At 39.6% G+C, this 144,179-nt stretch overlaps 4 protein-coding genes and 1 long non-coding RNA gene across 9 annotated transcripts in view; 4 read left to right on the top strand and 1 right to left on the bottom strand.

The window, feature by feature from the left end:
* LOC149841549 (pyridoxin (pyrodoxamine) 5'-phosphate oxidase) overlaps positions 1-8,837 on the top strand; it is a 14,550-nt gene extending 5,713 nt beyond the window's left edge. Inside the window, exons 9-15 of one of the 3 annotated variants that reach the window (XM_090003903.1) lie at positions 226-276; positions 422-512; positions 4,875-4,979; positions 5,054-5,124; positions 7,733-7,828; positions 8,481-8,547; positions 8,629-8,837. In XM_090003903.1, coding sequence (XP_089860029.1) covers positions 226-276; positions 422-512; positions 4,875-4,979; positions 5,054-5,124; positions 7,733-7,828; positions 8,481-8,547 — 481 coding nt within the window. In that variant the 3' untranslated portion in view covers positions 8,629-8,837. Of the gene's footprint in view, positions 1-225; positions 277-421; positions 513-4,874; positions 4,980-5,053; positions 5,125-7,732; positions 7,829-8,480 lie in introns of all 3 variants that reach the window. The other 2 variants (XR_016431451.1, XM_090003902.1) reach the window with 2 other exon arrangements.
* Positions 8,838-9,346: 509 nt separating this feature from the next.
* On the top strand, positions 9,347-10,252 carry LOC149841548 (uncharacterized). Its single transcript, XR_016431452.1, has 2 exons — positions 9,347-9,610; positions 9,696-10,252. It is a non-coding gene; the product is annotated as an uncharacterized LOC149841548 (long non-coding RNA).
* A 20,429-nt stretch (positions 10,253-30,681) lies between these two features.
* On the top strand, positions 30,682-37,280 carry LOC149841547 (transcription factor SAC51-like). Of its 2 annotated transcripts, XM_090004838.1 has the most exons (4): positions 30,682-30,762; positions 34,108-34,848; positions 34,984-35,119; positions 35,197-37,280. In XM_090004838.1, the coding sequence occupies exon 4, from the start codon at positions 35,264-35,266 to the stop codon at positions 36,380-36,382; it is 1,119 nt and encodes a 372-aa protein (XP_089860964.1). In that variant the 5' UTR covers positions 30,682-30,762; positions 34,108-34,848; positions 34,984-35,119; positions 35,197-35,263; the 3' UTR covers positions 36,383-37,280. The 2 variants fall into 2 exon arrangements, with proteins under 2 accessions (XP_089860964.1, XP_089860965.1); XM_090004839.1 differs by lacking the exon at positions 34,984-35,119 and having other exon boundaries at positions 35,166-37,280.
* A 24,219-nt stretch (positions 37,281-61,499) lies between these two features.
* LOC149841546 (pesticidal crystal cry8Ba protein) lies at positions 61,500-127,850 on the top strand. 2 transcript variants are annotated; one of them, XM_090003900.1, is made up of 23 exons: positions 61,500-61,930; positions 62,048-62,123; positions 62,595-63,245; positions 65,536-65,780; positions 65,945-66,022; positions 66,215-66,349; positions 80,479-80,597; positions 89,673-89,975; positions 90,049-90,136; positions 90,306-90,411; positions 90,492-90,602; positions 111,010-111,173; positions 111,352-111,469; positions 111,662-111,886; positions 111,973-112,163; positions 118,636-118,803; positions 118,914-119,019; positions 120,474-120,611; positions 120,716-120,880; positions 120,962-121,162; positions 121,285-121,479; positions 121,559-121,630; positions 127,193-127,850. In XM_090003900.1, the coding sequence occupies exons 2-23, from the start codon at positions 62,076-62,078 to the stop codon at positions 127,346-127,348; spliced, it is 3,783 nt and encodes a 1,260-aa protein (XP_089860026.1). In that variant the 5' UTR covers positions 61,500-61,930; positions 62,048-62,075; the 3' UTR covers positions 127,349-127,850. The 2 variants fall into 2 exon arrangements, with proteins under 2 accessions (XP_089860026.1, XP_089860027.1); XM_090003901.1 differs by having other exon boundaries at positions 61,514-61,941.
* A 4,699-nt stretch (positions 127,851-132,549) lies between these two features.
* Positions 132,550-134,429, bottom strand: LOC149841545 (mitochondrial uncoupling protein 4-like). The gene has a single exon (XM_090004837.1). The coding sequence runs from the start codon at positions 133,748-133,750 to the stop codon at positions 132,827-132,829; it is 924 nt and encodes a 307-aa protein (XP_089860963.1). The 5' UTR covers positions 133,751-134,429; the 3' UTR covers positions 132,550-132,826.
* Positions 134,430-144,179: the final 9,750 nt, after the last annotated feature.

Raw genomic sequence — 144,179 nt, 5'->3', positions numbered from 1 at the left:
CGTATTTTTCTTGCCATTTAGGAGATTTGAGCATCTACTTATCTTCTATATCTTTTCTGAATGTTTAAGAACTTGTCATGCTATCTTGCAGGATTTATAACTTTTTATTTTATTTTTTGGCAATCTAGGATTTATAATTTCTTATTGGATGCATTTGCTTGTTCTTATAGAGGTGTCTTTCCTTTGGTAGTCTGTTTTATATTTTCTTCTAATCATTGCGTGCAGTTCTTCAAGAATGGTGTTACTGAAAGGCTTTGATGAGAATGGTTTTATCTGGTAGGAACTGCTTCTGAGCAGATGTTGAGTAGCATTACATCGTTCCTTTTTATTTTCACATGATGGTCTTGATTTTTATTATCAATCTTCTGAATTTATACTTCTGGTGATGCTTATTCCATTTTTTCTTGCCCCCCCTGACTAGGTACACTAATTATGAGAGTCGAAAGGCAGTTGAAATATCAGAAAATCCAAATGCTTGCCTTCTCTTTTTCTGGGATAGTCTGAATCGCCAAGTAAGCATTTTCATTAGTTGTACCTTTCTATTTTCTTTGTAAAGGCCACTAGTTCTGATCTAACAATTGGAGGAACAACTCTAATTTGCTCCAAGTCTCAGGAGTATGTGAATCCTGATTTGTTGATGAATAATGCTGATTTTCAAATTCCTTTGTTTTATTTTTCCATGGACTATTGATTGACTAAGAATTTGATGACATTGTGAAAATCTGTCAACAATGCACCTATGTAACCGGGACACGCTAAAATGGTCGTGTACCCGTGTCGACACGGGGGGCAGGTACTGGACGCAGTGCAGGTATGCCGTGGGTCGGGTCCAACTCAGACCCGAGTTTTTGTTTTTTTACATAAGGTCGGAAGGGAGGGGCCATTTTGGTCCCGCTGCCCTTCCCGCTTTCTCTGCTCTCCTGAAACCCTCATCCTCCCCCTTGGCAGAGAGAGAGAGAGAGAGAGAGAGAGAGAGAGAGAGAGAGAGAGAGAGAGAGAGAGAGAGAGAGAGAGACCTTTCCCTTTTATAACTTGGTTTTGTTGTCCAGGTTTGGTTAAGATTGTGTATCTAATATATATTTATTCATATATATGTATGTATATATATATATATATATATATATATATATATATCTGTGCATGTGTTAATATATATAGTCTATGTATTTGTATGTAAATCGAAATACCCATCAGGGGTATTTCGGCAAATTTTCATTGTAATAGTGGTCAGCTCATTAGGGGCTGACTTTGTATTTTTTTTCTTTTTCATTTTCTTTATTTTCTTTTTTTAAATTGTATTGCATGCGACTGTTTAGGACAACTTCAACTAGCTGTTGGGCTGTGCCCAACGGTCACAAATATGACACTTCACTCTCCCTCTCTTGTGGTTATAAATAAGGGTTTTCCCCTTATATTTTATAATGCTTTCTTAAGCATTTCAACAATATGCAAGTTTTATATTTTTAGTTGTGTTCTTTGTCCTTTAGTGGCTTAGGTGTATGTGCTTTACCCATAAGTGGTCCATTGTGATTTTGTATTGTGTTCTTGTAAGCCCATAAGAGACATTTTATTGTTTTTGTTTTTGTTTCATTACATGGTATCAGAGCTTTGGTGCTCTTGGGTTGTGATTTATTCGTAAAGGCCAATAAGAGGATTGAAAGATTGGTGAAACATCAGTTTGTGGGATCGTTGCATTGAGAAGCACATCATCAAGTCTCTTCAACAAATTTCTTGCTATCTTCTCCCCTTTCTTTTATTTTCTAGCTCTTTCTCTCTCTCTCTCTCTCCTTGTTGTAAAAATGAAGGACCAAAGAGAAGTCATCTCCATTCCTGTGAGACTTAATGATTCTAACTATGAGATGTGGGCATCCATAATAAAACATAAAATATGAGAAAAAGGTATATGGGGTTTGGTTGATGGCACCGAAAGAGAGCCTAAACTTATGCTCACCAAAATGGAAAGGAAGCGACTCTCCAAAGAAAAGATATGTCTAAAGCCGTTACCGAATATGAGAAAAAGTAGAAAGAATAGAGGATGAGCCATTTCAAGATCATTGGGTGGCTCATCAATAGTGTTGATATCAAAAAATGCCCAAACTTAGCAAAATTTGATTTTGCTAGTGATGCATGAAAATATCTTAAAGATATGTATAGTTTAAAAGACATAACTTATATATGTAATGTGCAAAATAAGGTAAAAACCATGTGATCCACCTCAGGAGGATGATGATGATTCACTCGGAGAGGATAGCGTAGGATTGATTAATAGATGGTCAGGTGAGCTGAATTGGACCTGGCACATCGAGCCCCTCTCGGATTTGACAGAGCAACCTGCCAAACCTTCGATTGAGAACCCGCCTGAGCTTGAGTTGAAGCCTCTATCAGCTTCTCTCAAGTATGCATTCTTAGGAAAATAGTAGACCTTGCCTGTGATTATTGTGGCAGACCTGTCGAGCACTCAATAGTGCCAACTTCTGCAAGTTTTGCATGAGCATAAAGAGGCAATAGGAAAAGAGCTGAATTGATTGATAGATGGTCAGGTGAGCTGAATTGGACCTGGCACATCAAGCCCCTCTTGGATTTGACAGAGCAACCTGCCAAACCTTCGATTGAGAACCCGCCTGAGCTTGAGTTGAAGCCTCTATCAGCTTCTCTCAAGTATGCGTTCTTAGGAAAAGAGCAGACCTTGTCTGTGATTATTGTGGCAGACCTGTCGAGCACTCAATAGTGCCAACTTCTGCAAGTTTTGCATGAGCATAAAGAGGCAATAGGTTGGTCAGTGACGAATTTAAAGAGAATAGATCATTCCTTTTGTATGCATCGTATCATCAACATAAATGAGCAAAATTACTGTTAAAATGTAAAGTATCATCAACCACACCATTTAGGTTATGTTGTAATAAAAGTGTTATATATATTGTTGAAAATTATACCTTTCATAAGTGCACTAAGCACGTCGAGATGAACTGCCATTATGTCAGAGAAGAATTTTTGAATAAGACGATTTCGCTGCCATGTGTCATATATGAAGATACACTTCTTTACTAAGGCCTTTTCTTCACCTAGGTTTCATTTCTTATTAGGCAAGCTTTCAGTGATCACACCATAAGTTCGAGGGGGAGTGTTAATGTATATAGGGGTATTTTAGTCATTTTTTAAATATAAGGGTATTGTGGTCATTGTACACATTGTATATTTTTCTTATTTTTATTTTTTATTTTATTTGTATTTTATAAATCCTAGATTAGGGTTGGGCTTAATGGTCTTTTGACCATAGAGCCGTTGGGATCTCCCAAACGGCTAATAGCCGTTGGGGAGACCCCAACAACTCCCTCTTGGTTCCCTTGTGTATAGAAAGGAGTTCAAATCAGAGTTACCGGAAGCGCCTAGGCAAAAGGGGAAGCGCGCTTCGGAAGCAACGTCGCGCTTCGGAAGCGTGAGGGGAAGCGTCCCCCTTTTTTGGGAAGGCGCTTCCCTTTTATGGGAAGCGCGTCCCCCTTTTATGGGAAACGCGCTTCCCATAAATGGGAAGCGCGCTTCCCCCACGCTTCCCCCACGTTTCCCCCACGCTTCCCCCCTCGCTTCCCCCTCGCTTCCCCATTTTTCCATTTTTTCGCTTCCCCTCGCTTCCTAGGTCGCTTCCGGTTCGCTTCCTAGGTCGTTTCCGAGACGGTTTGGAATTTTCTTCTAAGTGGTCCCCCGCTTCCCCGCTTCCTAAATTTTTGAAAGTGCCTCGCTTCCCGCTCCCGCTTCCCGTATCGCTTCCCGCTCCCGCTTCCTTGACTGGTAACTCTGGTTCAAATGCCACATCATGTAATGCTTTTGCTTAGAGCATTTTATTGAATGCAAATCCTATTTTTTATGTTTATTGTGTGCCCTTAAGTGGGTAATTTGTGTGGATTTGTGTTCATGTAATTGATCCATAAGTGGTCATTGTGATTGTGTACGTCTATAAATGACATTTTTGTATTTAATTAAACTTGGATCCTATGTTCTCATGATTCAGAGTCTCAGACCCAAACTCTCTCTCTCTCTCTCTCTCTCTCTCTCTATATATATATATATATATATAGCTGTGTCCCCGTACTCCTACTTTTTTGAAATTGCTGTGTCGTACCCTCCGTACCCGTGCCCAGGTGACAACAATGCACACATGCATTCACATACAAAACACAAGTGCCAGCCCTCTACTATGTTCTGCCATTTTCCAGGGCCGGTTTGGTCAGAAATCTGTGGCCAAATTAGAGGCCAATTAATGTCTGTAAGGAAGCCAGCAATTTTGAACAGTTAAAACTAAATGAGTACTCAAATGCTCTCCTACCAATTTCTTTCTATGGAAGGCCCAAAACTGGTAGAAGGGGACATCTTTACAAGATGGTGCTACCTGTGTTGCCTGTATTATCATGGCCCAAAAATGATATACTTACACACACACACAAGCACATTACCAAAAGGGCTGAAATGACAGTGTCCAAAAATCGCAGAGCTAGTTTCTGGCAGGACACATTTCCATTATTCTGAAGTGGTTTAAGGAAATGGAATTGGGATGTCAAAACTGGTAATTTTGGAGAGCACCTATAAAGTGAATACAGTAGCTGCAGGTTTCCTAAATAAGCTCTCAAATTGGAAGTTCTGGGTGATATGGTTATCATCTGATATACTGCCATTTTCATCAATTCCATTACTCTAAAGATGATAGGAAATTTATAATAACCAAGTAAACACCATGCATTTCATGTTTGTGTTTAGACCATTGTCAGTGTCCTAAAATAGAAGAGTAAGGAATGTAGAGGGATTGGACAAAGGTGAACATATCTTTTTGCTTGTATCTTTGATTTGGAAACTTGTCCTGTGTTTTTTGACATCATTGTCAGGTAAGAATAGAAGGAAATGTACAAAAAGTTTGTGAAGAAGAGTCTGAGAAGTACTTCCACAGTCGCCCAAGAGGAAGTCAGATAGGAGCCATTGTCAGCAAACAGGTCTGCCTATTTTTTGTTGATTTTAAAATTGACTTTTTGCATTGCGGAGAATGCTAACTTGTGATCGGAATCAGAGCTCTATAGTACCAGGAAGGCAAGTGGTTTACCAAGCATATGAGGAGTTGGAAGCCAGATTTTCTGATGTGTAAGTTTCAAGTGAGATGGTGGTTTTAGGTCCTTCTGTACTTTTATTAAAGTGTCTAATTTCATTGCGTCCTTTTAGAAAAATGACTTCCACTAGTTAAGATGTTAAATTGCTGCATTACATGTAGAACAAAGTTCAGTTTCAAAATATCACAATATTTTTTGGAAAAAACTCTTTTCTTATATTTTAAGTTTACATTTCCTATTTTTTTTGTTTCTTTTATATTTTTAAAACCTTTGAAAACTTGTTTCTGTATATTTTGGAAGAATAATAATGCAAGACTTATTATTTTCTTATCTTTATGGTTATTATTTGTATTTTTTTAATTTTTTAAAGTCCTGAGATTTTCCCAAGAAATACAAAATTTTGAACATCTCTCCAAGAAAGCCCTCGCCGAGAAATTACCTTGAACGATATAGGTGACTATGATACAAACATACAAAAACAGTGAGTAATTTAAATGAGCATGCAATTTTATATTCACTGATAGGTCTCTTGATGTGCACTGCCCCCATGGCAGTGGTCCCCAATGTCAAATTAATCAATGTCATAGGCTCATGGCTACTCCAAATCTTTAGATCTAAGCAAAATAGAAAGATTTGTTACCTAAACCTGAAAAGAATGGATTAGAATGATATAAATCTCCTTCCTCTGGTTCCAATCACCAGAAATCCCATCCTTCTCATGGAAAAACAAACTCAAGAATGAAGAACCCAAAAAATCCTCAAAGTCCTAACTCTTGCGTTATTGTATGAGACAGTTACATACAACACAATATCGATACACCTTTGTAACTAGCTTCAGGGTTGTGCCTTATTAGTTTTTGTCCTTCTTAGTATGGTGTCATAATGTATGGTTTGATACTTTATGATTTTTACAATGTTGACATACATTCCTTTATGCAAAGAGAACTTTGTAGTTGGGACACCTTTAATGGACATTGCCCTCTCTTTAGTTGATTCTTGTTGGTGGGGTAGTTTTTTTCTTGTGCTAATTGGATCTCTTGGTTTTATTCTCGTGCTTTATTAGTTCTATTGTGTACTTTTGGCTGCTAGCCTCTTGGGGTGTTATCTTTTCACTTTGCCCTCTCCTCCTTTTCTTTGACATAAAATTTTTTGTTATGCCTCAAGAAATCACAATTATTTTTGTGTTTGCCAGCTTTGAAGTCAGTTGTGCTTGAAAAGTGTGGAAATTTTCAACTTTAGTATTATAATGTGTTAACTGTTGGCCTTGCATCACCAGCTTAAACATGAAGGTCAAATAGGTGTTGGCTGCAGGCCTAGAAAGATATCACAGCACAGTTAGGACATTCTAATGCATATTTCTTACTCAACATGATATAACATATCATGTGAATCGAATTTATGCATGTTGCTTTAATGACACACATGGAGGCATATACAAGTTGAGGTATGTGAAGTTTTTTTTTTTAATTTTTTTTCTTGATGACGAGAAACCTGCACTTAATGACACCCCCTCGAATAGTAAACCCCCGGTGAGTGCCTTAGCCCACAAGGAGCACCCACCAGGCAAGCCAATGGTATGATCCCAAGGGGGAATCGATCCTGGGCGAGATGGGGTTCTTCCATCTTTCCAAGACAACCCTAACTACTTGGGCAACCTATGTTGGGCTGATATGTAATATGTGAAGGTTATGGGTTAATATATACAAAAAATATTTTAAGGATGTTCAAATCATATATTTAGATAGTGCAATTCCTGGTGAATGGGATTCATGAAATAAAATCCAAGGATCTCTACACACACTTTAAGTGATGCAAGTGCACTTCTCAAGAAACTGTATACTAGAATATCTTTTTTTTTGAGAGAAGTATACTAGAATATCATCAAGAATGACTTGAACAAATTTTTTCAAAACAGGATTTAATATATCATTTATTGATTGTATGAAATAATTGGTGCATTTGTAAGCCCAAATGACATTATTAACCATTCAGACATATACTTTGTTTTGTTTTGAAAACATTCTCTGAATGCCTTGCTTCATTATTGTGAAATGCATTTTGTATAACTAGTATTGCAATTTCAATACAATAGTGTTGTATCATAGTGTTTTGTAAAAATCATAGGCTTGCATAAGATAAAAAAAAATGTGAATACTCTGAAAGCTTTCTTTTTTTGTTCCTTTTTCTGCCCCTTCAGTTTGGGTAGTGGATGGAGTTGAGAACTAGCTCCCTTTAGAGAGGGGTATATGTGGGTCTGGTGGGTCCATATGCCTCTCTTTGCCAACTTTTTTTTGGATCTTATTTCAATTGAAGAAACTATATAAAATAGAAATAGTGTCAAAATGATGCAATATTACTGTTTTTTAAAATGTCATGTAATGAAATCTTGCTGATATTTATGACTAGACTCACACAACTTCAAGATGCAAATTGTCAAGTGTATTGTTCTGACTAAATGGAAAATCTTCAATATCCCTAATTTGGGTGTTGGACTCTTATGAATTCCTAAGAGACTTCATGTTCTGGTATTTGGTAGAATGAATTTATTGTAGTATCTGATGTTGCTTTGCATAAGTACAATTCTTTTCCATCCATGTACTATTAAGCTAATGTAACTATTTCTGTGGTAAACTTAATTGCAGGGGCTTAATTCCTAGACCAAAGCATTGGGGAGGTTACCGTCTGAGACCAACCATGATTGAGTTTTGGCAAGGCCAGCAATCTCGTTTGCATGATAGGTGAGTTTGGTTCTTCATCATAAAACTGGAATTCTTGTAGAACCGTTGAGAGTGGTGGAGAAACAATGACACAAACTATTACTAGCTACTATACCAGTACTGGCCATCTGCAGATTCAAAAGAGATATTTCATCATTTTTAGTGTTTTGACGTATCCTATCAGTTCCAACAGTAATAGCTAACATTGTTCAGCATGGGTTAAATGCTTTCTCCCATAATAACATATACCAATTGGTATTTCTATGGTTCATAAAGCTCTTTATTAGGAGTCGGTACACAAAGATTTATGGTCATTTCTTTCAAAAGCTCCATACTATTATAGATCTTGAATGGATCTTACTATTCTTCAAAGGTTGTAATTCGGTGGGAAAGGAGAAAGTTCTTTTCATTGTTTACAGAAGAATTGGAGAGGTTTTTAGTTTTGAGACTGATGTTTGTGTCATTTAATAAGGTATGTAAATTGAAGGGTATCTCACTATTTTAAGGCGATTTGCTCAACTTGGAACAACAGTTAGAATTGGAATTACACCTTGCTATCTGAAAATTGTGTTGTCTTGAGGCCTTTCTTGTCTTATTTTGATTAAGGTCTTGTTCTAGCCGTTCCTTGTAAAAGAATAATCAGCACTGTTAATGTTTCAGTTCTCTCTGACAGGTTGAGATATTCTATAAGAGAGATTGAAGGGAAACATGTGTGGCGTATTGATCGCTTGGCTCCATGAGTAAGTTAAAATGCCCCTTTCTATTGTTGTCTAATTCCTTCGATACGTTGATCAAACTCATAAGCTTCAGTTACATATCAGTGATGGTCAAAGCCGATGTTAAATGATGGGGTATATTCATGTTGGAGCTGTTCAATATGGGTTTTGATTGATTCACCACCCGGTGCTAAAAATACCAATGCATAAAAAAGATGATTGGATTTGGAGTCTTAACTTTTGTAAGATGTCTCCCTGGGGTTTCTTGTTTTTATGTTGTTTTTCCTCTTGGTAATCTCAAGCAGTTTTTCTTTCTTTTTTCTTTTTAGTGAAAATGAGAGTAATTTTCTAGTGACAGTCTCTGTGATAATCAGTATGAATGGCTATAACATAACTCAGTTATTTTTGCGCCTTGAACAAATGTGTCCTAAACCAAGACTAGAATTTAAAAAAGGAAAGAATGCTAGTTTAATCGAGACTATCTGCAAAGTCTGCTAACACCCCCCCCCCACCCCCGATTCTCTTTGTGATCTCGTGTGTGCATATATATATATATATATCATTTCTGTTCAAGGTCATATTCAAATGCATTGAGATTGTCACGGGCCTATTTACTTCAATAAGCCAGCACAACGCGATAGTCCTTTCTTACCGCCGCAAGCTTACTTGTCAGCTCGCTTGCCAGTCGCGGAAGCTTGTAATCAGAGTTCAAGAGACCAAGAGAGAATAGAGGGAGAAGAATTGCAATCACAAGAAGCAATCAAAACGAGGGTGAACAAAAGAAAGCTCAACGCATTTGATTCATTCATAATTTTGCCTGCAGGCTATTACAATTCAAGTATACGGGCTGCCTCTTCGGGATATTGATTCACCTCAACCGGGTAGCTTACATCAGACTCAACAAAAGTAAAACAGACTCTAAGCGCAACTTTATAATGTGAGTCACAAGGGAACATGCTCTCCCCTTCAAATCATGTGTTGTCCTCGACGCCATCTGTTTCATGGTAAGCCTTGACTTCAGTCGGATAGCGGCTGTTTATTCGGAATGCTGGCTCCCACGTAGGTTCTGCTGTTTCCTTCTACTGTAGTAAGTATTTTTTCGCTTCGCCCAAGTAGTTGACCTTGTGGTGAAGGATCTGACTAAGGTGCTTCTTTGCCCGTTGTACTGTCAGGGCCCTCTGCATGATGGCAACACGTTGTGGCACACTGCGTTTTGGATTTTCATCGTTTGGATGAAACTGCTTGAGGTTGCACACGTGGAACATCGGGTGCACCTTGAAGTCTTGGGGCAACTCCAACTTGCTCATCTTCTTTGTGATGGTGAAGGGTCATTCATACTTTCTGAGCAATCCACGGTGCCGCCCACGGAAGATGTCTGTGCGATCTGGATATAACTTCATCAACACTTGGTCCTCAACTTGAAACCCAACAGGCTGATGATGCTTGTCCACCCACTTCTTCATTCTCTTTACCGCCTTGTGTAAGAATGCCTTCGTCAACTCATTCTGTTCGTGTCATTCGCGAACAAACTGATAGACGAATGATGACCTTTTTTCTTGTGCGGCAAGAGTGTGCGGGGTTCGTGGTTGCTGCCCCGTGGCTATCTCAAATGGGTTGTGGCTTGAAGACTCGCTCTTCTACAGATTGTAACAAAACTGTGTCACGTCAAGGAGTTTCACTCAGTTTTTCTGATTGACACTAACAAAGTGCCTAAGGTACTATTCAAGTATCCTGTAGATGCGCTATGTTTGTTTATCTGTCTGCGGATGAAAGCTTGTTGAAAATAGCAAATCAGAGTCAAGTAACCAAAATACTTTATGCCAGAACTTTTTTGTAAAGCGAGCATCGTGATCACTCACAATTCTCTTTGGTATGCCCCAGTGCTTTACCACATGCTTTACAAATAACTTTGTAGTCTTCTCTACAGGTCACTCCTTAGAAGCTGGGATGAAGGTGATATACTTTGAGAAACGATCTACCACGACCAGAATAGAACTGAGACCCTCTACCTTTGGCAGACTAACAATGAAGTCCATGGAGATGCTATCCCAAGGACATTCTGGGATTGGTAGGGGCTCAAGGAAACCGACAACCTTCTGGTTTGTTCCCTTATCTTGTTGGCAGATGAGGCATGTTCTCACATACCCCTCCACGTCGTCTCTCATTTGCGGTCAATAGTAGCCGCACTTAAGGAGTGCTAAAGTTCGCTCCTAACCAGGATGGCCGACCCATAGTGTATCATGACACTCCTTAAGCAATTCTCGACGAAGGCTTCCCCACCGCGGCACAAAGACACATCCCCCTTTTATCACGAGGAGGCCATTCTGTAGCCAAAATCGTCGAGTCTTCCCTGCATGCGTCAGAGAAACAAGGTGTTGCGTTGTCGGATCCTGTTGCATATCTTCGCGGATGCGGCTCAGCAATGCACCCTCCAAATGCACTTTAGAAGGCTCTGCATGCGCAGTTGCCAGTTCAGTTCTGTGGCTCAAGGGACTCGCTATAACATTGGTCTTTCCAACCTTGTACTCCAAGGCAAAGTCAAACTCAGCCAAAAACATCTGCCACCGAGCTTGTTTAGGCGTCAACTTCTTCTGTGTTTGAAAATAGCTCATGGCCACATTATCCGTCTTGACGATGAACTGGACACCTAGAAGGTAGTGCCGCCAAGTCCTGAGACAATACATGATAGCTGTCATCTCACGTTCATGCACCGTGTAGTGCCTCTCTGCATTCTTTAGCTTACGACTCTCATATGCAATCGGGTGACCCTCCTACATAATAACTTCGCCGATGACAAAGTCTGATAACTTCGCCGATGACAAAGTCTGATGCGTCTGTGTGAACCTCAAAGGGTTTTGACGCAGCACTGGCTCCTTCACTAAGGCTTTCTTCAAGTCGTCAAAGGCATCTTGGTACGCTCCTGTTCAGAGTCATACCCAATTCTTCTCCAATAAATTCGTGAGAGATGCAATAATGAGGGAGTAACCTTCGATGAAACGCCAATAGTAGTTTGCCAAACCAAGGAATGACCACAACTCTGAGACTTTGTTTGGTGAAACCTATTCCTGGATGACTCTTATCTTTTGCCCATCCATGCGCAACACACCACGCCCCACAACGTGGCCAAGGAAGCTGATCTCTTCCTGCCCGAAGAGATACTTCTCTCGTTCAACAAAGAGGTCATTATCCTTCAGCACCTGAAACACTGTTCATAAGTGCCCATCATGTTCCTTCATGTTGTTGCTGTAGATCACAATGTCATCCAAGTAGACTACCATGAACTTGTCTAAGTATGAGTAGAAAATATGATTCATTAGGGTTGTGAACGTGGCTAGTGCATTTGTCAACCCGAATGACATTACTAAGAATTCGTAAGCACCATAGCGGGTGACACAAGTTGTTTTCAGCTTATCACCATCTGCAATCCTCACCTGTCAGTAACCCGATCTCAAGTCTAGCTTTGAAAAGAATCGGACACTGCCCAACTGATCGAACAAGTCTGCTATTAGTGGCAACAACTACTTGTTCTTTATCGTGACCTTGTTTAGCACACAATAATCCACACACAATCGCTTGGAGCCATCATGCTTCATCTGAAATAAGACTGAGGCGCCAAATGGGGCTTTCGATGGACGAACAATGCCTGCATCCAATATCTCATCTAGCTGCCTACGCAGCTCCTTCAACTCAGTTGGCTCCATGCGATATGAAACCATTGTGCGAGGCTTCGCTCTCGATGTCAACTCAATCTTGTGGTCAACCTAACATCTTGGCGGAAGACGCTTTGACAATTCCAGAGGCATCACCCTCCGAAACTCCTCCAACAGTGGGGCTAGGGTCGGCGACACTGCTGCTTTCACATTTTCTTCTTCTGTGCGCACAATAACTAAGAATGTCTGCTCCCCATGCTTGACACCCTTCTTCAACTGCATCGTCGATAACACTGAAGACTTGTCTTTCTATGTAAGGCACTGCACCGTGTGGGACAAGTTTGGCCCATGATCGTCAACGTGTTAAACTTTGGCAATATCATAACATTTTAGCTCCACAGAAACTCAATGCCCAAAATAATCTTGAAATCATCCAGGGGCACCACAGAGAAGTTGGCTTTGCCGGCCCAACTTCTCACTTGGATATCCACATCTCTTGCTTCACTAAGGATAAGCTTGGCCTCAGAGTTCACCATTTTGATGGTCCTCTGTTTTGGCCCAGGCTTCAAGCTCAACCGCTCTGTCTCTTCCCGCGAGACAAAGTTGTGTGTGACCCCAGAGTCTACTATTGTTGAAGTAGACTTTTCATTCGTAATGACTTCGAGATACATCAGTTCTTTGCTAACCTGCATGTTTTCAACTGCACAACTTTTAGCTGTGTTGATCGACCGCATGACTCTCATCCGTGGTTGCATGGTCTCAGTATCAGTGCATTCTGCCCGCAGAACATTGACATGCCCGTCGTCCTTCACGAGGTGCTTTGGGTACTGCACGATGATATGCCTATCACCACAAAATCAACATGTCACAACCACACCCTTGTTGTTGTTATACTTTGTATAGTTCTATTTTTTGTCGGATTGATGGTGTGTCGATGCCTTACCTTTGTTGTTGCGTTGCTCATCCTTCTTGCCTCCGTGGTCAGGCTTCTTATCGACTTTAGTTGATGGGGTGAAGAGCTTGCGTTGAGTGTCAACTAAGCGCTCAACCACCACATATGCATCTTCCAAAATATGGGGGTTGCTCCTTTTCAGTTCAGATTGTGCCCATGGTTGAAGTTTCACAATGAACCAGTTGAGTTTGTCCTCTTCTGGCATGTTAGGCACCTCCCGCATAAGCTTCTGAAATTTTTTGACATAGTCTTGCATAGCCGTCCCATACTGGCTAGCACCTCTAAACAATACACGAATGTCTTAGCCTCGCATGCCATGTAGCGTATCATGACCCCATGAGCACGACCCCAGCATAACCTCGCCATCAAAGGGATAAGGCCTTTTGACCATCAGTTCGAAGACCAGTTGATGATTGCATGCCATAGCGAAGAGCATCACCCTGACTCATTCGTCGATGCTTAGGCATTTACTCGCGTAGCTCTGAGTCACCGTACTCGATTGAAACCACCTGAGGTGATCTATTGGGGAATTAATCCTAACCCACACGTGCTCCCGTGCATCCAAACACTACGCATGAGAACTTGTCTAAGTCAAGGGGTCCTTAACCAAATTCCAAAGGCAATATCCTCTAATCTGCTAGCACTGCTTAACCAAACAACGATCCACGTCTGTGCCGCCGCTACATCAACATCAAACATTCTTTGCTCGTGGGACCTCAGTATACTCTCATACACAAGCAGATCATCCTCGTCTGTACGACAAACTTATCATCTTTACGCTCATGGCTGTGGTGCCTTCTGACCCCAGTAAGAGTAATTCCAAGCCCTTCGTGGTGCTCACGGAGAAGAACGACAACCAACGTGTGCCACAGGGATATCAACTCCCTTAAAACACAAACTTGCAGTTTTTTAATGGTCTAAACTAGTCCTCAAGTGAGGGATGCCTACTTGCGTATCATCCCAAAGTGGTCATTTAAAGCGTCTTCCTGATCACTCATCCACACAAGGGGCAACTCAAGACTCGATGCTACAACTCACATTCAGAGCCAACACACTGTAACTCTCATCCGGAGCCAATAAACATGTTTAAGCAGTAGCCAAACCGATAAGCCATGAATAATGACTTTTTCCGCACAAACAATTCACAAAGAAACTACCAAACTGAAGGGACCAAAATAATGAGCATATTGCTCAATATGGGCACTCCGCTAACCCACAATCTCAGGAAAGAACATAAAAGTTCAATTGATCTCACATCTCATAGGTGCAAATCCATTCAGCTGAATCCAACATGCATTCTTTGTATGCTCAAAGAAAATGCCATGCTCCAACTGCGAGCTCGACGTACAACTGGTAAGAATCTGCTGCCCTCTTCGGTGTCGCACTCACAGAACAACAAGGTCTCCGTGAATCTTTTTGTTTTGATGCCAATTTGTCATAGGCATAGAATTTTTTGCAAACTCGCGATGCACCAGACTGCCCAGCCTAACGGTCAAAGGCCTCGCACCAATACTTTTCATGTACCGAATCATTTTATTGGCCCCGTGCACAACTGCCTAGCAGAAGCTTATCAAGCACATCTCCAAATGTGTATTCTACCTGATCTATGCCACTTACGTGCATAGCGTTCCATACTGACTAGCACCTCCAAACAGTGCACGGATGCCTTAGCCTCACGTGATACAAACCCAAGTGAAATAGCTGGATCGAGCTACACATGACAGCAAGGTAAGGGGCAGTCGGTTAGGCAGTTTGGGGCAGTTAAGTAGGTAATGTGCAATTGGGTCAGCAAGACTTAGCTGGGTCAGTAAGTGCAACAGAATATGCAGCTGGGTCAGAGGAAATGAATCAGCATGTGCAGTATGCAGAGGACAAGTGGTTTCAGCAGAGGTTTAAGGGATGACAACATTGAGGTTTGAATAATGGGCCGCCCAATGCAAGTGGCGCCAAAAGCTGGGAAAGTCTATAAATATCTTATCGATTTCATTTGTAAGCATTCAGTCAGTTTGTAAATTTGAAAAGTAAATCAATAAAGCTTTGATTTTGGCTCCTAAATTGGAGAGGCCTCTTCTAGAGGATTTTGGCCTACCTAATCTCTTTACAGATTAGTTAGGATCTCACTTCCATTCTTCCTTTAGGATTCTGGCATTCAAGCTAATGGAATATTGAGATTAAAGGATGTCAACGCATGGATGATGAAGCTGGATCTATAACAGATTCAACCATTCCTTTGTTGAATAAGAGCATCCGACGAGTCATAGAGCTCAGGTAACTCTAGATCATCGAAATTATATCGCAGCTAAGTGCAATAAGAAATATCGTTTGAATTCCGACTTTGATCTACATTTTATCTACGTTAATTGACGACAGGTTGATCATTTGAGAATCTAAAGTCTGCAAATGCATAATGCCATAGTAATTCACTATCGGATGCGCAAGAACGATCAAAGAAGCCACCAGTGAAGATGAGTGTAGCTCGATTCACGCAATTGAGATAAGTGCATAAGCAATTCAAAGTCAAATCTGTCTTATTTGATTTACAGCTATTGTGATTGCGCAAGATTGGCGTGAATGTGAAGAAGACAATGTGCCGGTTGGACATCGCACCTGATCATACTCGAACCTGCTGCGCTTCTGTGCAATATCGAATACTGTAATAGCCTGCGTGAAGAACACCTGAGTATGAGATAAGAACTGCGCTTGTGCACACTACTAAGCACACGCCTGCGAGTGCACTCCTCACTACGCCTGTGAACGTCGAGTCACACGACACCTGTATGCGCATATTGAGTTGCGCCTGCGTGCGTTGAGTAAAGCATTAACACCTATGAGCGTAAGAAGGCCTATGTGCCTGCGTGCACTGTCAAAGGAGTCCAAGGCGGTAAACGATCATAGACCCAGCGTATCAACTGGTATCAGAGCCGATGTCCTTCAAAGAAGATGTGTTGGAACTTCTCCAGCATTGCTTGGATGAGAAGCATGAGCTAATCACAGCTCGTATCCTGTCGATTGAAGGGAGGTTAGACCAATTCAACTGCAAACTCTCGACCTTTCAACAAGACGTGGCAAAGAAGTTAGCAGAGTTAATGCTACAACTGCGTGCAACTAGAAAGCAACCTCAGCCGGTTTATGTGACTGAGGCACAGGCTATGGTAGAAACATATCTTGCGGCGGGATCGTCTGGGAGGCCAGTATGTGAAGTGCTTCACACGCAACCTAATGCACCTGTGATGCACGATGATATGAATGTCCGTAACACACCTAGCGCTAAAGTATCTAGGCATTGCGCACCTGTGCAGGGCACACCGGAAGGCTATGCGGCCTGGCGCGGTGCTAAAATGCATGACGTGCATGGCAAGGCGCCCTACGTGCATGATGCGCACTGTGTATGATGTGCTCAATGCACAAGGTGTGCAAGGCATGCACGATGTTTGGCACAACCACTTGCACCTAAAGAGTCCAAGCTAGAAGACCAAGTTTCATCGGATATGAATGATTTACTTGAGTCATTTCAAGATGTGTTTGGAGAACCTAAGGGTTTGCCTCCTTCATGCACTCAAGACCATCACATTCCTCTTGTGAAGGGACAAGGGCCGATAAGTGTAAGACCATACCAGTATGCTTTTGCACAAAAAAGTAAAATTAAAAAATTAGTGCAAGAAATGCTTGAGAGTGGCATTATTCGCCCAAGTTCAAGTGCTTATTCTTCGCCAGTTCTTTTTGTGCACAAAAAAAACAATACATGACAATTTTGCATTGACTATAGAGCATTTAATGAAGTGACTTACAAAGACAAGCATCCAATTCTGGTCATTGATGAATTATTGGGTAAATTGTTTGGTGCCAAATATTTCTCAAAACTTGACTTAAGAGCTGTATATCATCAAATTAGATTGACAAATGAAGTCATAGAGAAGACCACTTTCTACACACATGATGGTCACTATGAATTCTTAGTTATGCCATTTGGGTTGATAAATGCTCCAACCACATTCTAAAGAACCATGAATGACATATTTAGACCAATGTTAAGGAAGTTCATTTTGGTATTCTTTGATGACATTTTGGTCTATAGTGCCAATTAGGAAGACCATCTCAAACATGTCGAAATTGTGTTGAAGGTTTTAAGAAAACATACTTTTTTAGCCAAGTGAAGCGAATGTAGCTTTGAACAAGCAAGCATGTCATACCTTGGACATATAGTGGGAAGTGAAGGAGTTAGTGCCAATCCAAAAAAAATTGAAGCAATGTCTAGTTGGCCAATCCCACGCACCATTAAAGCTCTAAGAGGTTTCTTGGGACTCACGGGATACTATCGCCGATTCATTAAGCATTATGGTGTCATTGCCCAATCTCTCACGGCCTTGTTGAAAAAGAATTCTTGGGGATGAAATATGAAAGCCGAACAAGCTTTCTTTAAACTTAAGCAAGCTATGGTAAAGGCACCGGTTCTTGCCTTACCGGATTTTGACAAAACTTTTGTCCTTCAAACCGATGCTTATGACATTGGTATTGAAGCTGTGCTTATGCAAGAAAGGCATCCCTTGGCTTACTTGAGTAAAGCTCTTGCGAGAAAAAACAAAAGTTTATCTACTTATGAAAAAAAAACTCCTTGCTATTGTGTTGGCTTTGGAAAAGTGAAGGTCTTACTTACTTGGAAGGCACTTCCTAATCCAAACGGATCACTTAAGTCTTAAGTATATCTTACAACAAAGGATTTCCACTCCTCTACAACCAAAGTGGCTTACAAAACTCATGAGCTATAAATTTGAAATCAAATATAAAAAGGGGGTGGAAAATGTGCTTGCCGATGTTTTATCAAGAAGAATAGAAAATGACTCTCTTCTAGTCATTTCCAATGTCTTTTGTTCCTTTGCGGAAAGGATAAGTCAAGCTCAAATTGAAAATGAAGAGATTTAAAAAATAATTCAAGAATTAAGAGAGAATCCTACAAGTCATCCCTCTTACATGGTGAATGAAGACAAGTTATTTTTTAAGGATACATTTGTTCTACTAAGTGACTATTCACTTATTAATGAGGTTTTGGAACATTTTCATAACTCAAGAGTGGGAGGATATGAAGGGGCTCACAAAACTTGAAAAAGAATCAAAGCCGAAATCAATTGGTCCAAAATGAGAAAACACATAAAAAAGTATGTAAAAGAATGTCAAGTTTGTCTAGCAAGCAAATATGAAAGAATTAGACCTGTCAATCTTCTCCAACCTCTCTCTATTTTCTCACAAATATAGACTGATCTAAGTATGAATTTTATTGAAAAGCTTCCATCTTTTTAAAAGAAATAAGTGATTTTCGTAGTGGTAGATAGACTATCAAAATTTGCTCATTTTATAGCTTTACCTAGCACTTACTCAGGGCAAATGGTAGCAAAGGCTTTTTTGCAAAATGTGGCTAAGCTATATGTTATGCCTAAGACTATCACATGTGATAGAGATCTGACCTTCCTTAGTAGATTTTGAAAGGAGTATTTTACATTGATGGGCACCAAAATATATTTTAGCATGACAAATCATCCACAAACAGATGGGCAAACTGAGGTGGTAAATATAACACTTGAAACTTATTTGAAATGTTTTACAAGTGAGAAACAAGATGAGAGGGTCAATTACTTGCCATAGGCTGAATGGTGTTACAACACTTCTTTTCACTCTACTACAGGAATGACACCTTATGAAGCAGTATACGGAAGACCACCTCCTCAAACCCTTTTATATGAAGAAGGAACGACCAACATTCCGTGGATAAACAATTAAGAGCAAGAGATGAGATCCTAAGAATTTTAAAGAAAAATATTGAGCATGCCAAAAATAGAATGAAACAAGTCTATAATAGGCAAAGAAAGGATAGAGAGTTTCAAGTGGGTAATTGGGTATGGCTTAAGCCCATTAGTCACGGGCAATTCTCTCTAAGCAAGCACCCTATAACCAAGCTCTTACCCAAGTATTTTGGCCCTTATCAAATTGTGGCTAGAATTGGGGAGGTAGCCAACAAGTTGGAGTTACCTCAAAGCATGCTCCTTCATCCGGTCTTCCATGTATCTCGGCTTAAGCCTTATCATGGTCTAAATCCAAGAGAGGAAATACAAGAAACAATCACCCGACAACCTACACAAATTTTGAAGTCCAAATTGGTGTGAAGAGGTATACGAAGAATTAGAAAGTATTTGGTTGAATGGGTCCATGATGGCAAAGCAACAACTACATGAGAATGTGATTATAACATGAAGAATAAATATCCAGATTTTGATCCTAGAGGACTAGGACAATTTCAAGAGGTAGGGATTGATATGAACCCAAGTGAAACAACTGGACCGAGCTACACATGACAGCAAGGTAAGGGACAGTCGGTTAGGCAGTTTGGGGCAGTTAAGTAGGTAATGTGCAACCAGGTCAACGAGAGTCAGCTGGTCAATAAGTGCAGCAGAATAGGCAGCTGGGTAAGAGGAAATGAATCAGCATGTGCATTATGCAGAGGACAAGTGGTTTCAGCAATGGTTTAAGGGATGACGACATTGAAGTTTGAATCATGGGCCACCCAATGCAAGTGGCGCCAAAAGCTAGGAAAGTCTATAATTATCTTGCCCATTTCATTTGTAAGCATTCAGTTAGTTTGTAATTTTGAAAAGTGAATCAATAATGCTTTGATTTTGGCTCCTAAATTGGAGAGGCCTCTTCTAGAGGAATTCGGCCTACCTAATCTCTTTACAGATTAGTTAGGATCTCACTTCCGTTCTTCCTTTAAGATTTCGGCATTCAAGCTAATGGAATATGGAGATTGAAGGACGTTAATGCATGGATGATGAAGCTGGATCTACAACAAATTCAACCATTCCTTTGTTGAATAAGAGCATTCGACGAGTCATAGATCTCTGGTAGCTCTAGATCATTGAAATTACATCGCAACTAAGTGCAATAACAAATATTGTTTGAATTCTGACTTCGATCTATATTTCATCTACGTTAATCGACTGTAGGTAGATCATTTGAGAATCTAAGGTCCGCAAATGCATAATGCCAAACTAGTTCACGATCGGATGCGCAAGAACGATCAAAGAAGCCTCCAGTGAAGATGAGCGTAGCTTGATTTACTAATTTGCGCAACTGAGATAAGTGCATAAGCAATTCAAAGTCAAATCTGTCTTATTTGATCTGCATCTATTGTGATTGCGCGGGATTGCCGTGAATGTGAAGAAGACAATGTGCCATCTGGACCGCGTACCTATGCACCTGATCATATTCAAACATGTTGTGCTTCTGTGCAACATCGAACACTGTAATAGCATGCGTGAGGAATGCCTGAGTGTGAGATAAGAAATGCACTTGTGTGCGCTACTAAGCATGCGCTTGTGATTGCACTCCTCATTGTGCCTGTGAGCGTCGAGTCACATGATGCCTATGTGCACATATTGAGATGCGTCTGCGTGTGTTGAGCAAAGAATTAACACCTGCGAGCTTAAGAAGGCCTGTGTGCCTGTGTGCACTGTCAAAGGAGTCCAAGGCGGTAAACGATCATAGACTCAGTGTATCACATGTCCTATGTAGCGTATTGCGAACCCATGGGCACCCCTCATCATAAGCTCGCCACTAAAGGGACAAGGCCTTTCAACCCTAAATCCGAAGACCAGTTGATGATTGCATGCCATAGCGAAAAGCACCACCCAGACTCGTTCGTCGATGCCTAGGCATTCACTTGCCTAGCCACGAGTCACCATACTCTATTGAAACCACCTAAAGTGAACCTTAGGGGAATTAGCCCTAACCCACATGCACTCTCATGCGTCAAAACGTTATACATGAGAACTTATCTAAGTCGAGAGGTCCTTAATCAAATCCCAAAGGGAACATCCTCTGATCCGCTAACACTGCTTAACCAAAGGCTCCATGTCGGTGCCGCCACACACCGTCGCACCAACAATGATACAATTACCTATCTTCTGCCATGTTACCACTGCACGTCACCGGATAGAAAATGTTATCGATGCATTTTCTACATAATAGAGCTTCACACTGCACATGCCCCATTCCGAAGGCTCGGTCCTAGACAATAATAATACTTTTATAAATCTAATATAAAAAATGTATTGCTCAAGAGTGGGAGAGAGAGAGAGAGTTTTTTTTTGGGGGGAAATTTTGGTTTAATAAAAAAGATGTGTAAAAGATGCAAAGTCGTGTCTTGAGAAAATCTGCGACATGTTCCTATAGCCCACTTTTGCTGTGAATTTTGTTCCCCGTGCCACGCATGACCTTGACTGACAACAAAGAAAGATTAAGGGTGGCACTCTTCTTTTTCTAAAGGCTCGCCACGAGACTCTCTCTCTCTCTTTCCTTAATTTCCTTTGGATTTTTGGGGTTCCAGTTCCACCTCCACCCATCATTGGTTAAAAGCCTCTTTCCACCCTGATGATTGATTGATGCTTTCCAAGGGGGTACTTTGTTATCTCCAAGGGGCGCCATGATCGAGACATGCCTAGGGTTTTACTAGCCAGTGTTGTTCTCTCAAAACTTACCTTCCACCGAGGCAGTGAACACGAATAACACCTAAACGTCAAAGCCGAGTCTGGATCAAGTGCAATCGCATGGCACAAAATTTGTGCATTAAGCATCTGGCCTTAGGCCTCACAACTAATAGGCTTTGTCCCCAAGATGGAGGGTGACCTGGTGCTTGATGCACACATATTTGTGCAATCATATTACACATGATATTTTTGACATTGTATCTATCTCTAGTTTGAGAGAAGACTCATAAGATAAATGGGCAGGGTTATAAACTGGAATGGGGCATGGAATTTGTGTGAAGCTTACGCATAAGCGGAAATGACGACGTATGGTTCATAGGATGGAGCCAGGGAAGTACCTAAGACGATGGACACTGGGTAAGATAGGACTTGGGGATTCATAATCGTTTTTCGTAATCCATGAGGCTCAAGACACAAAGGAGAAAGGAAAAGTCTCAATCGTAAATCAGAATTGCACGTGTAGGGTTACCTCCAGTAATATTGGGTCACGTCTTGGAGGCCAGACGGAGGAGGTCACAACAAAAGTGTTAAGATTTTATCTTAGCTAAATATATGTCATGGACAAAGATTTTTTTGCAAACCCGTGACACATTGTACTGCACAGTCTAACGGTCAAAGGCCGTGCGTGCACCAATACTTTTTCGTGTGCCGAATCATTTCATTGGCCCTGTGCATCACCCCGTACATAGTTGCCTAAGTAGAAGCTGTTCATACCATTGGCTTTGGGCATTGCCATCGTGCTCGATGAATAACCAAAGGGGTCCTCGTTCAAGTTCAAAGGAAGGGGTGATGCTCACACCCAATCGAACAACCAACCAATTCAAACAGCAACGCTGCAACATGACTTTTTGATGACATCGCTCGAGAAGGCCTTGCGGCTCTGTAACGGACGGGGAAAGATTAATCTCAAGACCGCCCAGTCTTTCAGTTAGTTCATAGTTGTTACGCCATACCAAGCAACACTACCCAGATTGCTCACTGATGCCTAGACATCTACTCGCTTAACCCTGATGCCTAGACATCTACTCGCCTAACCCCGAGTCACCATACTTGGTTGGAACTATTTAAGGAGATCCCTGAGGGAATTAACCCTAGCCTACACGCACTCCTGTGCATCCAAACGCTATGCATGAGAAACTCATCCAAGTCTAGAGATCCTTAACAAAATCTCCAAAAACAACATCCTATGATCTGTTGGCACTAATTAACCAAACAATGCTCTACGTCTGTGTTGCTATACACTGTCACACCAACGACGACACCGTCGCCTAATGGATGTCATGCTACCACTGCACGTCATCGATCATATTGCACATTCCTTTACTCGATGTATTTTCCACTCACTAGAGCTCCAAACTACACATGCTCTATTTCAAGCTTGGCCCAAAACAATATATGTGGCATGTAATAGTAATAATAATAATAATAATAACAATAATAATAATAATAATAATAATAATAATAACAATAATAATAATAATAATAATAATAAAAGCCTAGATGACCACAACACAATGAAATGAAAGTGTCACATAGCTCATGACTTTGAGTTGTCTCTTCCTCTCATCCCCCCACAGATGATAACTCTTTTCTGGTTTGGTCATGCATGACCTTTAAAGGCAACGTACCGAGCTCACGTGCATTGATTGGATACATGATAGGGAATCTGAGGCTGTCAATGAGATCCTCCTTCACCACCTTCTCCCATCTCTCCAATTCCAAGGGCTCCAGAAATCGCACGTAGGGATGGCAATAGACTGGGGGAAAGCGGGGCCCCGCCCCACCTCGCCCCGTTTGGACCGGGGATGAGGGCTTGAAACAGAGATGGAGACGGGGATGAAGGTTAAAATTCATCCATGTGCGGGGATGGACTGATACTTTCCCCCGCCCCGCCCCACCCCGTTAATGATATTACTAAAATACCTTAAATAAAAAAATAAAAATACAAAATAACCACATTCATTAATACCCTTTTCTTATTAACCCTAACCCTATATTTCTTTATTCTATCATCACAAAAAATCAAATTGCAAGATCACATGCTTTGTTATGGGGTTTAACTTTCGATTGCCTTCCGTTGCTAGATTTCTCCCCCGATATCCCTTAAACCGTTGTGTCCCGATGATCGTTCGTGGTTTTGGCATCCGATCGTGATTCTGGGGCTCCTATTCTTATGGTGTTTCGTGATTCAGATTCTTCGTCGGTTTGAGTCGTTCGGTGGAAAGGAAAGTTAAGGTTCTGGGCATGTCGGTGATGGTTGCTTTAAGGTTTTTGGTGTCTTGAAGAATCGTGATTCGGGTTTCTTTCTGGGCGTTTGGTATCGTCGATGATCATCGATGGGCGGAATTTGATGAGTCTTGTGGAATTAGGGTTCCTTGTTGTTGGTGGTGAAAGTTTAGGGTTTTTTGGTTGGAACTCGAATGGAGAACGCATGGTGGAAAAGAGGGTTTAGGTGTTTCGAGCTATTTGATTTAGGGTTTTGTTTCCAATTGAGATATGGAGCATGTGATCGGTCGCAGGTTTCAGCTCGGCCCGAAGATTGGAAGCGGATCTTTTGGTGAGCTTTATCTGGGTATGACTTCCATCCCTGTTCTTTAATTACGCTTCTTTTGTATTTCGTTCTTTGTTATTGGAGTTGTTAATTTCGATTTTCTTTCTAATTCTGTTTCAATTTCTGATTTTTTCTATTTGTTTAAAAGAGCGATTTTTTCTCTGGGATGAAAGTGCTTTCTTAGATTATGATTTTTTGCAAAGATTTTAGATTGTTGATCATTCAAAAGCCCGATATTTTTGGGATTTGTGCGATTGAATTTGTTACCGGCCTTAATACTCAAACTGGAGAAGAAGTGGCTATGTCTTTATTCATTTTTTATTTTTTTTGTTCATGTGTGCTGGTCGTAAAGTTATATGAGAGATGCCTTATTGCTTGTGCTAATTACCCTGAGTTTTTGGATGGGGCGGGGATGTGGCGGTGGTGAGGCAGGGACGGGGATTCATATATTGAGACGGGGCGGGGGTGGGGTGGAGACCTTGTCCCCCGCCCCGCCTCGGTCCACTGCCATCCCTAATCGCACGAGGTCTTGCAATCTCAGATCCGTGGCCTTCATTTCCAACGTTCAAAAGAGGAATAATGAGGAGATGGGATCAGGTTAGAGCACCTCTGGATGCCGTTGATCTCAAAGATGAACGACATTCAAAACCTGTACGAATGGGAAACTGCACTGCACTTGTTCCGGTCGCTTTTTCCTTGCCTCATTCATAACGATTATCTGCCCCCTCACTGCTCTACCATCGCTAAGCTTTTGACCCCTTGAGCCTCCAGCATGTGTAATCATTGGCTTTATTCCACTTTTTGAACAACCGCGGCTAACAATATCAACATCTTTATGATTTCATCCATTGGGAACACACCTAACAAGCCCCTTTGCACATATTTTCTCCTCTTAAAGAGAAATGAAAATGAGATGAAACTGCAACCACAAATGACTGCACAAGCGCGCATCCAGCAACCCTTTCCCAACAAAAAAAAAAAAATCTTAAATCACGAATGCTAAGAAAGAGAGAGAGTTAATCACCGATGCTAGTTTGTTACAGTGGTCAGAGAGCGACCTCCGTTTTATTGCCTCATTAGTTAACGGAACTCAAATATGTATGACACCTTTGGAAGAGCATACCCAGTACTGGAAAGTAAGTTAATTTTGAGGTTGAGCCTGATAAAGCCAACATTCCTCTATACAAAGCTTACCTTAACGTTCCAACCTTTGAGCTTTTGCCCATATTCTACAAGCATCTGTGAAACTTAAGCTTTAACAATGCGTCCCATAACTTGAGAGGCAACAAAAGAGAAAATGCCAATTTGTTAAAGGTTGAAACCAAAAATAAAGAGCTAAACAGTTATAAGCAAGTTGGAGGGTAGGGGCTGATAAACAAGCCAAACAAACATAACGTGAGGTGTTGAAGCTTGGCATATTTTTATCTCAAGTCGAACTGAGTTTGAGCTGACTCATTAAAAATAAAAGCTGCTCCAAAGCTGAAAATAATAAGATTTGAACTTTAAACCCATTGAGCCATTCTCGAGCTGTCTTGTTTAAAGAAAGAAAAAATACACGGTTTCAAAGAAGTAATGAGATTTTAACTTTAAAACCTATTGCTTTCAAGTCAAACACTTTGGCTATTTATTTAATATTAAATATAGCTAGAATATATTTATTCCTACTTAATGAGCCTATGCAAGCCAATCCGAGCCGAGCTGAACACCTATTGTGTCAATCCTTTTGTCTGTGTGCTAGTTGAACGTAGAAAGAACACCGGCTAGTTGTGCCCTTGTGGCAGTTTTGCTAGGCGAACCTACCTATGACATTCTCTAAAGCATTCGACCAGATGGAGCAGCTCTATTGTACTCATCCCCTATCTTCATACCCCTCTTAAATCTTATGATGCTAGTTTTTTTTATCAAATCTGTCCTTATAGACAGATTCAGCATGGTGGATTTAATAAGAAACGACCCTTGGATCATTTTTTTTAAATTGACTTTAAATCACAATTTTTTGTGTTTTGCCCACCGTTGATTTCTGGATTGCGAAAAAAATCCTGCACACAAGTGGGATTTGAGTGATTTAAAATTTAAATGTTGAACTTCACTAAATGAATCATGTAGATCACATCTATCGAGTCTGATTTGATCAAAACAACTTGCATCAATGATATCCCAATGAGGGGTATGAAGAAAGGGATGACATAGGGGATGAGTGAAACCGATTTGCAGCTGGAGAGGTATATGGCCACCAAAGTTTTTGGCATTTCATATATGCCCCAAACATTTAATAAGCCCATGAAATAAACTTGAAGTGAGCGAACTAGCCTTACCTGCATAGCACAGCCGGGTTATTAGTAACATGGGTATTGGTGTTGATCAAGCTAAGGGTAGGCCCTATTGAGATTTGGACACTGGTCCCACGGGCTAGGACAACATAACTTTCAATGAGCCAGCTATAAAATTCAATTACCCCATGTTCGGGGGGTGCAAATAACTTGGATGTAGGCTTGACCATTGCAGATCTGAGTTTGAATTCGTGGCTTAAGAAGAAAGTACAATTCAGAATCCAACCCAAACTAAACCGATGAAGAGATGAAGTCGTATCCAAATGTACATGGGAATATTTTATCCAGTAAGAAAAGCGCAAAACATATCTTTTCCTTTTTTTTTTTTAATAGGCAAGCTTAGGGGTAGCCTCATGGGGATTCGAAAGAGAGATCCCTCGATCATGCATGATAGCCTGACTCCTCCACCCAGCTATCTCATTCCACCCCTTGAAATCATGCATTCCTTTTAGTACAGGTCAAAAGCACAAAGGCGCCATGTTCGGTTTGGCGTTCCTATGAAACCCGATCCCCACTAATAAGTTTGGCGTATGTTAACTTGCTTTGAGCTTTTCTTGTAAAACGAACAAAAGTCCCCCCAAAAAATAAAAACAGGCTTAATCATGACCAGTGTTGTCAATATCGGTTTCGGACCTGAATCAATTTAAAGAATCAGCCGATTAATTGGAAAGCTCAAAAGGTTTACAAGTTCAAAATTTTACAGTGTTTCCCAAGTATACGCAAGGCAAAATGTCCAATTGTGCCCAAGGTTGTGTGCCGGTACACCGAATGAGGGGTCAACGCACGCAGGGAGAGCTGGTGGGCTTGGCATGATCATGCGTGCAACCAACTTTTTAGAAAAATCAGATTTTTGAAGGTCGTCGCCATAAGATGGCCAAATTCGATAAAGAAAGAAAACAATGGGCATGGAGCTGAAGGTAAAGCATATATATACCCAAGTCCCAACTATGGCTAAAATGTCTCATGTACAGGTACAGCCAGGAAAAGGTTACACACACTCTCTCTCTCTCTTCAAGTCCCAACTATGGCTAAAATATCTCATGTATAGGTACAGCAAGGAAGAGGTCACACAAAAATGTTTGTTTGATTCCCCTGAAAGTAAAGAGGGCGTGAATCTAAAACGTATAGAATTACCAAAAAAGGAGGGGTAAAAGATTAAAGGTAATGATTGCAACACCAGCAAGAATCTATCCATATCCAAGTAATTTAATGATAAAGAGATGCATGATTATTTATTAGATTTTCATATTCCGCAAAGTAGGATAGAAAAACATTTTGATTCATCCCTCTTGTTGAAGGTGGAGGGAGCAAAAGGGAGCCACCCCACCGAACCCACTACCCCATCCCTTTGGCTCTCTCTCTCTCTCTCTCTCTATATGTAGATATTTTTGTACAAGCCTTACGACACTCGGAGACCAATATTAAATAAAAAAGGGAGCAGATTTTTTGCATCCTCAATTTAGGGGCCGAACAGTGAAACCCAAGAGAAAAGCGTGGAGCCACTTTTGTCGTACAAAACGTTCCACGCTGGGAAAAGGCGTGCAATCCCCTTCCTTCCTCCACCCACTGCGCACTGCACCACTCTGTTAAAAAGCCATAAAAAAGAAAACGAAGAAAAACCATAAAACATAAAAAAGCGAGAAAAAAGAAAACCACAAACATAAAAAGTATTGCACATCCGTCCAACTCTCATGTCATTGGCCAATCCAAACAATAACAAAAAAACTCTCATGTCATGGCTTCATCCCAACCTGCTAAGAAATTTCTTCAATGCGCATACCAACTTTAATTCTCCGTCGAGCCTTGAAATTTTTAGATCGTTAAGGGTACCATAGTGGCGCGAGCCCAGGCAAGGCAAGATTTGAATGTAAAACTAAAATATTATGAGAAAGAACTGAAGAGCACAGGTCAGGAATTGGTGTGGTTTGCTTCACTTGAGGTGAAAGGTGAGCAATCATTTTGTCATTGAAGTTGCAAGCGTACGTTGTCCCTCAGATATATACAAATTAAGCAAATAACCCACCCCACCCTTAAAATCCAAACCGATCGAATACGCGCGACTTCAAGCTGTCACATGTTGCATCGAGCTGACTCTCTAAGGGGTTGCGCATGAGTCTTGACTCAAATTAAGTTGCACCCGAGTCAACAAGGTTTAGAGGCAAAACTGTTTAACTACTCCACTGCTTACTAGTTTTATTACATCGAACAGCCCTCAAGATTCACAAAGTTAGTTACTGATCATGCTCGTTTCCCTCCTTTTTAAACTGCCCTACTTATGAACTTTTGCTGGTTTTGGTTTCATAATATCATGGTACTTGATTGATTATCCAAAAAAGAAGAAGCATGGTACTAGATTTCTGTACATAACTTTTAATTGAGATCAGTTTCGTCTATCATGTGGTATGCATACTTGTTTTTTTTGTTTTTCATTAGGTAAATGACCACATGAATACGACTAGGGTGCAGGCAACATTCCAAAATGATGCGAAATGGCACTAGGAAACAATTGTGCAAACAAACAAGAATCAGTAAGGGTTTCACAGCTGTTGTATGCTTCTTGCATGACTTCAATAATTGACACCGTTGTAGAGAGAGAGAGAGAGAGAGAGAGAGAGAGAGAGAGTGTACGAGGGCTGGGAGGAAAATGAAGAATAAAACTGAGCTATCTCAGTAAAAGCTGCAGGTGTTTTCCGAGAAAGTCACATGGTTGCTCTGTAAGGTAAAAACATACACAAAGAGTCAAGAGGAAGGTGCCAAGAGGAAAGGAAGTGAAGGACCGGTGTTTTCAGAAAGGAGAAAAACTGAATTATAAGAGAGAGAGAGAGAGAGAATCTGGAAGTACCGGGGAGTCCCTATTTCAATAATTCAATTGATTGATTGGCAGGCGTGAAGGTCCATAAACTTCACCACGGGATGATGTACACAGGCAATTGAGAAAGTGCTCTCTCTCTCTCTCTCACACACACACACACTATTGGTGGGCCTCACCACGATCGAGTTTTTCGAACGGACATTATCTTTATTTTTTCTTAATAAAGACGAACCTAATAACCACTACAAGCCTCTTTTACGGGCGATATTAAATTCTGCATGCGCTACATTTTCCCTTTAAACATCAGTTGGTATCCCTCTATTTTATATTCCACCCATGCATGTATCAAGTGGTGCATTCCCCTCAAGGAAAACGGAGAAATCACAGGAACAGGGGCAATCCACACAAATGTGCAAGGCATTCAATTGTGCTTGTGCTCTTCTTAAACACGTGCAACCTTCCGACAGTGAAATATACCCACTTGGACGCCTTTATTTTCCAAAACTGGTGGACATGATAAGTATGATGTTGAATGCATGCAGCCCCTTGTTGCCCTCTCTCCTTTTTTGTTTTATACAGTGGGGCATTAATATTCTTCACTTTCTTGTTTTATTCCCTCGGTGGGGAGAACTCGGCCACCACCAGTTTCGGTTCAACAAGCTTCATCGTCTCACCTAACGATCAAAAGCTCGTGTACCGGTGTTGTGCAAACTGCGCTGCACGGGGACGACGACTACTGCTAACTGTCAAGCGGAATGCCCTAGATTGACCTGAGAGCCCCCCCCCCCCCAAAAAAAAATAATAAATTAATGTCTTCAAAGAAAAACTAAATTTAAAAAAAAATTATATATATATATATATATATATATATATATAAAAAAGAAGGGACGGGTTGTTTGTGGTGTTAAAGTCAAAGGGCAGAAAAGAAAAGAAAAAAAAACTTTGCTTCCCCAAAACCACGCGTGCTGGGAAAAGCAGCCCCTCATTTTCATTTATTAAGGGCGTGCTCCGAGCCAAGGCCTCGCTAATCATCTAGTTTTCTGACGGAGGGTATTTTCGGAATGTACAGAATGATTGCCTCGTGCTGGTTGCCACATCCTAAGACTAATAAGAGTCACAAGACTCAAGGCAGAAAGGCAAACGGGCACGAGAGAGAGAGAGAGAGAAAAAGTGTCAGACAGAGTAACCATGGTTAGTGAACAGGGAAAGCGAGGTCAACCAAAGGTAACCACTTCACCGCAACAGTCTCGTGTTATTATAAGTAACGTGCGTGGCAACCCGCCCTAGCTGGACTCTACTCTCCTGCCCTTCCTTCAGATCGTCCTCCCTCCTCCTTCCCCTCTCCCAACACTAGCTCATCCTTCGTTGCATAGCTTTATTGAGATCAAACTCCACTCCTCTTCTGAGTTGGTAAGGAGATCCAACCCCTCCGTTTCTTGTTTTTCCCGGTAACTAACCGAGTACATGAAATGATCTTCGTTTTCTTTACTATTCTTGCTTTATATATATATATATATATATAGTTTTCTCTTCCTTTTTACCGAATAAGTCGGTTTCCTCTCGACAGAGGAAATGCTTATATTTCTCAAACTTATGGTGTTTTTGCTTGCCTTTCTTTTTCACATTCTCCGCCCCCTATGGAATCGCTCCATCGATGCTACCTACGTATTTGAACTGATTTTCCCCGATATTTTTAGTCTGTGTGATTGTTTTCACCATTTCACTTCCTCCCTGCTTAGTGCTTAAACATTCAGTCGTTTTTTCTTTTCCCCACAAATAGGTGTTACTATTTCAAATCCTTTCCTCTAACTTGCTTTGAAAACGCCTTATCTTTCTTATTTTTTATTTATTTATCCGTCTCAAGTTTTCCCCCCTTTTTCTCTGTTTAAAATCCCCGCTTCCACCTCCCCTCCAGCCTCTTCTCTTTTTTCGCCTTCTTAGTGTATTTTTCCTACATTTGCCCTCCTTCCTCGTGAGGAGGATTTCTTTTTCCAGTTTTTTTCTTTTGAAATCTTTCCGCTTGCAGAATTTGCTATCGATAAAGTTTTTTCTTTTTCTTTTTTTCTGGAAAATTTCTTCTTTCGTTTTACGTTGGTTTATGTGCGCAGCAAAATGCTCTGCTTTTTGAGTTTAGCTTTCCTAACCTTTCTTTTGATATGCGCCTTTTCTTCTTTTTGAGAGTACTTGTCCGACATTTATCTTCTTTGCTTCGTAGACCTACCTGACTCTTAACACTCTGGCCGTTTCATGGCTGATTTGCCTTCACTCTTTACGTTTCCTCTTTTTATTGGATCGCTTTCTCTCCTTCAATTCAAATAGTGGATAGAGGTTGGGGAAACTATGTTTTGTGAAGTTTCTCACTGGTGTCGTAGGACAGTTTCTCTCGTATAACCTGTCCTGCAAAAGTTCCTATTTTGCCTCCTGCTGTCGGTGTTCTTTTATGAGTCTAATATTGTGGATCCGCCAAGCCTGATCCATCAGATGCCGTTTTTAAGTTTTACAAACTTATGCTTCCCCTTCCCCCTTACGCAACCGGCCCCCGCTTCCCAAACAAAGATTTAGCTTACTCAAACCCCTCAGCTTTTTATTCTCTCTCTCTCTCTCTCTCTCTATAAATTTGCCATCTTTGGAAGCATATTGTGGTTGTAGTCTATTAATGGATTATCTGTGAAGATGTGTTATGTAATTGTTCATTCTATTTCTTACGTTTCTAACTTTTTTATAAGGTTTCTCCACTTGAGGCATTCTTGTTCTCTTTCTTCCAGTATGATTGATGTTTGTTTTATACCATTTTGATTTTGCTTTGTACATCTTTGAGGCGAAGAGCTTAGAAATTGCTTCATCCTGTATGATTCTTGCTGCATGCCTGATATCCCCTCTGGGTTTTAAAATTGATTTTTTTTGGGTCTGTTGGATTGAAAGATCTTGACGCATTCAGCCTTATTTTTGCATTCTTTCTTGATTATTCTATGTACATGGATGTGCAAATCGTAGGATTGCCTTGTGCCGAGGTTTTTGTTTCTTCTTTCTCTTCTCCTTTCTCAAACTGTTTGCTTTGTTCCTTTTTTGAAACGCCTAGCCTTGGCTCTCTGTGTCTAACAAAAAGTAAGCTTGTTTCAAGTTTCTTATTCTATAACCAGGTTCTGTTTTTTACCCTTTTGATTTCACTTCAATGCACATTTTCAGATGCTTTTCTGCTTACTGATGTCGGTTTGATGGAGCTTTTTCTGTTATTGAATGCCTGCCATATACTTCTGATCTGTTTGCTCCATTCACTCAATGTTTCCTCACATGTTTGGTTGTTTTGGTAATGCTGGTTGGTTGAAATTTAGTTCATCCATTCCACTAATATCATCTCCTTGATACATTTCTTGATTAATTGATTTCCTAGAAGCACTCAATACATTTTCTTCTTGTTTTTTACTGATTTTGTTGATTCCATCTCGGACATTGAGGTTCTGCTGGACTTTTTGTGCCATGTCTTTTAAATAAACAAGTTTTAAGCTTGATGGAGCTTGCCCCAAAGGGGTTTGGCACAGTGGGATGGGGCCTAGGCCGCTAGGCAGGTGGCCTAGGTCCAAATCCCATGGGTGTTACTGACCCTTTTGCAAGCCGAAGCGTGGTGACTCCCTGGGGGCAAGGGTTAAACCCACGGGGTTTTACTCTGCCAGCACAGTGATCGTAAGTATGGCAGGCAGAGCCAGCACGGTTAGATGTCTGATCCTTGGCGGTTTCTCTGTGTAAATATCAAAAAAAAAAGTTTGATGGAGCTTGATGACCGATGGTCTAGAAGCTGCCCCCCACGCTTTTTTTTCTTTCTGTCTTGGTGCTGTGTTCCTGCTTGCAAGAGCTATTCTTTTGATGTCAGATCGGCAACCTTTGGCTTCTAGCCCCATGGAAAAGGTTTACTTGTTTATTAATTTGTAATGTTGATCTATAATTGATATTTGTTGGTCTCCTTTAAGATGTAATTTTATCTCTCATTATTTTCTTTTCTTTTATCGTACAATTAGTGGGATGTGAACCCTAGGTATCATCAAGTGGATTTCCTGTTTGTGGGAATTCATGTATGTTCTTACAGTTGTGATTCACTATTTATTATCATGCTTGACTGGTTTTGATCTGTGTTGACCTCCGTGATTCTGAAGTACTATGCACTTCTTTTCGTAGATCCTAAATATTGTTTATGCTAAAGTTTATTCATTATCCCCTACTTATTTCTTATTATATCATCAGTGAGTAATGACTTTGTGTGAACTAAATTTCTGCATACCTATTTCCACCTTTATATATACTGTACATACAATAAATTAATTCTATGTTTATACAATGAGAACTTTATTTTTTGATTGTTATGAGCATAACTTCGAGACAAAAACTTTAGGTAGTTAATCATATGGGTAATAGTTCTATCGTGTACTACAACAATTTTGACTGTTTTCACTTCTTGAGTTCTAATTCCTGTTTCACATTTTAAACCATTTTCTACTCATTTCTGGGTTCCCACTTCATGTAGACCTAAAAAGCCCTCATATATTGCTTCCATTTTTTTGTTTCGTGATGCTGCTGCAATCTTTGGCAACCTTTTTCTGTACTATTTTGTGTTTTTTACTTCCATTTTTGTTTCCTTTGCTTGCATCACTAAACGTCTCAAATCATTGGTTTTTTTTCTAGCAGCAGTTTCTCTTCTTGATTGTTATTACTTCTTTCCTTCCACTTTTATGGAAAATTAATTTCTGGTGCGTCCTTGTGCAGGAAATACTTAGTTTGCTGGCTGATATATTCTGCTTGCACATTCTACCTTGATATTGGCTCCTCTGTGAACAAGAAATATAATTCTGCAGTCTCTAAGTGGATAGTCGTTGTAAAGAAGCATTATGTGCTAGTTGATGAACTAGAACAGTATGCGGTGGTTTTGCTTGTCTTTGGATGTTTCTAGGAAAGTCATATCCTTGAACCTATACTGTAAAGTAATTCTGTAAGGATTGCTGTCTTTGCTGATTTGTTGTCTGTTTCATGGCTGATGGCTGTCAAACTTCTTGTTTTTTCCTCCGAGTCAGCTGAGTTACCCTGAGGCTCAAGCTTTTTTGTGCTTGTGCTTTTTGTTGAGTTTGCTTTTAACATCGGCTGGTCGAGACCTGGTTCTTTCTTCTGGAGATGAGAATTCCTGTCCCACTTAGCTATTGCTGCTGATAACGTCCTTGCTTATTGAGGGGTAGCCTTTTCTTTTGCTTTTTGCCTTTCTACCACCTTTGACAGCTGTTGCTGGTTTCCATTTCTTGCTCCGGGGTGTGGTTTGCCTAGGTCACAGTTTGTTTAGCTGATTTGTTGTTTCACCGGTGGATATTTGGTGAATTTGAGTGCGGAGAAGTTATGGTGTGCCAAGCAGCCAGTCAAACTAGATTTCGAGCATTGAAACATGAAAGTGGGATTGAGGGGAGTACAACCATCATTGTTAGGGTAATAGCTTGCTTTCAACCACTTCAGGACTGCCAGGTTAGTGTTTATGTGATTTTTTATTAAGATTTTAGTTTTTGTATATGTATCTTGGAGTATTGGATTTGAATTTGTTTGTGAACGACGAACTCAGTGGTGTTTTTTTTTTGGCTTCTCTGTTTCTTCTCATGTAAGGCTGAGTATTTCCGCCATTTGCTGAAACCTGTGACGTAGACAAGCCACTAGTCCAGCGCTTTCTATTTTTCTTTCTACACAAGCAATAAGGAATCCACATTTTTCTAAGAAGCTGAATTGTATTGGTCTGAAAGTGGTATGTTTTAGTGCTTTTCTTTTCTGTTTATCCTTGCTTTTTGTAGGTGCTTCTGATGTTTCCCCTCTGCTGTCCAGCTGTTTGTGCACGGTCGGTTGGAACCCGGTGGGAACCATTTGCCCTCCTCCCAACATTTTGCATCTGATGGGAAAGGACCAGTGTGCTGGGTTGTATGAACATTCTCTGTGGGCACCTCCTGTGAGGAGTTATAGCAACTTACTGCCTGATCATGGTCCTCAGTCAGTTGAAGCTAGTGCTTGTCCTGCAATTTGTGATGGTTATTATCCTTGTTTCAATCCAGTACTCGGTGTGGTTCCTGGATTTGTGGCTGATACATCTCAGCTTCTAAAGGAGCTGTTTCAATCACGACAGAACTATTGCCATAACCAATCTGTTCAGCGTTCAAATGTGTATCTTTGGGAGAGGGTCCAAGCTGCTGCTTATGATTGCCGTTTGCAACTCGAAAAGCTCTATTTAGGGGCACCATTATTGATAGCACCAAGTTTACAAAAGCAATTCATCGTGTTTGATCAGTCGGGAAGCCAGAGAAGCATGTTTATCAGTTCCATTAATTCCTTGTCACCGCCTGTGCCGGTTGAACATGGAAACCAAAGATCGTGTGATGAGGCCTCGCCTACAGGTCCTGGTGTGGGTCAAAATGTGCCAGCTGTGGCGAACTATACATCAGATCCTCCTAGTTCGGAGGAAAGCAAAATGTTCTCCGTTGATGAGGGGAGTGAGATGCACGAGAACACAGATGATCTTGAAGCTCTTCTATGCTCAGATGATGAAGATGACGAAGTAGCAAGCACAGGCCATTCCCCTAGCAATATTACTGGACAACTGAGGAAAGAGAGGGAGGACGAAGTTTCTTGTTCTACTGGTCAGTTAAAAAGAAGGAAGCTCGATGACATCAAGGAAGATGACAAAAATGAGGAACCCATAGCAGACACCGCAAATTCTCTCAAGTCCTACAAATTAATGTGTTCACCCTATGTAGGTGATTCAGAGTCTTATTGCTCAGTAACGACGTCTCGACCATCGTTCTCCAAGGAAAGCAGTGGCTGGGCTGATGGAGGAGGTGAATCCGTGGAGGCCAAGAGATTGAGGAGGGAGAAGATAAGGAAGACGGTGGGCATTCTCAGGAGCATTCTTCCGGAAGGAAGGCGGAAGGATGCGACCATGGTTCTGGATGAAGCAATTCAATACCTGCGGTCTCTAAGGCTCAAGGCGAGAGCATTAGAGGGCAGCAATCCTTGGTAAAAAGAAAAAAGAAAAAGGGTTGTGGGGTTGGGCGGGGCAATCTTTGATACTTCCTATTTCATTACAAAGTTGGTTTTTCCTAGCGCTCGCTTCTATCTATTTCTATCTGGGAGAATGGGGAAAGGTAAATCATCTCGAAGAAGGAAAAAAAAGGAGACAGCTAGGAGTTTTTACGTAAAGGTGGGTGCTCTCTCTCTCTCTCTGTGTGTGTGTGTGTGTCTGTGTGTGTGCTATATAGAAAGGTCAGGCAAAGCAGGCGTGCGTCTTGATGGGGGCTCACCTGAGGAGAAGGGCCCATGCTGTGAGGACGAGAAGGGATGCGGTCCTTTTGATGTCCCAGTTCATTGATTAAGTACGCCTTTATTGTGATGATCGTGAGGGTGGGAGCCCGGCTTGGGTGCGATGTTGAGAAAGCAAAAGAGAAAAGTTGGGTAAACGATGGGGGCCACTTGGGCATGATTGATTTCATGGATACGCTGCACGTTTTCAAAGTTTTGGTCGCTGGTGGTTGTTGGCTGTTTGGCCCCATATCATAAGTCGCTGTACGCCCTGCAACTCTGCAACTGGAGTTTTTGTTCGGTTCCGTATTTTTACTAGTGCTCGTCGCTTTTGGTGTGCTGTGCATGCGAGTCCCCCCTATATGAGTCACTTGGCCTCCACGTAAGCTCAGGTTTTCTTCATAGCTGTGAATCTCCTAAAGTTTGTTTGGTCTTTGTGACTTTCTGCCGAGTATTGTAGTTTTTGTTTTGGGTCTGGACTGGTACGTGAAAGACGCTGGTTTTGGTTTGGAGGGGTCAGGTCAAGTATTTTTATGTAGAATTTTGGCTGGATATTGGAGCAAACTCCTTGTGAGCCAGATGCTTGGGGTTATAATCAATGATCCAACCTCTCTTAGTCACATTTTGCATGAATGCCATCCGAAGGCCATGAAGTGGCATTCATATTTTGCCTCCACCACTACAAGAAATCCAACCATTATTGGTGCTAAATTAGTACCAGTAAAAGTCTGCCTAGCGTTTATTAAGACCTTTATTGGTGCAAACGTAAGTTTCACCATTTAAAGTGTTATAGTTTCACCTTGTCGGTAATACATTTACAGGCATTAATACTTAACCCCAGTGAATGAGTTTTTATTGGCATTAAAATATAGTGCCAGTAAAATGGCTTTTTTGTTGCTATTTTAGTGTTAGAAAAAAGATATTTTTGGTGTTATTTTATCGTTAATTAATGTTCTTTTGGGTGTTAATTTAGTGCCAGTAAAAGCATTTACTGGCGTTAAATTAGCGCCAGTGCAAGTGGATAATAGAAAAAAAAGTATACTTTTCATCACGAGTTTCAGCCTTCTTGAACAACGCAGAAGTGATTAGCACGGTGGCATTCACTGCGTTGCTTATCATATTTAACAATCGCCTATGAGAATTTCAGAACTCTAATAAACACATCAATCAAACTAACATACTCATACAGAGAACTTAAAATGCACAAACAAACTCAGTCACAACAAAATTCATACTTGAAAATACAGATTATCCAAAAATTCACAATCACGGTGAGATTGGCGCTTGAAATTAATGGGGGATCAAAAATTGCAGTTTGGAGAGGGTGGAAAACCCAAAATTAGTTCGATCAGAAACATCGAGAGATAGATAAACTTACATTAGAACAATACTTAGCGATGGCGGTGCAAAGGGATTTGATGATGCTACCGTTGATGTTGAAGAGATCGTTGTGTCATGTCGGGTTTGTGAGGAATGCTGGCAGGGATGACGACCACATCAGATCCCTCGAAAGCTTGCCCTAGCTGATCCTCACGCATGTACCCAGCAACCTAAAACACATTTTTTGGGAAAAAAAAATGTAACCAGGAAAACAAAAACCCTAAATCAGGAAAAAGGTAGGTGATGTCAGGGGTTCCAGCAATATCGTAGTGGGCGAGGCTGGAGAAGAGGGGGTTGAACTTCATGAGGGTAAGGGGCTGGCTGATGCCTTCCACTGCACCCAGCACAGCTACCTTCCGATCAGGGGTGCTCCCCAAAATAGAAGAAGAGGAGGAGGACCTACCACTTCTTCCTCAGCTCGAAGGCTAGGATCTTCACACCCTTCATCTTTCACTAAACACAAAGAGAGAGGGGAAAGAGATAGAGAGGGAACACATAGTGAGAGCAGAGGCGGAGCTGGGGGGGAGGGGGGAGTTCCTGCCTCCCGAAATAGTTATTTTTTTTTAAATCCAGTCCTAGCCCAACCTTGATTCCATATGAAATAGATTTTTATCTATTTTTTTAGCCCAGTCCTAGCCCAGACCGATCCTTGCCCAGCCCTGACTGCAGCAAAAAATCCTCTAGATGCCATTGCATGCTCTAGCTGTCCTTCGTCTGACAAGAAGGTAAAGAGGGGATAGGCTTCTTAATCTCCATAGATCAAATCGTGTTGCCACAGATTCTAATATGTGAATCAAAGATAAAGACATGTATAAATATCTTATCCAAAGATAAAATTGGAATAAACAGATTAGAGATATGGGAAAATACCTTTTTCAAACACGAAAGTCTGTTTTATCGTTCAAGCTCCATTTTGTTTGTTACCTCTTCACGTATAAATGAGTGTTCTTCAATGGCATCGGGACAATGTACCAACAAGGCTTGGATTAACATGTTCTTACAGGGCCAGCACATAGGTATCTAGTTTTTTGATAATTTTTAGATGTTCAAGGTATAGGGGTGAGCTCCTATTTATAGAGTTTAACATGAGATAAAGATTACTCATCCAGGAGAGTTTTCTTATAAAAAAAATCGTGCAAGAAGAGACCTCACACCCTAGAAGACGTGCAGGGTGATTGAGATGAGACAAGGATAAGCCTTGAAGCTTATCCACGTATTCAATATAATACACGATAAAATGATTGTGTCATTCAATAGCGGATGACACTCTGTGCTCTGCCATTTAGCAAAGGACGATGTTCCCGTTCTGTTGTTTAGTAATTAACGACGATCCTTTCTGATGTCTCGTGGCAGACGGTGGTTCATTCTACCATTTATGTGAGGGTGTCCAATTTTTGTTGGGTACCTCCAAACACTTGTCTCTAAAAGATGTTAGCAATTGTGCATCATAAAATTTTGGTGTCTACAGATGCCCATTTTTATCATTAATCGATGTGATTCAGTTTATGACAAAGAAGTAGACACTCAAGGCTTGGAACACTAGGTCGTCAGGATTGAATTCAATGATGTTGAATGAGGTCAGACTAGTGTTTTAAAAATTACTATGTTGTCGAGACCATGATTGGTCTCGCCAAACGAGGTCGATGTCAACATTCAAAAGAAAGAGTTGGGCTGTTGAGATCGTTATGGGTCTCATCGAACGATGTCAGTGTCAGCATCCAAAAGAAAGAGTTAGGTTGTTGAGATCGTTATGGGTCTCATTGAACGAGGTTAGATCAATCCAAGGACAACTGGATTGCCAAGACCATTTGATAATCTTGTCAATTGAGGTCTGTGCCAGTGCATGGACAATTGGATTTCCAAGATCATTTGGTGTTCTTGCCAAGCGAGGTCGGTGTCAATGCTAAGAAAATATTTTATTTGTAGTAGAAAGAGAAAATATCGGGCTTCAGGCAGAGATATCACAAGAGAAATGTGGCTCTCTTTCATGTTTTTTTGGCTTATTTTGATTTTTGATGGCTTTTGATGGTTTTTTTATGAGAATTTATAGAAATTTTAACACCTCTTATGGGTTCATCGATAGGGTAGCATTGTCATAGTAAGGTCTTAGGGTGGAGATACCCTTCCTAAGAAGATCAATTTAGATATAAAACTTAGGAGCCTACCATATTGTCATGCACTTCAAGTCATGTCTAAATTGATTTTATGCCCCTAGTTACTCAACCTCTGCCTCGAAAGGCCATATAATTGGAGCTTGCCACCTTGTCATACATCTACAAGTAAGTATTGGCTTTCTCCAAGCTCTCACTTTTCATTCCAACCGCTGCTCCTGAAGCAATCGTATGACCGAAGCCTGCCACCACGACATAGATCTAGAGATGGAGTATTAGTCATTTATTTTTTTTCTTATCGAGATAAAAAAAAAGACTCCTCCGGAGACCAACCTATGAAGTTGATTAGCATTGAAGGTATTTAACACCCAACCTTTTTCCTAGAGAGTTGGTTTCCTTTGTGGGTTCTACATGTTTTACATTTATGCATTGATAATGATCTTATGCCCCTATAATTCATCCTTATATGATCGTGGGCTAGAATTATTAAATTGAATTACCTTAGCCTCACTATATTGCTACCATGTATTTCCCTAATATTTGAATGTCTTATGTGGTAGACTCTTGGGTGCATGGATCTACTTAAGGAAATGACCATTTTGATGAGAGCTGGATTCATTTTGAGACAATATTACTGACCTTTAATAATCTTTCAATGATATGCCTAGCATCGTAATGAAGCGCTATCCTCCTCTTATGACTATTGGAGTCGAGCTGAATGGAGCTATCAAGACCGTTTTGGGTCTTGCCGAATGAGGTCAGACAAGTTCAAGGATAACTGGGATATGAAGAACGTTGTGGGTATCGCCGAACAAGGTCAGGACAGTGTCTGGGACAACTGAAATATAGAGACTATTGTGGGTCTCGTCGAACGAGGTTGGATCAGTATCCAAAAGTAAAGTGGGCTTTCAAGATTGCTTAGGTCTCTTCGAACGAGGTCGAGTCAGTTTAATTAAAATTTGTATACTTGGTTGCTAGAGATTTCTTCTGGCCAAAGAAATTTAGACTTTGGATGACTTTACGATGCCCTATCCTTAGGTTTTGCATATGTTCAGACTCCTTTGACATGCCTTCACATGATTTGGATAGAAAGGGATCATCGAGAATGATTTAAAAACAAACAAAAACATGGCAAAAGCTTTCTTAGCCTCGTCAACAAGAATAAGATGCTCCTGCAGCGAAGACGATAGCTTGGACCCTAGAAAGAAAAATCTTTTTAAATTTTCTTGGCTTTTTTCTTTTTTTGATTTTTGAAATATTTTATTTTTTTTTATTTTCAAATTTTTTTCATTTTTTTCTATTTTTTTCAAAAAGCTATTTACAAAGTTAAGATTTTGAGAACTTACTTGGGGCCATGGGATGGTGACACATGCAAAAAATCCTTTTTCCTACATACCATGGTGGTTCTGCTATGATTTGTGAGAAACTTGTTTTGAGCAAGGTGTTTCTCTTTTGTTGAAGGAGAGACGATGAAGTTTAGGTTACCTTGTAGTTTTTTTGTCTTAGGTTGAGTCCTTGCAAGGGGAGAGTCAGTCCCATGCTTTCTACCATGCCTGGTCCTTTTATTGAGTTTATGATGGTGACCCTTTTTGTGATACAGTCCTTCAAGACCCATGAGAGTTTTTCTTTTTTGTTCATTTTCTATTTAGGCCGTTTGTGGTTGAGACTCTGGATTCTCCTTCTCGACGCGGCTGAAAGATGCTCTCTTTTGACCTTGGGCCTTTTGGATAAGTTTTTGATTGACACTTGGCCTAAATTAGATGATGCCACATTTACGATTGGGCTAGATGATGGGGTTGATTTCTCTTTTGACAAAATGGTTGTCATGTCAATTTGCCCCACGGGTTTGGACAATATGATTTGTACAAGGAGGTTGTCCATTTTGTGATAAATGTTAGGGGAGAAACCTTTATATGATTGTCATCTAGTGAGCCCAGATGAATCATGTTTATCTGATTGGCTTTCTGAGAGGTTTCTTGGTCCTCTAATGAAATTCCTCTTCCTTGTACTCTTCGTCCTTCTTGATAATAGATCTGGGGCACTAGAAGCATCAAGCAAAAATAATTACTACAAATGAGGGCTTGTGAAGCACAAATCACTTTATTGATAAATGACCCTTGTCCCACACTTTTCCTTGAAAACCAATCTTCTCTTATTTCATAAGCCTAAATTGCTTCTTCTTTGGTGCAGTTGTTGTTGCTCGGCTCTGGCTGTTATTCATTCACCACCAACTCTCTATTGTTTATATGATCTTGGATGATCAGGATGAAGCAGTCCTTGGTGTCATGACCCACAACTCTATGGTACCGATAATACTTAGCCAGGTCATTTCCTTTCATTTGTGGTGGGTTAGACACCTCGACAAAATTGACTAGGCCATCATGTAACAGTAGATTTAGGACTTGTGACTGAGTCTGTTCAAACTTTGTGAATGTTCGGTCTTCGGTTCACTTAAGATTTCCCCCGTATCCATTCTCATCCACCTTATTTGGGAAGACCTTATGGTTACCTGCTTTCTTTCCTTAATTATTGTTCTTTTGAGAGTTTCGTCTAGAGGTTCTCACAGTGTTGACCTAGCTTTTAGACGGGTTTCACTTCTTGTATATATTATTGTCTTTATTGTTCTTCAGGAATCCATCATACACTCCTGTTCGGATGCCTACCTTAAAGACGGTAGCCTTCTTGATAAGTTCAATGTATGTTTCAACTATGACCAGAGCATAGGAGTAAAAAATCGACACCTTCATCCTACTGACCATGGACCGCATCAGTTTATGAACTCATGGGCACATTCCTCTTTCTTCTGCTTCAGATCATACAACTGACTGATGATGGAAATGACCTCACTATTAAATTTAAACAGTTTCATAAACAAATTTATGATCTGCTTGAATTCTCTTATGTTCTGGAGGTTTAGGGTGGCAAATCATTTCAATACCTCTCCCTTATGACTTCTGGAGAACCAATTAATTAGCCTCCTATCATTGTTTCGATATTTGGTCATACTTCCTATGAATAAGGATAAATGAGTCCTTAGGTCCCCCTTTCTACAAAATTTTAGAAATTTTGGTAGGGTCTCATCATCGTCATCACATCTCTCAGGCTAGAAGTCATTTATGAAATATTCTCTTCGGTCCATGTCCATGTATCTCATCCTCGAGGTTAGGCTTTGGACCATGTCTAACAGTGATTTAATCTTTCTGTCCAACTCAAACGACATGGCTTATACTGGACAGGTCGGCCTGAATTTGTGGACTCGAGGTTAGGCTCTGTCTGAATCAGACGACATGGACTAGAGCTTAGATAACCTCTCCATCATATGGTATGCTTGGTGATGAGTCCGAAGAAATTATTTCTATAGAAAATAGCACGTCTCGGAGGCCACCATTGTATGAGGCCTTGTCAGCAAGATCTGTTGCTACAAGTTGCTTTTTGTCATTAGCCTTCGTGAGCTGGCAACCATAGGTGGAATGACCCATTTCTCCACAGTAGAGGCATTCCTTTAACTCTCACAGACACATTTGACCATGGTGAATACCATGGCATATCTTACATTCTAGCCTGTCACCAAATCCTTTTCGGTTGGCATTCTCGCGGACCAATTGTTGAACCTAGTGTTCCAAGTTTTGAATGACTTTTCCTTGTTCTTCCATGACCTCAGTCAGGGCATTCAGTGCCTTGACCTTATCATTTTATGACATCTATTTTAAAGAATTCTTAGCATTTTCAAGCTTCATAGCATTCTATGTTCTCATAAAAACATAAATATTTTAAGGTAAGAATACTCATAGTGAGGTGTCTGATGCAAGTTGGGACTTGAACCAGAAGTTCTGGACCATAGATCTGACACCAATTCTGTAATGCCCCAAAATCTTAACTTGAAATTTTAGCAAAAAAATGATTTTTTTACTTTAAACAACGGGAAACGATATTTTTCATGTATGGGTTGAAAGACTCTGGAGCAGGTTATAGGTATGAATCAACAACATAAAAAGTAGAGAACTATTCATGAATCATTTATGAAAACTAAAATAATTTATATTTCTAAAAGTAATCATTCATAAAATGCAATAAGACGGATAAAAATTATAGAGTTACAATTACACAAGAATTTAGGATCAAAATGAAACAAAATCCTAAGTCTAGCTCTAGATCCTCAAAAGTACTGGTTCTTGATGTCACCCTTGCATCTCGTCATCCATGTTCCAACATATCAATCACCTAAAATTCCTTTAAAGAGTCAAATTCGTGAAAGTCTGACAGGTATACATCAATCTCAGGTAATTACATAATATTAAAATATATATTTTCGTATAAGATGCCAAAGTTCATCAAGGCATGATACATTTTAATATAAGATATCAAAGTTCATCGATGCATGATACATTTCTAATATAGTTTATCAAGGCATAGAATAGTTTAACAGGAAATAGTATGACATGTTTCAAAGTTAACAACTGTGATGAAACATGCAACTTTATTCAGAATATAACCATGCATTATCAGGGTATATTTTGATTTCAAAACTATGTGAATAAGAAGGTATTTGTTTCTCTTGATTATAGTGTCCTCGGATACACGAGAGAACAATCACTCCAACAATCATGATATTCCAGGGGTATATTATTCATGAGTTGGAATTTACCTAGGTGTCTGACTAAGCAAAACCCAAAGCGGGTGGTTTGTGACCGGGAGAAAACCCTACTATAACATAACATTTGGTATAAAATGTATCATAGACTAGATGCAGTAGTTGTAAATCTATCACCTAGAACACATTAATAGTTCCAGTCTTCTAACCTCTGAGTGACTAGAGACCATTGGGACACCTTGTTCACATAAAATATAATATTGTCACTCGAGGCTTACCACCAACCTCTCCAGGTAGGCACAAATCTGAATGAGTTGCAGAGTCCTCATTATGGGATTTTGTTATTTCATTTGCCTCATATCATTAAGCAATTAAGTGTTTAATAACCCTAGTACCCCTCCATGATAATCATGATTCATTCGTAGGTATCCAACCCATTCAGATATTGCACGGATACTTTTAGCCCATACGAGTATTTATCCTATGAAGACGTACATAACATTATAAGGGTGTATGTGTAATCATGTATTCGTCATGGTATGGTGTCCTTTTCGCACCTCATGGGTTTGTATTAACCCAAGCTCATGTATGAGTCAACATAAGTACATACATGCCTATATTATATAACATATCATAAACACCACATGCCCAATGGTACTATACAAGTTTTTTTAACCCTCGATTCCAATATGAGCCAACACAAGTGAAAATCATGTGTCATTTCACGTGTAAAAAAGAAAATCCTAAAATCAAGTTTCACCTGTTCTGACAGGTTCTATAAACTCTGAGCTTCATCTGGAGCCATGCATACATCGTGTATTACAGTGATTTAATATTTTAACATGTGAGCATAGCTAGTAGGGCTCTTGTGACCCATAACTCTACTATTTGAGTTTAAACAATTCATTTCATGCTTGCATCATTACGTGTTATTTCTAAAAGCATATCATCACATGCTTATAAATATTTTAAAATCTTGTAAAAGCTTATAATTTATTTGAAAAGCTCGTAAAAGCTCATATATATTTCTTCTTGCATTTTCACATTATATATATATATATATATATATATATAAATGAGTATATTTATATAATTATCCAAAAATTGGCATAAGGACCTTATCTCAAGATTCACCTAGGTTTTCGAGGAGCGAGAAGAGGCTGCAATGAAGGTGGCGATGGCACAATTTTTGAGATGGCTGCGATAAGGGTAGTGATGCAGTGGTTGTGATCATGGAGGCTCACCCGATATAGTGGCGGTGACGGTTCTTGGGCCGCCTAATTTTTTTTTCTTTTTTTTCCTTCCTTTTTCCTTCTTTCTTCACGATACCCGAGTGGTGCTGCTGCTCAGGTAAGGTGGCGGCACCGGGGTGGTGCTGTTGTCACCGAAAAAAGAGAACCAATAGACAGAAAGAGAGAGCAAAGAAAGATCGAGAGTCTGAGAGAGGTCGTGAAAGCAACTGAGAGAGAGGGAATAGAGAGAGGGAGCATGGGAAGGGGTGTCACTGAGACCTCCTCCTCCCTGCCCCTATTTATTGGAGAAGGTAGTCGGTGGGGGAGGTGGACCCCACCTTTCTTGGGCTGCAACTGGCGGGGAGGTGAACCCTGCCTCCCTCGTGCCCCGTGAGGTGCGATAGGTACTGTCGAACCGGCGTAGGTAGAGGTGACCCCGACCATCCGTGAAATGGGGGAGGGAATAGATCCCTGTGCCCTCTGGCAAGGTGAAGGGTGCCCCAACACCCTCGAGGCCGTGCTGGGTCAGGCCATCGTGCCACCGTGCCGACGACACGGTGGTGGGAGTGGCATGGTTGGCTGGAGTGCCACCGTGTTGTGGGGTGGTTGAGAAGAGAGAAAAACAAATCTAAAACCTTGGGTTTTCTAAGGTTTGAGATGAAAATGAAAGGGGGTTTGGGTCCCATTTGGACCCAATCTAAATGGTTTACAAGTAGGGGTAGTGAGGTGGGTTGGATCCAACCCAAAATGGTTTTTAGGGACCTTGGGTTGGATCCAACCCACTTGATTTAAGTCATGTGTTGGATTTGGTGTGACCCATTTTATTATCAAAATCCTATACATATATAGGTTCATTTGGGTCTTAAGTGGACCCAAATCCTATTTAGTTTAATAGAATCCACTTGTATCTCAAAGGGATCCAAAATCTTATTTTGCTTAGTGGGATCCATTTGGGTCTCCAACTGAATCCAAAACACTTTTTTTAGAGGAGAATCCATTTGGGTCTTAGGTGGATCCGAATAGTTGTTTTACTGTAATGGGATCTATGTGGGTCTCAAATGGATCCAAAACCTTTATTCAATTAATGGAATCCAATTAAGTATCCAAGTGGATCCAATGCTTTATTTTCTTAGTAGGACCCATTTGGGTCTTCCAAATAGATCCAAAAACCTGATTTCTCTTAGTGGGATCCATTTGAGTTTTCAAATGTATCCAAAATACTTTTTATTTAGCGAGATTCTTTTGGATTTTCAAATGGATCCAAAATACGCTTTTTAGGGCCATCCATTGGGATCTTGAAAGTAGATCCAAATATCTCCTATGTCTTGTTTAAACCTTGATATGGGTCTAAACCTTTACCTAAATCCATTTGGATTGACCTGACTCATTCGAAGATCCAAATGGTGTGGATCGAAGTCTCGTAGGCCAGCCCCTTTTTCTTGTGTTTTTTTGTGTAGATGCTCCATGCGAGGGCCTTGGTTGCTCTTAGTTCCTCATTCGTTTTCTTATTTCCCTCTTTTGAATCCCTAATCCTATTTGTGTTCTTTCAAGTACTTTTGGAATAGAGCAAAGAATTCTAAAAATGTTACAATGTCCAGTTGAGGAAGAACTAAGCTTCTTCTAGGTTTAACCTGTTCTTTGTCTTTTATTTTTGGAGCCCTTGAGTCATTCCTGATGAATATGGTTAATTGTTATAATGTGCTATTTGATGCCACTATTATGTCAGCTGTAATTTTATATGAAGTCTTAGGGACTTCTCTGCTTCTTAGATCCAGGTTAATCAAGTGTCTTACTTTCCAACTTTGCTTGTGTTACTACTTGTATGTGGTAGTAGAAAATTGATTTGGCTCTAAAACATGCACCTATTAGTTTGAATTCTATGCGATAGTGGGTTTGTTAATTTTTCATTCCCTAGCATTCATTAGGTCATCATCATCATTATTTTGTTACTTGTTAGGCAACATTCAACTATATGTACACACATGCAGCTGAACCTGTTATTACATGCAGAGATGTGTGCACTAGCTATGCACACACTTGAAGGAATTTCCTTGCGAGTTTGTCCCTGTTGAGAATAAAGGTTTGTTATTGCATAAAAAAAATGACTTTTCTTTCAAGTAGTGAGCATCGTTTATACTTTATGTCGATGACCATGTTGGGAATAATGTTTGAATTGTCATGAAATTTCTTACTTCAAATTTATGTTGAATGGTGGTTTGAGTAAGCTGTTAAGTGGTTTAAGCTTGAGTTCTGGTTCAGTTTGACTTGGCTCATATGTTGAATATCTTTTGCTCCATTAGCTGCAATTGTCCACGTAGTTTTTTACTCGTTGATTATGATCCAGGCATATTAATAGCCAAGCTGCTTGAAAATCCTCTCCATAATGTTGAGCTTTATATTCAATGGTTCATTTTTCTATATATCAGTAGTATCAATGTAGAATGTGCTTTTTTTTCTTAAAAAAAATGCACAGAATCATAATCTATTGTAACAATATACGTTATTAGGATTTTTTAATTTTAACTTATATTAACTGTTAAGATTATTTCACATGTATTACATTATTGTTCACAAACCAATGCAATGCTTTTTACTATTGCAGGTATACGAACATGATGTGTACTAAAATATTTTACGTTGTATTTGAAGACGGATGGAAAGGAATTTAGCAAACAAAGGAAGAATGTCATTTTGAAGTTAACAAATATATAGAGCATTATTTAAATCATACGTCCACGAGGAAGAAGCAAAACTTTAGTTCGAGGAGTATGAATGAAAGAAAGAGCACGAGGAAGTTCATGCATTTTTTGTCAACCTGACCATATACAGTGTTATTGTATTTTTTTCTTTTTGTTTTTATAGATCGTGATGTAGACGACAGTTATTTATTGACCTTCAACTTAGTTTTGATACAGTGGATCGTAGTCACTTGTATTGATCAAGGTGATTTCTTCGCAAGGGATTTTCTCATACAAATTTTCATTTAGTGTTTTTCAGGAAAATTTTGGGAGTATTAAAATTTGAAAAAATGTAATAATAATAAGAAAGATGAAAATATAGATTTTGTATCGTTTCACTTGGAATATATAAGAAAATAAGTTTGAAAAGCTTTTGAAACAAAACAAAAAAAAAAAATTGGGCCTAAAATATATGGAAATAAGATTTTTGCAAAAAAAAAAACGGTGATGATATCATGATATTCACGTGACATTTTTTTCTAGCGATATGTTTTAAAAATATCATGACATTTTGCCGATATTATCGGTTGACTTGAAATTGCCAATAATATCATGATATTTTCAAATATTGGCAATCTTGGTAACATTGCTTTGGACAATGCTTTGTATTAAACAATTTAAATTAATTTTGTACATTCTAGACATCATTACTCTCTTCTTGATTTGGTTCCATTTCTTTTAACACGAATATATTCTGTTAACTTATTTGATAGTCTATTATCATGTTCCTTGTCGCAAATAGATTCATCCGGGTTGTAAACTCACCTTGATGGACTGAAGTGAATGTGTTTTTCACTTGGGTAATTTTTTGCAAATTTAGATGATTAGATTGTGGTTGAAGCATGAATTTGTCAGTTTAATGGCTTAGGAAAATGAGAAACCTTACATGTCCGCTATTAAGAGAATTGCAACTTGGGCAATGTGGATCTTTCACTACAATAAAAACTCCAATTACTGATGGATATTTGCGACGAATTTTTTCCATCGCCCATTTGCGACGGATTAGTGAGAGAAAAATATTTGTCGCTAACATTTGAATTATTTGTGAAATTAGAGACGGAAAACATGTCGTCGCCAATCCATCGCGAGTTAGCAACGACCAAATTCCATCTCAAACTCCGTCGCAAATTAGCAACGGCACCCAAAAAAAATTCTACCGCTACTCTGTCGCAAAGTTACGACGGAGTATGCGACATAATTTGGCCGTCACTAATCAATCGCTAAATTTCCCGTAAATCCCTAATACGAGTCCCTTTTCCCTTTCTTTTTTTGTTGTCGCTCGTCTGCCCGCCATCGTTGCCCATCAACCTCCCATCGTCCGTCGACCTCCCATCCGACAACCGCAGGTGACCCCCCACCCCTCTATCTTCTTCTTCTTCTTCTTCTTCTTCTTTTCTTTTCTTTTTCCTTCCGTCGACCCCTGCAGCATCTCCCGCCCCCTCTCTCTCTTACGAGTTGTCGGAGGGCCGACAACCCCTGTCGTGCTCTCCCCTCTCTCTGTGGTTGTCAGGAGGTCGACAGGAGTTCGGTGGCCCCCTGCCGCATCTCCTGCCCCCTCTCTCTCTCTCTCTTTCGGGTTGCCGGTGGGCCGACAACCCCTGCTGTGCCCTTGCCTTTCTCTCTGTGGTTGCCGGGAGGTCGGTGCCCCCCTGCCGCATCTCCCGCCCCCTCTCTCTCTGTGGTTGCCAGAGGGCCCCATCTCAGAAGGGACTGAGCCCTTCAGCTAAGTGAACCAGACTGGGCTCGATTCAAACCGAGCTCAGCTCGGTAGGGTGACTCAGAGGACAGACACGACCCACGACAAGTGGGTCTGCCATAAATTAAGGAGGAAGAAAAATGAGGGGGACAAGAGGTGAGGGGCTCTTGTGAGAAGGGACAATGGCGTTCGGCCACTATGTTCACACAAAGTGAAGGAAGTTGGGGAAGAGTTAGACGACGCTTCCTCTTGGCTGAAAAAAATAGGAGGCAAAAGGGGGTGGGTTGCGGCTTCAGCTGCCGCACCAGGTCGGCAGGGGGAAAAGAACAGATTGGGGGGTGGGGGTTGCTCGGCACCCTCCCTCCTAGCAAATCCAGGTCGGTGTCTCCCTGCCCCCCCTCTCTCTCTGTGGTTGCCGGGAGGCCGATAGTAGAATGGCGGACAGGGGTCATACCCGTGTCACTTTTTGTTCTTTAGTATAGCTACAACCTTCTAAGTCTTCACACTTTTGCAATTTTACGCACCATCTGCCTTTTGACTCCGCGGCCTGAGCCCCATATCATTTACACTCGTAGACACTCGAGCGCGTTGCAACCTCACAAGGTAGGGGAAAACTGCATGAGGACTTTAAAAACTGCAAATCGGGTAAATACCCGTGGTGAGTAAGTGATGCAATCACATCACATGTTATTTAATTTATTGAATGCAACACTTTTCTGTTCACACACTCACTTAGTTGTGGATATCTAGGACTGCTTTGATGGAGTTCGGAGATGTATGAAAATAAATGTGTTCTTATTTTTAGGGGTACGGATTTCATGGTAGGCATGGTATTAGTTAGAGGAATATTGGAGTGTGTTTGCTGCAGGTACATGTTTGACATTGTTTTGATATGAATGATTTAAATGTATTGCAATGTTTGATGTGATTGTATCCATGCTTATATGAAGTTACTTTCAATTTGTTTATGATTTTCATGTGAAATTATATCATAAAAATATGTTTCAAATAAATGTATCATGTTATGAATAGTTTGCACATGAAAATATTAAGTTATCAATGCATGTATCATAGTTCTTGTGATTATATGACATTATATATATATATATATATATATATATATATATATATATATATATATATATATGTGTGTGTGTGTGTGTGTGTGTGATATATATCAAATCATTACATCTACTACGAATGCATGATAAATTTAATATTTTCTTTATCATAGCATTTTGATGATTCTTTTTTAACTGGTTAGGATAATATTCGTAACATCATACGACAAAATGACTGCAAACTATGAATGGATGTACCGTAGGATAGTTGAAAATGAGGTATCGCTTGAATATATGGATAGTGTTAAAAGTTTTATTGAATTTGCAATGACAAGTGTTAGTATAATGGATCCCACAGGTCGGATTAAGTGTCTCTGCAAGATTTGTAAGAACAATTGATTTATAAAACCTCATGGCGTTAGACATCACCTATACAGGAAGGGTTTTGTGAACGATTATCAGAATTGAATGTTTCATGGCGAAGAATATAGAAATAATTTTGACGCACAGGTGAATGTGGTGCATGATAATCCTTATTTGGATTTGATATTTGATGTTGCACGACCAAAACTGGGTTATGCTATGGGTCCTAGTGATGTAACAACTGGGGTAGAGGAAGAAGCACCAAATGATGCAGCTAGCAGATTTTATGATTTACTTAAAGATGGTGATGAGCCATTTTGGAATGGTTGCGAGAGTCACACTATCTTGTCTGCAGTTCTTCAACTACTGAATTTGAAGTTCGAGTTTAATTTGAGTTAATCATTTTTTGACCATTTTTGCTCTATTGTGAAGAGTACGTTGCCCAAAGATGAGAAATTGCCACAAAATTTCTATCGTGCGAAGGTTATGGTCAACGCTCTAGGTATGGGGTATTAAAAGATTGATGCTTGTCCAAATCACTGCATGATGTATTTCAAAGATCAGGAAAATAGCAGATCATGCCCGTCATGTGGGCATCCTCAGTTCAAGCCAAAGACAAGAGGCAATGGTAGCACGAGGTCAAAAGAAGTGTCATACAAGTCGCTCCGCTACTTCTCTCTCACCCCTAGATTGCAATGATTGTATATGTCTTTGAGGACAGCTAAACACATGAGATGGCATGCAAATAAAGTTCGACATGATGAAGATAAGATCATGCATCATGTTGACGCGGAAGCTTAGAAGCACTTTGATTATACTCATCAGAACTTCACAATGGAAGTGAGAAATGTTAGGCTCGGTTTATGTACAGATGGATTTAATCCATTTAGGGGTAGATCAACTTCATACTCGTACTGGCCAGTATTTATAACTTCATACAACCTTCCTCCAAGCTTGTGTATGAAGCGTCGAAATCTTTTCTCGTCTCTATTGATCCATGATCCGACCTCTCTAAGTCAAAATCTTGGTGTATATTTAAGGCCATCGATTGATGAACTGAAAGTACTGTGGGATGACGGTGTTCTCACGTACGATGCTCACAAAAAATAAAATTTCAATATGAAGGTTGTTGTTCTATGGACAATCAGTGACTTCCCTGCATATGGTATGTTATCTGGTTGGAGCACACATGGGAGGTTGGCATGTTTGTACTGCATAGAGGATACAAAATCATTTAGATTGACACATAAAAGGAAGCCGTGATGGTTTGAGTGTCACTGTCGATTTCTACCCAGCGATCATCCGTTCTAACGACAAAGGAATGTGTTTTGAGCAGGCACAACTGAAATGGAAGATCCACCCACAAGATTGTCTGGCATAGAGATTTGAAGAAGATTGTGATACTTTCCATATGGACTGATAGATGCTTGTAGCCCGATACCCTTCCTTGGATTTGGGAAGGATCATAATTGGATTTGTAAATTATTTGAATGTATTGAAATGTATTATAATGATTTGAAGGTATTGCAATGTTTGAATGTATTGCATGACATTTTTTATTTGTTAGAATATATCTTCGATACGTATAGAGTTATGATTTAAATATATTGTAATGTATTTGAATGATTTGAATGTATTGCAATATTTGATGTGAATGATTTGAATGTATTGAAATGTATTGCAATCATTTGAAGGTATTGCAATGTTTGAATGTAGTGCATGACATTTTTTATTTGTTAGAATGTATCTTCGATACGTATAGAGTTATAATTTGAATGTATTGTAACATGTTTGAATGATTTGAATGTATTGCAATATTTGATGTGAATGATTTGAATTATTTGAATGTATTGAAATGTATTACAATGATTTTAATGATTTGAAGGTATTGCAATGTTTGAATGTATTACATGATATTTTTTATTTGTTAGAATGTATCTTCAATACATATAGAGTTATGATTTGAATGTATTGTGACGTGTTTGAATGATTTTAACGTATTATAATATTTGATGTGAATGATTTAAATTATTTGAATGTATTGAAATGTATTACAATGATTTGAAGGTATTGCAAAGTTTGAATGTATTGCATGACATTTTTTATTTATTAGAATATGGTTCATGGAGGTTACAGTGGTCGATCACCCAGTGATAGCCAGTCTCAACCTTCATCTCCACGGGCTGCTTTGATAGGTATATCATTTAACTAATTGTATACTTGATTAGTTTAAATGCGTGTTCTGTGAATTTCTTACTCATTTTTCTACAGATGATGTTTCGCCTGCATATGACCCACCTAGACCAGTTGTTCATACAAGTCAGGAGACAACGCTGGATGCAGGGTCTTCTCAGTCTGACACAAGAAGACTCATTCAAATAGTGTATATCGATAATCGATCGCAAGTATTTCATTTTCACATATCCTATACTTATTTTATAAATATTATATATTAATAATTAATGTGTACCAATGCATATGTAGTATGAGGTTCGAGCCACAAGAAGTAATACGAGAGATTAGAAATTCACTAGTTCAACATCTATCATGATCGGTCGCTCAATGGAAAGAGTACCTAAAGGAGGTGTTGGATAGATTGTGATCCTCATTCATGGTATACAATCATTTTTCATAGTCAATGTGTTTCATATTTAATTTTTTTTTATAGTCATGTCTACTAACTTTCTAAAAATATATGTAGGCTTCGAATCGCTTCACGATAACGATGGAGGAGCATGATGCGAGGAATGTGAGGCAGAAAGTGACTGCGAATCAATTTACAGACATGCTGAACAATATAAAGATTGCAACAAGAAAAACATCTAGCAGAATAGATGATTCACTGTAGTGGAAGGGTCATGAACCTCCTACTATCAGGTCAGATGTTTGGGATGCAATGTGCGATAAGTGGGTGATGCATGAATTTTGAAATCATTCAGCGAAGGCTGCACAAAACTGAGCGAAAATGCCCGATTCCCATCTACACACAGGTGGATCTAGGACTTTGGGGAGCCATCTGAAGAAAATGGTAACTCATCAATCTATATATTGTCAATTTTATAAGTATTATTGCAAACCTCTTAAATAATTCTTTTATCATTTAACTTCGCAGGAAGCAGAAAATGAAGCATTGTGCCATATAAGGATGGATTTGTTGAAAGACATAAACGTAAGACCACGAGAGAATTCGTATCAAAGAAGGAGAGAACAATAACCATATGTATTTATTATATTAATAAACATTGTAATATACAAGTTATCATAAATATTGTAATTATTAATTATTAATTCATACTATAATCATTACTTTGTATGAGTCATATAAGCAACAGATGATAGAGCGATGACTCCACTCAGCATTCACCTTTTGATCCTGCAACATGGGTGACTGCAACAGGTGAACCCAAAAAGGGTCATGTGTTCGGGTTTGGGAGTAATATGAATAACTCACCCGTCGTTGCTTCCTCCACTCACGGCTCACAGAGTTCTACCATCAGCATCAGCTCCAAGCATCCGACTGACTCACCTAATTCTTGGGATGGTGTACGCCAGCTCGTTAAGGACAAAATGTGTGACTATTTACATGAAGCAATTTTTGACGTTGTCCGTAATGAGTTGTGCAATTTTTTTCGGGACAGGGGAACTTCGTTTGCTGGTGCCTCCCAGGTATGAAAGTCTCATGTGATGTATTGCATGTCGTTAGATTTCATGTTACTTTGATTGCCTTAACTTAGGTGCATTGCATATAATTTATTTCATTATATTTTGTTTATCAATATTAACCTTTCTTTTTTCTTGTAAGTTGTTGGAGATAATCAACGTAGAGGAGCTGAAGGGGCAGATCGAGACAATGAAGAAGATGACGCACAAAATTTTAACGATGATTAGATTCACGTGTTGAATTTGTTGTACATTCTTGTTGTTTCAAATATATAAATGTTCATTTGTAAATAATTAGAACTTGGCAAAAATTATAGTGGATCGATAAATTGTTTTAGTTGCTTTTTATATGTATTTTTTATGTGTACTTTGTTTTTTATACACAGGAAATATAAATCGTACAGGAAATATAAATTGTATCATGAGATTTTTTTCTCGATATTTATGTTTTAAATAAATTATTAGTTTTTTTTTCTTGTTTGCGATGGATTAACGATGAATATTTTTTGTCGCTATTTACTACCGGTATCCAATTTAACGGCGAATTAGGGACGAATATTAATCCATCGCAAAGATGAATCGGCCAATGTTTTTGCGATGGATTTTAATTCGTCATTAAGTTTGTTGCTACAATAGCGACGGGATTAGCGATGGATTTTAATCCATCGTAAAACCAAAATCTTTGTATATTAACGATGGTCTTGCAATGAATTATGACATTCGCTAATTCGTCACAAATTAGCGATAAAATTGGCAACATATAGTTTCCATCATTAATTAACGACTATAATTTTGTGATAAAAGCTATCTGTCGTTAAGCTGCCGTTAATTCGTCGTTAAACTGTTTAGCGACATATTGACGACGGATTGAGATTGTCGCTAATTCACAGATTTCTTGTAGTGTTTTTTATTTCTGTTTGGAGTTGTTAATGCCAAATTACTGGGTTCCTCAGTAATATTTTCATATAATTTTTATGTGGCCATTTGTTATTTGAAAGGCCCTCAAAAGGAAATGTGCACGTGATCAATAGCAATTATCTTTTGGTTAACTAACGGGAGCGCCAGTTGTCAGGCGGGAGCAGTTAGTGCACGTCACCTTCTGATCAACATATTGCCAAAGTAGATTTTGCATATCCAAAAAGTCAAATATCAACCTGCCTTGCTGTTTCCATTTAAATTTCAATTACATATATAATTGGATTCAGACCACGATGGACTTGACTCGGTCCAGCATTAATGAGCTTGGCTTAGGCTATCTGTTACCCAGCCGCTATGACCTTGACTTGCTTAATGCTCAACGTACTCTGCTTACGCATGATTGACCATGATCAATCTTGCTAAAAGAATGACTTGGGTCAAGGCAGCGGTGCATCTTGAGCGACTCAGTTTAGATTTATATGAGGCCTGAAATACCTAAGTTCTAGAAGGCATGGTTGGTCAACTATAGGCGCACTGGCCAGAATTCAGGCTGGATCATTGTTGATCCGGATAAAAAACTTATTTTTTATGTAGTAAATCTGAATCCAAATATATCAAGCTGAATGCACATTCAATTTTAACTCGGTCGTGCCCAACATATAACAAGAAAATTTAATAACTTTTCTCATGTAAATCAGATGGGAACACTTCCAAATTCAATGGCCACAGAAGCATATAATAATAAGATACCCTCACAGATACCAGAAAGACAGGAACAGACAATAAGAAGATAATACTAGTATCCAAGATCACATAAAGATGGTAACTAGTATCCAAGATCGTATAAGAAAATAACTTGAACAAAGCAGTGATATCTAAAAAGTAAAAACACACAAAAAATGAAGCTTAGATCTCTAGAAAATGAATGAAATAAACCAAACAACCACTCCATGATGTGCATTTGCATTATGCTCTAAGTTCCGGAAACATTTCACCAGTTAAATAAACCAAAAACCAAACAAGACCTAAGATGGTTTTTGGCTTTACAGCAGTTAAAGATTATTGCTGCTTTAGCTGTCACCTATGTGAATTTTGCAGAGCAGCATCCGGAAAAGATGGGGAATTCGCAAGTACCAAATTGGAGAAAATTACAAACTTTTCAACTAGGATTCTTTAGAGAGTGTGGTTTACATAGAAATGGACGTAGAACTCGTTATACAGCCTGTATTTTTGGGGTTGCTTAGGGACGAAGAAAAGCCTTTTATTCCTTCAAATCATAGATGCAATTATTTGGTAGTACTTACCAACGGGGGCCGGCTTGTCTGATAGTGCACGTCACCGTGTGTTGGGGCGTGTTCAAAATCCAATGGTGTAGTTGTATAACGGGTAGGGGTCGGACTAACACAGCTTGAGTTTAAAAATAAATAAATATTTGGTAGTATATTAAAGTGTTTTTTGTGTGCTTTAACTATAAATTCAGTGATTAAATTTGTTATGGGCCTACTTCTCAGAACCATGTGATGTTTTTTTTTTTTACATTTCAAGTCTTTCTTTCGCTGTGTTATGAAAATAGATTTTTTTGCAAACCTGTGATGATGTCAAACTGCTCAATCTGGTGGTCACATATCAATATTTTTTATGTGCTAAATCATGCGCAGTTGCCTAGTGAAAGATGGTCAAGCACATCTTCAATTACAAATTCCATATAGTACATGCCAATTAGTGCATAGTCATCCTATACTCGCTATCACTTTCTAAAATGGCACAAACTTGGGTTAGCCTTGGGTATCATAGGGCGTATTGCGACTCCATACACATGCTACAATCAAACTTTGCCACTTAAGGAACAAGACCTTAAGACCCCCAATTCGAAGGTCAATTGATGATTGAATATCATAGCGAAGAGCACTACTCAGACTCATTCATCGACGGATAAACATTCACTCGCCTAGCTCCAAGTCACCATACTCGGTTGGAATCATCTAAGGTAATTCTTGGAGGAATTAGCCCTAACCCACACACACTTTTGTGCGTCCAAACGCTATGCATAAGAAACTTCTACAAGCCAAGAGGTCCTTAACTAAATCTCTAAAGGTTACATCTTATGATCCACTGACACTGCAAACAACACTCTACGTATGTACTGCCATACAACGATGCACTAACGATGATATCGTTGCTTATCACGTACCGTGCTATCATCGCACGTCACCGATCAAGCCAACACATACAACGCGTTCTTACATTCGATGCATTTTTTACTTAGTAGAGCTCCACACTGCAACCGCCTCATTCCGAAGGCTCGGTCTGGGACATTTTACTCCACCCAAACCATTGTCGTCATCGACAATACTGACGCAGGTAAGAACACAGTCTGAACTGATATGTCAGTTTTTCTTTGTACTTATCTTTGATTTACTTCTTTTCTTCACCCTACTCAACTTGTTTTGATTTTCATCCACTATCGCCGCAACCTTTAGCATGTTAAGTCACATTACTTAACGTACCTTCGATCACTTAGACAACAGTCTTCCGTTCTATCAAGATCAAGCATTCTTTGCTTGTGGGACCCCAATGCAATCTCATACACAAGCAGGTTATCCTCGCCTGCATGACAAACTTATTGTCCTTATGCTCATGTATAGGGTGCCTTCCAACCCCCCAAAAGGGTAATTCTAAGCCTTTTGTGGTCTTCGTAGAGAAGGATGACCACCAACACATGGCATAGGAATATCAACTCCCTTAAGATACTAATTTGCAGTTTTCTAACAATTCAAACTAGTCATCAAGTGATGGATGCCTACTTGCGCATCACCACAAAATGATCATTTAAAGTGTCTTCCTTGGCACTCGTGCTCACAAGGGGCAACACGCTCAACACTGCTACTCTAATTCAGAGTCAGCACACTGCAACTCTCATCCAGAGTCAACAAAATGTTTCTGCAAAAGCTAAATTGATGAGCCATGAACAATAACTTTTTCCGCACACACAATTCACAAACGAACTGCCAAATCAAGGGACCAAAACAACAAGCATTCTGCTGAAGATGGGGCCTCCACTGACCCATAATCTTGGGAGAGACTATAAAAGTTTAGTTGAGTCTCCCATACCCAAATGTACAAATCCATCCAGCCGAATCCAACGTGAATTCTCTGCATGCACAAGGCAAACATCACGTTCCACCTGCAAGCTTAACATACAACTGGTAGAAATCTTTGTCTTGTCTACATTTTCTTAGCCAACTAAACAACAACCTTACACTTCTGCTTATCATCAATAAGATGACCCATACCAGCTTATCAATATCTTGTTTCTGTGCTCAATTAACAATATTTAAGTTGTACAAATTTTTGTAACCAAGATAAACCATCATTGTCCCCTTCAGTATCACACTCAGTGAATAACAATGTGTCCACAAATCTTTCTGCTCTGATGCCAATTTGTCACGAGTTTACTTCTTTCCTAGGTCAGTGCAGCGCGACAGTCCTTCCTTACCGCCACAAGCCTTCATGTCGCTTTATCACGGGCATAATTTTGGTATGGGTTGGTTATGGGTCATTTTAGATAAGCTAGTGTATGCCTAAACGGCATAGCGTTGAGATCGTGTAGTGAACCGTATGACAGGTAACGTGCAAATGAGTCATCAAGATCATGCAGCAGCAACAGTGGCATATGGACGCCCCTTACGGTGTAGGAGGATGCACCCATAACTAAGGGTGGCTCATCATACTTTGATCACAAACGCGAGACAGTAGCTAGCGGCACTGGCTCAGCGACGTGGCTGCAAGGGTAGGGCCCCAAGTAGGACGTTGGAGTGCTATCGACGGTCGAAATTCAATATCACCAAGCTGTGGTGTTATTCAGCATGACCGGATCTGTTAGGCGACATATAACGTCCTATGGCGAGTCGGAAAGTCTACCCACGAAGCGTCGGGACGTTAGTGATGCGCGGGGACCACCACTCTGTCGTTACTCGTCCCTCTCCGCAACTGAAGCCAACGTGGGACGATCTTTACGTTCCAGCACCACTGCCCACTCCTCACCCTCACTCATCAGACATCAGTTCAGTGGCGTCACGGCCCGGGGAAAATCCTTCTCTTCCTTACGTCCCACAAAAAAAAAAAAAACCGCGATGTCGTCCAAATACTACTTACGATAACACTCATTGGGTTTTTTGGTTTCTCTCCCGTCCCCCGTTTTGAAAAGCTGAAAAAACTTGCCGTTAACGAAAACAGCCAAATATATATATATATATATATATATATATATAAAGAGAGAAAAGTTCCACCGTTCACATGTGACCGACCATTCAAACAAACAAACAAAGAAAAGCATTGCGTACGTGGCCTCTAAATGACGAACATTCACCCAGCCTCACTACCACATTTGCACGTTCACACCGCACCCTCTTTGGCCAGCCTTGCCGGTTCTTGGGGAGGTACGGCGAAACCCCTTTTTTATAAGCCTCGCATTATGGAAAAGTGGTTATAAGTTAAATGAGAAGGGCCGTTTGGTCATGTTTTTGAGAGAAAAAAAAAACATAAAATGTTAAGGGCCACCAAGTTATGCTAGTCTTTCCTTTGTATAATAGCATATATTTTTCACTTAAGACTCAGCAGCATGATTGGTAGGTTTGAAAACAAGGGGAATCTGGGAGTTGAATTTCTTTATTATCATTATTGCAAATTGCAATCATCTAACGTTTCGGTTTTTCAACATTGGACATAAGGATCATCGTTTGGGATATATAAAGGCTAAAAGAGGAGTATAGCATTTGCAACTCAGAGATGTCTGATCTGATGAGGAAGGAAGGAACCGCCCTCAAGGCTCCACATGGCATCGGACTTATTGGCAGCTCAAAATTTAAAATTAGAAAGCGGTGTCCCGTTTCGGTAGTTTGGTAAAGTTTCAGGGCTATTTTTGTAACTCGGTTCACTTATGGCAGTTTTCTCATGAAAAAGGGAATAATGCTATTTCGCATATAAAATTTTACACTATTTCTTTTTTCTATTCAATTAATTAATGCCTTCCCTTCTTTTTCGATACTTTTCTTTATTTTGAAATAATGGGAAAGAGGGAACGGGCTGTGGGCCTGGCTGTGTGAGTGCAGGGCAGTGGGGGCAAAAGTGCGAGCGAGGGTTTCGAGATGCTAGTTTCGACTTTCGACCATCGGATTCCAATTTCCAATCCATATCCCCTGAGAATACAAGCGGCAGAGAGTCCTTGCACAGGCTACCAGGTCCAGCAGGACGATCTCCCGTACAATCGAAAACTAGGATAGGAAAGGATAGCATAGGATTATCCCGCGACGGGAACAGAGAAAAGAGAAATCCTCTCTACCATCGTTTTCTTTCCTCTTCTTTTTTTTTTTTTTTTAAATTATTACTATTATACCATTTATTCAAACTTTAGCCAGTGTGAGTGAGTAGTTCGACTGCGGATGACCGATCTGTCTGTCATCAAGTTCATTGCGTCAGAGATCTGCAGCCTTGTTTAAACCGTCGAGAAAAAATCGAGGGGTTTGTATTATGTCAGTTTTCTATTTTTTTTTGGGCGGTTTATTTTTCGTTTTCCCTCACTTGTGCAATTTCGGGTCGTGCATTGTGAGTTATAGCTTTGAGGTGTTGTTGCTGCAGGTGAAAGTGAGATCGCGAGCAAGATAAGATGTTCACGGACGGTCTGGATCCTAATGCCGTCAAATGGGTTCGAGAGGTCAGTTTTTCTCCCTCTGTTTTTTTTTTCTTTTACCTTCTTTTCTCCCGAAGCAATTTTTTTTTGGGATTTTTCCAGCTTAGATTCACACTATTCTTTCCTTCCTTCGAAGAGCAGAAGATTGTGTGTACCTATTAGTATTCAGTATTGGTTTTTACGTGTTTTTCTCTTCTCCGATCCTATATATTGTAAATGTGGACTTTTATTTTATAAAATTGAATATTAGTGATCTGTCTGGGTATTTTTAAGCATCTGCATTCCTTTGTATTCTACTGTCTGCGAGACTGAAATAGAGGAAAAGGGATTTTAAATGGGTCATAATTGTTGCATTCTAAGGAATTTTCTTTTTCTCGTAGTCGTTTCTGGGGAGGTTTGAATTGTTGATCTGTGCGTCCACTTTTTCTTTGTTCCTTGCAATTTTGAGAGAGATATGGGAAGGGGGCGGTTGATATTCGATCCTACTTTTTGCAGGGTTCTGGCACAAAGCGCAATCCTGAGATTCAGTCTTCCTTTAACCAGAGGTCAAGGTATGATCCAGTGCACGCTGTTAGAAATGGGGGCAGAGGCTTTGGGCTTCCTCCTACAAAGCTGAGAAGCGTTCACTTGCCACATGGGGATGTTGAGGACAGTGGCTTTGGGTCGGAGACGGAAGCGACTACAGACTCGGAGGAAGATACTTATGGTGGGAGGCGGTATTCGCTAGATTCTTCAACACAGGATGAGAGGCAGTGGTATCAGAAGCACAACAGAGGGTTTGAGCGAAACATGCCTGACGGCGTCAATGGTAGAGACGTTCCCGTTTCAACACAGCAGCACAATTCTGATGACAATACGTACTCTGACTTTAGTTCATCGAGGGAGACAATGACCAGGCACAATTCTAGGGCTAATGTGGATGCACGACCGGTTCCTCCATCAGAGAGGCCTGGTCCAAGAGTGGACAAATACCAAAATCAGCAGAATGAATATACTGAAGATGAATTGTCTGATTCTGCAGGCAGCTCGGAATACATAAAAAATGCAGAGAGCAACAACACAATCAATGATGGAAAAAGATATGTTGTAGAAGGCTATTTATCTTCCAGTACTATGTCACAGACAGATATTGAGGGCATGGACAAGGTTGGCTGCTAAATTTGCTCATCTTAGTCGTTGACAATTAATGCTTGGCATAGTATCTGCATGTCTTGTTCAATGGTTGATATATCACTCTATCCTCATGTTTGAGGAATGCGTAGGGTAGTGGTTGGTCCAATTATTCTATGAGTTATTTAATAGGAGATATCTCATTTAATTTTTTACTATTTCCTTAATCTTCTCCCCCTGAATTAAGCATGTTAATTTAATAATAACTATGGACAATACCTTCATGATTTGTCGTCCTTGGCTCTGCTGACCTTTGCTAGAAACAAAACAAATTCTCAATTTGACAAGACAGGTCTTCCAGTAGGATCTCTTAATTAGCTGGACGCCTTACACTTTTGGCTTCATTATGCTTAACCCTTATAATTTTTGGTGTTACTGTTAGTTTTTATTGGTTCCTTATAAGTCACGGATTTAAGTTAATACAGAACTGTTGTTTGTAGTAATGAATTTGTTTCTCACTTAATGTTTTGGTTAAATACTGTTTCATTTCTTTGTCCTTTCTGAGGAATTTAGTTCTATGTTTCTAATTGAGAGAGTCTGAACTCTGGAACTTTGATCTGTATTAGGGTGCTACTGCTATCTTATCATGATTTGGTGTATGTTCTGTTAGATTGAAATAGAATTGGGATATGTGTATGGACAGAGGCATTTCATTCTTAGTGTTGCATATAGTTCAAGGCATGCCTTACAATTTCACCCAACTGTTGTGAAACCATTCCCACTTGCATCATGGAATAGCTTTACGGCAAGAGAGAATTATCCCTTTGCCATTATCACATTCATTGTCCTCAAGGTTGGAGATGAAATTTTCAGACAAAAAATGTCTAGTTTTCAGGATTACTTTTGAAATGTGAAACAAACAGAGAAAATTTTGGCTGATATGAATGTTGGGTTGAGCCATACCAATGTATATTCCTGGGCATGCTTCTCCTAACTATGAGGAGCATGAAGTTTGGGGTTTTAACTTTCAACACAATGTCTTCTATCTTTAGGATACTCGGGTACTGTCTGACCTTTTTTTCTTTACTGAATGAGTTCTTTTTTTATTTTAGTTAACTATGGGATCTTCCTTCATTGTCTTACAAAGAATAATGAGACGATGAGAGGGGCAGGGATGAAGATACTCTTAACTGGTTGGTTAGAGTTTTTTGAATGTTTCTTCACAGACTGTTTACTAACTGAAAAGGTTGCTGGCATCTTCTAATTCACATTTGTCTTTGTTTATCTCGAGCATATCTTCACAATTTCTGGAACCCTTGATCACTTGGATTGATGACCAGTGAAAATTTATCAAGAACTTGATGATGTGCATATTCTGTCAAAGTTGTTTTTGAGACTTGCGGTCACCTTGATTTTTTAAGCTGAGGGGAATCATGTTAATTCCAACTAATGCTACAGTGGCTGGGATTTTGTTACCTGTTAATTGGTTAGTGGTATCAACTACTCCTGGGTTTTCTCTGCATTAGTTATGATTGGGGAATTTTCTCATAAAAAATGTATGTGTCACATGTTTTATTTCACCTTTTGAATTTTCAAGTCAATTGATCGAGGCATTGAAGACTATATGTTCGCTGCTGCATTGTCTGATATTTCCTTTTAAAAAATGATACTCGTAAAAAGAAAAAGGGAAAGAAAGTTATATTTGAAATTGTTCCAATGAAAATCCTTCAAATAAGTTTGACCCATTGATTTTATACATCAATATGAGGCAGTCTGGTGTTTATACAATACTTAAGTCGAATTTGTAACATTTTGAGATTGAAAGATATCTGGGTCCTTAGATCCATTTTTATCTTATGAATGTGGCATGCTTAATGTCTCTAATTGGAGTAAGTTTTTTGACTTATTCACACAATAACATGAAAATTGTTGAAAGTGAATCTTTGAAATGTGTGTCAGGGCTCGTTAAGTGTTTGGTGTCTCAATTTAGTTTGCTCTCCTGTAGGCAAATGTGATGTTGCTGCTTGAAAACACAACCCAACAGGGTCACTAAGTTGCAAATATTTTCCATATAGCATGTCTGTGTCTATACATACACGCACATACACATGTTACCTATCAAAGTGAGCCTATTATTCAACAACATTGGACTTATTGGAAAGAATTCATGGAACTTTGTTCTTCACTGTGACAAAAAGTGGTTCCTTTTATTCCAAGCTTGATGCTTAGAATTTGACTCTCTCTCTCTCTCTGTTTGTGTGTGTCCATGTATATGTGACTGCCTGTTCTTGATCAGCTGACAATTTTTTTGGGTGATTTTAACCAGAGGGGATTGCATAACAGAAATTCACATGATGCTGATATCCCCACTGCACCACCATTTCGTGGATCAGGGAAGGAAACCAATCATGCTGTTGATCAAAATTCAACCTCAAGAGTGTCTGCAGTGCCAAAAACTGCAGCTGCTGAGTGGCCCACAAGAACAGTACAACCAACGCTGGAAAAAAAACTGGGCACTGGGGCTGGTAAGCATGATAAGAAGGAAAGCTGCTTACCTGAAAAGCCCTTCAGGTATCCATTCTGATCCCCATGTTTTATCAATATTATCTATTTTGTGCCTATAAACTGCATGATGTGCAGATTCGAGACATTGTTATTACACCATTAAAGATATGCATATAAAGAAATCATATTGTTAGTCATGCTAATATGCCTATCTCCACATATTCCTCTAGGGCTGCCTCTTTTGGTGCTGATGCTGGCATTTTATCTTCAAGCACACTTCCTGCCCGAGTCCCCACTTTTCATGTAAGGTAATGTGGTGTAAATATGTTATTAGACTGTGATTAAGATGAATCATATGGAACTTGGTTCAGGATACAACTTTAAAATATTGAACTAGCAGGACTGACCATATATTTGTAAATGTTTGTCCTAGAACTACTTGAATTTATTATTTTGGTTAACAAACTTCAGTTTTCTTGATTAATTTCATTCAAACTCAGTGGTCAGGGACCATGGCAAGCAATGATTGCATATGATGCATGTGTGCGGCTTTGCCTGCATTCATGGGCTGGAGGTTGCATGGAGGCTCCTTTCTTTTTGGAGAGTGAATGTGCCATACTGAGAAGCGCATTTGGGTGAGTTGAAGTGAACTATGTCTTTCTATTTTTATTTGATGTTCTTAATCACATGGACTTTTCTAATACTAGGAGACCCTGGATTCTTGAGGAATCCTAAAACTTCTGCTTCAAGTTTATCTTTTAGTGAGGGTACATGTCTCCAAAATTTTTTCTTTCAATGCATGAACTCTGTTGCTGAATATAAGCATCATTTAACATTCTTATGTATCTAGTCATCTGAGCCTTGCCATACGATACAATTCGTAAACCTTGGTCGTCTTTTTAAAGGTCCCGTTCAAGTGGAGACATTCAAGGTATGTTTGATGGTTTGTCCAAGATTGGATGAAATCAATAAAACAGACGGATCAGAACACTGGTTTTGTTCATTCCGCAACAACTGTACCAAGTCCAACGTTTTTTTGGACCGTCCTCAGATGTTGTATTCCAAATGTCCGTTTGATGACGATGTGCGGACAATTGGGTCAGACATCAGGATCTCACCGGGCCGTGAATGGCGAGTTGCAGAACACCTGCAGTAGGTGCTTCATCGATGACCGGTCGTCCCTCGCTAGCTTGTACGCCACCGAGAGGTAGAGCTTCAAGCACGTCGCCAGCCGAGAATTCGGGCATGCCTCCACCCTCTACCGGCCGCCTCCCCCAAAATCTTTATCTGAATTACCTCCATTCATTGCTATCTGCCTTAATTCCACCAAATAAATAGTTGTGAGCTAGGCTCCATCCACATTGCTTGGGCACTCCCATTGTAGCCAGAGACGAGAGGCCTAAGCTCATCAATGAACGATCTATCCACATTAGGCCCAATTCTAGGGCACAACAAGCTTTCCTCGATGGTAACCCCCAGGTTTTCGGCTCGATCCGATGTATCTTATGCCCCGAGAATCTCACGATCGGCAAAACCGGATTGATCATCGAAATCTCCTCCTTCGGTGTCTTGCTTGGAACGTCTGCCCTTTCGATTCTGATCGAAAGAGGACCCCTACGTTATCGTCAATGCTCTCGTTGGCGATGGCGAGGAGCTCGAAGGAGAGCATCCAGCCTCTCTCCCTCACGTCCATGGATGAAACCCAAACCCTAGCTTCTGCTGGAAGACACACACACACACACACAAACACATCGTCTGACATGCCTCCCCCTCTTCCGGCCGCCTCCCTCCTCCGTCGGTTGTCGCTGCACAGGAGAAAGAGAGACGCATCGATGGGCACGGTGCGCCCCTTGATGCATTTTTTTAAATGTTCACCCTGTTTTGTTCTTTTCGTAACAAGGGGTGGAATGAAAATAACGTGGTGATGTGGATGCGGCAGACGATGTTCCGCGTGTCCCACATTTATTAAAAAAGTCGTGAAATTTAGGCTTTTTGTCTTGCGCGAAGTGCTGGATGCGACATCAAACATGCCCTCAGGGGTCACTTGATTCACAGACAACCCTAGACAAGGACACCATGTTCTGTCAAATTCTGTCCTAATCTTGTCTAGGACAGTTACAAGGTGTCCTTGTCCAACGTTTCCATTGACCATGTTAAAATGTTATTGTCCATGTGTTCTGCATTTGATTTATCATCACTAACATGAACACAAATGCTTAAAGTTTGTGTATTTTGATAAAAAAAAGAAATTCATATTCTAAGCATAAAAAAAGGAATTCATATTCTAAGGACAAAAAAAATCCATATTCTAAGCTTAATAAAAAAAGAAATTCGGATTTAGCATGCATTCACTCAATAAATTATAAAAATAGGGATTAAAATGCAAAACCCCTAAAATCTAGGCATACCCGAAAAATAAATTTGGATTTAGCATGCATTCACTCAATAAATTGCAAAGATAGAGATTAAAATGCAAAACCCTTGAAATCTAAGCATACACAAAAAAAGTTAGATATAACATACATTCACTCGATAAATCACAAACATAGGGATTAAAATGCAAACACCTTATAGTCTAAGCATGCTTGAAAAAAAATTGATTTAGCATGCATTCACTCAATAAATTACAAAAATATGGATTAAAATGAAACTCCCTAAAATTTAAGCATACAAAAAAATATCGGATTTAGCATGCTTTCACTTAATAAAGTACGAAAATAGGGATTAAAATGCAATTCCCTAAAATCTACGCATACCTGAAAAGAAAAAATCGGATTTAGGATACATTCACTCAATAGATTGTAAAAATAGGGATTAAAATACAAAACCCCTAACATATAAGCATACAAAAAAAAGGATTTTAGCACACATTCACTCAATAAATTGAAAACATTGGTATTAAAATGCAAAACCTCTAAAATCAAAGCATAAAAAAATTTGATTTAGCAAACCCTAACCCTATAATTAGATTTTAGCAAGAGAGAGAGAGAGAGAGAGAGAGAGAGAGAGAGAGAGAGAGAGAGAGAGAGAGAGAGAGAGAGAGCAACACCTACGGGTTCGGCCTTCGAGCATGCTTCCCAATGACGTACAAATGTTTTCAGCATGATTGATTTACTATAAATCGACACTTGGAGCATGAATTTTGGATAGAAAAATGATATTTGGAGCCTCAAAAATTTATGAAAATTGTACGCTGTTGATTTTAAAACTTATAAAACCTATCGATGCATCGGAATCAAATGCTCCAAGAACTCATTCCTATAAAAACAAGCATATTGATCAGATCTGTATGGTTGGAATTTTGAAAAAAATACCAAAAATCCAATAAAACCTCCATTGCGGTGGTTTGTGAGTGTTTTTCGTTGGGGAGGTTTTCATTTCCCTATATATATATATATAACTAGTTATATATAGATATATGTATATTCACATAAACTGATTCGGTCCATTAGAAAGCTATTAAAAACAAGAAACAATCAGCAGTTTTTATAAGCAGATTTCGAAACAAGCTGAGCTGAATCTTGTTAACACAGAACCAGCGCTAATAGATTCCAGATTCCAACGGCAAACAAAAACAGATTGAGACAAATCGTGCTATCTAAGCAGAAACACTGGAAACACTAAATCAGTTGTAACAGACAATATTCAGCAGGAATCTAACTCAGTTTAGTGTTAACAAACAAAATTAATCTAATGCGGAATGACATCAAACAGCCTAACATGTTTTAGAAATTCAAACTAACATTCTTTGATCTCAACTTGCATGCTCAAATCCAAATTAACAATCCAACGCTGAGCAAAAAAATGACAGATTACCAATTTCAGATTGAATCGACTCATCTAGACAGAAACTATTTCTCACAACTAAAATTCGCTTCATCCCAGCGGCAAACAGGAAGACAACATACAGTTTGACAGGAACACGATGAAGTTCAGCAAATTACAATCAGAAATTAAACAAGACAAATTTCATTGACAGATTTCAGACCATCAATCATCAAATTCAAAACAGATTTCAAACTGAAACTAAACTGATTCCAAAACACAAAACCAGGATTTCAAGTTTGATGCATAGCACAGGGAACAGAGAGTGCATTAAAGGATGGGAAATCAGTCAGGTTTTTTAGCTCCAGCGTTATTGCACACTGGCCAAACCACGTCCACAACACTACAGCTCACGGAGGCAGCTTCCGAGGTCACTCCACCGGCCGTCTTCCCGTGCAGCAGCCAACCGAAGGCAGCAATCCACGAGGATAAAAATCAGTGGGATGATTTCTCTCTTGTACACGATTTTTCTCAAGGGTTCAAAGGTTCAAAAAAACACCCCTTCATATTTGGGCTGCTTAGGGTTTTATGAGGCTGGGGGCAGTCATTGGGGAAGAAAAGGGGTGGAGAAACGTTGGGTGTGCAGAGGAGAATGTTGGAGAGGAGGAAGGGAGCCGTTGGATATGGGGAATGGTGATAGGGGCCATTGGCGGCCGCCCTATGGTGGTCGTCTGCAAGGGGAAGAAGGGGGTAAGGCAAAAAAAAAAGGGGGAAAAAGAACGAAAGAAGAGGGAGTGTTGACATCCCTTCTTCTTTTGGTCATGGCTGGGGCAGGTCGGGATCTGGGATCCGGCCTCCCTAAACTTGTTTTGCGCCTGAGGACCGCCCAAGCCTTTTAGAAGGGTCTTGGGTCTAGGTTATCACAAAATAGGTCCAAAATGATAAAAATAAGCTACCCTGACCCCATATACACCCTTTAATGACGCAAAATGGATCCTAACGATCGTCAAAACTAGTCTTAAAAAAATCAAATTTTTTACATTAATTACAAACTTAAAGTCTTCACAAAACATCTTGGCTATGATCGAATACCCTCTAGGTGGCCTCTGGGTCTCTCATGCTTGGTGCGAACTTGGTTTTCACACTCGATTTTGATGGTGCATTTTCCCAGAGCGTGTCCTCAACATGCTCTCCTTGAGATCTTCAAGATGTGCTACATCAGAGTGAGAGCACCTCCTTGATGTGGCCAGAGAGAGAGAGAGAGAGAGAGAGAGGAGGCTCTGGTGAGTTGATGCCGAAGAGCAGACACAATGTGGGGGAGAGAGGGAGCCCATGGGGAAGGTGTGGGTGATTTGGGGGGAGGCATCAGGTATCCCCTCTCCCCGATGCTTCTCTATTTTATTTATTTATTTATTTGTGTATGTTCCGTTTCGTCCTACTTTATTTTATGGGTAGGGGTGGAACAACATGGGGTGACAAAACTGTTAAAATATATGTATGTCTATATTGTGAGAAAATGGTTAGAGAGGAGAGAGACACTCTGATGGCTGCAGAAGAATACCCAAATCAGGGTATGCTGTTTTGCTTCTCATTAAGTATATACAGATACAATAATTAGGGTACAAAAATACCCATTACATGATATGTTAAAATTACAACATGCTATTAATGAGCATGTGTTTAAATAAAATGAATTGGGTTTGGATCTTGAGATCCAGACCCAATCGTGGATGACAACACCTTTTCACCCTCCCTCAAGTTGTACATGGTTTTGAACCATGAACAACTTGCTTTTTAACATCCAAAATCTGTCATTGATAAGTCTTTTTTTAAACAAGTTAGCAACTTGATCAGCAGTCCGTACGTATTTTGGTTCAATTTCCTTCTCTTCGACCTTTTGTCTTACAAAATGTTGATCAATTTCAATATACTTGGCACGACTATGGTAGATAAGATTGAATGACATGTTGATAGCACTTTGATTGTCACACAAGAGAATGCTTTTACAAATCGATTCTTCTACTTCTGTCAACAGGTGTCTGATCCATGTTACTTCGGCTGTACCAGCTGCGATTGATCTATATTCAGCTTCTGTGCTCGACCTGGCTATGACCTTTTGTTTTCTACTGCTCCAGGAGACAAGATTTAGGCCAATGAAAATACAGTATCCTGAGACTGACCTACGCTCATCTGGGTCTCCTGCCCAATCTGCATCTATGTAAGTAAAAAGTTCATGCATGTGATGACCATGCATACTCTTTCTGTACAGAAGACCATCTCCAATAGTTTCCTTTAAATATCGAAGAATGCGTTTAACAACTTTCATATGGCCAATATGCGGTTCATGCATGAACTGAGATACCTGATTGGCAGAATAAACAATGTCAGGCCGAGTGAAGGTAAGATACTGAAGCATTCCTACTATCTTGCGATATCCTGTAGGATCCTCGTACAAAACTCCATCTTGGGAACTGAGTTTCTGATGAAGTACATTGGGTGTGCTTAGAGGCATGCAATCTGTCATACCTGCCTTACTAAGAATATCAACGGTATACTTATGTTGAGTAAGTGTCATGCCTTTAGGAGTACTGTCAACTTCTACTCCAGAAAAGTATCGCAGTTTACCAGGATCCTTCATCTTGAATCTATAGTTCAAAAGTTCTTTAACCTATTCAATATGTTCATTAGAGTTACCTGTAATGATAATGTCATCAACATATATCAATAACAGGGTAACTATATCTTTGCATTTGAATATGAAAAGAGAATGGTCAAGTAGAGACCGACTAAAGCCATATTTGTCTACTTCAAGAGAGAAACTATCAAACCAAGATCGAGATGCCTGCTTTAGACTATATATAGCTCTCTTTAACCTGCACACGTATTCTTTAGAGTTCTCTTATGCATACCCAGTGGGCTGCTTCATGTATACTTTCTCCTTCAGAGTTCCATGTAGAAACACATTTTTCACATTCGGTTTGCTGAGAGTCCACTGGTGCTCAACAACCAATGATAGTATGATGCAGATAGTGCCCATTTTCACGACCGGACTGAAGGTCTCATCATACTCTTGTCCTTGCTCCTGTGTGAAGCCTTTGGCAACCAGCCTAACCTTGTATCGCTCGATAGTACCATCTGGCTTATACTTTATCTTATACACCCACTTTGGCCCAACCACATTTCGATTGTGTGGTCTGAGAACAATATCTCAAGTGCCACATTCTTGAAGAGTCTCTATTTCTTTGTTCATAGCTTCAATCCATCTCTGATAAAATGTTGTGGGTTGATCTTCCTTGCCCAAAGAGGTTAAGAAGAGTTTGAAATCCATCGTGAAGTTCTCGTAACTAACCCACCTATCAATAGGATGTCGAGATCGGGTAGACCTTCTGTGAACAGGTGATTGAATGTAATCAGAAGGAGAATTATGCTCTTGATTAGAGCTGGGAGGTATCTCCTTCTCACGTCGAGGGTAAACAATGCCTTTATATCTTTCGGGGGCCAATAGTGGTTCAGAAATCACACTTTCCTAAGTCCTTTGCACAACAGTAAATACGTTTCCTTCGTCTCTTTGATTACATTCAGAAGAACAAATATCATCAATGCTAGAAAAAAGATCTGAGTTCAACCAAGGGTAATAAACTTTAATTTTAGGAGTGTTAGCATTATGACCAAAATTTGATTCGTCAAACACATTTTTGGATATTTTGATGCGCTTGCTCACGGGATCATAACATCTATAGCCTTTGTAATCATCAGCGTACCTCACAAATCTGCACTTTAAGGCCCTATCTTGAAACTTGTGCCACATTGAATTGTCATCATGAACATAACATACACATCTGAATACGCGCAAATCATGATAATTTTGATGCTCACCATGCAAAGAGAAATAGGGTGATTTGTTTTCCAAGATGTTCATGGGCAATTGATTTATGACATAGATTGCAGTATGAAAAACCTCTGCCCAGAAAGTAACTGAAAGATTACTATCATGCATCATGCTCATTACATTCTCGACAATATGGCGATGCTTTCGTTCAGTAATCCCATTCTGTTGAGGTGTATGAGGGCAAGACACCTGCCTACTTATTCTATTCGTCTGGAGGAAACTAATAAAATCATTTGAAGATAATTCACCCCTCCATCACATTGGAAACAAATAATATTTTCAGAGAATCGATTTTGAACAAAATAATGAAAATTTCGAAATAACTTGAAGGTTTCAGATTTACTTTTCATAAAGAAGATCCATGTATATCGAGAATAGCTATCAACAAAGATGAGATAATTTCTAGTGCTAGACATGGAAGGAACTGGAGCCGGACCCCAAACATCAGAAGATATAATTTCAAATGGTCTTGAAGCTCTTTTATTAATGGAATGAAAAGGAAGAACATGACTCTTACACTGAAGATAAGTAGAACATTTTTTGTTATTGACACTGAAATTCAGACTTGACTTGGGAATAAGACTATTTGAAACAAGCATATCAATAAAACAACTACTACAATGACCCAGACGACCATGCCAAAGATTCAGCTCAATACATTTAGAAAGATTAAGAACACTGTCAGGAGGAACTGAAGATGATGATGTGAGCTTTAAGATGGAGTCAACAGGCTGAACACGTGAGGAAGGATTCTCTTGAAACACGTACATATTCCCTTGACGTTTTTCTTCAGCGAACGTTTCCCTCGTGTGAAGGTCCTTAACACGAACAAAAAAGGATTTAACTCAGCTGAAGCATTAATGTCATCTACAAGCTTAGAGACAGAAACAATATTTTTCTTGATATTAGGAGCATGAATGACATTTGAAAGAGCAAGAGAAGAGTTAGACATAGGAATTACATAATTTTCAATGTGAGAAATATGGTGGTGAGACCCATCTCCAGTGACTATACTATTTCTACCAACATAAGGAACAAGATTTAGGAGCTTACCAACATCACCAGTGACATGAGTGGCTGCACCAGAATCAACATACCAAGTGCCTTGATCATTCTGTTTGATATTCAATTCAGCCAGGACAGATAATAACAACTCTTTGACTTCTCCAGTATTCTTCAATGTATCTGTTCCCTTTCTTGTCTCTAATTGCTTTCCTCTATTTTGCGGGTTAAACCAGCAATTTGCCTTTATGTGCTCCCTTTTGTTCCAGAGAAAGCAAGTAGGTATTGTCCTTTGCTTTTGCAGATTAGGAGGCATACTGGGAGTAGGTAATATTCCACGAGCTTCTTGTCCATTCCTCTCTTGACCTCCCCCTTCTCGAGATTCATACTTGCCACGTCTTCGACCATAGGTAACTCCTATGGCAAGAACGTCGTGTGCTCCAATGGGGTTGTGATTACCTTCAGGGAATCCCTTCAAAGTCATCTCATATTGTAAGAGCTTAGCACGAAGGTCTTCAAATGTAGGTAAGTCTGGCAAATACAGTAAGGAAGTAACCATCATATGATAATCGAGTCCCAACCCGCTCAAAGTTTGTTGCACCATATCTTTGTCACTGACCGCGCAACCCACGATGGCCCATTGACCCGTGATAGTTTTCATTTTGTTTAAGTACTCCATGACAGTCATGGAGTCCTTTCTCAGCATTTGAAATTCTTTCTTTAAAAATAAAACTCTAGCCTGAGAAACTTGATAATTCGTCTGAACAAGACGATGCCATAACTGCATAGTTGTGCAGTCATCTGGGATTGCCACAAGCACCTCCTGTGACAGGGTGAAAGTGATGTAGGCAACCAAAGCCTGATCTCGCTTCATCCAGGATATATACTCTAGATTTCTAACAAAAGTAATGGAAGTGTCACCTTCCGCAGTCTTGCCATGTTGTGATATGAACTCTGTCCGCAGTCTTGCCATGTTGTGATATGAACTCTTGAGGAACAGAAACAGAGCTATCTAGATGTCCAGAAAGATCCCGACTTCTTATGAATGAGATGATTTGTCTTTTCCAGGTGAGAAAATTAGAATTGTTCAGTTTTTCAGATACAAGTTGGCTAAGAAAGTTGGAAGAAAGGCCAAATTGAGGAGAAGATAAAGAATCCATAGGCGATTGAAAGCGAAAGCAAGATAAAATTAGAAACAAGAGTGGAGTAGAACAAATGAGTAAAAGACTAACAAACAAAATTTAGAAAAAAAAATCAGAACCAATATGTAATTTCAGATAACTCGGCTGTCTTCATTTTTTTTTACAGCAGACCCGAGACTGAAACCTAGGTTATGCAGTAAACTGATCTGAATAAAGACCAGTCAATAAAATGCAAAACAAAAACACGTTATTTGAATGTAACATGTTTTTCTTTTCGAAAAATGCAAAGAAGAATAGAAGAAAAGAAATCCAAGAAGAAAGAGATCTGAGATTTTACTCAGATTTGAATATGAAGAAAAAGAGGAACAATATGGATTTGATATCAACTTGTGAAATCACGCAAAAGATCAAAATAGGAAATAGAAGAATACGTTGGAGAATAGAAGAATAAGGAGAATAAAGAGAATAAAGAGAATAAAGAGAGAGATCTGATGCAGATTTTAGAAATAGGAAAATACGTTGGAGGTAAATACGTTGGCTTAAAAAGGATTCGGAAAGAATAAAGAAAAGAAGAATAGGTAGGATCAGATTTGAGAAATACCTTGGAAGACGTTGGAGAGGCTCATAAGAACAATCAGATCTTCAGAATACGCCCTGCTTTGATACCATGTGAGAAAATGGTTAGAGAGGAGAGAGACACTCTGATGGCTGCAGAAGAATACCCAAATCAGGGTCTGCGGTTTTGCTTCTCATTAAGTATATATAGATATAATAATTAAGGTACAAAAATACCCATTACATGATATGTTAAAATTACAACATGTCATTAATGAGCATGTGTTTAAATAAAACGAATTGGGTCTGGATCCTCAGTCGTAGATGACGTCTTTTCATATATATATGTATATATATACATATTCATATATTTTATATGTTCTCAATTTTGTAATAGTTAATGCCCTATAGGGGCATTTTTGTCTTTTCACTTGTAATAGTAATAATAATAATAATAATTGTTTATTAGAAACAATTATTGTTTAATTTTTAATATTTTTTCTTTTATTTTAGTTTTGTACCAAGCCATTGGGTCTCCCACCCATAGAGCCATTGAGGCCCTAACATGCATAAATATGACCTTTGGGAGCTCCCAAATAACTTTATGCGGGGAGCTCCCAATGACTGCCCCTTCTTTGTTTTGTGTATAAATAGGGGATGTGCCTCCCCTTATTGTTCAGTGCTTTCCAAAGCATCTTATCAATAAAAGTACCTATTATTTTACTTGTTTTCCTAGCCCTTTGTTGGCTCTTTGTGCTGTCCCATAGTGAACTTTCACTTATGCACTTTTGTGCTTGTATCTTGCCTTGTTTTGTCCACTCTTGGACTTGTATGTGCTTTTGCACATTGTTCTTGTAATTGTGCATATTTCATTACATGGTATCAGAGCCATAGTATTCTTGGTCCTTTGGAAGGTGGCTATTGAAAGATCGTGATTCTTGGGATCATGGTGCTTGAGGTATCTTTAGTTGAGGGACTCTTTTGTGTTCTTTCATCATCCTTCTTCCTTCTTCTATATAGCCAAATATGAAGAATGAACAAAAGATAGAAAATATCCTCAAAGGCAAGAAGCTTTGGGGATATGTGATGGGCTCTATTCCGTAACCTTTACTCAAACTCACTAAGTTGGAAGGAGGTCAAGAAAAAGCTTTGGAAGAAAATGCTCGCACTAAAGCCATTGAAGATCATCAATCCAAGATAGTAGATTGGGAAAGCAAACATGCACAATTTTTTGCATGGTTTATTAACAATGTTGAGCTAAAAATATGTGCCAACATTGCTAGGTTTTGCAAGGCAAATGAGGCATGGTTTTTTATGAAAGATATGTATACTAAAAAAGGCTTTGCTAGGCATTTTTCTCTACAAGAAAAAATATGTACCATTAAATAAGGGGACATGAGTGTCCCTGATTACTTTAGTATTCTTGGTCCCTTATGGGATGAATTGTCTCTTCTTGAACCCAAGTGGGTTGCTAGTGAAGATGTTGAACTAAAAAGAACAAATGAAAAAAAAATAATTTTTTTAAATTTTTATACGGTCTTAGACCCGAATATGAACAAGTTAGATCTTCTCTCCTTCATAGATCTAAGCCTATTCCTTTGGAAAATGCCGTTGCCAAAATATGCCAAGAAGAAACTCGTTTTGGCATGATAAAAAAGGGGGGCTGAAGTGTTGGCCGTATCCAAACCCCACAATCATGTGAAAACTTACAAGCCTCAATACTTTGGGTGGCAAAATAGCTATAATGGTGGGTACAATATCGCAAGTTTGAGAAACGGTGTTAAAATATATGTATGTATATATACATATTCATATATTTTATATGTTCTCGGTTTTGCAATAGTTAATGCCTTATAGGGGCATTTTTGTCTTTTTACTTGTAATAATAATAATAACTGTTTAGTTATTGTTTTATTTATTTATTATTATTTTAGTTTTGTACCAAGCCATTGGGGCTCTCACCCATAGAGTCGTTGGGGCTCCAACGGTCATAAATATGATTGATGGGAGCTATGACCGTTGGGGCCCCAACGACTCTACGTGGGGAGCTCCCAATGGTCTCCCCTTCTTTGTTTTGTGTATAAATAGGGGATGTGCCTCTCCTTATTGTTCAATGCTTTTCAAAGCATTTTATCAATAAAAGTGCATATTCTTTTACTTGTTTGGCTCTTTGTGTTGTCTCATAGTGGACTTGTGCTTATGCACTTTTGTGCTGGCTCTTTGTGTTGTCCCATAGTGGACTTGTTTTGTCCACTCTTGGACTTGTATGTGTTTTGTTCTTGTAATTCCGCATACTTCATTACAAAAACAACATCCGTGTGCCCTGTGTTTGCGTGGTTGCGCATGTAATGAAATTGTGGCCTTCCACAAAAGCACTAGAAACTCTCAAAGAGTGTCTATTGGAGACACCTTAAACACAACCCATAAAAGAGTATAAATGGAAACAACAACAACAAACAACAACAACAACTACGCCTTCATCCCAAAACAATTGGGGTCAGCGATATGAACCAAAAAAGAAATTCATTTTGGGTCTTCCACATGAATCCTTTTCCTCCAATCATTTCTATCCAACGCCATGTCCTCGGTGAGGTTCAAAGCATTCATATCCTTTCCTATCATCTCCATCCAAGTCTTCCTAGGCCTACCCCGACCTCTTTTAACTAATATATTTTCCCATTTCTCCAACCTTTTAACTGGAGCATCATTAGGCCTTCGCCGAATATGTCCAAACCACCGTAAACGATTCTCTCGCATCTTATTTTCAATGGGTGCAACACCTACCTTCTTACGTATCTCTTCGTTCCGAATCTTATCTTTTATTGTATTTCCACACATCCATCTAAGCATCCGCATCTCAGCTACACTCATTTTTTGAATATGATGTCTCTTGGCAGCCCAACATTCCGTACCATATAGTAAAGCGGGTCTAATAGTCGTCCTATAAAACTTTCCCTTCAACCGCAATGGCATTCTACGATCGCACAGCACTCCAGTAGCACTTTTCCATTTCATCCACCCAACCTTTATCCTATGATTTACATCTCCATCAATTTCTCCATACTTTTGAATGATGGATCCCAAATATTTGAAATAATCATTCACCGGTATATCTTGCTCACCAAGCTTCACTACACTCCCATCACTACTTCGTTGCTTACTAAACCGACATTCCATATATTCAGTCTTACTCTTACTCAACTTAAAACCTCTAGCTTCCAATGTCTGTCTCCATAATTCTAACTTAGCATTAACCCCAGCTCTAGACTCATCAATCAAAACAATATCATCAGCAAAAGAGTATAAATGGAAGAACAATAAAAATAATAATTCTTTATTTTTCACAAGAAATGCTTAAAAAGCAATGAATTACAATGGAGGGGGATCACCCCTATTTATACAAGAGGGAGAGGAGTGAAGGTAGAGCTCTCCTTGAGAGTCATTATAGCCGTTGGACTAGGTCCAACGACTATATTCTAGTCAAGTCCTAGTTGGGACTTGACTAGATTATAATATCTAGTTCTAAATGTACTAGATAACAAAAAAAAAGAAAAGACAAGGAAAATAAAAAATATAATATAATAATATTATTATATATGTTACATTTTACATTTTAACAGCGCATATGTGTGTGGGCCCTACACAGCGGTCGTCTCACTGAAGCTGTGTTTTGCCAATTCAATTGGCCCCTCAACGACAAGGTTTGTACATCACTATTACTGGATTGATCTTTTTCCCATAGGCTGTGAAAATTTACAGTTGACATCTGCTGTAGGATGTGTGTATGATAGTTCATGGATGGCCTCTGAATTTGATAGTTTCACGATAAATGCTAAATCCCTTGTAGACCCTTCAAAACCATCCTATTTTTAATTGAAAAAAGTTAATGCAGTGTGGGATTTGGATGCCAAAAGAGATTCTTCAAAATCCCGTCAAAAGCTAATTATCTGCTGCCAATTGCACTTGCAGCTGTATTATGCAGCTTAAATCTTTCTAAAGTGACAACTTTCAGCAACTTGAGGGTTATTTCTTCTTTATGCTGCTTTTTCTACTTTGATATTTTCTACTTATTATTCTATGTGGATCTATAAATGTATACATCGGGGTAAGATTTCACAAATGTGGATTCATCGACACAAGATTCCACAAATGTGGATTTGCCGGTATTTTCTGCACTCATTCCAGTGTTACTGACATGTCCTCTTCTTTCTATTTTTGTTTACTTGTCCAACTTTTTTCCTTTTTCTTAAATGTGATTTTTGTTTTCTTGCTTTGTGGAATGTAGGCCTTTCTCAGGCATATGGGCAATAAGCCGGCATAGGCCAGGCCAGCTTTGATGACTTTAACATGCCAGTTGCACATTCTATTTTATGCTGATGTTGATTTATTCTGCTTTTTGTATTCATTATAGACTACAACAGATCCTGTTACAATCAGAGGAGGAGCTGTTGGCCAAACGGTCTGCTGATATCGGACCTGAAGGAGCTGCACCAAAACCGAAGAAAACTATTGGTAGAATGAAGGTGCAAGGTATTCCTCTAAATTAGCTAATTAACGAGCTCTTTTGATGTCTATGGGTATTTGCCATATTTGTCCCCTATCTTATGTGCCCAAAACAAACTCATCCTTGCCTTGTAGCTAATTATGAAAACATTTCTTTTTATTAACTATGGTTGAATCGTCCTTGGGGTTAACCCTCATCACATTAGCTGACAGAAGCTGTCTTCCTTGGGTAGGGATGTCAACGGTTCGGTTTTGGGTGGGATATCCAACTGACCTGTACCCGATTATTCGTGTTTGTTTAGAAAACTGAACCAATTAGGAAATCAGGTCAGTTTTGTTTTTTCATAATAACATCTGATCAGATTCGAATTCGAACTCAGTTTCTTAGCAGGTTCCGATCAGATTCTCATTAGTTACAATATGTTTTTAAAAAGAAAAATACAAGACTCAAATGCAGAACCTTGCCCACATTAACACCTCTTGATATTGGCAACCGATCACCTCAACAATTTAATGCTTGTATTAAACTGTGGAATGATCTTTTTATAGATACTAACAATGGATCTGACCCAAATCGCATATTTAAGTGGACTTGGGTTGGATTCAGATATTTAATTCACAGTTGGACTCACATTCGGTTTCAAGTTATTTCTTGTTCGTATCCGAATCTGAATCTAGACTCTTATTAGGACATATCCGATTAGTTGGACTTGGTAATGCCCACATCCGAATGGAACCTGACTTGTTTACATCCCTATCCTTAGTGAAATGACAAATCTACCCCCAAGGATTGTTTTGAAAAAAGTAATAATATAAAGGATGTTTCTGGAAAAGGCTGGGGATGAATATGGACTTGGTCTAAAAAACTAAGGACGAATGTGGAAAAGCTAGTTTTGTAAATTCTAATATGGCTTTTTCATCAGTTGATTGTCTGGTGGGGAAAAATGTACATGCTAGAGCTATAGGAAAACCTGTCCTAGTGGTCCAATTTAAGTTTCGTTTAGTGGAGTTTGGTTTTTTATGGGCAAGCTAATGCACAGACTCCATTAGAGTTGATGCCTTAGTTTTTTAAGATTAATATTTTAATACTCAAATTAGCTAAAAATGGGTGGAAGGTCCAAGCTAGTTTAGATCATAGAATTGTTTAAAAAAATCATTTCAAGTCATGCTCTTTTTTCTGGCTAAACAAAATAAGCATTAAGATTTGAAGGTCTACCATAGAAAAAAAAGTGGTATGAATGAAACAACCATAATATCTAAATGGCTAACTTAAAAGAATGACCATGGTGATCTAGACATGTAGGTTGTGAAGGACCTGGTCCTGTTTTCCATGAAAGTATCAAGGCCTTCCTGTATTTTGATCCAGCTGCACCCTGGTGAGAGAAGCCTGAAAATTATACCTGATCTTCTGATGGTCATTGAGGTTCAGCCCCACTCATTGGCTTTGATTCCGCTCCAACCTAGATACATTAAAACCAACATTTGCCTGTACAGCCAAGAACCTATCATGCCCAACCGAAATAGTAAACATTACACCACAACATCATGCTTTGCTGCAACATGCATCAACCTAGAGAGTGGCTCGCAGCAATTGAAGCCAATGAATCATGAATCTAGTCTGCTCCTTCCATGTGCTTCACCTCTGTCTCCCTGCAAATCCCCTAAAAACCGATAAAAATATATGAAGAGAACAAAGAAAACCTAGGGCTAAATTTAAAACCCAAGTGACGAGAGAGGGAGATAGGGTTATGGTTAAGGCGAAAATACATGAGGAGATCAAACCTATCATGTTTGTTGGGCTCAAGGTTGAACAAAAAAATAATGATGCTTCTTAGAGGTTGAAGATGAAGAGGAATGGTGGAGAGTGAGCATGAAGATTGATGTGGATGATATCAGTGCATAACATTAGGGAAAAGATGATAATGCATCTCAGAGGTTGACGATGATGAATCTGGTGAAGACGAAGAGGAATGGTAGAGACTGAGGGTAAAGGGTGAAGATAAACAAGATGCACAACAATAGGAGAAATGTGCATTACCTGTGAGGCGGTGAATGTGTGTTGAGGTAAAAAAGTAGGAACAATAAAAGAGTAAAAGGTGTTTTGGTAAATTCCACATCATAACCAACTTGGTCAAACCTTTCGCCACAGTTTGTTGGACGACTGCTTTTGTAAATAGCCGTTTGGTGAGGATGGATTTATCTTTGGCCCACAAGACAGACCCATATGTATCTTAGTTGTCAAAGGAAGCGCCTAGGCGCAGCCCCACCGTCTGGGGGACCAGGTTTGGGCGGTGGGGCCCTATATTACCGCCTGGGCTGCGGGCCGCCTAGCCTTTTTTTTTATAATTTTTTTGAAGATTTTTTTTGAAGACATCATTTGTTTTCTTCTTTGAGGAGGAGAAGAAGAAGTAGAAGACATGCTATTTGTCCATTGCTTGTCTTATGTCCTATGTCACAGGGATTCGGCTAGCAGGGTGCTGCACCCGCGTCGACGTGACTCGACGCGGGTGCGGGTGCGGCCAACCCGATCCTGGGTGCGTTGATCGCACCCATGATCATTTAGTTCCATTTTTTTTTAAATTTTCCCTATGAAATGGGCTGCAATTTTTTTAAAAAAAAAATTCTGCTGACAGCTGCTGATAGCTCCTGCCTTTTCAAATCCTTTTTTTCGTAAAGGATTTTCTCTGCTGACAGCTCCTGTCAGCTGCTGCCAGCTCCTGCCTTTTCAAATCCTTTTTTTTGTAAAGGATTTTCTCTCTCCCCTATATATATATATATTTACATTTTTGCCCCTGCCGCACCCCCGCACCCGGGTTTTTTGGAAGTGCCGAATCCCCGCACCCGCACCCGCACCCGCACCCGCACCCGCACCCGCACCCGCACCCATGTGACATAGCTTATGTCTATTGTTGAGAAGAAGACATTATTTGTCTATTGCTTGTGTATTATGTCTATTGTTGAGAAGAAGAAGAAGAAGAATACCTTATTTGTCTATTGCTTGTATTATGTCTATTGTTGTTAATTTTTTTGTATACATGATTTTATTTTTTGTGTATTGTTCTTCACATTGTTAGTTGTATTGTTTGTTTATTCAATTGTTAATTTATTCTTAATTTGTTTGAGCAAGTTAAGGTTATTTTATATAATTGCTTTACAATGTTCAACAACATTATTTGTCTATCGCTTATTGTTGATTTTATGTTTTTAAAATTTTTTTTATTCGGGGTACCGCCTAGGCCCTGCTTAGACCTTTTTAGGGGCTCATTGCCTAGGCTCCACCTAGCGCCTATGACAACTAAGATATGAATTATTGTTGGTGCCCTGTTTTATTCGAATAGGTTGCGTCTTGCACAAGTAAAACTTTAAGGTTTTGGGAAAATTCTCAATATTTTTGACGAACAAAAACTTCGTGAGTATATTTGGCATTTGACTATAGAAAAGACCAAACTATGTTTATATCAAGGTTGGCAGACTAGGAAGCTGGAATGAGAAACGATGCATGAAGCGAGAAGCGGTGCAGTTTAAATTGTATAGGAAGCGGGAAACAAGAAATAAAAAAACAATATAAGAATTGAATGGGAGTAAAAATGGTACACAAATAAAAACTAAAATAAAAGCTAGTATTCTAAAAATGATGACTGCCAATTTAGAGAAAGCATATGGAAGTGTGAGAAAAAACACATAAAAAACAAAAAAATAGAGGTAGAGAACATATAAGAAGAGTAGATGAAGTGTGTGGAAAGCATAGGGGAATCAATATTCTCATCAAGTTTTGGAAGCGATGTGTATCGCGCTTCCGAAGTGAGTTTCTAAGAAGCGGACTTCCCACCTATCTAAAAAAGCTTTCGGTAACTCTGGTTTATATCAAGGTTGTAAGTAGCGTATCATTACCTATATCGATCGGGCGCAAAGTTAAATACATATCATAGCGTATCGTAAAAAATCATATTTTTTATTAAAAAATCATATTTTTTATTAAAAAATCCAAAAAATCAAGAAAATCAGAAAAAAGTTAGCCAAAAATATAAAAAAACCATAACAAATGAAACAATGATGAATTGCATAAAATACAACCATAAAATCACATGTGAAGCATTTATGTCTCTTTGAGTTGTATAAGACGTCATCAAACATCAACTAATATAAATAATATTGTAATGAAGAATGCGGAATTAGAAGAACAAAGTACAAAAGCACATATAAGTCCAAAAGTGGACAATTACAAAAGACATAGTACAAGCACAAAAGTGCATCAACAAAAATCCACTATAGGACAATACAAAGAGCCAACAAAGGGCAACACCAACAAGTAAAAAAATAGTATGTTATTCATAATATGCTTGAAAAGCATAGTTAAATATAGGGGGAACACCTCCCCTATTTATATACAATAAGCCATGAGGGAGACCATTGGGAGCTCCCTTCATAGAGATGTTGGGGAGCTTCCAAAGGTCATATTTATGACCGTTGGGGCCCCAACGAATCTATGGAGTGGGGCCTCCAATGGCATGGAAAAAAGAAGAAGAAAAGAATAAAAATAAGAAAAAGAAAAATATAAATGTTTTTAATAAACAACTATAATTACATGTGAAAAGACTGAAATGCCCCATTCAGGAAAGCTATTGTGACACCCGATGTACATGGAGATTTGAATAACAGTTGAAGTGCCTCTAATAATTGAGCAAGTGAAAATGAATCTCTTCCTTTGATTGGTTCTTCCTTCCTTGGTGTGGTTTCTTCAACGAAAGCTATTTTGTTCTTGGAGTGTCATATAACTTGGGACAATTGGGTCGTATATGACCCGATTCATGACAATGATGACAAATAACCTTCTTTTAGCCACTATTATAGCTATTTTGCCTCCTAAGGTGTAGAGGCTTATCAGTTTTCACATGATTGCCGACTTTGGACACGACCAATACTTCATCTCCTCCTTTTATCATACCAAGACGGGTCTTTTCTTGACATATTTTGACAACATCTTTTAAGGGAAGGGGCTTAGATCTATGAAGAAGAGAAGATCTAACTTGTTCATATTTGGGCCTAAGCCCATGTAAGAATTGAAAAAAGTGTTCTTTTTTCATTTGCTCCCTTCTTAGTTCAACATCTTCACTAGCAACCCACTTGGGTTCAAGAAGAGATAATTCATCCCATAAAGGAATAAGAGTACTAAAGTAATCACGGACACTCATGTCCTCTTGTTTGATAGTACACATTTTTTCTTGTATAAAGAATTGCCTTGCAAGGTCTTTTTGTTTATACATACTTTTCATAATAAACCATGCTTCATTAGCCTTGCGGAACTTAGTAATTGTTGAAACTTTAATAGAGCATATAGGAACAAAGAGAGAGAGAGAGAGAGAGAGAGAGAGAGAGAGAGAGAGAGAGAGAGAGAGAGAGAGAGAGTTGTTAATCCATTAGGGCTAATCTCCTCTAGTTTAAATAGAGGTTAGCCTAAAAAGAAAATTACATATGGGTCCCTCATTATATATAAAATACTAAAAAAAAAACTTTAAGAATAAAAGAAGCTTCAGATGGTCGACTAATCTTAACACTCCCCCTCAAGCTGGAGCATAGATATCAATCATGCTCAGCTTGTCACAACATTGAGCGAAACTAGGCCTCGCTAGAGCCTTGGTGAAGACATCAACTACTTGATCTTCGGAGGATACATGATCTGTGCAAATATAACCAGCCTGAACCAAGTCACGTACGTAGTGACAGTCAACTTCAATATGTTTGGTCCTTTCATGAAAAATTGGGTTGTTGGCAATATATGTAGCAGCCTTATTGTCACACACCATCGTCATAGGTAGGGATACTTTCACCTGAAGGTCGGTCAAAACTGATTTTACCCACATAATTTCAGCTGCTGTCTGAGCCATAGTTCGGTATTCCGATTCAATACTCGACCTGGCTACAACAGTTTGTTTCTTACTCCTCCAGGTAACAAGATTTCCTCACACAAAAACACAAAATCCCGTTGTTGACTTTCTATCTTCAATAGACCCCGCATAATCTGCGTCAGTGTAAGCAACAACGTCTAAAGGGGAATTTTGTTTAAACAACAGTCTTTTACCAGGAGATGACTTTAAGTACCTAAGAACCATCATAGCTGCATCCCAGTGAACTTTGGTAGGTTTATCCATGAATTGACTGATTTTACTCACGGCTAATTAAATGTCAGGTCTAGTAACTCGTAATAACAACTTACCCACCAAGGATCTGAAACTCGTAATATCCACATATTCAGACTTCTCCTCGAACATATGAGTTTTGGGATCCATCGGAATACTAGCTGGCTTCACTCCTAGCATTCTAGTCTCTTTTAATAAATCCAAAACATACTTTCTTTGTGACAAAACTAGGCCCTCTTTGTTTCTTGCCACCTCGATCCCAAGAAAATATCGGAGGGAACCAAGATCTTTAGTAACAAAATGTTTCAGAAGATGATCTTTTGTTGCAGAAATATCTTGGGCACTGCTCCCTGTCAATATGATGCCATCGACATATACCACCATAAGAACAATTCCAACACTAGTTTTCTTAATAAACAAGGAGTGGTCTGAAGCTGACCTGACAAATCCAAAACACGACATAACCTCAAATAATTTGTGAAACCATGCCCGAGGGCTCTGCTTCAGGCCATAAATAGCCTTCTTCAACTTGCACACCTTCTGACACTCCCCCCTGAACCTCAAAACCTGGGGGTTGTTGCATGTAGACTGTTTCATGCAAATCCCCATACAAAAAGTCATTCTTGACATCCAACTGAGACAAGGGCCAACCATAGTTCACAGCAACAGAAAGAATGAGACAAATAGTGCCAAGGCAAGCAACTGGGGAAAATGTTTCAAAAAAGTCAACACCATATGTCTGAGTATAGCCTTTTGCAACCAACCGGGCTTTGTACCGTTCAAGTGACTCATCTGAGTTATACTTAATGGTATATACCCATTTGCAGCCAACAATATCTGCATCAGTAGGAGGATCAATCAAGTCCTAAGTGTCCCGAGAGCATAGGGCTGTTAAAATGTATCTCCAAAAACATGTTGTAAGTATAAATATATATAGTTATATACTTAGAGATACATATACATATAATATATTATATGTATATGTATCTCTACATATATAAATATATATATTTATTCATATTTTTATTTTCTTACCCTAAAAGGGTATTCTTGTAATCTTGCGCATATTCCATTTTGGAATATGTTGTAATTTATTTTTGTATTTTACATTTCTTTATTTTTTGTTTTTTGTTTTTAATATTTTTTCATAAAGTGCATTGGGGGTCCCCCAATAGAGTCGTTGGGGCCCCCCAACGGTCACAAATCCCCCAACGACTCCTTTGGGAGCCCCCCTTTGCACTCTTTTCATTTTGTATAAATAGGGGTGTTCCCCCTTGTAAATCTTTAAGCTTGAGAGTCTCAAACATTTGCTCCTTCTATAAAATACATGCATTATTGCATGTTCATTATTTTTACACTTTTTGCGTATTTTGTTCAAGTGTTGTGAGAGTGCTTTTGTGCACTTCTTTTATAAAGTATTTATGCTTGTATGCGTATTGTCTCATCATAGACAATTTCACAAGGGCATCCATCCCATCCCACATAGCCTGCATCCATTTCGGGTCGAGTAGAGCTTGACTGTGATGAAGTGGAACGGAGGAGGCAGACAAAGCCAAAATAAAATTTTTCATAGATGTCCCAAGATTAACTTCTGAAACAAACTGAGAAATTGGATGAAGAGTGCACTGTCTCTTTCCCTTGCGCAGGGCAATATGAAGGTCATCATCAAGAGCAGAAACATCAGTATGCTCAGAGATACTTACCTCAGGAGAATGAGAGTTTGGGGGCATGGAGGTAGGTGGTATCCTGTGAGTGTATACTACGGGAGGGTTTCGGTAGCGAGACACACCAGAGGATGGAGCCAAGGACTGTGGAGGAAACGACTCTAACCTTTTCAGGTAATTAAGAGAAAAGGAAAGAAAAAAAAATAAAAAGAATAAAAAATACAATCATATTCCAAGTGAAATATGCGTAAAATAGAAAATTACATAAATACCCTTTTCAGGTAATTAAGAGAAAATAGATATATATATATATTTATATATATAGAGAGAGATATGTATACATAGTATATATGTATATGTATCTCTATATATATACGAATATATACGTACATTAAGGATTACATTTTAACAGTTTGTACTAAATAATGCTTCAATTGAGAGATACTACCCGAAACAATATGGTGACACTAGTTGCACTCGATTTTCAATCGATTTCCAATCACTACTTGAGTGCCTAATTGTCATGCCGAATCATTTGATGCCATCTTTCCCCAAAAAAATTCAATGGGAAGCAAAGAATACGGATCGTTACCTTAGCCCATTCTCTCGAGTGAAAAAAGGATGAAAATGCACATTTACATGAGAAATCCACAAAAGCCCTCTCCCTTGTGCACAAATTGACTCCCAAATGTCTTTCACGCCTCTTAGGGTGCGTGGGTTTTCCTCTAAAGGCCTCTGCACAAATGAGAGAATCGACCCTAAGGAGGTCTTTAAAACCCAAATTAAAAAAGTCAAGTTTTGGCCCTTTTAAAGTGCGCTAGGCACGATACACCCTATATCGTACAATATGGGGTTGTATCACAAAAAACACAGGAGTGATACTATTGGAAAACACAGTTTCAATATTCCCCATACGTAATACTTTGTATAGACGTTGGGGCAGGTGGACACTAAGATGGAATAGACCCGCTAATATTCCCAAGGTGCTCGCTGCAATATGATGAGAAGCTATTCCCCCCGGAACAAAAGGATCAAACCCTCTGTACCGTGTATCGTACAATACAACATTGGTTTATATATCAAACTTTTTACATTTCACTATCATGATACAAAGTTTTATGAAAATTTCTGGGAACTGAAGGGAAAAGTTTTTATTACGTTTTTTTTATTGACCGGATTGTTCTATACCAATGAATGCGAGTTTAGTTTCTTGTTTCACTAAAAATTAATCCATACGCTTGATCATTTTTTTCTTGTTTATAGAATTCTATATTTGGATCTAAACTGTGATTATTTTGCAGTACGCAGGGTGAAAATGATGCTGGACATGCCATCAGGCTGCAGTTTTTCATCTTTAAAGCCTTCAGCAGTAAACGTTGAAGCTCTGCGTTCTCGCATATCCAATTTACAATCAACTCTTTCAGCTGGATGGGAATCTGTCAGAAAAGTCAGGGTTTTACCTCGTGTTTCAGCCAATGCTAGTTTCTCTCGCAATAGCTTGGCTTATGTGCAAGCTAGCACACAGTACATAAAGCAGGTTTCTTCACTTCTAAAAGTTGGTGTCACAACTCTCCGTAGCAACTCATCATATGATTTGGTGCAAGGTATTTATTTTGTCTCATCTTGCTTTGTGTTTGTTCTCTCCTGATCTCTGATACTATTTTCATCTCCATGCAGAATCATATTCCTGTTCACTGAGACTGAAAAGTTCCACAGAAGAAGAATCAGTTCGAATGCAACCTGGATCAAATGAAACACACGTCTTGTACGATGATTCTCTATGGTCCACATTTCTACTTTTGTTGCTGAATTTGTTTTCTAATCAGAAGTGTCCTTTTGTCCTCATTGTATACTTCTTAGTACAGCTAGCACTTCCCTGTTGTTTATTTTCTACTGTGGAAAGCATAGCAGTAACTATTGTATTTTGAATCCAGCTTTCCAGACAGTCCAGGCGATGACCTGATTGTTGAAGTTTGGGATTCTAAGGGTACTCTCCATGGACGTGTCCTTGCTCAGGTGGCTACCATTATTGAGGATCCGGTAAGAAAAATCTCATTTCCTGATGTCTAAGGACTAAGGGGAGACCTTATGTGCTGATGCTCATAATATGGCTATTTCAGAATGCCAAACTTCGTTGGTGGTCAATTTATCGTGAACCTGAGCATGAACTAGTGGGTAGATTGCAGCTATACATAAACTATGCAACTGCAGATGAAAATAATTCTCTGAAGGTACATACTTGTCTTAGTAATGGTTCCCATTAAATAGCTTCGAAGTTGGTACCTCCATTTATTTAGATGGTGCCCAAATCCTCAAACCAATGTGATGCTGTTGTCTCGAGTAACCATATCTGGAAAATGCTTGTAGAAATATTAACTTGTATATATTTTCAGGACAAAGCAAGTTCAATATTCATGTTTTGCCTAATTATTGCTTGAAAATTGAGATGCCTGTGAATCTGTGAGAGGCCAAAGCAGTGGTAGTGATACTTCAGAATTACTCTATGGACTCATAAAGCCTGCGTTTGAATACTGTGGCTTCGTGGTTTGAGCTCAGATCTGGCATGAGCCCCACACCAGATCTGATCTTTACTCAAATTGGCCAGGGTTCATGAATCTGAGATTCCCTTATCTCTGACTCATGCTTGAAATAGTTATCATGGATCTGAGATCAGGGCAATCAAACACACCCAAAGTGTCAGAAACCATCTTTCTAACATTTCAGATTTTGGCTGGAAATTTTGATTCTTCTGATCGGTGTATTAGTGTTGTAATTATCGTACCGTATGTATGATACATACGATACATATCGTTACTTTGGGCCTAATCGATACGATACACCCGGATACAGGGTGCATCGAGATGCGGCCATGTCTTCATTTTTGTTTGAACTTAAAAAAATTTGGTTAAGTAAATGACTTGTTAGCTTAGTGTTGTTTATTATTTCACAATTTACATTTTTCTTATGAGATATGCATGCCATTCATAGCATCTCGTGAAGACATAAATGCTTCATATGTGATTTTATTGTTGTATTTTGTGCAAATCATTGTTTTATGTGATATAAATTTTTTTAGAATTTTTTTATATGTTTTTTCCGATTTTTCTTGTTTTTTTTGGAAATTTTGTATTAAAAATTTATGATACGTTTACAATACGATACAGCGTTACTTTGGGCCTGACCGATATGGGTAATGATACGATAATTGTTATTTCCTTTGACAAAAATCTAGGTGCGAGTGTTGAGAGTTGTGGAATGGAATACAGTTGTCTAGCATAGATTGTTTTTTAACTTGTATATGTCAACAGTGTGCAGGTAGGTTACATAAACTTGTGAATCTGTGCTTGTATAATGTGGTTTGTGTTTGGGTTGCAATGAAAAGGTTTGGGTGCTGGTCAGGGAATCAAAGCCATAACGAGTTGTAGTCATCCTCATAGTTCAGCCTCTCTCTCTCCTCCTCCTCCTGCTGTCACCTTTTTCGTGGGATCAGATCAGGTGTATGAGAAAAGTGGGCCCACCCCTTCGACCAAGCCAAAAGATAAAAAAAATGTATTTCCAGTATCAGGGCTGAGTTAGGTCCAATCTGTCTAGGCTAGACCATTGCCCATGTCCGGTCTGAGTTAGGTCCAATCTGACTAGGCTAGACCGATGCCCGTGTCAGCATGAGTACCTATGGTCTGATAGAAATCAAAGAAGATAAGAGGGAGAGAGGTTAGGGTTAGACGAAGCTCAATGTAAAGGAGAGAACAAAAGTTCTTCTCATTCAATATCGTGAGTGAGAAGCTTAATACACATAAAGGGTCAACCCCCTTGAGATATCATAAAGGAAAAAAACTGAAAAGACTAGTATACCCCATTCTTTATAAGGTATGTACATAATAACCTAATAAAGTTACTTTACACAACTTTATGCTATACTATATTGGATAGACTTTCAGTACTCCTCTTCAAACTTGGAAGGATGTAAAAGAATCATTTCAAGTTTGGAAAGGAACGAACTAAAAAGCAAATGCAAAAGACTTTTTGTAAACACATCTGCAATTTGATTCTTTGAGTTGACATGCTCTAAAGCTATGATCCCATCTTCATAAGCCCTTTTTGTATAATGGTGATCTATTTCAATGTGCTTAGTACGCTCATGAAACTCTAAATTCTTTGCAATATGAATAGTGCTCATTTTGTCGTAATATAGCTGAGTTTTCTTTTCACATGCAGTGGCCAAAGCAACCCTTTGCTACTTCTTGCTCTTTCACGAGATCAAGGAGCTTCCAAGAAAAACACAAAACCCTGTAGTGGAAAGTTTATTTCTAGTGAAACCTCCAAAATCAACATCACAGAAAACTCTCAACTCTTTGCCAGACAAAGACGAGAAGAACATGCCATAGTGCATAAAATCTTTGACATACCTGATGATCCTCAGTACGACTGCCAAGTGAACTGATCTGGAAGCCCTCATAAATTGACTCACTGCATGAATTGCATGAGTTATATCTGGTCTGGATATAGTCAAATATATAATGCTCTCAACTAACTTCCTGTGTACCAGAGGATCCTCTAGCTCAACACCATCAACTGCCTTTATCTTCATGTTTGCTTCTATGGAGAAATTTACTTGTTTTGGGTCATCTGCCAATCTTGCTTTCACAACCAAATTCGTAGCATACTTATATTGAGACAAGTACAATCCCCTTGGAGAGTAGGCTATCTCGAGCCCAACCCCAAATCTTTCATTTCAAACATATTGGCTAGCTTATTTTTGGTCTCTTAAGTCTTCTTTATGTCATCTCCAGTGAGAATCATATAATCTACATATAGAAGCAACATACATTTTCCAAGAGCAGAGAAAGACACAAACAATGCTAGATCATGATGACTCTGCTCAAAACCAAGTGACCTCACTGTTGAACTAAACTTCTCAAACCAAGCTCGAGGTGCCTCTTTGAGACCATATAAAGTTCTGCAAAGCCTACACACTTTGACTTCTAGATCTGATTATCCTTGTGGTAATTCTATATACACTTTATCTTGTAAATCCCCATTCAAGAATGCATTATTGTCATCTAACTGCCAAGGATCCCACTACTGCATGGCTACTACTGCTAGTAGCGTACGAATTATGGTCATATGAGCCACAGGAGCGAAAGTTTCCGCAAAATAAATTCCAAACCGATGATTGTACCCCTATGCATCAAATATGGCTCCATTGATCCATTTGCCTCTGTCTTTACCTTGTACGCCCATTTGTTGTCGATAATATTTTTCTTTGGAGAAGGTTTTACTAGCTCCCATGCCTGCATTCTTTCAAGTACATTAATCGCATCAACCATGACTCTTTGCCACTCTTCCTTTCCTGCTACTTTTGCGTAGGACTCAAACTCAACATAAGAATAGATTAAGGCTAAGAAAGTATGATGATGAGGTTTAAAAGACTCATAGGATACAAAATAAGACAAAAGTACAAAGGGTCTAGAACTTTTACATACATGAGAAGACACAAAAGAAGATGATTGTAACTCTAGGTTTTGTTGTTGTTTTGAATAAGTTGTCGCAGGAATGCGATCAAGATTGACCTCTTCACTTTCTTGCCCTTCCACTTGATCTAAAAATGGAATTTCAATCACACCTTCATGTCTCTTTGTGTAGATCTGACCAAACTTATCTTCTCTAGCTAGAACGTGCTCTCCTTGACTTTCCATTCTCTCTCTCCCGCCTTCCATTTCTTCAAAAGGAACAAAAAAGGATAAATTTGTCTCATTCTCTGTCTTTTCTTCATACTAACTAAAGTATAACACATTCTCCTAAAAACAACATACCTGGATACTCATACTTTTTTTCAACTAGATCCTAGCACTTGTATCCTTTTTTTACCCTCAGTATAGCCAATAAAGCAACATTTGACAACTTTAGGAGATAACGGTAAGGAAATATGCAGAAATAAAAACAATGTCCTACAATGGACATTCACATATAGAAAGCAAAGAACAAGTCCAAAAAGGACATACACAAAAGCCAACAATGGCTTGCAAACATAAATTCTTATAAATGCAAGAAAGGGCTTCAAGAAGCCAATGCTTTACAAAGGGGGAGACCCCACTTATTTATAGGCAAGGAGTGAGAGAGAGGGAGAAAAGTAAGAGAGAGAGACCACATTGGGAGGCCCAACAAGGTGTCGTTGGGCTCCCAACGACTCCTAGTTGGGACCCCAATGTGAATGCATTAAGTGCATTTTAGGAAAAAGAAAACAAAAAACTAAGAGAAAGAAAAAGGAAAATAAAAAAATAAAAAAGACTATAATGCCCCTATTGGACAAAATTACAAGAATACCCTTATCGGGTATGATTGAATATATATATATATATTTATATATATATTGATTACATGTATTTTAACACCCTCCCTCAAGCTTTACGAGGATATAACCGAAAACTTGTTGAGAAGGAATATAAAATGAGGAGCAACAAGGGCTTTAGTGAAGAAGTCCGCCAACTGGTACTCGGATGTAACGTAAGGTAGTGCTATGGTTCGTCTTAGATATTCATTACGAACGTAGTGGCAGTCCATCTCGATGTGTTTAGTATGCTCATGGAAGGTGTGATTACTTGCGATATAGATTGCGCTTTTGTTGTCATAACACATCTTCGAAGGAGTAAAGATGACTATACCCATATCACTGAGGAAACTTCTAAGCCACACAAGCTCCATGGTTGTAGTGGTCATTGCACGATACTCCGCTTCTGTTGAGGACAATGATACTTTGTGCTGCTTCTTGCATCTCCAAGAAATCATAGTCACCTAAGAAAACACAAAAACCAATAGTTGAGACTCTATCATTGGGATTTTCTCTCCAATCAGCATCAATATAAGCAATTAAATCAAGTGATGACGAAGAGGAAACAAAAACTCCCTTAGTTATGGTGTTTTTGATGTATCTGACTATCCTTAAGGCTGCACTCATGTGCACAGTTGTAGGTGCATGTTGAAACTAACTAACTGAGTGAACTGCATGAGCTATGTCTGGCCGAATGATGGATAAGTAGGTCAGAGACCCAACAAGTTGGCGGTAGGGAGTAGGATCCTTGAGGAGTGTTCCATCTTCCAACCTTAACTTTGCATTGATAACTTTAGGGGTTTCAGTCTTCTTATCATCGGAGATGCCAGACTTGGAACAAATGTCAGCAACAAGTTTCATCTGAGAGAGAATGTACCATTGGGGAGAGTATGCTACTTCAATTCTTAAAAAATATCTTAAGAAACCAAGGTCAGACATGTCAAAATTCTCTTTTAAAACTTTCTTAATATCATTGATTCCTTGCTCATCACTTCCAGTGATGATCATATCATCAACATAAATTAGTAGAATAACTACTGAAGACCCTGCACTTTTCACAAACAAAGCAGTGTCGGTATAGCATGAGCGAAAATTCAAACTTGTCATTACATTGCTAAATCTATCATGCCAAGCCTTTGGAGCTTGCCTTAAACCATATAATGCCTTTTTAAGTTTGAGAATTTTATTTTCACCAATACATACTCCTGTTGGAGGATCCATGTAAACCTCTTCATTTAATTTACCATTTAGGAATGTATTCTTAATATCTAATAGATAAATATGCCATTTTTTAATTGACGCAACCGCAATAAGAGTCCTAACACTAGTCATCCTAGCTACGGGAGCGAAGGTTTCTTCATAGTATATATCGTATTCTTGAGCGTATCCTTTTGCTACCAATCGGGCTTTATAGCGTTCTAATGATCCATCACTTTTAGTTTTAATTTTGAAGACCCATTTGCGTCTAATAGATCTCTTTTTAGTGGGTAATGAGGTTATTTTCCAAGTATTTGCCTTTTCAAGGGTACTAAGTTCTAAGTTCGTGGCTTCAACCCACTAGGGAATGTTTTTGGCTTCATTATAATGTGAAGTTCATGAAAAAAGTGTAACGCAATTAGACACACTCTATACCTTGGTGTTAGAGACTTATAGGAAACAAACCTATTAGGAGGATTGGAGATTCAGCAGGATCTCCTTAAAGAGGTTTCTTCTATGTTGGAACCTTGAGGGTATTTTTCTAAGGCACTCATGGGAACTTGTTGACCACGCCTAACATAGGTTTGGATGGGTCTATCACTTTCATTTTCAACATTGTTAAGAGGAATATCCTCTAGATCATTCAATAAATCATTAGAGATTTCCTTTTCTTGAGGAGTCACATCTTCTTGAGAGAGAAGATCAAATAAAAAAGCATATTCGCTTTCGTCAATATCTTTAATTTTCTTAAAACCATTTTCATTTTCTAAAAAGGTTACATCTTTAGATACATATAGTTTGTTATTTTTAAGGTCGAAGCATCTAAAACCCTTTTGATTTTCTCCATATCCTAAGAAAACACATTCAATAGCTTTAGGAGATAATTTATCTCTTTTGTGTGCAAGGACAAAACATTTACACCCAAAAGTTCTTAATCTATTGAAATCGGGTGTTCTTTCAAATAATTTTTCATATGGAGATGTATTTTGTAAGGATGAAGATATCATTCTATTTATCAAATAAGTTGAAGTTAAAGCGACTTTGGCCCAAAAACTGTTTAAAATTTCTTTGGAAATAAGAAGTGTCCTAGTGGTTTCCAAAATGTGTCTATGCTTTCTTTCGGTTAGACCATTTTGTTGAGGAGTCCTAGGACATGATCTTTGATGACAAATTCCATTTGTTTCCAAATAATTTTGAAATTCATTTGATAGATACTCTCCACCCGAATCGGATCTAAGAGTAGAGATATTACTTGAAAATTGATTTTTGACTATCATATGAAATTTCTTGAAGAAGCCAAAGACTTCGGATTTTAAATTTTGAAAATAGATTCACACATATCTAGTGTAGTCATCAATGAAAGTAACATAATAGGAGTATCCTCATTTCTATATGACCGGAGAAGGGCCCCAAACGTTCGAATGGACTAACTCAAAAGGTCTTTTGGATACAAAAGTTCTATTTGGAAAATAAGTGGATTTCATTTTTCCAAAAATACAATCCTTGCAAACAAAATGTTTCTCATTACAAAATTTCTTTCCAAAAGGAAATGAGTACATTTTTGAGAAACTTGGATATCCAAGTCTTTGGTGCCAAGTTTCAATATTTTTATCTTGCACATGATTACAAAAAGAGTTAGTGGGAAGTTTCAAGTTGCTCATGTAATAGAGATCTCCCCTCCTATGGCCTTGCCCAATCTGCTTCCCAGACTGGAGATCCTGTATAGAGCAATCTTTAATTGAGAAGGAGATTTCACATTCATGATTACATATTTTTTGAAACAGAAAGGAGATTTAAATTAAGTTGAGGTACCACTCTTACGTTTGGCACAAAGAAATCTTTGGAAAAATTTAAAGTTCCAAAACTTTTTACTTGTAAAGATCTACCATCGGCAGTTGAAACATAAGAGTTTTTAGAGTTATTACACAAATCGGAAAGCCCATTTTCAAGAGGGGTCATATGAAAGGAAGCTCCAGAATCAAGAATCCAAGAAGACATACCTGAATGAGAAGAAGCTTTGGCGGCACCCGAAGTTGATGGCGATTTGATTAGAATTTGAAGTGCTTCCGATAGTTGAGCAAGAGAGAAGGACTCCTTCCCTTTAATAGTAGTCTCCTCCTTTTGAGTAATTTCTTCAACGGAGGCAACCTTACTTTTTGGTGCTTCATTTAGCTTAGGGTAATTAGGTCTTATATTGCACAATTATTGGCAATGATGACAAATGGCTTTCCTATAGTTGCCATTATAGTTATTTTGCCTCCCAAAGTGTGGAGGCTTATAGGCTTTCACATGATTTCTGGGTTTAGACACGGCCAAAACTTCATCTCCTCCCTTAATCATGCCAAGACGAGTTCTTTCTTGGCATATTTCGGCTATGGCATCTTCCAAAGGAAGAGGCTTAGATCTATGAAGTAGGGAAGATCTAACTTGTTCATATTCGGGCCTAAGCCCATGTAGAAATTGGAAAAAATATTCTTTTTCCTTTTGTTCTCTTCTTAGTTCCACATCTTCACTAGAAACCCACTTTGGTTCTAGTAGAGATAGCTCATCCCATAAGTGTCCAAGGGTGCTAAAGTAATCTCTTACACTTATTTTTCCTTGCTTAATAGTCCAGATTTTTTCTTGTATAAAGAATTGACGAGCAAGGTCTTTTTTAGTATACATATCTTTCATAAAGAACCATGCTTCATTTGCCATCCGAAATTTAGCAATGTTGGCGCAAATTTTAAGCTCCACATTGTTCATGAACCAAGTAAGAATTTTTGCATGCTTGCTTTCCCAATCTTCGACTTTAGATTGGTGATCTTTAATGGCCTTCATGCAGGCATTTCCTTTAAGCGCTTTTTCTTGATCACCATCCATCTTGGTGAGTTGGAGTTGCGGTTCTGGAATAGTGCCCATGACGTATCCCCAAAGCTTTTTACCCTTGAGGTTGTTCTCCGTAGCGGTGACCCACATCATGTAGTTGGAACCATTAAGTTTGAAGGAGAGATCAATCTTTTGTTCTCCTTCCATTTTAAACTCAAGAAGACAAACGAAGAAAGAGAAATAAAAAATGAAAAATATAACTAGTCAACTAGCTATAATCAAGAATCAAGAGCATACACTTGGCTCTGGTACTATGTAAGAAAATATGCGAAAATAAAAACAATGTCCTACAATGGACATTCACATATAGAAAGAAAAGAACAAGTCCAAAAAGAACATACACAAAAGCCAACAATGACTTGCAAACATAAATTCTTGTAAATGCAAGAAAGGGCTTCAAAAAGCCAATGCTTTACAAAGGGGGAGACCCCACTTATTTATAGGCAAGGAAGAGTGAGAGAGAGGGAGAAAAGTAAGAGAAAGAGACCACATTGGGAGGCCCAACAAGGTATCGTTGGGCTCCCAACGGTCACAATTGTGACCGTTGGGGGCCCAAGGACTCCTAGTTGGGATCCCCAGTGTGAATGCATTAAATGCATTTTAGGAAAAAGAAAACAAAAAAATAAGTGAAAGAAAAAGGATAATAAAAAAAACAAAAATAAAAAAGACTACAATGCCCCTATTGGGCAGAATTAGAGGAATACTCTTATCGAGTATGATTGAATATATACATATATATATTTATATATATATTGATTACATGTTTTTTAACAATAACTTGTCTATGTATTTGTCAGTTAGCAGAACAAAGCATACACAGCCAAACACCTTCAACATATCATAATTTGAAGCTTTTCTATACAGTTTTTTATAAAGAAATATGCCTTTAAGTACTCAGAAAGTATATGATTTATCTGATAAATACTCAATTGAACTGCATCTACCCAAAATACTTTGTGTACTTCACCAAACAGAAGAGCTCTTGTTGTTTTCAAGATATGCCTGTTTTTTCTCTTATATACACCATTTTGCTCAGGAGTGTAACTACTAGACTTTTGGTGAACAACTCCTCTCTTTTGCAGGAATCTTTTAAACATGTAACTAATGTATTCACCACTAGAGTCAGTACGTAGAGTTTTAATCTTAGCTGCAAATTGATTCTCGACCATGCCACAAAAACTCTTCAACAACAACAACAACAACTACGCCTTCATCCCAAAACAATTGGGGTCGGCGATATGAACCAACAAAGAAAATCATTATGGGTCTTCCACATGAATCATTCTCCTCCATTCATTTCTATCCAATGCCATGTCCTCGGTGAGGTTCAAAGCATTCATATCCTTTCTTATCACCTCCATCCATGTCTTCCTAGGCCTACCCCGACCTCTTTTAACTAATATATTTTCCCATTTCTCCATCCTTCTAACTGGAGCATCATTAGGCCTTCGTCGAATATGTCCAAACCACCGTAAATGATTCTCTGTCATCTTATTTTCAATGGGTGCAACGCCTACCTTCTTACGTATCTCCTCGTTCCGAATCTTATCTTTTATTGTATTTCCACACATCCATCTCAGCATACGCATCTCAGCTACACTCATTTTTTGAATATGATGTCTCTTGGTAGCCCAACATTCCGTACTATATAGTAAAGCGGGCCTAATAGTCGTCCTATAAAACTTTCCCTTCAACCGCAATGGCATTCTACGATCGCACAACACTCCAGTTGCACTCTTCCATTTCATCCACCCAACCTTTATCCTATGATTTACATCTCCATCAATTTCTCCATACTTTTGAATGATAGATCCCAAATATTTGAAAGAATCATCCACCGGTATTTCGTGCTCACCAAGCTTCACTACACTCCCATCACTACTTCGTTGCTTACTAAATCGACATTCCATGTATTCTGTCTTACTCTTACTCAACTTAAAACCTCTTGCTTCCAATGTCTGTCTCCATAATTCTAACTTAGCATTAACCCCAGCTCTAGACTCATCAATCAAAACAATATCATCAGCAAACGACATACACCACGGCACATTTTCTTGAATTGATCTCGTAAGCTATAGCAAATAGGAAAGGGCTTAAAGCAGATCCTTGATGTAACCCAACCGTTATAGGAAAATTGGTTGTCACCCCTCCGCAAGTGCGGACATTGGTTACTACTCCTTCATACATATCTTTAATTATACTAATGTACTTGAGAGAAACACCTTTCTTCATCATTGTCCACTAGAGAACGTCCCTAGGTACTCTATCGTAAGCCTTCTCCAAATCAATAAAAACCATATGCAAATCTTTGTTTCTCTCTCTATTTCTCTCAATAAGTTGTCTAAGAAGATGTATAGCTTCCATAGTTGATCTTCCAGGCATAAAACCAAATTGATTCTTCGATATCATGACAATCTTTCTCAACCTAGACTCAATCACCCTCTCCCAAAGTTTCATAGTATGACTCATGAGTTTTATACCACGATAGTTTGTGCAATCTTGTATATCACCCTTATTCTTATATAGAGGCACCAAAGTACTCTTTCTCCACTCATTAGGCATCTTATTTGTCCGCCAAATCTTGTTAAAATGATTTGTCAACCATTCTAAACCTTTCTCTCCCAAGCATTTCCAAGCCTCGATAGGTATACCATCTGGGCCAACTGCCCTTCTTGATTTCATTTTCTTCAAAGCCTCTGCAATTTCTTTCTTTTGAATCTTGCGCATGAAGTCACGATTCATCTCATGAAAAGGAATTGAAAAGTCTCCAAGATCCTGAGCATGACTTTCATTAAATAGCTTATCAAAATAATCTTTCCATCTCTCCTTAATCTCCTCATTTTTGACTAAAACCCTTTGCGTTTCATCTTTGATACATCTAACCATACCCACAAAAACTCTTAAATTTTTTAAAAAGATCACTTTTATTTTTCATAAAGTATATTCAAGTAAATCTTTACAATCATCTATGAAAGTCACAAAATAGGATGGTCTTCCTTTTGACACAACAAAAGAATGACCTCATACAATTGAATGAACCAAATCAAAAGGACTTTCTGATTCCCTATCACTAGACATAAATAGCAGAGCATGACTCTTCGCCAATGTACAACTCACACAATTTTTAACATGATTTGACACAACTAGCTTGGATTTTCTAAAACTTCCTGAGGACACTAAACTTTGCAACCTAGGACTGGAGATGTGCTGAACCTGATGCTGGATCTCCTGTTGAACCTGCTCTAGTCTCTAAAGCTTCCCTCTACCCATCACTTCATTGATGCTGAACCACTTGACTGCTCATCCTTGGGCATTACACCCTCACTCTCAGTTGAATATGCATATGCACCACCTTTCTTGCTCTTGCGAATGGGGCATTAATTCTTCATATGACCAAAACCCTTACAATAGTGACATTGAACCGAACTAAGGTCACCTGTTCCTCCAAATCCAATCTCCCCTCGTCCTCTAGTCCTACTACCTCCTCTTCCACCCATCTGTCTAGATCTGTGTTGTGAAAAGCGTTGAGGCGTAGCGAGGCGCTCTACCAAAAACCGAGGCGAGGCGTAACCCTCGAGGCGTAAAGCGTAAGCCTCAAATTTTTTTTTGAAAACTTTAAAAAAAATATAAAAAAATATCTAAAACTATAAATAAATAAAGAAATACTTTGTTGATGAAATAACAACCAATAAGAAATAGAAAAGCTCAAATAAGTATTAAAAAATATGAGATTAACATATAAAAGTAACTAAAAACTGATTATATAACTGAAAAATATATGAGAATAACCAAAAAAGTTAAAATTTACTAAGAAACTGATTACATAACTGAAATAACTGGAAAATATATGAGATTATTTTAAAAAATATGAGATTAACATATAAAAGTAACTAAAAAAATTATTACATAACTGAAAAATATATGAGATTAACCAACAAAAGATAAAATATACTAAGAAACCGATTACATAACTAGAAAATATATGAGATTAACCAAAAAAGTTAAAATATACTAAGAAACTGATTATATAACTGAAATAATTGGAAAGTATATAAGATTAATCTATAAAAGTTAAAATATATGAGATTATTCTAAAAAATGTGAGATTAACATACAAAAGTAACAAAAAACTGCTGGAAAATATATGAGAGTAACCAACAAAAGTTAAAATATACTAAGAAACTGATTACATAACTGGAAAATATATGAAATTATCCTACAAAAGTTAAAATATATGAGATTATTCTAAAAAATATGAGATTAACATATAAAATTAACTAAAAAAATGATTACATAACAGAAAATATATGAGATTAACCAACAAAAGTTAAAATATATTAAAAAACTAATTACATGACTTAAATAACTGAAAAACATACGAGATTAACTAACAAAAGTTAAAATAACTGGAAAACATATGAGATTAACCTACAAAAACTTTGTTGATGTATTGTAAATATATATATATATATATATATATATATATATATATATATATATATATATATATATATAACTGGAAGCTGATTGGTGTCTTGAGGAGGTTTCAGAATCAATGTGGAATAAGATAGCGGGTGGCATGAGAAAGGTAGCTAAGAAGATATTGGGTGAGTCTAAAGGCGGTACACCGCTAGGTGAGGATACATCGTGGTGGAACGAGGATGTCAAATTAGCTATTAAGGTTAAAAGAAAGTGTTATAGAAATCTAAGTAAGAGTCGTGATAATGAGATTTTGGAGAAGTATATGATAGCAAATAAGGAAGCTAAAAAAGTAGTTCGGAACGCGAGGGATAAGGTATATAAGGAGGTTTATGACAAGTTGGATAACAAAGAAGGCGAGAAGGATATTTATAGGCTTGCAAAGATGAGAGATAGGAAATCGAGGGATCTGGGTATGGTTAGATGTATCAAAAATGAAATGCAAAGGGTTTTAGTCAAAGATGAAGAGATTAAGGAGAGATGGAGAGATTATTTTGATATGCTATTTAATGAAAGTCATGCTCAAGATCTGGGAGACTTCTCCATTCCTTTTCATGAGATGAATCGTGACTTCATGCGCAAGATTCAAAAGAAAGAAATTGCAAAGACTTTGAAGAAAATGAAATCAAGAAGGGCAGTTGGCCCAGATGGTATACCTATCGAGACTTGGAAATGCTTGGGAGAGAAAGGTTTAGAATGATTGACAAATCATTTTAACAAGATTTGGCGGACAAATAAGATGCCTAATGAGTGGAGGAAGAGTACTTTGGTGACTCTATATAAGAATAAAGGTGATATACAAGATTGCACAAACTATCGTGGTATAAAACTCATGAGTCATACTATGAAACTTTGGGAGAGGGTGATTGAGTCTAGGTTGAGGAAGGTTGTCATGATATCGGAGAATCAATTTGGTTTTATGCCTGGTAGATCAACTATGGAAGCTATACATCTTCTTAGACAACTTATTGAGAGAAATAGAGAGAGAAACAAAGATTTGCATATGGTTTTTATTGATTTGGAGAAGGCATACGATAGAGTACCTAGGGACGTTCTCTGGTGGACAATGATGAAGAAAGGTGTTTCTCTCATGTACATTAGTATAATTAAGGATATGTATGAAGGAGTAGTAACCAATGTCCACACTTGTGGAGGGGTGACAACCAATTTTCCTATAACGGTTGGGTTACATCAAGGATCTGCTTTAAGCCCTTTCCTATTTGCTATAGCTTACGAGATCAATTCAAGAAAATGTGCCGTGGTGTATGTTGTTTGCTGATGATATTGTTTTGATTGAGGAGTCTAGAGCTGGGGTTAATGCTAAGTTAGAATTATGGAGACAGACATTGGAAGAGTAAGACAGAATACATGGAATGTCGGTTTAGTAAGCAATGAAGTAGTGATGGGAATGTAGTGAAGCTTGGTGAGCAAGAAATACCGGTGGATGATTGTTTCAAATATTTGGGATCTATCATTCAAAAGTATGGAGAAATTGATGGAGATGTAAATCATAGGATAAAGGTTGGGTGGATGAAATGGAAAAGTGCAACTGGAGTGTTGTGCGATCGTAGAATGCCATTGCGGTTGAAAGAAAAGTTTTATAGGACGACTATTAGGCCCGTTTTACTATATGGTATAGAATGTTGGGCTGCCAAGAGACATCATATTCAAAAAATGAGTGTAGCTGAGATGCGTTTGCTGAGATGGATGTGTGGAAATACAATAAAAGATAAGATTCAGAATGAGGAGATACGTAAGAAGGTAGGCGTTGCACCCATTGAAAATAAGATGAGAGAGAATCGTTTACGGTGGTTTGGACCATGGTTGCCAGTTGAGGAAGCGATACGGGAAGCGGGAGCGGGAAGCGAGGCACTTTCAAAATTTTAGGAAGCGGGGAAGCGTGGGACCACTTAGGAGCGATTCGGGAAGTGTCTCGGAAGCGACCTAGGAAGCGTCTCGGAAGCGACGGGGAAGCGAAAAAATAAAAATAAAAAATAAAAAATACAAAAAATTTAAAAACAGGGGAAGCAAGGGGGAAGCGTGATGGGAAGCGCGCTTCCCATTAAAGGGAAGCGCGCCCCCCGTTAAAGGGAAGCGCGCTTCCCAAAAAAGGGGGACACTTCCCCCCACGCTTCGAAAGCGCGACGTTTCGCGCTTCCGAAGCGCGCTTCCCCTTTTAGCTAGGCGCTTCCGGTAACCCTGGTTTGGACATATTCGGCGAAGGCCTAATGATGCTCCAGTTAGAAGGATGGTGAAATGGGAAAATATATTAGTTAAAAGAGGTCGGGGTAGGCCTAGGAAGACATGGATGAAGGTGATAGGAAATGATATGAATGCTTTGAACCTCACCGAGGACATGGCATTGGATAGAAATGATTGGAGGAGAAGGATTCATGTGGAAGACCCAAAATGATTTTCTTTTTTGGTTCATATCGCCGACCCCAATTGTTTTGGGATGAAGGCATAGTTGTTGTTGTTGTATATATATATATATATATATATATATATATATATATATATATATATATATATTGTGCCTCAGGCTTGCGCCTTAAGGCACAGAGGGCTGCGCCTCAAGGCAAGGCATGCCTTTTGCGCCTCAAGGCGCATTTTTTATAACACTGGTCTAGATACAACCATGACATTATCCCCAGAAGAGAATGATCCAAGAGACTTTATCTTAGTTTCTTCCGCAATTAACTGAGCAATGACTTGGGTCACAGATGTTAAGTGAGAATGATGCAAGATGGCACTCCTTGTTCCATCAAATTCTGGTCTAAGAGCTATGAAAAACTCAATAACTTTGTTTGTCTCCCTATGCTGATCAAGAAGCCCCAAATAAGTTTGACATGAAGTGCAACACACATTTTGTGCACTTCTAACATTTCTTCTGCCCCTCCATCAGTGCAAGAGCATCCCAGCTTCTCTACATTTCAGAATAAAGTTCTTAAATAGACTTGCTTCTTTGGCGCATATTTTTCTAACTATTGAGTGAGTTGATAATGTCTTGCCCAGTTCTCTTGTCTATAGACTTGCTTGAGATATGTCCAAGCTTCGTTTGCCTCATGAAATTTTGAAATGTTCATGACAAATCTCGGTTCCACGAACCCAAGAATCCAATCCTTGACTCTCGCATTGTTCATGACCCATTCCTCTATAGACTTATCAAAACTCTCATAAAAAACTTTAGGTTTTGCTTTTGAACCATCCAAATCAAGGTTGCCAGACTAGGAAGCAAAAGTGGGAAACAATACGGGAAGCGGAAGCGAGAAGCGATGTATTTTAAAATGTGTAGGAAGCGGGAAGCGAGGAATATTAAAAAAGAAATATAAGAATTGAATGAGAATCAAAATGAAACACAAATAAAAACTAAAATAAAGTGACTAATATTAAATTTCATGATTTTTTTAGTGTAAGAATTAAAATTTTAACAAAATCTAAAAATGATGACTACCAATTTAAAGAAAACACATGAATGTAAGTGAGAAGAGTGAGAAAAAACACAAAAAAACATGAAAAGTTGAGTAGGAGAACATATAAGAAGAATAGATGAAGCATGTGGAAAGCATAGGAGAAACGTGGGGGAATCGAGGTTCTCATCAAGTTTCGGAAGCGTGGAGTATCATGCTTCCGAAGCGAGTTTCTGAGGAGCGAGCTTCCCACCTATCTAAGAAGCTTCAGGTAACTCTGATCCAAATAGCCTCCCAATACTTTTTCAACAACCATTGCTTCCAAAAAATCAGCTCAATACGCATAGTTTGTCCAATTTAACTTGACTGGGATAATTTGAATCCCTTTGTTTTCCATGATACCACCCATAATGAATATTACCAAAAATAGAGGGGATTAAGCTTACCAAAATACAACAAGCGGCACTTTAAGAGTCAAATGGAAGACACAAGGCACAAATGAAAACCACGCTATGCTCTTTATATCTAAGAAATACTGAATCCACACAAAACACAGCACAAACACAGCACAAACACACCAAATAAGAGCAGTCGACACTTCTAAAATCCTGAAAATAGCTTACCGCCTATGTCACATGGGTGCGGGTGCGGGCGCGGGTGCGGGTGCGGGTGCGGGGATTCGACACTTCCAAAAAACCCAGGTGCGGGGGTGCGGCAGGGGCAAAAATGTAAAATATATATATATATATATATATATATATATATATATATATATATATATATATATATATATATATATATATATATATAAAGGGGGTCAGCTGCTGTCAGCAGCTGACAGACAGCTGCTGTCTGTCAGCAGCTGACCATTACTTTTTTTTAAAAAAATTTTGCAGCACATTTGGGCAATTTTTTTTTTTTTAAAAAATCCAAAACAAGAATGAACCTAAATGATCCTGGGTGCGGTCAACGCACCCAGGATAGGGTTGACCGCACCCGGTGCCGCACCCGCACACGCACCCGCGTTGAGTCGCGTCGACGCGGGTGCGGCACCCTGCTAGCCGAATCCCTGTGACATAGCTTACCGCAATCTATGGATGCCCCAACTCTTGTTTAATTCTTCTCCAAACCCCCAAACGACTGACCCAACCACTTTTTCCAAGCTTCTATGTCAAAATCTACCTGAATAGAGTTGATTTGGACTTCCAAAAACCAAAAACTGAGTCAGATTCAACGTTTTTCTCAAATCTGGACTGAAACTTCCAAGAAACCCAGAAAATCTTGGAAAATTTCCAAAAAATCCAAAACAAGTCCAAATTCAATGGGGTTTGATTGGTAGAACTTTTAAAATCAAACCCTAGCAAGTGAAGAAACCAAACTAACCAAAACTGGTCTGAATAGACCAGTCGTTCCTTCAAGGATGACGTCAGCTGACGTCGGACTGTACCGAGTTCTCCTCCTTCCAGGTTCAAATCCTCATCTTCCCTGCACACTCTAGCTCTGATACCATGTTAGAAATTAAAGGAGATAAGAGGGAGAGAGGTTAGGGTTAGAGGAGGCTCAACTTAAAGGCGATAACAAAAGTTCTTCTCATTCATTATCGTGAGTGAGAAGCTTAATACACATAAAGGGTCGACCCCCTTGAAATATCAAAAAGGAAAAAAGGCTGAAAAGACTACTATACCCCATTCTTTATAGGGTATGTACATAATAGCCTAATAAAGTTACTTTACATAATTTTATGCTACACTATATTACATATGTTAGAAAGTATGCAAAAAAGTATAACAAGAATGCTTAATGCATTCATATTGTCCAATGAATGGACAAACACAAACCCACAATGGGGAATATAGAAATAGTCCACTAAGAGACAACACAAGAAGCCTTCAAAGCGGCAACACATAAAAAATATGAACTTTATTGAATGAGTGCTTGAAAAGCCCTATATTACAAGAGGGAGACCCCTCTATTTATAGAGGATGAAAAACAAAAAAGAGAGGGACCACATGGGGCTCCCTTCTAGTCCTTGAGAGCCCCAATGACTAGATGGGTGGGGCCCCATGCAGTCCTTTTACATGATGTAATAAAAGAAAAAATAAAAAAGTAAAAACAATAAAAAAGAAATAAAAGAAAATCCTAAAAATAAAAATGCTACTGGGAAATTACCAAAACACCCCTATCGGGTTTTTGGATGTACAATAAAGAAGAGAGTTCTTGATGAAGTATATAAGTATATATATACATATATGTATATATGTATATACTTGTATACATATATACGAATGTATATATTATATATATATAAGTATATGTATATATATGCATATTTTAACAACATAGACTTTCAATATGGTCTAGGGATGGACCCACGTTGCATAGCTTTAGGTCATTGTCAAGCAAAACTTTTTTGAAAGTATTTTTTTTGTATAAGGTTGAAAAACAAACACTTGCTTGCAAGAATCCACAGCCAGAAGGGCACTATTCTCGTGGGATCAGGTCAGTGGCAGGACCAAAATGGCCCCACCCTTCAACCAAAGCCAAAACTTAAAGAAAAAGAACCATATGGTTTTCATTTGTATACACACACCTGCACATCCATACTGTTAGAGATTCTCGTGTTTTACCCTTCATACCTCTATCTATTCCTATGTGACATAGACCCAAAATAGGAGATTTTTTTACTGCTCCCAACATGTCATATTAATGGTGGTGAATGTGGGTGGCTGACTTGCTCATTATGGCAATTCCTGCATGTCCATTCAGCAGCTCACTCTAATTCACACATGGTCTTCTATGTCACATGGGTGCGGGTGCGGGGATGCGACACTTCCAAAAAACCCGGGTGTGGGGGTGCGGCAAAAAAAAAAAATATATATATATATATATATATGACTTATAACCAGTTTTTTTTGCTGGTGTGTTTGTTTGAAGACTTGTTACCCATGTTCTGCTTGTTGTGTACTTCGGCGCAATGGGACAAAATTGATGAACCGAAAGGATTGACAATCTGATCGACCCAGCCTGCTGTGTTCTGCTGACTGTCATGATTCAATCATGTCTGAAACTCCCTGGTCTTCACGAAAAAAAATATAAGTGAAAGGTTTGATATGGTTTGTTGGAGAGAGAGTCTTCACGAGGCCAACGGCTCCACCGCCACTGCCATGCCACTGCCTAGGGTTCTTCAAATTTCATTTTATATACAGTTGCACACACATCTCCAGTCTGGACTCTGGATGACAGCTAAAAGAAATTTATTGGATTTGACATGTGGAAAAGAGAGGTCTACACCAGGCTACGACTAGAGCACCCATCTCAGATCTCCAGTCTGGACTCTGGATGACAGCTAAAAGAAATTTATTGGATTTGACGTGGAAAAGAGAGGTCTACACCAGGCTACAGCTAGAGCACCCATCTCGTCATGAGAAAAGTGAATACTAATAGCCACCAAGGCTACCACCACCATTATCATTTATTATGGAGAGAGAAAATCCTTGACGAAGAAAGATCTGGATGGTTGAAGGATAAAGACTTCAAAAGGCTCTTGAATTTTGGTTTTAATTTTTGAGGAAGATGGATCATCATTTCCAAGTTAACCAACGCTGCGAATTCATTGTTTGGAGGCCGAAATAGCATGGGATGCCAACAAAGCTCGTCAGATGTTGTGGACACAAGTGCCCCCTTTATAAAACAAGAGCAGCAGCAGCAAGCAGGCATCGACTGTTCCGTCCTTTCATTCTCTAATCACTACCTGCAGGGATCCAACAAGGGGTGGGAAGAGGTGAAGAATATGGAAGTCCTCGTCAGGGAACATGCAACTCTAAAGAGACCGAAGCTATCAAGGCCAAAATCAAAATCAAAATCTAGCAAGGGGAGGGTCCCGCTGTGCGATCAGCTGTTAGCATATATATATATTTTTAAAATTCCGCAGCCCATTTCACAGGGCAAAATTAAAAAAAAAAATCAAAAAATTGGACCAAAATGACCTTGGGTGCGGTCAACGCACCCAGGGTCGGGTTGACCGCACCTGGTGCCGCACCCGCACGCGCACCCGCATCGCGTCGCGTTGATGCAGGTGCGGCATCTGTCTGGCCGAATCCCTGTGACATCGATGGCCTTTGTGATCATATATTTGGTGACTGAGGATAAGAAAGTGAACACAACACTGCTATTTTAGGCTGTTCAAAAAAGTTTTGGAAACAAAAATTATAAATGTTATCCTAGCTTTCTTAATGTTGTCATGTTATGGTTTCTTGTATTGCAAAATTTTGTTTCTAATTCATGGAAATTTTTGTGTGTGTGTGCACATCTTTACATGTTTTAGTTGGCTAATCTTGTGCCTCATTTGTGTTTCAGTGCGGTCCTGTTGCAGAAACTGTGGCATATGACTTGGTTCTGGAAGTTGCTATGAAAGTTCAACATTTTCAGCAAAGGAATTTGTTATTGCATGGTTCATGGAAGTGGCTTTTGGTAGAGTTTGCATCTTACTATGGCGTTTCAGATGCTTACTGCAGATTAAGGTAGCATTGCTTACAAATTTTAGTGGAATGTTTGAAACAATAGCTGCTGCCATTGGCAGCTTGAGTGAAATATGGGTTTTGTTGCATGATTTTTTTTAAATCATGATGGCTGTGGTCTGTTTCTTTCTCTCCTTTTTCTTAGTCATCGTATCCTAGCCTCATAACTCTCAATTTCTAGGTATCTTTCATATGTTATGGACGTCGCAACACCAACTGCCGACTGTCTCATCTTGGTTCATGATCTATTAGTACCTGTTGTGAAGAGTCGCAATGAGAACACTTTAAGCCGTCAAGAGGTGTGTTGATTAATGGTTGTTGGCATTTCTTCCACCGCTATAGCTCTTGTTCCTTTTGATTCTAAGTTGTTGAACATCTTTTCCTATTCTTTGCTTTTGTTCTTTTTTTTTCTCATTCGATTGGTGCTGGACTGCAGTTACTGTTATGTTATGCTTTATGATCCTATAATTTCAATGTTCTTTCTGAATCAGAAACGCATCTTAGGTGAAATTGAAGAGCAAGTTGATCAGATTCTGGCACTGGTCTTTGAAAACTACAAATCACTGGATGAGTCATCACCATCAGGGCTAGTAGATGTCATAAGGCCTGCAACTGGTTTACCAGCACCTGCTTTAGTGCCTGCTGTGAAGCTATATACTCTTCTTCATGATATACTATTGCCAGAAACACAATCATCATTTTGTAGCTATTTTCAGGTAATTGACAAGTTTTCCTGCTTCTGCTATCTGGCAATTAATGATAAAGATATTTACAATTTGCTGCTATCTTCTTCTATGTAAAGGTTGCCACAAAGAAGAGGTCAAGAAGGCACATGGTAGACACAGATGAATACGTTGCAAACAATAGTGAAGGAACATTGACAGATGTTGTGACTCTTTCCACCGCTTATTCCAAAATGAAAGCACTTTGCATTAATATCAGAAATGAAGTTTACACTGACATTGAGATCCACAATCAGCATGTGCTTCCCAGGTGTGGATCCCTTTATATGCTCATCACTCATCAACTTCCTATTTGTGTTCTTCATGCTGTTAGGTCTATACTGGTTTCTACTTTTTTTTTACAAAATTACTATGGTTCTCTCGGAGTTGCCCTCATGTTTTTATTGGTATATATACTTGCCTTGCATAGACCTTGTTATGGGCCAAGATTAGTGCTGGCCTGGCCTACCAGTAGTACATTCCGAGTCTTGCCCAAACTTGCAATTGGCGTACTTTTTTGGATCAACTGAGCTCGTGAGATTCTTCTCAATCCAAAAGGCTTCAGCTTGTTCCAATCTGGAATTTGGCTCAATGTGTTCAACTTTTTTGTGTCTATCAATTGTATCCATGCTCTTGTTTCATGTGAAGAGCGCCACCTTATTTTAATGAAACAAAGAGTGCACAAGAATATGCCACTTAAGGGCTACAAGAGTACAAAAATGTACACAAAAACAAAGCCACACCATTAATGGGAAAATAGAAACAGCCTTAAAGGTGCACACAAAATGCTCTCAATAGAGATAACATGAGTAAAAAATATAAAAATCTTAATCATAAAATGCTTGAGCAAAAGCATAGTACCAGAAGGGGAAAGACCCCCTTTAAATAGGCAATTGGGAGGCTCTTAGAGCCATTGGGATGCTCCCAACGACTCTTTTGGTCATTAACCAAAGAGCCCCCAATCAAGAGTAAAGAAGGAAAAATAATAATAGAAAGAGATTTTTTTTAAAAAGACCAGTCTGTCCCTAATGGATAGCACCTATTACATGTGGGTAACAAGACCAAAATGCCCCTAGAGGGCTTTACCTATTACATATGTTTACACACACACACACACATATATATATATTTATATATACATATATATATATATATATATATATATATATATATATATATTTTAACACTTCTCAAACTTACAGTGTGATCACCGAAAGTTTATTAAGGAGAGAAATGAAACAAGGTGATGAAAGAGCTCTAGTGAAGAAGTTTGTAAGTTTACTCAATAGACCCTCTCAGATATTATTCTCGTACTATAATGACAGTCAATCTCTATGTGCTTTGTTCGCTTATGGAATGTGCGGTTGCTTGCAATGTAGATTGCACTTTTGTTGTCGCAATACATCTTCGATGGTTTGGAGAGGACAATACCCATGTCTCTGAGAATACTTCTTAACCACACAAGCTCTAGGATTATCATAGTCATGGAACAATACTCAGCTTCGGTTAGAGAATCACCTAAAAATACACAAAAATTAGTTGTTGAGAATCTATCATTAGGGTTTTCTCCCGAGTCAGCATCAATGCAAGTTATTAATTCTAAAGATGATGATAAGAAAAACCCTTTAGTTATAAAATTCTTGATGTATCTAACGATCCTTAAAACTGTACTCATATGCATAGTAGTTGGTGCATGTTAAAATTGGCTTGATGAGTGTATTGTATGAGTAATATATGGTCTTGTAATGGACAAGTAGGTGAGAGACCCAATCAATTATTTGTATGGAGTTGGATCTTCGAGTAATGTTCCATCTTCTAGCCTTAGGAGTACCTACCTTGTCATATGAAATTCCTGATTTAACACAAATATTTGCAGCAAGCTTCATTTGAGTCAAAATGTACCCTCTAGGATAGTACGTGACCTCAATACTTAAAAAATATCTCAAATAACCCAAATCAGACATATCACTTTTTTTTGAAAAATAGTTTTTATCTCATCAACTCTTTTTTTTTTTCATTTTTAGTGATTATCATATCATCTACATATAGCATAAGTATAACAATATTAGCACACGTATTCTTAATAAAAAGAGCAATGTCAGCATATCAAGATCGATAACCCAAACTTAACATAACTGTATTAAATCTATCATACCAAGTCTTAGGAGCTTGTTTGAGACCATATCATACCAAATCTATCAATATCAAACCATGACGGAGGATCCATATACACCTCCTCATTAAGTTCGCAATTGAGAAACACATTTCTAACATCTAATTGATAAATAGATCATTTTTAATAGAGTCTACGACAATTAGGGTTTTAACACTAGTCATTCTAGCTATGAGTGTAAACGTCTCTTCATAATCTATTTCATACTCTTGTGAATACTCGTTTGCAACTAACCTAACTTTATATCTTTATAAAGTCTCATCACTCTTAGTTTTTTTCTTAAATGCCTATCTACAACCTATGGGTTTCTTTCCAGCAGGTAGACTAACAATTTTCGAGGTATTGGCTTTTTGAAGGGCATCTAATTTTATATTCATGGCTTTAATCTAGTGACGGTAATTTTTTGCTTCATTGTAATTTGATGGCTCATGATAAGAGTAGAGTGCAATAAAACAAGATCTATAATTTGGATAAAAAGTTTTATAGGAAACAAACCTACTAGGATGTACGACCTTCTAAGATTTGAGTCTTCTATGGGTAATCCTTGAGAGCATTTTGCAAGTGCACATGGGAGATCTTTCCGCTCACGCCAGGTATAAACATGTATGTCATTAGTTGGTCTCTCATTAGAATTATGAGATGAGTCTAACAAATGTTCAAGTTGTTCATGATGCTCAATATTAGTATCTTTGACTAAAGCGTTATCACATACAATGTCATGTTCATCATCCACATTATCCTTTCCATAATCATTTGATTCATGTGAACCATATTCATCTTTAGGAAAAGATTAAACAAGAAAGATTATTCTACTTCCTTTTGTAACATTGTTTTTATCAAAATCACTCTCATTTTCTAAGAAAGACACATCCTTAGAAACCTACAATTTATTATTTTTGAAATCAAAACATATATAACCTTTTTTATTTTCTCTATAACCAATAAAAACACACTAAATAGCTTTGGAGACCATTTAACATTTTTATGAGTGAGAATAAAGCATTTGCAACAAAAAATCCTTAATCTCTTAAAATCGAGAATCATATTGAATAAATTTTCAAATGGAGAAACATTTTATAAAGAAGAAGGCATTCTATTTATCAAATATGTTAAAGTCAAAATGGCTTTGGCCCAAAAAATTTTAGTAACATCCTTAGAAAGGAATATAGTCTTAGCGGTTTCTATAATATGTCTATGTTTTCTCACCGGTAAACCATTTTTTTGGGGGTTCTAGGACACGACCTTTAATGGAAAATTCTATTTTGTTTTACGTAATTTTGAAAATTGTTTGACATATACTCTCCACTCGAATCGGATCTAAAGATATAAATATTACTTTGAAATTGGTTTTTAACAATCATGTGAAATTCTTTAAAAAATGAGAATACATCGGATTTAAAACTAAGAAAGTAGATCCACACATATGACGTATCTAGTGAAATCATCAACAAATACAATATAATACGAGTAACCTCCTTTAGACATGACCGGACACGGGCCTCATACATCCGAATGCACTAATTGAAAAAGTCTTTTTTTGATAAAATTTTTATTTGGAAAGGAAGACTTCATTTTTTCAAGAATACAATATTTGTAAGTAATATATTTTTTATTCCAATTTTTTTCCACAAGAGAAAACTTATACATTTTTTATAAGCTTAGATGTCCAAGCCTTTTGTGCCAAGTTACAATATCTTTATTTTGGACATAGTTACAAAAAGATTTAAAAGAAAGTGACAAAAAATCCATGAAGTAAAGATCTCCTCTCCTATGGCCTTGCCTAATCAAACTTTCCTGACTTGAGATCTTGCACGGAACAACCCTTAGATGAGAATGAGATTTCACATCCATGATCGAAAACTTGTGAAACAACGAATAAGTTAAAATTTAATTTGGGAACAACTCTAACCTTTACAACAATTTTTATTTTTGAGATTTTTTAAAATAGTTTCATCGGCAGTTGAAACACTTGACAAATTTGAATTAGTGCATATATTAGATAAGAGAGATTCATGAGGTGTCATGTGAAAAGAATCTCTCGAGTCAAGGATCTAAGAAGACATACCTGGATGAGAACATGATGCAATCACAACATTGGTTGTTTTAGATAATTTCTTGAAATTTTTTTGAAGTCTCTCGGCCAATTGTGCATTGACAAGTCTTTGAGATCTCCTCCCTTTTTGCTTGTCTCATTGTTTGTCTTGGATGAGGGTTCTCCAATGGAAGCCACCTTATTCTTAAGTTTAGGACATGCCACCTGATATGACCCGGTTCATTGCAATTAGGGGTGCCAACAAGTTGGGTTTGGTTTGGACCTAGGTGGAACCCGACTTGGACCAGATTTTTGGGTATGGTATCGGGTCCAAACCCAGGTCTAATCAGGTCCACTATAAGAAAAACCATACCCGGACCCAATAAGAACTACATGAACCAAACCCGAACCATACCCAGTAAAACCATATTTTTTTTTATCATTTTTACATTAAAAAATTGCTGGTCTTAATCCGAACTTGGGTTCAGTCCGAGTTTGGTATAAAATTTCACAAACTATACCCAGGTCCACATATTAATCAGACCTTCGGGTCTGGACCTAGGTCTTTTTATTTATCACCATACCCAGACCCTATAGGGTTTGGTTCAAGTCGGGTCCAGGTAAACCAGACCCGTTGACACCCTTAATTGCAATAATGATAAATGATCCTCCTCGGTTCTCCATTGGATCCTCCATTGTTGTTTTGCCTCCCAAAATGTGGAGACTTGTATGTCCTTACGTTGTTGCCAGGTCTAGCCACCACCAACACTTCATCTCCTCCTTGGTCATGCCGAGACGAGTTACTTGACACACCTCATCAAATGCATCATTTATAGGAATTGGAGAGGATTTACGTAAAAGAGAGGCTCTCACTTGATCAAACTTTGGTCGTAGCCCATGTGAAAATTGGAAAAAGTATTCTTTTTTCATTTGCTTCTTTCTAAGTTCGATGGGATGGCGGTGGGGTGGGGCGGGGCGGGGCGGGGCGGGGGACAAGGTCTCCACCCCTGCCCCGCCTCAGGATTAGAACCTCCATCCCTGGTGGGGATGGATTTTAACCTCCACCCCCGCCTTCATCCCCGGTTCAAACGGGGATGAGGCAGGGTGGGGCGGGGAGGGGATATTGCGGGGGAAAGTGACGGGGACGGGGCGGGGCGGGGCGGGGAAAAGTGTACATCCATCCCCGAACGGGGATGGATTTTAACCTTCGTCCCCGCCTCCATCCCCGTTTCATACCCTTCGTCCCCGGTCCAAACGGGGTGAGGTGGGGTGGGGCCCCGCTTTCCTCCGGTCCACTGCCATCCCTAGAGGCACCTTCCCAATGGGGTTCAAGGAGTGATAACTCATCCCATAGAGGGGATAAGGCATTAAAATAATCCCGAACACTCATAAAATATCTTTTTTGCAAAAACTATTGTCTCAGCTTACTTGCAAAAAATATTGTCTTGTAGGATCTTTTTGGTTAACATACCCTTTATAAAAGATCATGCCTCATTTGCCTTTCTAAATTTGGCAATATCGACACATATTTTGATTTTCACATTATTCATAAACTATGCCAAAATTTTGGCACGTTTACTTTCCCAATCCTTCGTTTTTACTTGATAATCATGTATTGCTTTGATTCATTCATCTTCTTTAAGAGCCTTCTCTTGGTCTCCTTCAATCTACGTGAGTTTTAGTTGAGGTTCGGGAGTGGTGCCACTAACATAACCCTAAAGCTTCTTTCCTTTCAGATGATTCTCCATTGCGGTGGACCACATTATGTAATTGTTCCCATTTAGTTTGAAGGAAGTTTGATCTTGGAATCATGTTTCATGACGAAGATAAGAAAATAGAGAATAGAGAGAGAAAGGAGGGACACGAGTATGCCAACCATAAACACCACAAGCACGTGTTCCCTCGATCACCATGAGCAATTAGCTTTAAGGTTCAAGAACCTAGAGAGCTCTGATACCATGTAATGAAACAAAGAGTGCACAAGAATATGTCACTTAAGGGCTACAAGAGTACAAAAGTGTGCAAAAAAACAAAGCCACACAAGGCAATACAAGTGCCGCTAAAGGGCAAATACAAACAGCCTAAAGGCACACACAAAATGCTCATAATAGAGATAACACAAGAGTAAAAAATATAAAAATCTTTAATCATAAAATGCTTGAGCAAAAACATAGTACAAGGGGAAAGACCCCCTTTAAATAGGCAATTGGGATGCTCCCAACTACTCTTTTGTTCATTGACAAAAAGCCCCCAATCAATAAAATAATAATAATAATAATAATAATAATAATACAAAAGAGAAAAAAAACCAGACTGTCCCTAATGGACAGCACCTATTACATGTAGGTAAAAAGACCAAAATGCCCCTAGAGGGCATCACCTATTACAGATGTACATACACATTTATATATATAGTATATATATATATATAAACATATTTTAACACGTATATCTGCTTAGTGCATCAGTGCTTACTCAATATTTTATCTATTTATTCATTACTGACACCACCGGACATATACTTTCTGTTCTTTTCAGCTTTGTGGACCTCCCAAATGTCTGTGCATCAATATACAATGTGGAACTTTGCAGTAGATTACGTGCATTCCTAGTTGCATGTCCTCCATCAGGACCCTCTCCGCATGTAGCAGATCTTGTGATTGCAACTGCAGACTTTCAAAGGGATCTTTCTAACTGGAATATTAGGTAACTACTACTTCAGTATGACCCAAACATTAGCAGATGATAAAGTCTTGTGAAAATGTATGAAGATGTTATATATATCTGATACTTCACTTTCTTTCTGGCGAACTCAGTCCTGTCAGAGGTGGTGTTGATGCAAAAGAGTTGTTTCACTTGTATATCGTCCTATGGATTGAAGATAAGCGACATTTGCTACTTGAATCATGCAAACTTGACAAGGCAAGGACATGTAACTTCTCACTTTCCTTTTGTTGGATATATATATATAGGCTTAAAATCGCAGTTTGTTTTTGCAGTATGTATTTAGCAAATATGTAACTGGTAATAGCAAAAGATTACTGTTAGTAATAGCTTTTGGATTAATGATTTGCAATGGATTGTAATTCTCAATTATAATGTCTTTTACTGATTGCATTGCAAAGGCTTTCCAATTGCATCATATTTTTAAGAAAAAGATCTTTGCTCAATGGTCATCTGATTGGACATGTAAAGGTACAATGAAAAATAAAAAAGTCAGAGTTAACAGATTGACCAAGAAAAAATACCAACAATTTTCACTCTCCCAGTGTGACTCAGACCCTTTGGAACATGAGTCAATTGAAAACCTAAATTTGTTTAGGGTATTTCACATCTTTCATTCCATAGTATCATCTAAAAATGTTCAACAAATTCACTTCTTGCTGGCCTGCTATTACAACTTCAATAATTCAATTGTTGCCTAGCTATTGATTTTTTTATGATTTCTTCTTTAAAGCAGCTACTTTGAAGACTGACTAAGTTGCACATGTTTTTAATGCTAGAGTTTTCTAAATCACCATTGCTAATTCATTTTCCAGTCAATTTCCCCATCATTCAAGATTACATTTCTGCTAGAACTCGGTTTCTCAAGACAATCCTGTTTCTCTCTTAATTATTTAAAAATGTACTGATGTCTCATGAAATTAGCAAAACTTTTGAGTACTCTGCTAAGAATACAAAGAGATTTGTCTCATAGAATGTCACTAGGCTTGAGCTTTATTTTAATGCAGTTATCAAGCCAATCATCCTTTTCTATCACTAGCATCAATTTTTCATGACACTAGAGCATTATTTTAGCACAAAGGAAAGACAAAGTTTACTGCGTGAAATTAGGTACATGGAAGTAATCTCCTTTGAACAATATTTCATGTCAAGAACATAGTAATGGCTCTTGAACATATATTTTAAGGACGTAGATTGCAGTAATCTCCCTTGAACAAGTTTTGTTCATGTCAAGAGCATATTTTAAGGATGTTTTTCTCCCTAGTTCTTTTCTGGATCTATAGTTGCCGAAGGTTGCTTCAGAGTTCAGACATTGTTCCACTTTGACTAAAATGTTTGGAATTGTATAGCACTGTTGCCTGCATCACTCACATTACTCTAGTGCCATCCATTGTTAGGGCCTGGAGTTAGACATATCATTCAATTCCATTCTGCTAGTAGAATGAAGAAAAGGCTTGGCTTCATGTGACAGATACTTGGTGTCGTCACATAGATAAATAGATAGAAGCCTCATGATATTTAAAAAAATATCAAAAGTTTTAAGATGAGGCTGAAATGCTAATGAGTATCTAGACCTTAGTTGCTGCTACTAAGCTTAATGCTATGTCTTATTATTGAATTTTTCATTTATGGGAATTGCTATTCTTATTCAGGTAAAGTGGTCAGGTGTAAAGACCCAACATTTGACAACTCCATTTGTTGATGATACGTATGACCGCCTACAGGAAACCTTGAATGAATATGAGATTATTATTTGCCGTTGGCCAGAATATACATTTGTTCTCGAGAATGTGAGAATCTCTCAAGCACTGTGCTAGACAACAGTTCTAAATTTAGCTGGTGAATTGATGTTATATGGTAACTGATGGTATCAAATTGTTCTGTTGTCTTAAAGGCTATTGCTGATGTGGAGAAGTCTCTCGTTGAAGCCTTAGAAAAGCAATATGCAGATGTCCTGATGCCACTAAAGGACAGTTTAACTCCCAAGAAATTTGGTCTCAAATATGTCCAGAAGCTTGCTAAACGCCATTCCCTATCTCCTTACTCCATCCCAGAAGAAGTGAGCTCTTGTTTTCAACAAATTTCCTATTTTTTTTAATTCAATTTGGCAGTTCATAACTTAGTATTTGTGTACCTACAGGTTGGAATTTTTCTTAACACCATAAAAAGATGGCTTGATGTGCTCCAACCCAAGATTGAAACACATCTAAAATCATGGGTTGCCTGCATACCTGATGGTGGAAACATAGCAGCTGGTGAACGTCTAAGTGAAATCACAGTGATGCTGAGATCAAAGTTCCGAAACTACCTTCAAGCGGTTGTGGAGAAACTGTGTGATAATGTGAGATCTTTGATTAACTGGTTTTTACCTTATTTTGGCACATGCTGTTTTTACATATCAAATAATTTAACACAAACTTAACAATTGTGGACTTACTTTTGGTCATATGCCTCCATTTGTAGACTCGAGTTCAAAGTGCAACAAAATTGAAAAAAATTATACAAGATACCAAAGAAGCAGTGGGAGAATCTGAGATCAGAGAAAGAATGCAGCCTTTGAAGGCTCAGCTCACGGATACAATTAACCACCTTCACACCGTCTTCGAGAGCCATGTTTTTGTGGCGATATGCCGTGGTTACTGGGACCGCATGGGACAGGTATGGCTTATCTAGAGTACCTTAGAAACATTGCAAGTGTTGTAGGGATTGATAGTCCTTTTTGTTCTGTGTATGACAGGATGTCCTGAGTTTTCTGGAGAACAGGAAAGAAAACAGATCCTGGTATAAAGCTTCTAGGGTTACTGTTGCGGTGAGCACCTCTTATCTTAGTGACACTTTGTGGCTGCTTTATGTGTCGTGAATGCACCCTGTTTTTCTGGTGTTAGGGGTGTCTATGGTTGTTGATAGTGAAATTTTTTCATATGTACCTGTATATATATATATATATATATATATATATATATATATATAGAGAGAGAGAGAGAGAGAGAGAGAGAGAGAGAGAGAGAGAGCTCAAAAGATCGATTGCGGCTGTCACAATTTCTTCATCCCCGAAATCGTGACCTAATGCCTGTATTAATATACTTAAGTGTACACAGTGGGTCGGGTCTGGTGTAATATCCGAAACCGGATACAAATAAAAAACAGGCTTATACAAGAATGAACTCGAGTTTGGGCTAATGCATGAGTGAATTCGGGTCTGGTACAGGATCCAGACCCAACACACTATTCACCTTTTTCACCCCCCCTCAAGTTGATCATGGTTATGGACCATGCACAACTTGCCTTTAAGCGTCCAAAAAACGATCCTTTGTTAACCCTTTCGTAAATAGGTCCGCAACTTGTCTTTCAGTATTGACGAACTCATGCTCAATCTCTTTTTCTTCAACTTTCTGTCTCACAAAGTGTTGGTCAATCTCAATGTGCTTAGCACGACTGTGATGTACTGGATTGAATGACATGTTTATAGCACTTTGGTTGTCACATAGCAAGAGATCTTTTCTCCTACTTCAGTCAGTAGATGTCTGATCCATGTGTCTTCGACAGTAGCAGCAACCATAGATCTATACTCAACCTCAGTACTTGATCTAGCGATAACCTTTTGTTTTCTACTGTTCCAAGAGACTAAATTTCTTCCAATGAAGGCACAATATCCTGATGTAGATCTTCGTTCATCAGGATCTCCTGCCCAGTCTGCATCACAATATACAGTGAGTCTATGCTCATCTTTGCCATATGGCTGTGGTGAATATGTCAATCCATCCCCAATAGTCCCTTTCAGATATCTAAGGATCCTCTTGACAACTTCCATATGTCCAGTACGTGGCGCATGCATAAATTGAGACACTTGATTGACTGAATAAACAATATCAGGTCTAGTGAATGTGAGGTACTGTAACATTCCTATTATGCTTAGATACCTGGTGGGGTCATCACACAGATCTCCATCATGAACGCTAAGTTTTTGATGAAGCACACTCGGAGTTCCTAGAGGTTTGCAGTCTTTCATGCCTGCCTTGCGGAGAACACCTACGATGTACTTGTGCTGAGTGAGTGTCAAGCCATGAGCCTGATTATCAACTTCTACACCAAGAAAATAGCGCAGAGCTCCAAGATCTTTCATTTTGAACCTCTGACGTAGTAAGTCTTTTACTTTTTGGATGTGGGCAGCAGAGTTTCCTGTGATAACAATATCATCGACATAAATTAATAACAGAGTGGTCACAGTCTGACTTCTGAAAATAAACAATGAGTGGTCTAGCATGGAACGTGAAAATCCATGTTTCTGAATCTCAAGTGAGAAGCTATCAGACCAAGAGTGAGATGCTTGCTTCAGACCATAGATAGCTCTCTTTAACCTACACACATGAGTTACAATTTTGTTCTTGATATCCAGGGGGTTGCTCCATGTACACTTCCTCCTTTAAGTCCCCATGCAAGAAAGCATTTTTTACATCAAGATGACTCAACTTCCATCCATGTTCAACAGCCAGAGAGATAATAATCCGAATTGTTCCCATTCTTACAACCAGACTAAAAGTCTCATCATAGTCTTGCCCTGCTTCTTGAGTGAATCCTTTTGCCACGAGCCTTGCCTTGTATCGTTAAATAGTTCCATCTGGCTTGTACTTTATCTTGTAGACCCATTTACATCCGACAACATTTTTGTCAGGCGGTCTGGGAACAACTTCCCAAGTTCCACATTCATGCAAAGCTTGCATTTCATCATTCATGGCTTCTACCCACTTGGTAGAAGTGGCTGCCTGGTAGTACATAGTGGGCTCATCTTCTTTATTGAGAGCAGTTAAAAAAAGTTGAAGATCCAAGGAGAAGTTATAGCTAACCCACCTGTCAATGAGATGTTGTATGCGGCTCGATTTTCTGACCTCAAGAGTGTGAGAAGGAGTTAGATTGCTGGCTGAGACATGATCTGAATGGCTTGATGTTGTCGGTCTCTGTCTAGAATAGACAATGCCTTTGTATCTGCCCGATACTTTTTCTGAATTCTGTGGCCTCGACGTCTTAGTGTTTTCAGACATCTCTTCTTTTTGTTGCACGCAATCTGATGAACATGCTTCACTGGAGCTAGCAAAAAGTTCTGAACTCAACCAAGGATAGTAAACTTCAGTTGGTATATTCGTTGCATCAACTTTGTCATCAAAATTTTGTTCATCAAAGACAACATTTCTTGAGATTCTGATATGTTTGTTGGTAGGATCATAACACCTATATCATTTGTAGTCATCTGCGTATCCCACAAACCTACACTTCTGGTCCTTGTCTTGAAACTTGTTTCTCAGGGACCGATCAATATGCACATAACAAACACATCAAAAAACACGCAGATCATGATAACTAGGATGAGCTCCAAAGAGACATTGATAAGGAGACTTATTTTTCAGAACGACCATAAGCAATCTATTTATCACATGCACGGCAGAATGAAAAGCTTTTGTCCATAGGTTGATGGGAAGATTGTTGTCATAAGCATACTCATGGCACTTTCAACGACATGTCTATGTTTTCGCTCAACAATCCCATTTTGTTGAGGAGTGTGAGGACAGGACACCCTTCTTCCTATTCCGTTATTTCGAAGAAAAAAAATAAAATCACGGGATGAAAATTCCCCACCTCCATCACATTGGAAAAACTAAATGGACTCAGAAAATTGGTTTTTGATCAAGGAAAGAAAATTTTGAAACAAAGAAAAAACTTCTGACTTATTTTTTATGAAATATATCCAAGTGTATCGAGAATAACTATCAACAAAGATTAGATAATATCTGCTTCCAGACCCAGAGACAATTGAGGCAGGTCTCCACACATCAAAACAGATAATATCAAAAGGTTTTGAAGCTCTCTTATTAATGGAATGAAAAGGCAATACATGACTCTTGCATAAAAGACAACTGAAACATTTATGACTGCTCTCATCCCCATTAAGAGTTTCTTTTGGAATGAGATTATTAGAAACAAGTTTCTCAATAAAATGACTCCCACAATGTCCTAACCTACTATGCCATAAGAATGACTTATTACATTCAGAGATACTAAAAACACTAGCAGAATAGGATGAACACGACTCTGATGAAGGTTTCGAAATTAGGTGAGAAGGGCGAACATCATGGCATGGAGCTTCTTCAAAGACATACATGTTGCCTCGTCTCTTTCCTTCAGCGAATGTTTCCCTCGTGCGTAGGTCCTTGACTTGCACAAAGAAGGGAGTGAATTCAACTGAAGCATTATTATCATCAATAAGTTTGGAGACGGAGACAATATTTTTCTTAATGTCAGGAGCATGAAGAACGTCAGAAAGAGTAAGAGTGGAATGTGACATGGGAATGACAGTCTTTCCAACATGAGAAACAGGATGGTGGGATATGTCTCCAGTGACAATCTTACTTTTTCCGAAATAAGGAATAAGGTTAGAAATTTTACCTGCATCGTCGGTTATATGAGTTGCTGCCCCTGAATCGACAAACCAGGTGCCTTCATCACTCTGCTTTAATTTTAATTCTGACAAGGCAGATATCAACAATTCTTTAATCTCTCCATTGTCTCCGGTATTTGAGAACTTTCTTTTGGTTTCTGTCTGTGGACCCTTTCTTTTATTCTCTGGATTATGCCAACAATTCGCCTTGATATGCCCCTTCTTGTTACAAAGGAATAAAGTAGGAATGGGTCTTGGTCCTTGCGCATGAGTTAACATGTTTGGAGTGGGAAGCAAACCACGCCCTCCGTGTCCACTTCGGCCTTGTCCTCCTCGTTCCCGTCCTCTACCATAAGTCACTCCTGTGGTCAAAACTTCTTGAGTATTTGGATGATTATAAATTTCTTCAGAGAATCCCTTTAGAGTCATTTCATACTGGATCAATTTGGCTCGTAGCTCATCGAATGTAGGAAGAATAGGAAGACACAATAGTGAAATAACTATCATATTGTAGTAAGATCCCAATTCACTCAGAGTTTGTTGCACCATATCATTATCACTAACGACACACCCTATAATTGCAAGCTGGTCTGAGATGATCTTTATCTTGTTCAAATATTCTATGATTGTCATAGAATCTTTTCTTAGCAACTGAAATTCCCTTTTCAGAAAAACAACCCTTGCTTGAGAAACCTGCGAATACGTTTAAACCAATCGTTCCCAGAGTTTAGCGTTGTACAGTTGTCAGGAATGGCAACAAGAATCTCTTGAAACAAAGTTGATGTGATGTATGCAATAATTGATTGATCTTTCCTTTCCCAATTGAGAAATTCAACATTTTTGACATACACAATTGAGAAAGGTTTGATTGAGTGTGATAAGGATCCATCGAGAATAAGAATCAACAGGAGTATCCACGAAAAATTTTAATCCTCCTTTTTTTTTTGAACAGAGGGTCGTAAATTGACAGAATCGGAGGGTGCAGGAACTGATGTTCAACTTGTGAAAACTGATATTCAACGATGTGTGAAAAGACACCTTCACACGTTAAATATATCTCTCCCTTTTTGACAAACGTAGAAACAAGTAATCAAAGGATTGATTGCATAACGAAGCAATGAGAAATCATGGGAAAACTGAAAACTGCAGCATTCGAATATGAAATCATGGGAAAACTGCAAACTGTATCATTCAAATATGTAGATATAGATTTTGAAAGATAGGGCAACAAGCAAAAGATGATCGAACAATGGATAATAGTGGTTCTCGTGAATGGGTTCACGTGAATCGGTTCACCTGGAATCCCTTTCACGTGAATCTATACACTTGGAATCATGTAGCCCCCCTTTTTCACGATCTGGGTTCTCGTGAATGGATTTCACGTGAATCACAGATTGACAGAGGTAGTCCCACGCGAGATGTGAGAACGCAGGGGACTTCAGAAAAGGGGGAAAAGAAAAGGTAGACAAGGAAGGGGAGTAAGAGAGGAACGAAGAACCTTGGATTTTCAGATCGTCGAAGCAACCAAAATTCCTTTTCAGCCTTTAGGGGATCTACGCTCTGATACCATGAAAATTTTTCATGTGTACCTGTATTAAGAGAGAGAGAGAGAGAGAGAGAGAGAACCCAAAAGATCGATTGCTGCTGTCACGATTTCTTCATCCCCGAAATCGTGACCTAATGCCTGTATTAATACACTTAAGTGTACACAGTGGGTCGGGTCGGGTCTGGTGTAATATCCGAACCCGGATACAAAGAAAAAACAGGCTTATACAAGAATGAACTCGGGTCTGGGCTAATGCATGAGTGAATTCGGGTCTGGTACAGGATCCAGACCCGAAACACTATTCACCTTTTTCAGATAGCTCTGTTCTATTTTCTTCTTCTGTTGAATGATTTTAGCTTGTTTTTGTTTCACTAGATTTTTTATCCTGCTTGCAGATTCTGGATGACACATTTGCATCTCAGATGCAGAGATTACAGGGTCATGCATTGCAAGAGAAGGACCTAGAGCCGCCTAGGTCAGTTATGGAAGTGCGATCCGTTCTCTGTAAAGATGCACCGAACCACAAGGACTCGAACTATTTTTACTACTAAATCCTAGTTGTGTATATGGAAGCTGAGGATTACCATCAGTTTTTGGCTGTAAGTAGCGAAAGTCAAGGTCACCAATTTGAGCAGCTGCATGAGTGGAAGCTCCCCGGTGGTCTGATGTACCGTTGGAGTTTGAGCCCCTTGACCCAGAGATATCTAAATGTTCTTGCAGTGCTACCATTGTCTCCGGCATTTTTGTACAGGTATAGGTTATATTAGTAATTCAGTTCAGGTTAGAAACCATTGTTAATAAGGAAAAAAAAAAGAGAAGGGAAAAAAAAGGAAAATTACACTTCTTTTGTATCTGTTACTATAAGAAAAACAAGCTTGTTGAGATGTCTATTGTTCTGATTTTGTAAATGACCCATAGGTGCATGGCTGAACCTCTAGTTTCTTTGGTACGTGACCGTTATGCAAAGAAACTCATTGTATGTAGAAAGCCCAGCAAAGTTTTGACTATAGATGCTACTAATCTATACGTAAGATCATATGTCTTCGATGAAAACTTGTACACTGGAGCAACTTTTGATATATATCGGGCATAGTTTGTTTGGTTGGAATCAAACTTTGGATCTGTTGTTGAAATAAAATCATTGTTTTTTAAATTGTATATATTTTTGGATATTCCAAGGGAAAAATCCCCCAATCACCGGCTGCACGGTGGCTGGCTTTTGATTTTTTTTTTTTTTTTGAGAATCGGCTGGCTTTTGATTGTTAAAACCCTTGAGTTCCTCCCTGCCCATCGGGGAGTACACCCAGCTTCGACCTTACAGCAAAGGACTGCCTAGGCTCAGCTTTAAAGAACCTCAACCGAGGGAATAAACTTGATTGACAATATACAAGCTATCCACCGCGTTTTTTTTTTTAATGTGAAAAGATTCCGTAAACTTCTGTTGATTTGAGGCTGGAAGGGGAATCGACGTGTGGATCCAGCGGGGGCTACAGGTATTTTCTGTAAGGATCTGTTTCTCACTTGTCCACCGTGAGCTAGAGCCTAGAGGTGGTTCATTTATAGATGCGACAATTTACAACAGTAAAAACATGTTGAAATATGGTTACACGGTAAAGTTTACAACCGTAGATGATTATTTTGCCATGTAGTGTCACAAACTCTCCTTTCCTTATCTTTGTGGCTCACGATCCTCAATGGATTGGGGTCCAGTCTAGATGACATTTCCTTTTCCCTTTAGTACCAATTTACCATAGTCATGAAGGTGATTTGTTATTTTCGACCTAGTTATATCATCGTCGGCCACACTGGGGACAAACCTCTTCACGTAATCAGTTCAATTTGGTCTATACAATGTTGGAAACAAAGAAGGGGGGTAACGAGAGATCCCCAACCATATATAATATAGAATGTAATCTCAGCTTCCTCTTAACGTGAGCTAGCTAATCTGCTGTATTGCATTTTATTAGATTCCAAAGTTTTTCCTCGTTCTTATAAGATTCCAGTAGGCTACTATAGATTGGAAAAGGATTTGTGGGAGGTCCAGAATCCATGAAGATTAGCTCCGTCTGGGAGCACTGCATTTGGAATGGAGTTGGCAATCTCAAACCACACATCAACACCATTCACAAGAGGATGTTTTTGGCAACTCCATCCTCAACACCACATTTTAGCAAAACCATGTTTTGGCAAAACAAGGAGATGGTGTTTTCATCCCATTGCAAAGCTCAAAGTTTTTCCTCGTTCTTATAAGATTTCAATAGGCTACTATAGATTGGAAAAGAATTTGTGGGAGGTCCAGAATCCATGAAGATTAGCTCGTCTGGGAGCACTGCATTTGGAATGGAGTTGGCAACCCCAAACCACACTTCAACACCATTCACAAGAGTATGTTTTTGGCAACTCCATCCTTAACACCACATTTTAGCAAAACCATGTTTTGGCAAAACATGGAGATGGTGTTTTCATCTCAATGCAAAGCTCCCAAACAAAGCCTAAGATGCAGTCACGAATGAGTATAACCTTAATGGCGTTTGCTCAATGGTTGGGTGGATGACTGCGATGACCCGAGCTTTAATATCAATTCCAATTGTTTGTCTTAGAAAGCGTCAGAGCTGTTACATAATAATTTTTGTTGCGCCATATACAGATGCTCACTTGATCTCACGTTCTAGTGATTTGTATGGGTTGAGTTGTCAGTTTTCAATATTGATCCTGTTTGGGGCATTTAAAGCGGTTATTTTTTAAAAAATTGGTCGCTACTGTCACGGGCTTAATTTCTTCAATAAGCCAGCGCGGCGCGACGGTCCTTCCTCAGCGCCGCAAGCGTACTTGTCAGCTCGCTTGCCAGTCGCGGAAGCTTGTAATCAGAGTGCAAGAGAGCAAGAGAGAATGGAAGGAGAAGAATTGCAATCACAATTAGGGTGAACAAAAGAAAACTCAACACATTTAATTTATTCACAATCTTGCCCGCAAGCATTTATAGTTCAAGTATACGGGTTGCCCCTTTGGGGTATTGATTCACCTGAACCAGGCAACTTACATCAAACTCAACAAAAACAAAACAGACGCTAGACATAACTTTACAATGTAAGTTGCAAGGGAACATGCTCCCCCCTTCAAATCATGCATCGTCCTCGGCGTCATCTGTTTCATGGTAAGCCCTGACTTCAGCCGGGTAGCGGCTGTTCATCCGGAAAGCTGGCTCTCACGTAGGTTCCATTGTTTTCTTTCACTGCACCAAGTACTTCTTTACTTCGCCCAAGTAGTTAACCTTGTGACGAAGGATCTTACTGAGGTGTTTCTCGACCCGTTGTGTTGTCGGGGCCCTCTGCATGACGGAAGCACATTGTGGCACACTACGTTCTGGATCTCCATCGTCTGAATGAAACTGTTTGAGGTTGCACATGTGGAACACCGAGTGCACCTTAAAGTCTGGGGGCAACTCCAGCTTGTACGCCATCTTTGTGATGATGAAGGGTCCTTCATACTTTCTGAGCAGTCCGCAGTGCCGCCTGCGGAAGATGCCTGTGCGACCTGGATATAACTTCACCAATACTTGGTCCCCAACTTGAAACTCAGTGGGCCGACGATGCTTATCCACCCACTTCTTCATTCTCTTTGCCACCTTGTGTAAGAATGCCTTCACCAACTCATTCTGCTTGTGTCAGTCGCAAACATACTGATAAGCGAAGAATGACCTTCTCTTTTCTTGTGTAGCAAGAGTGTGCAGGGTCAGTGGTTGCTGCCCCGTAGCTATCTCAAACAAGTTGTGGCCTGAAGACTCACTCTTTTGCATATTATAACAAAATTGTGCCACGTCAAGGAGCTTCACCCATTTTTTCTGATTGGCACTAACAAAGTGCCTAAGGTACTGCTCAAGTATTCCGTTGATGTGCTCTGTTTGCCCATCTGTCTACGGATGGAAGCTTGTTGAAAATAGTAAATCAGAGCCAAATAGCCAAAATACTTCATGTCAAAACTTGCTCGTGAAGCGAGCATCACGATCACTCATAATGCTTTTTTGTATGACTCAATGTTTCACCACATGCTTTACAAACAACCATGCAGTCTTCTCTACAGGGCACTCCTTCGAAGCTGGGATGAAGGTTGCATACTTTGAGAAACGATCCACCACAACCAGGATGGAACTGAGGCCCAATTGCATTAACATGAAAATGTTTTTATCAATCTGATATGTGTGCTTAAGACAACTATACAATGGTTTCACTCATTTGGTAGGGGTGACTTGTGAATGCTACCAAGTTGACGGGACGTCACAAGTTCAAAACTCATGGGTTGTGTCTCTTGCTGAATGGTTGAAGCTGGGTGTACAAGTCCATGGTGGGCAGGGAGGACCTCAAGGGTTTTACCAAACAGAGGCCAGCCAATATGCGGTCAGTGTGATACGGGGTAATGTCTCGTACCTAGTCAACTCTAATGTGGAAAAATTCACTTGGTTTTAAGGGCACATTTGATTAGCTAGATCTAGCGTAGTGCCTATGGCAGTTTTTACAAACAGAGGATCTCAAGTCCGATGATCTAATCCTCAAAATAATAAAAAAAAATACATGGATCTCTAGTTCGATGGGAGATTTGGGCTAGAGATCCTATGATCTCATATCACCTCACGTATGAGAGCAATAAAAATGCACCCTAAAAATTAGACTACAGGACATTGACTTTTGAGATATCCTGTGGAGGCGACGTCAGTTTGTGAGATATGTAGACAACGTCTTTACCCTTTAAAATTACTGGCACTACATCTTCCATGCCATATGACCGGGCTTTCGTAAGACGATTGAATTATAACTTTGGCGGATTAACACTGAAAGTGTCATTGAGATTAAAAGAAATAAAACAACTATAACCAATAAAATTTGCTAAAATTTGAAGACATGATAATAAAAATAATGTAAATAAGTACCTAAAGTTGCTGAAAATGATATGAACATCCGACTGTATCTACATTCACCTAGTTGAAACCATAATTTTTGAAGTTTTCTTGCCAGTCAAACCCTAAGAGATAATGTGCATCAATTGCTTAGTAATAACAAGGTGTGGATCATGTGATTGTGACGTGTATATAAGGTTGAACAAGCTGCGAAATGCATCTATGATGTTTGATTAAGAAGATAGGGTCTAGGCCCATAATTTCTAACTAGGTTAGTGTAGGTGCACCCGAAAGAACCTAAGGTGCTTCTATTGTGGTAGTGAAGCATTTGTAGGCTAATCTCTCACTCAAGCAATCCTATTTTTCTTACATGCATCTTCTTCACTTATGCAAAATCAGTTGAAAGTTGAAACGGATTAAAGATCACTTGGGGCTTGGTTGTTTTCTCCCAACATTAAATGCTTAGGTTCAACCTCAAAGGCGTCTATTCTAGGCCTTTGTCTTGCTGGCCAAACGCCTCATATAATTCAGCTCAACAATAATTCAGGAATCACGCACAAGCGTTCAATTGTCCATAACACAAGAATCATCCAATCGCAACAAAGATCGGACAACAACGTTCATTAGAAAAAAGAAAAGCAAGCGTTCCTTTGACGAGCTCATCTAAAAAAGAATGAGATGCATTAAGCACCTTGAAAGGAATTTATCATTTGAATTGCTCGCAAAAATGTATTATCCATCATAAAGCCTCAGAGTCTGGGAAAAATCAAGATTCAATAACAGCTAAAAGAAAGAAGAAGAAGCAAGAAACAGGAAGGTAAATTTAAACCAACTTCCATATGTATAATGAAACAAATCTATGGTTAACACTCTCGTAAATTTAAACCAACTTCCATATGTATAATGATGAAGAAAGGAACAAATCTATGGTTAACACTCTCAAATTAACCTCTATAATCATCTTAATCCCTCCCTAAAAGATGAAAAAAACAACAAGTAAATAACAAAATAGATCATCTAAATTACCTCCAATTTATCGTCGTCATCATCATCATCCTCCTCCTCCTTTCTCACCAACCACCATCATCAAATCCTTTTATTCAATTGAAATCTTTTTCCCCCAATTCAATAATAACTTTCAGAAATCCTTGAGCAGTTTCCTGACCTGCTCCAGTGTAACAAAGAGGACGACCGTAAAGGGCCCCTGCCTGGTGATGGTGGGTATGAAGCCCTTGTACAGAGCCATCGCCCCTTCTGCCCTCACCGTCTTCAACGCGCAGTCAAGCGGTCCCGCGTAGGGTGGGGACTCACCTTGAACCACCTTCATGTTCATCACCCTCGTTTTGATCACGTCAACCGGGTTCGACGCCACGGCCGCCACGAACCCGGCGGCGAAGCTCGAGGTGACGTGCGTTCCGAGCCCGTCCCGCATAACCCCGTTCCTCAAGATCGACTCCTTCATCTGGTCGTACGTCGCCAGCTGAGACGCCGTCACCAGCATCGCCCGCTGTATGGTCATCGACGACCCCCGCCACAGGCTCGTCACCCCCTCGCTCCTCACCATCCGCCCGATGGCGTTCACCACGCTCGTGTAGTTCCGACGCTGCTCCACCGGCAGCCGCCCGTCCGCCTGCATCCTCACCATCGCCACGTCCGCCGGGTTGCCGACGGCCGCTCCGATCCCGCCCGCAGCCAGCCCGGCGGTGATCTTGCGGACCAGGGTGAAGTTTCCGGTAGATGGGTCGGAGTATTTCTCCTTGAAGATGTCGTAGAGACCCATCCTCGTGGTGGAGTAGAGGGCCTGCCGGAGGACGGTGGCGGAGACTCCGTTGAAAAGCGCGGCAGGACCCTCCGTTCTTATGATCTTGACGCCGAGTGAGATTGGGCCGACGCGTCCTGGTGGTGGTGCGGATGGTGCGAAGGCCTGGGCGGGGCGGAGAGAGGTGGTGGTGGGAGCCTCGCCGTGGAGTTGCATACGGACCTTGATGAGATCGAGAGGGTGGGTGGAGACGCCGGCCACCATGGCCGCGATGCCTCCTTCAACGAAAGCTTTCACACCCATATATTATTATTTTTGTTATATAATATGATGACTATGGGTGATTTGCTCTGTTCTGGCGACGGAGAATGAAATTCTCGGTGGCGTGATTCCTTCCTTTTTCCTCTTCTGTTGGGGATTGGGGGTGGTCGAAGGAGGATGGGGTTCAGTGGTTTACCGCACACGACGTACGGAGAGAGGTAATCATAGATGAGAAAGGAAGAGGGCCACTACTACTGGTGGCTGCTCATCTCGCCGGAGAGACCAGGAGGAGAGGAGAGGAGAGATGAAAAGGAAGTAATGAAGAGTGAAGGCGCTCGACGACGAATGAATGAGGCTAATGGGGGCTTCCGACAATTCCGGAGACTTGGGAGGGATTAGTCGCACACTTAGTGTCAGCCATGCGCAGCCGCACAGGGCCAGCTCGGTAGTGCGGTGACCGGTCAACTAGCTCATACAGCGCAGTAACTGAACTCAGTCAGCTGGAAGATGGCTTGGTAGACGTCAGCGCATCTAACAAGAAATGCCACCTGGAATGACCAGATTCAATGTAAGGGAGCCTCCTCCTCCTTGGGGGACCACTTGTGCCAGTGGCTTGAATTCGTTGAAAAATCAAGCGGGTTCCAACCGAATTATGGCGGGTTTGCAAACGGTGGTTTGCTGTATTGTAAAGCCTATAAATAGGGTCACATTTGTAACTTTTTGGATCATTTTGAAATAGAATTGAACTTTGGAGAGGATTTTTCTCTTTTGTGTTTTTTGGCATTGGAGATATTAGAGGCGTTTAAGATTCAAACTTCTTTCTGCTGGCTAGTTTTAGGCTAACCCAGTTGGATTGGATCAATTGATTGGGTGTTTGCCTTTATCAAGCTCATCATATATCTGGCGATGTGAAAAGCTCGTTCTAAAATCATTGTACTGGCGTGACTCCTCGACGCTTCAATGCGGATCTCTTTGCAAATCAACGCACCTGCGAAGACATCAAGAGCGTAGTGCTCGTTCAAAAGAATCGTTGAGTACTTGTAGCATTGATCTAATTCCATACAACGCATATCCTTACTTTGTGTAAACTGTCTTGTGTAGCCGTTGCTTGGCTTCAGCACTTTAGTAATCGGGCGCTGTGATAGCAGCGAGACCTTTTGTAATTCTCTGCTTAGCTAAAGGAGGTTTCCCGCACAGTGAAAAATGCCCTGCCGCTTAGTGAGGAAAGACTCGTTGTCTTCTTACATCAAAGTGCGCATATCGAGTGGACTAGTTCCAAAGGCTCAAGATTGAGCTTGACATTGCAGTGAAGACTTGCTGCACTCTGCTCGTGCACAAGCCAACCAGCTTCACGATCTCCTTGTTGTTGCAGGCTCCTCGTGCACAGCATAGAGATCTACTGTGTCGCGCATTGCCGCAGCGTGCACACATGTGCCACGCATTGCCGCAGCACTCTTGTCGTGCCACACACGTAGTGCACTTACGTGCCGCAAGCCGTGCGCCTCAACACTCAGGCATTGCATGCATCAGCAACCTCCGTGCCGTGCACCACGCACCTAAGGCAACAACACACAATGCCTTGTCGTGCATACAGTGCACCTCAGCCGTTCACTGCCGCGCATCAGAGCGTCGTCAGTTGCAATGCACATCAGTGTGCCTCACGCTATACAACACATCCCTACGCACCTGGCCTATCTGCAGGAGCAGTTTACACTGCTTGTGTGCCGAAGAACCTCCCACGATGGCAAACAAGCTGTGTCACTTGAATTCTGTCGCACGGTAGAGAATTGTAATCAGTTGTGTGTATAGCCAAAACAAGCCAGTGAGCCTTGTGTTGAAGTTTGCTCACTTGATCTTATTTGTTTTGAGCTTGTAACACCATCCTAGGACGAAACCCCCTTACGCTTTATAATTGTCACGGGCCTATTTCCTTCTATGGGCCAGCGCGGTGAGACGATCCTTCCTCACCGCCGCAAGCCTACTAATCAGCTCGCTTGCAGATCGCGGAAGCTTGTAATCAGAGTGCAAGAGAGCAAAAGAGAATAGAGAGAGAGACATTGCAATCACAAGAAGCAATCAAAACAAGGGTGAACAAAAGAAAGCTCAACGCATTTACTTCATTCACAATTTTTCCCCAGGCTATTACAGTTCAAGTATACGGGTTTCCCCTTCGAGGTATTGATTCACCTGAACCAGGCAGCTTACATCAGACTCAACAAAAGCAAAACAGACTCTAAGCGCAACTGTACACTATAAGTCGCAAAGGAACATGCTTCCCCCTTCAAATAATGTGTCGTCCTCGACGCCATCTGTTTCGTGGTAAGCCCTGACTTCAGCCAGGTAGCAGTTGTTTATTCGAAATGCAGGCTCCCACGTTGGTTCCGATGTTTCCTCTCACTGCACCAAGTATTTTTTCGCTTGCCCCAAGTAGTTGACCTTGTGGCGAATGATCTGACTGAAGTGCTTCTCGGCCCATTGTGCTGTCGGAGCCCTCTGCATGATGGGAGCACATTGTGGTACACTGCGTTCTGGGTCTCCATCATCTGATTGGAACTGCTTGAGGTTGCACACGTGGAACACCAGGTGCACCTTGAAGTATGGGGGCAACTCCAGCTTGTATGCCAGTTTTCCCACCTTCTTTGTGATGGTGAAGGGTCCCTCATACTTTCTGAGTAGTCTGCGGTGCCGCCCGCGGAAGATGCTTGTGCGACCAGAATGTAACTTCACTAACACTTGATCCCCAACTTGGAACCTTGCGGGCCGACGATGTTTGTCCGCCCACTTCTTCATTCTCTTTGCCGCTTTGTGTAAGAATGCCTTCGCCAATTCAGTTTGCTCGTGCCAGTCATGAACAAACTGATAGGCGAAGGATAACCTTCCCTTTTCTTGTGCGACAAGAGTGTGCGGGGTCACTGGCAGCTGCCCCGTGGCTATCTCAAACAGATTGTGGCTTGAAGACTCACTCTTCTGTAGATTATAACAAAACTGTGCCACATCAAGGAGCTTCACCCAATTTTTTTGATTGGCACTAACAAAGTGCCTAAGGTATTGCTCCAGTATCCCATTGATGCACTCTGTTTGCCCATCTGTCTGCGGATGAGAGCTTGTTGAAAACAGCAACTCAGAGCCAAGTAGCCAAAATACTTCATGCCAGAACTTGCCCGTGAAGAGAGCATCGCGATCGCTCATAATGCTCTTTGGTATGCCTCAGTGCTTCACCACATGCTTTACGAACAACTCTGCAGTCTTCTCTGCAGGGCACTCCTTGGAAGCTGGGATGAAGGTGGCATACTTTGAGAAACGATCTACCACAACCAAAATAGAACTGAGACCCTCTACCTTCGGCAAACTAACAATAAAGTCCATGTAGATGCTATCCCAAGGATGTTCTGGAATTGATAGAGGCTCAAGGAGACCAACAGTCTTCTGGTTTGTCCCTTTATCTTGCTGGTAGATGAGGCATGTCCGCACATACCCCTCAACGTCGTCTCTCATCTGCGGCCAATAGTAGCCGCGCTAAGGAGTGTTAAGGTCCGCTTCTGACCAGGATGGCCGGCCCATAGTGTATCATGGCACTCATTGAGTAGCTCTCGGCGAAGGCTTCCCCACCGTGGCAAAAAGATGCGTCCCCCTTTTGTTACGAGGAGGCCATCATGTAGCCAAAATCACCGAGTCTTCCCTGTCTGCGCCAGAGAAACAAGGTGTTGTGCGGTCGGATCTTGTTGCGTACCTTCACGGATGCGACTCAGCAATGCACCCTCCAAATGCACTTCAGAAGGCTCCGCGCGCACAACTGCCAGTTTAGCCCTACGGCTCAGGACATTCGCCACAACATTGGTCTTTCCAACCTTGTACTTCAAGGCAAAGTCGAACTCAGCCAAAACATCTGTCATCGAGCTTGTTTAGGCATCAACTTCTTCTGCGTCTGAAAATAGCCCGTGGCCACATTGTCCGTCTTGACGACAAACTCAGCACCCAAAAGATAGTGCCGCCAGGTCCTGACGCAATACACAATAGCGATCATCTCACGTTCATGCATTATGTAACGCCTCTCTGCATCTTTCAGCTTGTGACTCTCATATTCGATCGGATGACCATCTTACATAATAACTCTGTCATTGGCAAAGTCTGCGGCAACCATGTGAACTTCAAAGGGTCTCGAATGATCAGGCAGTCGCAGCACTAGCTCCCTCACTAAGGCTTTCTTCAAGCCATCGAAGGCATCTTGGCACGCTTCTGTCCAGAGCCATACCCGATTCTTCTTTAATAAATATACGAGAGGCGCATCAATGAGGGGATAGTCTTCAATAAAACACCGATAGTAGTTTGTCAAGCTGAGAAATGACCGCAATTCTGGCACTTTGCTTGACGGAACCCATTCCTGGATTGCCCTTATTTTCTGTCCATCCATACGCAGCACACCACGCCCCACAACGTGGCAAAGGAAGCTGATCTCCTCCTGCCCGAAGAGACACTTCTCTCGTTTGACACAAAGGTCATTCTCCTTCATCACCTGAAACACTGTTCGCAAGTGCCCGACATGTGCCTCCATGTTGCTGTTGTAGATCATGATATCATCTAGATAGACTACCACAAACTTGTCTAAGTAAGGGTAGAAGATCTGGTTCATTCATGTCGTGAACGTGGCTGAAGCATTTGTCAACCCAAATAGCATCACTAGAAATTCGTAGGCACCATAGCGGGTAACACAAGTTATTTTCGGCTCATCACCTTCGGCAATCCTCACCTACCAGTAACCCGATCGCATATCTAGCTTGGAAAAGATACGGACACTGCCTAGCTGATCGAACAAGTTCGCTATCAATGACAATGGATACTTGTTCTTCACCGTGACCTTGTTTAGAGCACGGTAATTCACATATAACCGTTTAGAGCCATCATGTTTCATTTGGAAAAGGACTGAGGCACCAAATGGGGCTTTTGATGGACGAACAATGCCTGTGTCCAACATCTCGTCTAGCTGCATGTGCAGCTCCTTCAGTTCAGCTGGCTCCATACGGTATGAAACCATTGCGGGAGGCTTCGTTGACGGGGTCAACTCAATATTGTGGTCGACCTCACATCTTGGCGGAAGACGCTTTGGCAATTCCGGAAGCATCACCCCCTGAAACTCCTCCAATAGTGGGGCTAGGGTCGGCGACACTACTGCTTCTACCTTTCCTTCATTTGCATGCACTGCAACTAAGAATGTCTGCTCTTCATGCTTAACACTCTTCTTCAATTGCATTGCCGATAAAACTGAAGACTTGCCTTTCTGCGTAAGGCATTGTACTGTGTGGGACATGTCTCACCCCATGATCATCAACATATTGAACTTTGGCAGCATCATAACATTCTGGCTTCACAGAAACTCCATACCCAAAATCACCTTGAAATCGTCTAGGGACACCACAGAGAAGTTGGCTTTGCCGACCCAACTCCCCACTTGAGTAGCCACATCTCTTGCTTCACCAAGGATGGGCTTGGCCTCAGAGTTTACTGTTTTGATAGTCCTCTGCTTTGACCCAGTTTTCAAGCCCAACCACTCTGCCTCTTTCCGCGAGATAAAGTTGTGTGTGTCCCCGGAGTCTATCATTGCTGAAGTAGACGTTCCATTCATAATGACTTCTACGTACATAAGTTCCTTACTCACCTGCATGTTCTTAGTTGCGCAACTTCTAGCTGCGTTAATCGATCACATGGCCCCCATCCTTGGTTGCATGGTCTCAGTGTCACTGCATTCAGTATCATTGCATTCTTCCTGTGCCGCATTGGCTTGCTCGTCGTCTTTTACAAGGCGCTTTGGGCACTGCTTGACGATATGTCTATCGCCGCAGAACCAACATGTCACAACCGCACCCTTGTTGTTGTTGTTATGCTTTGTGAAGTTCTGTTTCTTTTCGGATTGATGGTGTGTTGACGCCTCACCTTTATCATTGTGTTGCTTATCCTTCTTGCCTCTGTGGTCAGACTTCTTTCCAACTTTGGTTAATGGGGTGAAAGGCTTGCGCTGAGTGTCAATTAAGCGCTCTGTCGCCACATATGCATCCTTCAAAATATGGGGGTTACTCCTTTCCACTTTAGACTGTGCCCATGACTGAAGTGCCACAATGAACCAGTTGAGCATGTCGTCTTCTGGCATGTTAGGTATCTCCAACATAAGCTTTTGGAATGTTCTGACATAGTTTTGCAATGAACCAGTGTATTTGAGCTCATGAACCATCCGATAAGCCTGCCTCTGCGCATTTTTTGGCATGAAGTAGTTGCACAACTTCATTTTGAAGTCATCAAAGGTGTTTATCACACATTGACCCCTCTCCATGTCATTGCGCTTGCGCCTCCACCAAGCGATAGCATCTTCATCAAGTAAGGTCGCTGCAGCCTTAATTCTCAGATCTTCAAGGGTCACATTTTGGATATCCAAGTAGTCTTCTACTTGGAACAAGAAGTTCTCAATGGACTTGCTATCACGAGACCATTGAATTTTGTGGGTCTTGGCACATCAATTTTTGATGGCCTCTCACAATTTCTGCCATTTAGGGTCACTATCCATTGCAACGTACGGTTCTTCAACTGAAGCTCCCTTACTTCAATCTGCAAGTCGGCCACTGTAGTCGTCAACGAAGTGATCTGCCCCATTAATAAGGTTACCTGCTCTTGCAGGCTCGCCACAACATCATTCAGTCCATTGAATGATTCACATGCACGTGAAATCGCTTCCTCATGTGAAGTCACCTCTTCCACCAGCTTGTTAACAATTGTAGTCAACTCTTCTTGGCCCCGAGGTGAACCCAGTTCCTCAGCTTCAGCAACTGCCTTGCCTTTGGTGTTGCGCAAGTTTTGATAAGGCGCCACAATGTCTTGCTCATAAATTGTAGCCTGTCGGCGTGTTTGCCGACACTGACTCCAGAGTTTCTTCCCCAGCACAAGAATGGGTTTTGGTACCACTTGTCACGGGCCTATTTCCTTCAATGAGACAGCGCGGCGCGACGGTCCTTCCTCACCGCCGCAAGCCTACTTGTCAGCTCGCTTGCCGATCGCGGAAGCTTGTAATCAGAGTGCAAGAGAGCAAGAGAGAATAGAAGGAGAGAAATTGCAATCACAAGAAGCAATCACAATGAGGGTGAACAAAAGAAAGCTCAACACATTTACTTCATTCACAATTTTGCCCGCAGGCTATTACAGTTCAAGTATACGGGCTGCCCCTTCGGGGTATTGATTCACCTGAACCGGACAGCTTACATCAGACTCAACAAAAGCAAAACAGACTCTAAGCGCAATTGTACACTGTAAGTCGCAAGGGAACAATAATAGTCTAGTGTATAATAAAAAATATCTCACGAGCACACACCATACAAGTGGCACCACATGCACGTGCTCGTGTAAGTGAGGAGCTAAGGTGAATAGCTCAAGATCTACAACAATCCTTCGCGCTTAAATTTTGAAGACCTATTTTAGGGTCACTTGCCTTCAAAAATAGATCCTAAAAGTAAGGTCCCATAAGAGTACGGGTGGTGCTGGTGTATATTATGCATTTAAATATAAAAGAAATGGTTTTAAATTTTTTTCATCTTTTTCCTAAAAAAAAAATGTGAGGTTTTTTTTTTCAACTAGGTACAAAAGACTTGATGATCACTTTTTCTCTCGTCTGCTCAAAGTCTAGGTCTCCTCCTGTCTATAACTTACAGCAATTTGGTTTGGCATGAGAAGAACGACTATCTTAAAGGTCAATAATGGATGTTAAGTCAAAACAACAAAATTATCAGCTTCCCAACTCCCAACCCCCAACCCAGGTTGGCATATAAAACCATGGGTATATTTAAATTGTTGGAGAGTCAGATTTGATCAGTTCGTGCAGCAAATCTGATGCCACTTTCAGACTCCAATTCTTTTAAAGTTGGCAGTACGATGGGAGGGACAATAGTCTCTCCTTGCGGGCTGAGCTGGTGCTTGGTATGAGAATTGAGTCTGGTGAAAGTCAAACTGGTATTTATTGTTTGGGAGAATGACGTTGAGGAGGTAATTAATGTAAGAGAAATGCTATGGCTACCCCCTTAGAGGTGGCTACGGTGGCCACCACTAATGGAATCTACTCATTTAAAGGTACAACCACAGTCCCAAGGTCTCTCTCTCTCTCTCTCTCTCTCTCTCTCAACTACGTTGCCGGCAAATTCCAGCTTCTCTGCAACCGGTGAATGCCTACCGAAGGTATGAAGCCCAATTAGAAATGCAAAGGGTTTGGATTTCAGATCACAAAATACATTGAGAAGTCGGATCGGATCTGGAACAGCCAAAATTTGCAAAAACTCTTTCCTGAATCCGATCTGTCTGCAACCCTAAACCCGATACTCATTAAAATAGGGCTCGGCAATGGTCTGGTCCAGCTGGCCAGTTAACGAGTCAAGGCCTGATTGAGCCAAGTGCTTGGCAGGGTTCAAGAACCCACTCCGAGCAAGCCCACAGACAGCCAGCGGACTTCTTGCTGTTTTGCAAGGTCCCAACCATGGCAAGCCCAGCCTAACTCAAGTCTAAGTTAACACCATGCCCGGATTCGGAAACCCAGCCTGCCTCTGCTCTTAAATGGGCTGGGCTGTCTTGCCAATGCAGGTCAGAGACCAGCCTTTTATCTAGATCCAAGCTGAACAGGTCCATGATCCATACCCTATTAGGCAAGAGATAGGAGTAGGACCAACTCTCAACTGTACCAATTTTGAGCTCCTTTCAAGTGGGGCTCAATGCATATATATATATATATATATATATATATATATATATATATATATATATCCAGGCACAGTGGTGAGCCCACTCAGTGTATTGTTGTGCATTTGTTCTCTTTTTAACCCTTGAATCCTCCATCACTCGTTAAAAACTCAATATTACCTCAAAGGCTCAAAAGAGAGAGAGAGAGAGAGAGAGAGAGAGAGAGAGAGACTCAGTAATCACCTTGGGACTCTAAAGTGGCTCTTCCGGTAGAAACAGTTCTACCTGTAGAAGCCTCCCAAAGGGATAAATTCTGTTGGTGGTGGCAACTATGGCCACCTCCAAGAAGTAGCCATAGCATCATGTAGCCGGAGTGGGAAGTAAGGAATACCCAGCAAAGTCGTTTGGGATGGATGGAGTTGTAAGAAATGATGAAACTGGGATAGTATTTGACACCTCCAGTTTCACATTTCACTTACCTACGTACCGTTCCACTTATCCCAAAAACCGTGTGGATTTGCTAAAACCACAAATTTTGCGGATTCCATAACTGCATCCTTAGCTGCCACCAACTGACAGTTTCCAAACAGGACCTTAACGTAAATGAGAGAGGGGTTGAACTTCAATGATCGATGGCTCGCTTCTCTGAACCCACAACCGCACTTAGACACCCAGCTCACAAATAGAGCCTTACTAGCCTGCTTGATCCGGCGGCATCAAAATTCAGGCTTACCTTGGATGTCCACAGGGATGTTAATGGCCGATCACCTTTGCCAGTGCCCGCTAATCATGGGCACCGCCTGAAATGTCAAGAATTTAAGAGAAGGGATCCATGTGAAAATGCCAATACCCATTACTCTTTACAGAACATGTCCATTTGCACACAACAAACAACTTATAATGACATGCCCGAATATGGAAGAATTAGACCCAATCTAGAATGAGTTCTCAAATAAATTTCCTTTTCTCTGCAACTGCAGCAAACTTGAGCAGATTATCTTCACCAAGTTGGTGCACCTAAACCCCAGTTTACTTCTTGTCGTAAGAGAACAAAAACTACCTTTGTTCTAGCACAAGAATCAATAGGTGTTGATAAATAGCATGTGAAAACAAACGCCTTTCAGTTTCACTGAGGAACAGTTCATTTAATCAAAGCATGTCATAAGAAGACAAGATGCACAAGTCGAGAAGCATAAAAAGGTTCTTAGACTTGCTAAAGTTCAACAAACTTCATAAGGCAGCTGCCTCCAGTATGGCATATAGATCATCTGTTTAAGAGACCTGTCAATCATACCTATGAAAGAAAAATACAGTTTATGATCTTACATAACTCCATTTTGTCAGTTATTCTATGCTTAGAACTTCAATCTCAAAAACCAAAACCGAGTTTGGTTGTATTCCCCATGCAGGAAATCCACTTGCGCCATAGGCATAATCTGGAGCACTGAAAAGAATAGAGTATCATGAGTACGGCAAATCACTTGTAAATTCAATTCTTACTGCAAATATATGGATACTTTTGTTTTTTCTCAAGTCCCACAAAATGCAGAACGTTAGCAACCCAGTCCTTCATATTTATCTATAATATATTATAGGTGTTTAACATTTTCCCCTAAGGTGTTTCAAATTAGTTTATTGCTCTCTAAATTTTCTGCAAAGTCATGTTATTTTATATGATTTGGTCACTTAGAGAAAAAGGCCCTCAAATGGTCTGATTAGGCTCAAGTTCCCTTTTGATATGGATTGAATTTTGTTAGATAAAAAACTA

Source organism: Nuphar pumila, chromosome 4 (genome assembly GCF_984573655.1).
Source record: "Nuphar pumila chromosome 4, dmNupPumi1.hap1.1, whole genome shotgun sequence".
Taxonomy (NCBI): domain Eukaryota; kingdom Viridiplantae; phylum Streptophyta; class Magnoliopsida; order Nymphaeales; family Nymphaeaceae; genus Nuphar; species Nuphar pumila.
This window is presented reverse-complemented; position numbering and strand designations above follow the sequence as displayed.

What these genes read in the sequence shown, in the direction of transcription:
- LOC149841547 (XM_090004839.1), top strand. Translation starts at nt 35,264, where the DNA reads ATGGGAAAGGACCAGTGTGCTGGGTTGTATGAACATTCTCTGTGGGCA.
- LOC149841546 (XM_090003900.1), top strand. Translation starts at nt 62,076, where the DNA reads ATGTTCACGGACGGTCTGGATCCTAATGCCGTCAAATGGGTTCGAGAG. An exon ending in ATATTGAGGGCATGGACAAG is followed by an intron (nt 63,246 to 65,535) that starts GTTGGCTGCTAA and finishes GATTTTAACCAG; the next exon opens with AGGGGATTGCATAACAGAAA. An exon ending in AATCATGCAAACTTGACAAG is followed by an intron (nt 119,020 to 120,473) that starts GCAAGGACATGT and finishes ATTCTTATTCAG; the next exon opens with GTAAAGTGGTCAGGTGTAAA.
- LOC149841545 (XM_090004837.1), bottom strand. Translation starts at nt 133,750, where the DNA reads ATGGGTGTGAAAGCTTTCGTTGAAGGAGGCATCGCGGCCATGGTGGCC.